Source organism: Meles meles, chromosome 7, assembly GCF_922984935.1.
Source record: "Meles meles chromosome 7, mMelMel3.1 paternal haplotype, whole genome shotgun sequence".
NCBI classification, from domain to species: domain Eukaryota; kingdom Metazoa; phylum Chordata; class Mammalia; order Carnivora; family Mustelidae; genus Meles; species Meles meles.
This window is the reverse complement of record NC_060072.1, coordinates 45,899,841-46,028,611: the sequence shown is the minus strand read 5'-3', so window position 1 is coordinate 46,028,611 and position 128,771 is coordinate 45,899,841. Positions and strand designations below refer to the sequence as shown.

The 128,771-nt window shown below is 42.1% G+C and overlaps 1 protein-coding gene and 1 pseudogene across 1 annotated transcript; one reads left to right on the top strand and one right to left on the bottom strand.

The window, feature by feature from the left end:
* Positions 1-20,313: 20,313 nt before the first annotated feature.
* Positions 20,314-115,992, top strand: TPH2 (tryptophan hydroxylase 2). The gene is made up of 11 exons (XM_046012910.1): positions 20,314-20,418; positions 22,829-22,981; positions 25,518-25,701; positions 25,812-25,912; positions 30,795-30,862; positions 51,869-52,065; positions 57,003-57,138; positions 76,080-76,206; positions 106,738-106,833; positions 115,373-115,506; positions 115,638-115,992. Exons 1-11 carry the CDS (start codon positions 20,314-20,316, stop codon positions 115,810-115,812), a joined length of 1,476 nt encoding a protein of 491 aa, XP_045868866.1. The 3' UTR covers positions 115,813-115,992.
* Positions 87,441-87,509, bottom strand: LOC123947785 (annotated as a pseudogene).
* Positions 115,993-128,771: the final 12,779 nt, after the last annotated feature.

Here is a 128,771-nt window from a genome sequence, read left to right as displayed (position 1 = left end):
TTTAACTTCTTCTTTGCCAATTTGGATGCCTTTTATTTCTTTTTGTTGTCTGATTGCTGAGGCTAGGACTTCTAATACTATGTTGAATATAAATCGTGATAATGGACATTCCTGCCGTGTTCCTGACCTTAGTGGAAAAGCCATCAGTTTTTCTCCATTGAGAATGATATTCGCTGTGGATTTTTCATAGATGGCTTTGATGATATTGAGATTTGTACCCTCTGTCCCTACGCTTTGAAGAGTTTTGATTAAGAAAGGATGCTGTACTTTGTCAAATGCTTTTTCAGCATCTATTGAGAGTATCTTATGGTTCTTGTCCTTTCTTTTATTAATGTATCATATCACATTGATTGATTTGCAGATATTGAACCAGACTTGCAGCACTGGAATAAATCCCACTTGGCCATGGTGAATAATCCTTTTAATGTACTGTTGGATCCTATTGGCTAGTATTTTGGTGAGAATTTTCGCATCTGTGTTCAAGGATATTGGTCTGTAATTCCCTTTTTTGATGGCATCTTTGTCTGGTTTTTGGGATCAAGGTAATGCTGGCCTCATAAAATGAGTTTGGAAGTTTTTCTTCCATTTCTATATTTTGGAACAGTTTCAGAAGAACATGTATTAATTCTTCTTTAAATGTTTGGTAGAATTCCCCTGGGAAGCCATCTGGCCCTGGGCTCTTGTTTGTTGGGAGATTTTTGATGACTGCTTCAATCTCCTTATTGGTTATGGGTCTGTTCAGGTTTTCTGTGTCTTCTTGGTTCAGTTTTGGTAGTGTATACGTCTCTAGGGATGCATCCATTTCTTCCAGATTGTTAAATTTGCTGGTGTATAGTTGCTCATAATATGTTCTTATAATTGTATTTCTTTGGTGTTGGTTGTGATCTCTCCTCTTTCATTCATGATTTTATTTATTTGGGTTCTTTCTCTTTTCTTTTTGATAAGTCTGGCCAAGGGTTTATCAATCTTATTAATTCTTTCAAAGAACCAGCTCCTAGTTTCGTTGATTTGTTCTACTGGGTTTTTGGTTTCTATTTCATTGATTTCTGCTCTGATCCTTATGATTTCTTTTCTTCTGAGGGGTTTAGGCTTTATTTGCTGTTCTTTCTCCAGCTCCTTTAGGTGTAGAGTTAGATTGTGTATTTGAGACCTTTCTTGTTTCTTGAAAAGGCTTGTATTGCTATGTATTTCCCTCTTAGGACTGCCTTTGCTGTGTCTCATAGATTTTGAACAGTTGTGTTTTCATTATCATTTGTTTCCATGAATTTTTTCAATTCTTCTTTAATTTCCTGGTTGACCCATTCATTCCTTAGTAGGATGCTCTTTAGCCCATGTATTTGGGTTCTTTCCACATTTCCTCTTGTGATTGAGTTCTAGCTTCAGAGCATTGTGGTCTGACAATATGCAGGGAATGATCCCAAACTTTTGGTACTGGTTGAGACCTGATTTGTGACCCAGGATGTAATCTATTCTGGGGAATGTTCCATGTGCAGTAGAGAAGAATGTGTATTCTGTTGCTTTGGGATGGAAATTTCTGAATATATCTGTGACATCCATCTGGTCCAGTTTGTCATTTAAGGTCTTTATTTCCTTGTTGATCTTTTACTTGGATGATGTGTCCATTTCAGTGAGAGGGGTGTTAAAGTCCCCTACTATTACTGTATTTCTGTTTATGTGGTTTTTTTTATTTTGTTATTAATTGGTTTATATGGTTGGCTGTTCCCATGTTAGAGGCATAGATATTTAAAATTGTTAGATCTTCTTGTTGGGCAGACCCTTTAGGTATGATATAGTGTCCTTCCTCCTCTCTCTTTTTTTTTCTCTCCTCTCTTATTGTAGTCTTTGGCTTAAAATCTAATTTATCTGATATAAGGTTTGCCACCTCATCTTTCTTTTTCTGTCCATTAGCATGGTAAATTGTTTTCCTCTCCCTCACTTTAAATTTGGAGGTGTCTTTGGGTATAATGAGTTTCTTATAGACAGCATATTGATGGGTCTTGGTTTTTTATCCATTCTGATACCCTGTTTCTTTTGATTGGGGCATTTAGCCCATTTACATTCAGGGTAGCTATTGAAAGATATGAATTTAGTGCCATTGTATTGCCTGTAAGGTGACTGATACTGTATATTGTCTCTGTTCCTTTCTGGTCTGTTACTTTTAGGTTCTCTCTTTGCTTAGAGGACCCCTTTCAATATTTCCTGTAGGGCTGGTTTGGTGTTTGCAAATTCTTTTAATTTTTGTTTGTATTGGAAGGTTTTTATTTCTCCTTCTATTTTCAATGACAGCCTAGCTGGATATAGTATTCTCGGCTGCATGTTTTTCCCATTTAGTGCTATGAATAATATATCAAGCCAGTCCCTGCCAGGTCTCTGTGGATAGGTCTACTGCCAATCTAATATTTCTGCCATTGTATGTTACAGACCTCTTGTCCCGGGCTGCTTTCAGGATTTTCTCTTTGTCACTGAGAATTGTAAGTTTTACTATTAGATGATAGGGTGTGGATCTATTTTTATTGATTTTGAGGGGAGTTCTCTGTGCCTTCTGGATTTTGATACTTGTTCCCTTCCCCAAATTAGGGAAGTTCTCTGCTATAATTTACTCCAATATACCTTCTTCCCCCCTCTTTCTTCTTCTGGGAACCCAATTATTCTAATATTGTTTCATCTTATGGTATAACTTATCTTCCAAATTCTCTCCTCATAGTCCAGTTGTTGTTTATCTCTTTTTCTCACCTTCTTTATTCTCCATCATTTGGTCTTCTATATCACTAATTCTCTCTTCTGCCTCATTTATCCTAGCAATAAAAGCCTCCATTTTTGAATGCACCTCATTAATAGCTTTTTTAATTTCAACTTGGTTATATTTTAATTCTTTTATTTCTCCAGAAAGGAGAAATTATTATTTCTTATTTAAATTCTTATTTCTCCAAAAAGGGATTCTCTAGTTTCTTTTATTTCTCCAGAAAGGGATCTTATTTCTCCAAAAAGGGATTCTCTAGTATCTTCTATGGTTTTTTCAAGCCCAGCCAGCATCTTTATAACTGTCATTCTGAACTCTGGTTCTGACATCTTACTAATGTCCATATTGATTAGGTTCCTAGCCATTGGTACTGGCTCTTGTTCTTTTTTTTTTTTTTTTTTTTTTTGAGGTTAGTTTTTCCACCTTGTCATTTTATTCAAATTAAGAATAGATGAATGAGAGAACAAAATACTAATAGGATAGCAACAACCCCAGAAAAATATGCACAAATCAAATCAGAAGAGATCTGAAACTGGGGGGAGAAGAAAAGGAAAGGGGAAAAAAAATACACACACACACACACACACACACACACACACACACACATATATAGATATATTTAGTTAGAATGGTGAATAAAACAGAGCCACACATTTGGTTTTGGGTGTATTTTGGTCTATTAGAAGAAACTGCCTCCCTCCAATTTTTTTTTTTTAAATAAGGATTTTAGTTTTTGACAGAGAAACAGTGAGAGAGGGAACACAAACAGGGAGTGGGAGAGGGAGAGGCAGGCTTCCCGCTGAGCAGGGAGCCCCATGTGGGACTTGACCCCAGGACCCTGGGATCATCACCTAAGCTGCTAGCAGACGCTTAACAACTGAGCCACCCAGGCACCACTGCCTCCCAAAATTTTAAAGAAAGAAAAACTTATATATATACAAAAATATGGAAAAACACGATGTAGGGATGGAATATGACTGTAAAGATGAAAATTTAAAAAGTTTTTTTTAAAAAAAGATTTTTTTTGACAGAGAGATCACAAGTAGGCAGAGAGGCATGCAGAGGGGGTGGGGGGAGCAGGCTCCTTGCTGAGCAGAGAGCCTGATGTGGGGCTTGATACCAGGACCCTGAGACCATGATCTGAGCTGAAGGCAGAGGCTTAACCCACTAAGCTATCCATGTACCCCCAAAATTAAAAAAGTTTTTAAAAACGAATTGATAAGACATTTGTTGAAAGAAGGGGGGAAAAAAGGAGAGAATGTGATCAGGCTGGAGACTAGAACAAAGTCACAATCTATACTTAGGTTATATTTTGATCTGTTAGAAGAAACTGTATCCCAAAATTTTAAAGAAAGAAAAACTTATATGTATACGAATTATAAAGTTAAGTACAATGAAAGGATAGAATATGACTATAACAATGAAAATTTTAAAAAAGATTTTTAAAAAGGTATGGATAAGATAAAAATAGTTCAAAAAGGTTAAAATAGGAAAGAGGAAAAACTAAAAAAGAATATGAAAAAAATAAAATTTTAAAAATTTACTTTGAAAGACTAAAGAATCATGGGCAAAAAGCCATGAATTCTATGTGCAGTATTCCCATGGCTCTTAAGTTTTGCCGTTCTCATTGAGTGGTGAACTTGGTCTTGGCTGGATGTTCTTGTTGATCTTCTGAGAGAGAGGCCTATTGCAGTGATTCTCAAATGTCTTTGCCTGAGGCGGAGTTGCACCACCCTTGCCAGGGGCCAGGCTAAGAAATCTGTTCAGGTTCGTTCTTGGAGCTTTTGTTACCTGAATGCTTTCCCTATGGTTTTGGAGGATGGAATGAAAATGGCGGCCTCCCTATCTCCGGCCTGGAGCAGCCAGGAGCTCAGGGCCCCACTCCTCAGTGTGCCCTCGGAGAAAAGCACTCAATCGCTCCCGTGTCCCTGGTCTCTGGCCGCACTCCGTGCTCACCCAGCCTGTGATGTAATGTTTCTATCTCTGGTGCTGTTTGGAGTCTCCAAACCCAGCAGATTCCTGCTGTGACTTCCTGTGCCACTGCGCTCTGGGGGAAGAAGGTGAGTCTCCCCAGATCTGCCACTTGTGGGGTCCCTGCTCGAAGAACAGTGGTCCGACTGTGCCTTGGATCACGGTTTAAGGTAACCCCAAGCTGAGAGCCCAGTCATCAGCTCTGTCTCTGTAACTGTTTCCCCACTCCAATACCTGGGTGCTCTGCCATACTCAGGCACCCTCAGTCTTTCTGTGATGCAAGGGACCTGAGAGCACGCTGTCCTTGGGAGGGCTCCACCCCCTCTTAGCTTCTGGAGCTACCTCCCTCAGTGGAGCAGACTTCTAAAAGTTCCAATTTTGTGCTCTGCTACTCTACCACTTGCTGGGAACTGGCCCCTCTGCCCACAGTCTATCTTCCCCTTTGTCACCTTGGATTCACTTCTCTGCACATCCTACCTTCCAGGAAGTGGTCGCTTTTCTGTTCCTAGAATTGCTGCTATTCTTTTCTTCGATCTCTTGTTGAATTTGGAGGTGTTCAGAATGGTTTGATAACTATCTAGATGAATGCCTGGGACGTGATGAAATTTAGGTCTCCTACTTCTCTGCCATCTTGCTTCTCCCCAGCATACCTTATTTTTCTTGTTACTTATCACCAATTCAAAGTTTCTTAGTCATAATTTAGAGTTACACCCTATGTAAAGACAAAGTATGAATCGATAGGTGGTACTTCTGGACAAATAGCATAGCTTGGTTGAGGCATTTTTTTCTTCAAGGAGCTCAAGGTGGCTTAGGGTAGGTTGTGAATGCTTTTGTCACCTCCTGCTTCATAAGGTTCATGCTGCAGACATAGGGTTTATCCTATAAGCTCTCGGAGTCAGACGTCAGAAAAAAAGATTCAGTCAAAGTGATTGAATTGTTCATACTGGAGAGTGTCTACTGTCCTTAGGAATGGGCAACCAAAAAGTTAAACTACCTGGGTAAGAACACAGGTTTTGAAGTCTGGCGGTCATGGATTTGAGACCTGGCTCAGATGCTTCCTAGTTTTGTGACCATAACTATTCTCTCTGAGCCCTCTGTTTCTCATCTGTAGATGATGATAATACCCCAGTAGTGAGGAGTAAATGGAAAACAACATTTACACAATGTTTAATATGGTGTTTAATATGGCATATTAATATGGTGTATTATTTAATATGGAATGATTAAACATTGATAAATGTTATCATTGTTAACTGATGACAACCAGATAGTGATTGCCACAGGCTGCCTTTTTTAATCTTAAAGGTCTGTGATTTGTTTTTTTTTCCCCAAAACATACCTTCCTACAGGAATAGCCTTGGGGCACCATATGGTGTGTTTCCCACTGACTGAGGTTATGTTGAGTTTAAATCTTGAACTATGTGTTCTGGTTTCATCTGAGTCCCTGCCTCACTGACTCCAAAATAAAGCACTATGTCCTCTGTGCTTCAGTTCTGTCCTCTTGTTCAAATTCTGCATAAATGTGTTCATCTTATCAATCTCCCTTTGTGAAAGTTGTTACAAAAATGTAGTAAGAACACCAGTGTATGATATTTCTCATATTTTCGTTATTAATGAAGTCTGAGCACTCTCAAGTCAACCCTCAATGTAGCAAATACAGCAATCATAAAAATTCAAAACAATCACAAGGCCTGTCTGCTGTAAGCATTTTTAGTAGTATGGGAAATTACGGTGTCTAACAGTGAACACTGTATCAGGGAGCAAATTGATGCCCAAGGTGGTGGGTTGCTGTTTTAGGTTATTTTTTAGCATTAGGTCAGTTCAGTCAGACTGATAGCAAATTGTCTTTTGTGATTTAATTTCAGATTATATTGTTTAGATATCTGGTGGGTTTAGACAACCTCCTTGCAAAGTTTAAATAGAGCTTTATCTTTGTTTATATTTTTCTCCCCTCAAAATGATAGTTTCTGTGGTATTCAGGGGTACCCAATAGGAATAAACACATTTCCATTGTGTTATCAACCCCTTCATCTGGTGTAATATGAGTTGAAGTGGTGGAGACCACTTGTGGGTTATTTGGAAATTTTCTTCATGTGAGCACAAGAGCATCACTCATGTTGACTATCATGATATCAATTTTATGAAGACTCAAAGGTTAGAGTGAGGTTTTGTAAGATTTCAGTTGAACCTATGACTTTTTTTTTTTTTTTCAGACTGCTGGCTTATTTTTTTTAAATCCTTCTATAGATATTTAAAGTACCAGATAGATGGCTGCTTCAGCCTATGAGTATAATGTTCATTTGTGAATACCTTGAAAAGAAAATGGTGGTGTGTATGGGCCTGGTTGAGCTTCCTAAGACTTATCTCATTTCCTTTTATTGATAAATTACTACTAAATCAAGGAACTACCTTAGTTATGGTATAAATTTATACTGGCATGGTATTCATATGGTTCAGTTGGAGGAACTAGGAATGGATGATACTGACAAGGAATAATTCCTGCCACAGAACCTGAAGTTCACCCTGTAAGATCTAGGAGTCAAAAGTCAATGGGAAAAAAATCCAACCAAACTGATTATTAGGTTGGTTTTGTGCTATAAAGTTCAGCCTTTTCTTTTGCTTTGTTCAACACGAATTGAAGCACAAAAGGCATACATCATGTGACATAAACGTGATACACTGGAATGATGGCTTAAAACCCAAACAACAAGTTATTTAAGGGAAAGAGATCAGACTTTGTTGATTCCCAATTTTGACATAGTCACTGTTGATTCTCTTTCAGTTATCTCCATGCTTTCCCATTCCATTTCTTTTCTTTTCCTTTCTTTTCTTTTTAAGATTTTATTTGTTTATTTGAGAGAGAGAGGGAGAGAGCACAAGCAGGGTTAGGGGCAGAGAGAGAGGGAGAAGCAGATTCCCCGCTGAGCAAGGAGTCTGACCTGGGGCTCAATTCCAGGACCCCAGGATCATGACCTGAGCTGAAGGCAGATGCTTAACTGAGCCACCCAAACACCCATCTGCCATTCCATTTTTGTTCTTTAATAACTTTATACCTGCTTTCTTCATTCACCTTGGGGAGTGGCTAGTGAAACTTACTTTCAGTTTATTTATTTCTTTTTATCATTTCCCCCAACACATTTCTTTGTGTGTCAAAACTTCTTTTTCTCTTGATGCCATTGTATTCCTGGTTGGCTTTTTATTTGGCCATAGTGATGGGAGTGAATGGTGAGGGAGAAGTAGGAAGTCCTCAGGTTCTCTCTTACCTTTTGCCTACAAAATGGAAGTATGTGTGTGTAGTGGGGGAAGTTGATAGAGTAGGAATTGTCCTCCAATTGTGGACCAGGTATAGTCCTTATTTCCCTTAGTCTATATCACCTTTTCCATATCTTTGTCCTGAGAGTCAAAAGCATCTCAGGACCCACTTCTACTTTCAGGTGATTAAAGAATGGCTTATATTATTTCTCCTGTTTTTACAACTGTCTTCAGTGAGGACAAATAACCTATGTTCAAGACTCATTGATATCCTTAACATAAAACTTACTTAGTTTTTTAGATCCTGTCTCATCTCTCAACTGTTCACTACCATGACCATTCATGATTACATGGCCCTCTTCACTTGGTAAGATCTTGTATTTGGAGGTCTTCTTATCTGAGAATATCTCATTTTATATGTTCCCACTTCATTTTCCAATTTCTGACATTTTCCACTTTCTTTTAACTGCTTGGTCCAAACCAATTCTGTTGGCTCATCTTATGACTCTTGGCTGCCTTCTTACCATGACTATAAGGACAGCTGCCACATGAAAACATAGGTGTCCACATCTCTTAAATTTCTTCCAAAGATTCTAAAAACCAGTGCCCAAGTTTATGTCACTCTGGTTTCAGAACCAGTGAGGAATAGGGAAGAAATAACTGACATTTTGAGCATCTAATATCTGTCAGACACTGTGGTAAGCACTGTGAACATCCAATTTAATCGACATAACAGTCCTATAAAATGTAAATATTGATCACCCTATATGACAGAAATGGAAGCTGAGAAACGAGGTAACATGTCTTCAAGTATGGCTAGGTAAGTGGCCAAGCTAAGATTTAAACTCAGATTTATCCAAAACCAATGTCCTATTTTGATGCAGCATAACTTATTTATTTTTTGATGCAGTAAAATTTATTCTTAGAGTTTTTTTATTTTTGTAATCAATGTCACACATGCACATGGTTTTCACAAGACGTGTTGATGTGAGAAACTTTTTCCTTCACTCCAATTCCTCTTCCCCAGTGGCAAGATTTTCAGCTTTCAGCTAATTCTTTTGGTATTCACTTTTTTTTTAAGATTTTATTTATTCATTTGACAGAGAGAGAGATCACAAGTAGGCAGAGAGGCAGGCAGAGAGAGAGGAGGAAGCAGGCTCCTCGTGGAGCAGAGAGCCCGATGTAGGGCTCGATCCCAGGACCCTGAGATCATGACCTGAGCCGAAGGCAGCGGCTTAATCCACTGAGCCACCCAGGCGCCCCTGGTATTCACTTTTGTGTCTTGATGCTGTAATATGCTTGTGTTGCTCCTACTTTAATTCTCAGTTTTAAGCATTATCCACTGACTCCCCATCTTGGAAGATGTGGATTTATCCCATCTTCCCCCCTCTCCAGCCCCTACTATAAACATGCAAACTTCTTTATCTTTCCACCTTCTGATATAGTTGATATCATAATATTGATTAGGTTAAAGCAATTAGCTCAGACAATTTAACCCGACCTTTCATGTTCCTTTGGAACCTAATTCCTTTTTTTTTTTTTTAAACTTAATGTTTGTCAACTGCGGGCTTCACTGTAGGGTGATCTGATGGCTCCATTTTGTTGAGATTCTCTAGGTTTTTTCCTTTGCCTGACTGGAGGGTAAATGCCTGGTGGTCAGCCTCCTGAGGTTTGTGAGTCTCTGTGTCCAGCGCATATGTTCATTTAATCTCTCTCCTTTCAGGATGATACCCCTATTCTCAACTTTGTCTGGTGCCTGTCAGTTCAGATGCCTCTATTTTACCCCAGAGAATAAGCTCCCTTCATTTACTGAGGACGGGAAGGGAAGTGGATTGGCCCTATAGAATAGGGGAGGGGAGGAAAAGGATAGGGTTTTAAGGGCCTTTAAGAAAAAGCTTTATTAATATATAATTCATAAGCTATAAAAATCACCCTCTTAAAGTATACAGTCCAGTGCTTTTTCACATATTCACAAAGTTGTGCAGCCATCACCAGTATGTAATTTTAAAATATTTCATTACCTTGAAAAGAAACTTCTTAGTAGTCATTCCTACTCCCCCCGCCCCCCCAAAAAACTTCCTTCCAGCCCTTAGCAACCACTTTCTACTTTCTGTGTGTCTCTTTGTCTCTTTTTCCCCTCTCTTTCGGCCTCTTGTTGATATTGCATGTAAATGGAATCATAAAATATGTGGTCTTTTGTGACTGGCTTGTTTCACTGAGCATAACATTTTCAAAATTCATTTGTGTTGTTACACATATCAGTACTTCATTCTTTTGTGTTGCCATTTATGGACATACCATGTTTTGTTTTATCTTTTTGTCAGTTGATATTTGAGTTGTTCCAGCTCTTGGCTATTATGGATAATGTTGCTATGAACAATCATGTACAGGTTTTTGTGGGGACATATATTTTCATTTTTCTAGGTGTATACCTAAGAGTGGGATTGTTGAGTCATATGGTAACTTTAGGTTTAATGTTTGGAGGAGCTATCAAACATTTTTCCAAAGCGACTACACCATTGCACATATACCTAGGAATAAAACTGCTGGGTCATAGAGTAACTATGTTTTAACATTTTGAGAAACTACCAAACTTTTTCAAAATGGCTGTATCATTTTTCAATCCCACCAACAATGTAGGAGGGCTCTAGTTTTTCCATTTCTAACACTTGTGTGTTTTCTATTTTAGCCATCCTAGTGGTTTACAAAACCATGTCTCATTAAGCTTTTGGCTTTGCATTTCTCTAATGATTAATGATATTAAACTTTTTTTCATGTGCATATTGGTCATATATTCTTTGGAGAAATGTCTATTCAGATCCTTTGCCCATTTAAAAATTGGTTTGTTTTTTCATTGTTGATTTGTAGGAGTTTCTTATAGATTTGGGATACTGTCTCCTATGAGATACTTGATTTGCAAATATTTTTTCCCAACCTGTGGGTTGTCTTTTAATTTTTTTTAAGTTTTTTAATTTTATTGATGGTGTTCTTTGAAGAATAAAAGTTTTGGGAGTGCCTGGGTGGCTCAGCTGGTTGAGCATTGGACTCTTGGTTTCTGCTAAGGTCGTGGTCTCAGGGTGGTAAAATTGAGCCTTGTATGAGGCTCTGTGCTGGGTGTGGAGTCTCCTTGTGATTTTTTCTCCCTCCCTCTCCCTTCCTTGTGCTCCTTGCCCACTCTTGTGCATGTTCTCTCTCTCTCCAATAAATAAATAAATAAATAAATAAATGAAATTTTAAAGAAAATTTTTTTCATTTTGATGAAATCTTATCTATTTTTTCTTTGGTTGCTTATGCTTTTGGTATCATATTTGAGAAACAATTGCCTAACACAAAGTTATAAAGATATAGTCCAGCATTTTTTCTAAGAGTTTTGTAGTTTTAGCTCTTGTTTTAGATCGTGATCCACTTTTTTTGTTTTTTTTTATAATGATTTTTAAAAAATTAATTTCTTTTCAGCATAACAGAATTCATTGTTTATGCACAACACCCAGTGCTCCATGCCATATGTGCTCTCCATAATATCCACCACCTGGCTCCCCCAACCTCCCACCCCCGACCCCTTCAAAACCCTCAGATTGTTTTTCAGAGTCTATAGTCTCTCATGGTTCATCTCCCCTTCCAATTTCCCTCAACTCCCTTCTCCTCTCCATCTGCCTATGTCCTCCATGTTATTTGTTATGCTCTACAAATAAGTGAAACCATATGATAATTGACTCTCTGCTTGACTTATTTCACTCAGCATAATCTCTTCCAGTCCCGTCCATGTTGATACAAAAGTTGGGTATTCATCCTTTCTGATGGAGGCATAATACTCCATAGTGTATATGGACCATATCTTCCTTATCCATTCGTCCATTGAAGGGCATCTTGGTTCTTTCCACAGTTTGGCGACCCAAAAGATTCTATCCCCAAACTACTAGAACTCATACAGCAATTCAGTAATGTGGCAGGATACAAAGTCAATGTACAGAAATCAGTTGCTTTCTTAGACACTAACAATGAAAATACAGAAAGGGAAATTAGAGAGTCGATTCCATCTACTGTAGCGCCAAGAACTGTAAGAGAATAAACCTAACCAAAGAGGCAAAGGATCTGTACTCAAGGAACTACAGAACACTCATGAATGAAATTGAAGAAGACACAAAAATATGGAAGACCATTCCATGCTCTTGGATCAGTAGAATAAACATTGTTAAAATGTCTATACTGCCTAGAGCAATCTATATTTTTAATGCCATTCCGATCAAAATTCCACCGGTATTTTTCAAAGAGCTGGAGCAAATAATCCTAAAATTTGTATGGAATCAGAAGAGACCCTGAATTGCTAAGGAAATGTTGAAAAAGAAAAACAAACCTGGGGACATCACGTTACCTGATTTCAAGCTTTACTACAAAGCTGTGATCACCAAGACAGCATGGTACTGGCATAAAAACAGACACATAGACCAGTGGAACAGAGAGCCCAGATATGGACCCTCAACTCCATGGTCAAATAATCTTTGACAAAGCAGGAAAAAATATACAGTGGAAAAAAGACAGTCTCTTCAATAAATGGTGCTGGGAAAATTGGACAGCTATATGTAGAAGAATGAAACTCGACCATTCTCTTACACCGTACACAAAGATAAACTCGAAATGGATAAAAGACCTCAGCGTGAGACAGGAATCCATCAGAATCCTGGAGGAGAACATAGCCAGTAACCTCTTTGACATCGGACACAGCAACTTCTTTCAAGATATGTCTCCAAGTGCTGTGAAGTGTGTAAACCTGGCAATTCACAGACCTGTACCCCTGGGGATAAAAATACATTGTACGTTTATTAAAAAATAAGAAATAAATAAAAAAATTTTAATTAAAAAAAAAAGATATGTCTCCAAAGGCAAAGGAAACAAAAGTGAAAATGAACTTTTGGGACTTCATCAAGATCAAAAGCTTCTGCACAGCAAAGGAAACAGTCAACAAAACAAAGAGGCAACCCACGGAATGGAAGAAGATATTCACAAATGAAAGTACAGACAAAGGTTGATATCCAGGATCTATAAAGAACTCAAACTCAACACACACAAAACAGATAATCATGTCAAAAAATGGGCAGAAGATATGAACAGACACTTCTCCAATGAAGACATACAAATGGCTATCAGACACATGGAAAGCAATTGACCATTAACATAAGGGTTTATTTCTGGACTCTAAATTTGATTCTATTTATTTACATGTCTGTCCTTATGCAGTACCACACTGATTTTGTTACCAGATCCCTAGCACCAGGTTCTTGAGTCTCCATGTTACATAAATGAACACCGAACTCAAGAGAAAGAGAAAGAAAGCAGGCAGGGTTTGTTAGAGAGAGCTTGCATACAAAGGCTCCAACAAGAAGAGGAATTTCACTCCCCAAAGGGGTAGTGAGCTAGGCTTATAAAAGCAGTTTTCCAAAGGGTGAGAGGCTGGGAGTAGGGAAGTGCCCTTCAGTCCCATGGTCATTATCTTGTGGTCCTTACTTTTTAGTGGACCCACGACAATCACAGGATGCTTTTCTTCATTGTCAATGTTCTTTAGGGCTCCTGGAAAATAGAAATACTTTGCAAGCAGGCTTTAAATTGTTACTTCTAATTTTGATCTGACAACTATTACTTCCTAACAGTTGTTATCTCTCATTTGTTCTCTTTCCTAGAAGGAGGTATTTGTCTCCAAGCAAATGGAAACTTTTTTTTCCCAAAGAGTTTATTTATTTATTTGACAGACAGAGATCACAAGTAGGAAGAGAGGCAGGCAGAGAGAGAGAAGCAGGAGGTGAGGGGGGCGGGGAGCAGGCTCCCTGCTGAGCAGATAGCCCAACGTGGGCTTGATCCTAGGACCCTGGGATCATGACCTGAGCCAAAGGCAGAGGCTTTAGCCCACTGAACCACCCAGATGCCCTGAATGGAAACTTTTAACTCTTGCCTCAGACCAGTAGCTTTACAGGACTTAAGTCCCTCTTGCTGTCCCCATAGCATCTTGATTTGATGACTATAACTTTACTAAGTTTTGAAATTAACTGCTTCATGAACAGACTTCCAACCACTCTTTGTCGGTCTCCTCCATTTACTAGGAGGTGTTTGAACCTTTTGGGGATTCTACAATGTAAACTGAGTTGCTTCTTAGTCTTTGATAGCTTAAGGTTTGGCTTTTTCCTGTCTGCAATGTCTGATCACTCTTCATCTCCTTTCAGCTTTGAATTTCTGTTGCTATTGTTTCTTGACTTTATACTCTTCTCTTTTGCCTTAAAAAGGAAAGGAAATCTTATACTATCACTCTAGTTGTATTTCTGGAAGGGTCAGAAGTGGTTAAGTACATTCTCAGGAAGAGTCTTTTGATACTGTGTATAGATGATCTAGACCTGGGCCTGTCCTTCAGCACCCTGTCTTTCTAACTCCATAATCTAGGTTTTATGTTCCTCTTTGGCTAAAACTGCACTCTTTAAGGTCAGCAACGACAGTTTCATAGCCAGATCTCATGGTCTTCCTCTCGTCCTCATTTCCTTCCTTTACTCTGCTGGATTTGAAACTATTGACCACAAGTCAGTCTTATCTCTTTCCTAAGCCTTCATGCTTTGCTTCCTTTTATTATCTTGTTACCTGATAGCTTCTCTCTACCTTTAATTGTGAGTGTCTTCAATGGTTTAGTTCCTGGGTTCTCTTGGTTTTAATTTATTTATTCTTAATTTTTTTAATTGTAAAATTTAAGTAAAAATTTAAATAAAATTTACCACCTTCGTCTTTACCGTTTTTAAATGCATGGTTCAGTAGTGTTGAGCATATTCACATTGCTGTGCAACCAATCTTCCGAAGTTTCTATCTTGTAAAACTGAAACTCTGTATCCCATTGTCCATCTGTACCTCACTGTTTTTTCCCCCTCAGCCCTTGGTAACCAACATTCTACTTGAGACTGACTATTCAAGATGACTCATGTGAGTGGAATCATATAGTATTTGTCTCTTTGTGACTGTCTTATTTCACTTAGCATTATATCCCCAAAGTTCATCCATGTTGTAGCATGTGTCAGAATTTCCTTTTTTATGGCTGAATAATATTCCATCGTATGTGTATACCAAATTTTGCTTATCCCCTCATCCACACTTGGATTGCTTCAGCCTTTCGGCTATTGTGAATCATGCTTCTATGAACATGGGTATACAGCCATCTCTTTGAGACACTGTTTTCAATTATTTGGCAAATATATATGTGTGTGTGTGTACACATGCAACCAGAAGTGGGGTTGCTAGATCATATGGTGATTCTGTTTTCACCTTTTTGGGGGAACTGCCATACTGCTTTCCATGGCTGCTGTACCAGTTTACAGTTTCCCCAACCGTGTACAAGGGTTTCAGTCTTTCTTTCCTCTTTATTTTTTTAATTTGTCAGCTAATGTTCACTGATTTACTTTAAACTTTCTATTCCCAGCTATGATCTAGTTCCCAAACTCCGGTCCCACATTTATAATTGTACGCTATGTAAAGTTACTTGATACGGGGTTGGGAGATGGGGTAACTGGGTGATGGGCATTAAGGAGGAGGGCATGTGATGTCATGAGCACTGGGTGTTGTATACAACTGATGAATCACTGAACTCTACATCTGAAACTAAAAAATACTATATGGTAATTGGTTGAATATAAATAAAATCAAATTAAATTAAAAAAATAAATATATAGAAAAGAAATACATGATACAACACTCATCACAATAGCTGAAAATTTTTAAAAAATGCATCAATAAAAAAAATAAAGTCACTTGACAGTACATTACTGCAGTCAACTCAAATTCCCTGTCCCTAAAATTCCTCTTTTATCCCAAAACTTATTCCTTCTTTGGAAATAGTGGAAATGCCACTATTTCCAGCCTTGGGAGCTTGATAGTTTAATCTTTTGCTTATATATGAATTTGCCTTATTTTTTCTGGAGTCATATTTAGTGAGCCTCTAACTCCTTGTTGATTCTCATTTTGACATTCCTTTTTCTACTCATAACTGCCACCATCTAGTTCCAGCTTTTATCACGTTTCCTCCCTCTAACCTGTTGTTTTGCCTAGACTAAATCCCACTAACGTTTCACTTTCATAGACTATAGTCCCAATACAAAAATAATAAATGCTTCCTCTTCAAATACAATGTTTGAAATCCTAGCATTTAAATTTCCAAATAATCAGTCTTTATCCTGTCTTTCAAATTTTATATTTGTCTTCTGGAAACTTATCTTCTTTTGACTTTTTCCCCCCTACCTCTCTGAACTTTTTTATTTTCCTTTTTTGGACTTATTTTAAATTGTCTCTTAAATTTGGTCAGGATTCTTCTTCTCAGACAACCTACTCTCCATGAGTGAGGCTGTACTCACATAAATTCAATTATTGGCAATACCTCAACCTCTATATCCAGCTTAGGTCTCATTTCTACGTTAAAACCCATATATCTAAGTGGACATCTATGGACATTGGACATTTTCACTTGGCCACTCACACGCAATCTGTATAAAATCTAACTTTTAGGAATTTCCTCCTAAATTGCTAGTATTTACATGTGGTCTTGTTTAATGTATGGCATCTATCATTTACCCAGTTCCACAAGTCAGAAACTTGGAGTTCTTCTGGCATCGTTTTTCCTGCTCCCACATCCAAGTAGAGATGTCCTATGGATCTTACCCCTTGACACCTCTTGTTTTTTTCATGGCATCCTTAATGCCATTGCCTTAATCCTGGTCATCATCTCCTGGCTACATATTTCAAGTCCTAAGTGGTGTATGCCTTCAGTCTCATAGTCCTCCTCCAAGCTACTGCTTTTCCAAATACCAATGAGGTTATATTATTGACTTGCATGAACCCCGTCCAATTGTTCTCTTTCACCCACAGCAGAAGGTAATAAAGTACAAAGCCATTCAGGTTTAGCAGGATTTGATCCTGCTTTTCTCCTCAGCCTTCTCTCTCACTGAGCACCCTTGCCCCAAACCCATATGCCAGCATTGTTGAACAACAGTTCTCTGTATATTTTCTTATATTCTACCTAGAGTAGCCTTCTTTCTGTCTCTCTTTCCATTTTGATTAACAAACACGAACACTTTTTTGGAAGCTTTTAAACTTTTATTTTACTTATTTAATTTTATAAAGATTTTATTTCTTTATTTGAGAGAGAGAGACACAGCAAGAGAGAGAGAGCATGAGTGGTGGGGGTGGGGGGAGAGGGAGAAGTAGGCTCTCCACTGAGGAGGAAAGTAGGCTCTCCACTGAGGATCAAGCAGGGGCTCGATCCCAGGACCCTGGGATTTGGGATCATGACATGAGCCGGAAGGCAGATACTTAACTTACTGAGCCAGGAGGCCCTTAAATTTTTATTTTTAAATAAGTGTATGGCAAAATCAATTTGTCGTACAGTTCTGTGAATTTTGACATGGATAGATCAGTGTAACCACCACCATAATCAGGGTATAAAATATTGCCCCTCAAATACCCTCTTGCTATCCCTTTGAAGTCACACCCTCCCCCACCCACAAACCCTGGCAACTACTGACCAGTTAGCTCTCCGTCACTATCGTTTTATCTTTTTGAGAGTGCCCTATAAGTGTACATGACCTTTAAGCCTGGCTTCTTTCACTTGGCATAATGCCTTTGAGATTCATTTAGGTTGTGCATGTTAATAGTTGGTTCTTTTTACTGCTTAGTATATAACATTTTGTGAATATCCCAGTTCGTGTATCCATTCACCCACTGAAGGACATTTGGTCTGTTTCCAGTATTTGACCTTATGAACATGTGTACAGGTTTTTGTTTGAATATAAGCTCATTTCTCTAGAGTAAATACCCAGAACAAGCTCGCTTTTAAATATTCAGCTCAGGCAATGCCTCCTAGAAACCTCTCCTGACTCTCGTAAGGTAGCCTTGAGCACTCTGTGTTTTGTGTTTCTAATGTCTTCTGTAGATAAGTCGAAATATTTTGTTTCACTTGTTTATTTGCATGTGTGCTTCTTGCCGCTTGTCTGTGATTTCCTTGAAGGAAGACACTGTATCTCATTCATCTTTGCATCGGCAGGACTCAGTTTCAATGCCTAACACAAAATGACCACTTAACAAATTTTGTTGAATTACACATCATCCCAAACCCTATTCCAGCTGAAATTATCTGTGTGGGTCTCTTTAGCCTACTTATGTTTCCTTGTTTGGAATACTTAAGAGGCTGTAGAATGTGATAGTTGAGAACATGGAGTTTGGAGCCAGACTGCCTGAGTTTTAACTCCTGCTTCTTTAATTGCACGAACGCTTTGGCAAGTTACCTAAATTCTTCGTGCCTCAGTTTCTCTTTATATAAAATGAAAATAATAGTTACTGTCTTGCAAGTGTTGTTGTGATGATCAATCGTGTTTTTACCTAAAAAATTTTCTTAGAGGGGCACCTGGGTGGCTCAGTGGGTTAAGCCTCTGCCTTCAGCTCGGGTCATGATCTCAGGGTCCTGGGATCGAGCCCCGCATCAGGCTCTCTGCTCAGCGGGGAGCCTGCTTCCTCCTCTCTCTCTGCCTGCCTCTCTGCTTACTCGTGATCTCTCTCTGTCAAATAAATAAATCTTAAAAAAAATTGAAAAAAAATTTTCTTAGAATAGAGATTGGCAAATACTAAGCCCTCAGTAATATTAGTTACTGTTATTATAATTACTTCAAGAAATGTATGTATTTATTTTATTTTTTAATAGAAAGAAGTAGCATGGTTTTGCTAAATGTTTTATTTTTATTTTCAGATTTTATTTATTTATTTGACAGAGAGAGAGAGAGAGACATCACAAGTAGGCAAAGCAGCAGCCAGAGAGAGAGGGGAAGCAGGCTCCCTGCTGACCAGAGAGCCTGATGTGGGGCTCCATCCCAGGACCCTGAGATCATGACCTGAGTTGAAGGCAGAAGCTTAGCCCACTGAGCCACCCAGGTGCCCCTTACTAAATGGTTTAGTATAGCACTGGACAATCTTAAAATCCTAATTCTAAACCTCAGTCAGTGTATTTAAACTTCACCTTCCTGGAGGCACCTGCCTGGCTCAGCCCATAGAGCAAGTGACTCTTGATCTTGGGGATGTAAGTTTGAGCCCCAAGTTGGATGTAGAGATTTCTTAAAAATAAAATCTTAAAACAAACAAACAAACAAACAAAAAACCAAACTTCACCTCCCTATTGTTCATCAGAGCTGATTTTTAGAGGAAATTCTTGCCAAATAATATTTCCAAAATTAGGTCAAATTATAATTATGTCCCTCAAGATTCCAGAAACAACTAACATCCAGTTAACATTAAGTCATCCATTTTGGTTTTGAAAAAATTTCATCTTATTTTCTGTACAGAAAAGCAGTGCCAGCTCCAGGTTTTGGTTAGTTTTGCAGTCAAACAAGCACGTTGGTCAAGAGTCGTCCATCTTTTGGGAGATTGGTAAAATTTTCCTGTGACATGGTGATTTTTATCACTTACTAAAGTTTTGAATAGTAAGTACTTCACTTGATCTATGCATTTCAAATTGTCAGGTTTGATCTACTTACGAGTGGAGAGGAAAAATTCAGTAACCATCAATAATATCAAAGGAATGACTGATATATAGGCATTTAGTTTCCTTTTCCTTCCACGTAGTGAGGAGGATTCTAAGGTTAGTGTCTCAACTATATCCATACAGTGGCTAAATCAAAGCCTTACATTTCCTTTACAGTACAACTGCCTGAACATCACCACATAGCGGCATCACAGGATTGGGAAGCAGTGCCTTTTATGAAAGCCATCACACACATCCAATCGTAACACATCAGAGCAGAAAACACTGATTAACACAAAACAAAATGGCTTAAAGATTCAGTAACGCCGGTCTTTCTAATTTTCCTCCTTTTGGGAAGAAAGCACAGAACCTTTGAACTCATAGTCACCTCAAGGCGGAGATTAGCTTGCCAGTAGCAGGTCTGAGAGATGAGAGCTAATATCAGGGGACAGATGTTTTCTTTTACGTTTAACACCCCATTATGTATTGTTCTCACCACCCACGCTCAAGCGTCTATTCGACCTATGAAACAGACTGCACCAGAAGCACAGATAACCCCAGGCTTCAGGTCTGTAATCTGATCGTGGCCATCAGCAGCCAGAAATGAATTTCTTTCTAATCAGCTTTCCATCAGTCCCCAGTCACTCATATAAAGGAGCCTGGGGAGAGGACGATTCCCATTGCTCTTTCTTCAGCACCAGGGTTTTGGACAGAGCCTGGAGCGTGTTGCTATTCCTCCCCTCCCTTCCTCTCTCAGTCTCCGCGAGCACTGCTGCTGCCCCGTTAGTACCCCCTGCTGGAGAGAAAGAAAATTACACCGGGATCCATGCAGCCTGCAATGATGATGTTTTCCAGTAAATACTGGGCAAGGAGAGGGTTTTCTCTGGATTCAGCGGTACCCGAAGAGCATCAGCTCCTTGGCAGCTTAACAGTGAGTACTGAGTAGCTGGCACTATAGAGGAGTGCCTTCTAAGGTAATGACCGTCTTATCCTTGCCCTATGGACACCTGACGTAGAGTAAGCACACGCACAGCTCAGCTTGTTTCTCTAGCATCTGTCTGTATAACCTGCCCCCCTCCTGTCTGCCTTCAGTCTTCCTTCTCTCTCCATAAAGTAAAGTGGGTGTCCTATTCACTTTGTTCTAAACTTCCTTTCCTCAAAGTTTATAAGTAGAAAGTAAAAGGAGTTCCTAAACACCAAGAGCAAGAGGTTGTATGAACCATTGTCTTATATCTACAACCAAAAAAAGTGTGTAGGATTTCGAAAGACCACTTATTATGAGTAGGAACAGGGAGAAGAAATTAAATAGATTTCTATGGTTCCTGCAAGATGAAAAAAGTTAACATTATGTAGGATTTTAGATCCTACAAAAAATTTGAGCTAATAGTAATGGGATTTAATGAAAAAGACAGTGAACAAAAAAAAATTCAGATTCCTAGTCAAGAAAAATAATGCTATTTCATTGCTGTAACAGAGTTTACCAAACCAATTACAATTTAGTCTGTATCACAGAAAATTCTATTTTAATATCATAGTTCCAAACATGTGCCAGAAGGTCATATTGTACTGTTGTATTATTATTGCTCAAAATGTTGAAGAGTAATCAGGGCAAGTTTTGTAGAACTGTTTAAATCAATTTGCAGAAATGAGTCCAAAAACGTAAATAGATTTTTTAAATATCTAAACATCATGCATATTTGGATGAGATATTCCACCGAGGAATTTTGAAGTCATAATGACCTGCTAGAAGGAAAGCAAAGAACTCAGAGTTACGGTTAATAGATGACCCTTTCATATAAAAAATTCTACTTATATGTGCTATGGTGAGTGCTGTGAAGTGTGTAAACCTGGCGATTCACAGACCTGTACCCCTGGGGGTAAAAATACATTATATGTTTATAAAAAAATAAAAAATAAATAAGAAAAAAAGAGAAATATATAAATAAAAAAATTCTACTTAAATATAGAAGAGCTGTGTGTTATGTGGTGGGAAGAAGGCAGATGCTGGGAGTGCGGAGACATATGAGCTTTTAATGACCAAACCTAGTGTCAAATGCCAATGTCTGCATTGTCTTCTTCAAGTCATAACTAATAAAATATTCATTTCCATGATATAAAAATCTAGTGAGTGAGGCAATAAGAAAAGTGTGACACATGTGAAAATAAAGCCAGTGGGGGGATCAGAGGAAGACAGTGGTGAGTCCCTGTTCACTGTGTTCCATATCACATGTCCTTTTCTCAGTTTTGTGAGGAAGTGATAGACTGGGTCTGATTGCACTGTGCTAGTATTAGCCAGGGAGAAACTTCTCTGTGTGCTCAAGTCTTCATTTGCTCATAAAGAACACAAAAAAAGCACACCCTAACTTCACTTTGTCTTTTAACTGAAAGTTTCTTTTAACCGAAAGTTTCCAGCTTTTTTATTTGGTATTTCTGACAGTGTGATATCCAAGTTTCTGAAATCTGCTCTTTTTGTTTTTAACCAATGGGACTAATAGTCATCACTTAGTTCTGTATTGTAGTAACTTGAGTGGCTACTGAAGTGTTAATCCTTTTCAGTGTCTCAGATTTTACTCTAGCTCCTTAGCTAGTTTTCTTTTTCTCTTTTCCTTCCTCCCCCACTCCATCCCTCCCTTCTCTTTCTCCTTTTTTCCCTTCCTTCCCTTCCTTCCCTCTCTTTTTTCTTCTCTTTGGGGCTGGATTTTAACAGCCACTTTTCAGGAATCCTCTGTTGACACAGATGGCCTTCATTGAATACACTTCCCCATGTTGAACTTCTGCAGATAGAGTCACGACAACGTGGCTCTAATTGCAGAAAGGAGGGTTGTCAGTTTCAAGGAGTGTCCTTACATATTTCAGAATGAAGTGAATATTTTGTTTTTAAGATTTAATTGAAACTAAAATCATTGTTGTGAACAATACGTTTCATCTTATTTTTGTTATGTTAATAATTAATAGATTTTCCATATTATGCAAGTAGGCTAACAGACCAAATTTCATGCTGTAAAACGAACCTAGAAAGTAAAACAGGAAGTAGTCATATGACTTTATGATGGTCAGATTTTTGTTGCTGTTAAATAAAGTGAAGCAAATCGGATTCCCCCCTCTCCCCCCCTTTAATTTCAACCACTGGCTGCTTTAGAACACTGGGAAATAGTGTCCCAGAGTAAATTAGACTGGTATTTATGATCGAGAGTTATGTGTGATGTGGCAACCTCTCTTTGAGTTTATATGGTTACTGAGGCTTCTAGCATATGAATGGACTATTTGACTGAAAATCTAGTTACGAGAACTCTGGGATCCTAACCAATGTTTCTTGTGTGTGTGTTTCTACCTTCTTGAAGTTAAATAAAGCTAACTCTGGCAAAAAAGATGATAAAAAAGGCAGCAAGGGAAACAGCAAAAGTGAAACCAGTCCCGATGGTGGCAAGACAGCTGTTGTATTCTCACTGAAAAATGAAGTTGGCGGATTGGTGAAAGTGCTGAACCTCTTCCAGGTGAATGTAAACATCATTACCGAACCTCACAAGTGACCGGGTGCCGGATGAGAAACCTGTCCTCTGCCGTGAAACGTTACTGAGGCCATTTCTGGATAATGTGTTCAAAGTTTCAAAGAAAGCATATTTCATGAAGCTTTATAAGGGAAGTTTGTCTGCCAAGTGGTGAAATAAGCAGATTTGTGTCAACTGTGTTTTAAATAATTCCAAGTGACCCTGCTAGCAATTCCACAGACTATCGCCAGATAAGAAAGTCAGTAATTAAAAACTGGGAGCCTCACCTGTTTTGTTTGGCAAAAGGAGCCAAGGATATCTTTAGATATCAAGAGACTGCGGCCTGATTTGATTTGTTAGCATCTGAATTGTGCACACGTCTGGGAGCTCATTTATTATATCTACCAAGATGTGCAAGTAGAGGCATTTGGTACTCCCATGAGCCTCACTGTTACATGAACTAGACATGTCTTTGAAGAGATGAGTCTCCTCCTATAGAAGGCAGGGCTAGCTCTCTCTCTTTATTTTATAGAAATGCAGGAGCCTTTTTTCCAGGTCCAGTTTGGTGGCTTGAACCCCAAAGAAAGAGCCCAGTTGAGGGTGAGGTTAAAGAACCCCAGAAAAACTGTTGCCCTCTGGCCAGGGCGAACCTGATGGCTACCTTACCCTACAGCATGCGTCGTCCCTTACAAATGGATTTTGTTTGGGGGCTCTGGGTGCTGATTTGAGCTGTCAGATAGGGAGCCTCACTCTACGCGGTGCCTGGGGCAGCTGGTGCAGAGGAAAGATGATTGGAATTGCAGTCAGAGGAGTCAGAGCTGTGTTCTCCTGGCTTGGCTAATCACTAGCTGCTTCCTAGCTTCCATTTCTTCATTTGTGAAATAGCGATCATAATTCCCACCTAACAAGGTAGTTGTGATGCAGTAATATGAGTGAAAGTGCCTTGTGAAATGTACAGAAATGAGGCCTCTATTGTGAGGTCTCTTTGATGACCAGGGAGGGGAAATTAGCAGCCTGGTTTGGCAAATATTTCCCTGTTCTCTCTTGACCTGGAAGAAAGGATCAGGCACCATAAACAGTGGTAATGGAAATCCGGGGAAATATTTTACACATAATTATATCATCCAGTGCTGTCTCTGCTCAGTGCTCCAAGGCAGGCTGGACTCCCTGGAGAAGGAGTTAGCAGCCCAGAGTTTTCTCTTGGCCATCAGCTAGTCATGGGGTCTTAGCTAAACCACTTAACCCATCTGGACTTCATTCCCTTGTCTAAAAATATCTACTCTGCTTCAACCGATGGACATTAAAAGCCCAAAGTGACACAATGGGTGTGAAGACTCTTGACCTTAATATTAGTCTTATCTTTATTATCAGCCAATTTAGAAAATACAGTGTGACTGTAAAGGTTAATAAAAACAGAAATGGAGCATCTAGTTTCCCGGTCACAGGACTGGTTTCTCTATCCAGAGGAGGAGCCTGTTGGATTTGATGTTACTTTGGCCTTGGAATCTACCTCTCCAGCTCCTCTGCTGAAAATTCCAAGACCATCCAGGATTGTATTAGGAATGTGAATTGATAATCACAGGATATCAGTGGGTGATGGAGAGATATGGGCTTATTTAGGGGTGGGTTGGGGTGGGTTAGGGTGGAGATGAGAACTTGGTCTTCAGTTAACTCAGGGGAAAGTTTAAACCTAATGTTTAAATATTAAATTGCTGTCTCTCCCCTCCCCCCTCACCAAACACCTTAGTGTAAGGAGACTTTTACCCCTGAAACCCATTGGGGGGTGATGGTTACAATGATGTGTCCTTGCATGAAGCTAGTCTGGATGCTGTTGAAATAGAACAGTTAATGAATGGTCCCACTGAGGTGTGTTTTTTGATTGTTGTTTTGTGTTTTTTTTGTTTGTTTTTTTGCTCTTGTTTTTGCCTGTAGAGATACTTTCTTGGCTGCTTTTCTTCCTTTTCTTTGGCTTGTGTCTCCCAGCTATCAGTCCTTTGCAGACCACCTGCCTGATGTCTGCCTCATTTGCCTGCCATTTGTACTATTTACTTATCTTTTCAAAGGTTATTTTTAAACTTTATTGTAGTGGAAACCACTATTAAATCAGGGTGTCAAGTTTTAGCTATGTTTTTTGGAAACATATGAAAATAAAAATATAAATTTGGGGATGACACGATGATGCGATAAGCTAATTTTCCCCCCATGTAACTATGCACATCCCCAGTGGGATGTGGACCGTGCAGGGAAATGATGATACTCATAATTATAATACATCTTATGGGGTCTTTTATATGATTTTATATACCCTCTTTAAAAAAAAAGAAAACGAGACAGGAAAACCTACATACAGTCTCTGCTCCTATGAATAGAGGAACTGGTTGGAAACATTTCTGTGTTTTAGTAACCAAAGAACAAGAAGATTGTCTTTTTCTCCGTTGTGGGCAGTTGGCACCTGTTCTTAAGAGCTGAACAAGAAGGGTCCTTGGAGTCCTTTTTATTGTGCTGTGAAGGTAATTTAGAGATGTTGCTTATATTTCCACAGGAAAAACATGTCAACATGGTTCATATTGAGTCCAGGAAATCCCGGCGAAGAAGTTCAGAGGTTGAAATCTTCGTGGACTGTGAGTGTGGCAAAACCGAATTCAACGAGCTCATTCAGTTGCTGAAATTTCAAACTACAATTGTGACGCTGAATCCGCCGGAGAACATTTGGACGGAGGAAGAAGGCAAGGCCAGCCTTTCCTTGTCGGGTGATTTAGCAATCTGACAAATGTTGCAAAAAGGAAAATACAATCTGTGAGCTAATATTTTTGAACCCACACTCTGTTTTCAACAGAACTCGAGGATGTGCCCTGGTTCCCCCGGAAAATCTCAGAATTAGACAGATGCTCTCACAGGGTTCTCATGTACGGTTCTGAGCTCGACGCCGACCACCCAGTAAGTGTCCAGTCAAATCCATTCCATACAGGCTGGCCCAGCTCTGTGTGTGTGCCAGGCAGCGTGCCATAGTGTGTGCCTCATTGTAGAGCAATTGATTATTTATTCCCCATCACACAGAGCAGGCTTTCCAATGATGAAGCTTTCCTCTACGTGTGCACTGGCTGGAAGTAGATTAGAAGGATGGCATTTCCATGTAACATTTGTTCTTAAAAGGGTGGGATAGAGGAGGAGATTCTAAACCTTGGAGAATATTTCTGTAGCATTAGACAGAATGAAATATACTTGCAGATGGTGACCCTTGGAAAAACGATGAACTGAAATTGATCACCCCTTTGAGAAATGAGGGAGGACTAGGCATTATGGGGCTCAGTGAGAGAATAAAATTTCCTTTGCTATTTTCCTTGACTGGAGGTAGTTAGGAGTAGAGTAATGGGGTGGACTTCAGTCTCAATGGAAAGGCAAAGAGTTTTAGAATAAGGTCATGATGGAAAACACATCTCTTCCACATCTACCCTGAATCTATTTACCACGATCTCTCTTCTCTTCCAATAAAAACGACCACCTTTAAAGAAATATGATACGTAGGTAAGCATTTCCTATTATTCCCTCCCTTCCCCTTTACATCAGTTTTTATTTAACACAAGAGACTTGGAAGTTCTTTACGGTCAGAATGAAGTACAGTTAAGAGTCTGGGAGAAGTAAGCAATATAATCATTTGTTACAAGCACTTTTTTTTTTTTCTTCCCAGTGCCCCTTTCTACAAATGGGCAGATGAAAGGGTAAAGCCCAAGCAGATCAGCCATGCTTGTAGAAGGGCTTTGTGGTCTGAGGGTAATGATTTACAGATATTCATTTTATTTAAATGGAGGAAATCTAGAAACCTGATGATGACTATTACCTTATGCAGCGGTTCTCCAAGTGTGGTCCCAGGCTCGGCTGCCCCAGCATTACCTGCGAGTTTGTTTCAACAAGCCCACATGGAAATTTGAGAACCACTCCTGTAGAGGAAACTGTGACAACCTCCACAAGAGGGAAATTTTGAATCAAATTAGTCATTTGGCATACTATACCAATTCAGACCAATTCATCACCTACCACTCAAGCAAATGGTCCAACAGACCTAATTCAATGGCATTATTTTCAAGAAGCTGAATTTACTCAAAGACACGGTGTGTTACATTTGCCAATCCAAAATTTCAGAATAATTCACAGTAAGTCATATGGAAGGTTCCTGAACACTCTAAGTGCCTTATAGGGTCACCCACTTGTTATCTCCCCACCTCCCCCCAAGCCCGCCCAATGTTCAAAGGAGTCAGACTTCACATAGAAGTCTGATTTAAGAGATTAGCAGTAATAGGACTTTCCAGATACCAGCTGTTAACTTGCAGGATGACCTTGGGCAAGTCCCCCTACCTCCACGCCTCAAATTCTTCATGTAAAAAGTGGAAATAAAATCCTTATTGACCTCCAAGGGGCATTTGAAAGGCCTCATTAATAAAACAACTGGAAAGCATTTTGGCAAGAGTAAATGCCTAATCCCAGGAATGGAAATGCTGTAGTAAATCATTCAGATCAGTGCCTGGATAGTAAAGGATTTCTTGCTTACCTTCCTATTTCCAAATGTTCCCCTTAGTCTAGTTCTTAAATTACTCAACCAGGAGAAAGAGGGTCAGCTTTGTTTAGAGGAACAACCATAGGAACCACCGACCTTGTGAAAAAATGGATTCCAGTACCCAGTGTAAATTTCCCTGTGTTTATTTCTGATCCATTACTCCTAATTGTATCCACCTTATGATGCCTTCTCTTATTTTCTGTGTAGTCAGTTGAAATAATTCTAAGTGCTTAGCAATCTCTGACCTCATTCACCATTTTTTTTTTTTAACCACATGTACTTCTTTTATAAGCGCACCAAATGTTCATGATGCAAAATCTGGTATTGGTAAGTGGGTGTTTTTGGTAAGTTATTATTTGGTGAGCATGGAGAAAGAGGGCTAAGACTTCTGGTGCCTGGGAGTAGTACTCCCCATTCTGAGCTAGGGATTACTATGTCAGGCTGGTGTCCTTGTACTTAGATGGCTCAGAAGGAACTGGAATGGGAGAGGCAGGGTGCCGAGGCTTGCTGGAAGGGGTTAACCATCTATCTAGGTCAGCGTCTGTCTGACTTTGCCGGACAAACCACCAGGAAGATCTTTTCAAAGTGCGGAGTGGGGTTCTGTATGGCTAGTGAGCTCCCAGTTGAGGCTGGTGCTGGAGGTCTGCTACCTCTTGAGTAGCAAGGATCTAGAGTGGGATGGTCTCTCAAAGTGTGGTTCAAGGCCCAGCCATAAAGTGCTTGTTAAAAACGCAGGTCCTCGGGGGCTCATCGGAAGCCCCCTGAATCAGAACTTTCAGGATGGACCCTGGAATCTGCATTTAAAAGGACTTGCAGGAAATTCTGGTGAGCGCTAGTGTTTGAGAACCAGTGTTCTGGCTCAGTGATGCTCGACCTTAGCTTTCCATTCAAATAATCTGTGGGGAATTAAAAAAAAAATCCTGAGGTCAGGGTCTCACCTCTGAGTGCTTAGATAGTAACCTCTGGGAATGTGTCTAGTTTTGGAGTATTCTTTAAAACTCCCCAGAGGATTGTAATATTTCAGCAGGGCCGAACTGTTAGGGATAGCTACTTGAGTGCCAGTGCACACTTGGCTGAGTGTTTTAAGGTGCTGGGGGGCTCTTCAGTTCCTCTGGATTTAAATTGGAGGAAGCATGATGTGCTACAGATACTCTCTGGGGATTAGGCTTGCCAGATTTAGCAAATATATATATATTTATATAAATATATTTTTATATTTATATATTATATATTTTATATATACATATATATTTATTTTATATATTATATAATTTATATATATTATATATTACATAATATATAATATATTAGCAATATATTAGCTATAATATAATATTATATTAGCAATAATATATAATATATTAGCAAATATATATATATATAGTACCTGGTTAAATTTGAATTTTAGGTAAACAAGGAATCATTTCTTAGTATAAGTATGCCCCACCTACTGCTTGGGGGGGTCCTCTCTGTTATCTGGTAACCTTACCCCGGCCTTCAGTCCAGAATCCATGGCCAAGGAATGCTGTCTCTGTGATCACTGGTGTAGCCAGCATCCCTGTTTTATTTTGCTAGTCCACAGTTCAATCCTGGCAGCTCTGCCTACCAACGACATTTGCATAATCATAGCCATACTAGGCTAATGAGGCATGATGAGTAAATCACTCTCTCACATGCCTGGAAAAGGTGCAGGTGTTTGCTAAGGAGAGCCAGTCGAGAATCTACAGGAAGCCCAGCCGGTAACTATTCTTGCAGGATGGTGTCTGGTTTGGCAGGAACTGGGGAACAGGTGCTGTGTTTTCGCATGACTCTTTGCCTTTCGTCATGGCCTGCTTTCCTTCTGAGTCATACAGGTGCTTGGAACTCTTCTGTTTTGCCATCCTAGGCTGTTTGGTACTCCTAGGAACTTGAAACTTGTACTTTCTCCTCTAGAGCAGAATTTTTTTAGGTCACAGACCCATCTGTGAATGCGGTGGCTTGGTCACAACATTTTGTATAGACAGATTTTAAGGCCTCGTAAGCCTGCATGTGAACACCAGTTTGAAAACTACCAATTCATAGCAGAAGAAAGTGCTAGCTTCTCTGGCAGGCATACTTCATTTCTGCAGGGTATCTGGGTGATTTCAGGCTCCTCTCTCTGTGTCCCGCTAACAGTGATGCTCTAACAAGAGAAAGGCCTTTGGCTGTGGAAGTTCTTTACCTCAGCCCAGCAGACAGTCCTCAAGGCCAGTTCTCTGTCAAACATACAAGATAACAGGGTGATTTTCTCTGTGTTTGAGGTTCCTCTTGAACAGCCTGCCTTTGCAGAAGCGTGCAAGCCAGAGCAGAGGTAACCTAGGCCTTCGTGGGCCTGTTTTCAGCTCTCCTTGCAGAGCCTGTGATCCCAGAGGCCCATCTCACCTGGCCTCCATTCTCAGAGTGGCCTCTGCTTCCTGGTTACCTTTGAGGTTGCAGGGTTGCAGACGTAAGAAGTTAAATGGAAACAATTCCTTCTGGGTTTCCAGAAGTTTGAAGAAACCAGCCCAGAAAGAATTGATTGAAAGTATCTGAAAGAAAGAAAAGTGGAAGGTCTGTTGACAAGAGGAGAGATTCTTGAGTAAACTGGAAAATTCCTCTTGGAAGTAATTGCACTTGACAAAACAATGACAGGATGTTTAACTTCCCAAGTTCATGGTGAAGGACAGAAGTCTTGAAGTTCCTAAAGACTAAACAGGTTCGAGGGGGGCCTCAGAGTGGAATGGAGCTCATTTGCTCTCCTGTGCACGAAACCCTTATAATTGATTTTGCATTATGTGGCTATACTCATAAAAAACAGCAAAACCTCTTTAATCCATGCTAATTTGGGGGATTCAATGATTATTCTGAATGATAGAATTTTTAACAAATGTGCATTTATTGGCTATGTATCCAAAGTAATTACATTTAGGTTAACTTACTGAATAACCATGTTAAAGGGACCTGTTCTAATGAACAGGATAAGATTAACTCATGATTAACATCAATTATACATAAATGATACTTGAAAACCAAAGATACCATTCACTGTAGCCTGAATTCCCATGCATCCCAAATTAGTGCAGCCCAAATGTAACGAGGTTTTACTGTAAGCCCGGTTCGCTTCTGCCTGTGCCATCAAGATGGTCATCCAAGGATAAAATTCACATTTGACTCCGACACTCAATAAACACCATGGCGATTTTCTTTCAGGACTACTGCAGTCAATTTTTCGGCACTTTGCTAAATAACTTACTCTCTTTTCTGTTTAAGGGATTTAAGGACAATGTCTATCGACAGAGAAGAAAGTATTTTGTGGATGTGGCCATGGGTTATAAATAGTAAGTACCTGCGTAACTCTTCTCTGCGACTCGCGGCTGGCTAATTAGGGGAAGCCCGTGCCGTGTGAAACCGACCAGCCTTGTCTTCACTTTAACTTTTGCAGAAGGCAGACACGAACCATTTTAAACCCTCCCCAACTTGGTGGCGTTTAAATGCCAACACTGATTTTTCACTTGCGGGTGTAATTGTAGCATAATGAGACCAGCAGGCCACATGCCAGGCGCTCCATTTTCACCATTGTGTTTGCTGCTCTACCAAGGCATGGGGCCATTTTTGTATATACTCTGCAGGGTCCGGAAAATGCGTTTGAATTGTACTTGTGATTTGACTTGTCAGTAACCCCTTCAATGTCCAGCTTGCCCGGGGAAAGTAGGAGGGTATGCAGGAATGGTACGCGAGTTCATGGAAGCAGCCTTAATAGAAAAGAAATGTGTTTGTTTTACATGGAAAGGGAAGTTCCCTGTAACCTGGAGGGCTTATGGGAGAGTTTCATGCCTAATCCCAGATCCCTGGTGGGATGAAGTTGGAGAACCTCCGGATTGGGGTTGGGATGTTGCCTGGTGCATGGCATGTGACAGGATGTTTGAGACCGGCCATAATGTCATTTGTTGATGCAGGAATGGATCGTAGGCCTCTGTTTATTCTGTTCACATTAAGAAAACATGTAGACCATCATGTTGTCAAGGTGCTGCCTTTCCTTTGTCTGGTATGTGATTAGCAACATGAACCTTGTCTTCAGAACAAAATACCCCATAGGAAATGTTCTTTCTTATTTTAGAAGCTTGACTGTCCTGTGGGGCAGGTTTGTCCTTGGTGAGAGTTTCAGACATCTTGTGTGTTTTAGAGAGCATGTCCGCCTTTGCTTTTTTCTCTTCCTCTTTTTTTTAAGGGAATATGACACACAAAGGCTTAATGCCAAGTCAAAGGATCCCACATCACACCTCTGATTGCATCAGCTGTTTGCTCATTTCTAAGTTCCTTTCACGCTTTGGGTGTTCTTCCTTTCCTCCTCCCAAGCCTCAGGCGTCCTTTGTTCTTTCTCCCCTATATTTATGATCCTAAAAACCAGGACCACTTGCCATGTGCTTTTCCCACACATTGTCTACTCCATTTTTGTTTTCCTCTGTTCCAGGCAGCTTCTTGACTGCCTTTAGCCTCCTGTGGCTTTCTACCCCCTCACAATGTCAGTGTGCCTGAGGCTCATCCCGGCCCAAGCCCCCTTCCCTCTCTCAGCACCATCACTCATGAACCCCATCTCCTGTTGTTTCCCAGATTACCAAGAAAGGACCCTTATGGGCTGGGCTCACTGTTTCACATCAGGGTCTGATCATTGATTGTGAGCCTTCAGCTTGTCTCCCCTTGGTTCACAGATTGTCCCCAGGGAATCAGGTCATAACACAGGTCCTTGGCAGGTGTGTACGCAGGACTGACGTTTGGGGCATCGCCTGCCCATGACATGATAAAAGCTCAGTGCTTGGCAGAGCTTTCTTCTTTAGGTAGGACAGATGGATAAATATGTATTTTATGCATAGATGGTACATATATGATACCTATGTGAAAAATATATGTATGTAGGTATGTGTGTCTTTTTTTTTTACGATTTTATTTATTTATTTGACACACAGAGAGAGATCACAAGTAGGCAGAGAGGCAGGCAGAGAGAGAGGGGAAAGCAGACTCCCTGCTGAGCAGAGAGCCCGATGTGGGGCTCAATCCCAGGACCCTGAGATCATGACCTGAGCTAAAGGCAGAGGCTTAACCCACTGAGCCACCCAAGCGCCCCTAGGTATGTGTGTCTTTAAAGAATTTTGTTAGCATGGTAATCAAGGAACTATCTCAAAGGTTGCTTATTTCTTCTTGACAGAGAGAGTGAGCCCAGAAGCAGGACAAGGCAAGCTGATATTGTGGTGACACTAATTGAATTGGTATATCTGAGTCAAGCACTCTCAAGGGGCATTGATCATGGGGAATCTTTTGGTTTTAAAGAAAACATCCTGATACATCCTGATATGGGCAGAAAAGGAAAAGAGCATATAATGAAAATGATGGAGGGTAAAGTTCTCAAAGCATTAACAGGAGTTTGCCTTTGCCACCTTCCCTTAGCTAAAGAGGAAAACCGGGGTGCAGTGTCTGTGGAAAGCAAAAGAATAAATTGGTGGATGGAAATGGAGATTTTTTTTTCTTGCAAAAAGCTTTATTGTTTCTGTTGGGTCCACTACTCAGGAGAAGGCTCCAGGGTGGCTAAAACGTTGCCTCATGGCTGCAGAGAGAGGCTCAGGCAGGAGTCCTGGGACCAGGGGGAGGCCAGAGGGGCCTCTCAAAGGGTGAGCCTTGGGAAGAGACACGCACCCAGCCCAGCTTGGGGGCCGTCAGACTGCGGAGTTAGCCAGGTGGTTGCCATCTCCTTGCTGAGTTTCACCTGCTCATATAGGAAGTGGTTCCCTAGAAATCACAGAGTTGCAGGTCTGCGTGGGCAGAACCTGGGCAGGCAGATCCAGAAGGGCCTGCTTCAGGTTCTTCTCCAGAACCCCAGAAGCTTCCATGGGATGGCTTCCGTGCGTCCTGGAGGAGGGCCTGGCTGCGTTTTTACCTCTACAAGAGGTGCTGGGCGCCCTCGTGCTTCTCCTCGGCCGATTTGGGGAGGAGGTGGCTCACGCCTTCCAGAGCCACACCGGCATGGTAGAAATAGAAGCCCCGCGAGAGGTATGTGTGGGAGGCTGCCACTTTAACAAATGTCCCTCGACGTCATCCTTGGATGAAATGAAAACTCCTTCGGTTCCCCATTTAAAGACTGTTGCCCATACTGAAGCTTTTGGGGCAGTCCAACATCCTTCTTTATGGAAATATTTCATAGAAAGCAATCACATATCCCGTGGTGTGTGTGTGTGTGTGTGTGTGTGTGTGTGTGTGTGTGTGTGTGAGGCTGCCAAAATACAGATAACAGATTGTCAGTTGCCTTGTTGTTTCTTGTAAGTTGACAGAGGGAGGAAGGTGCCTAGCTGGGGTGGCTACCTTGGGAAAGCACAAACCTAGGCCCTGTGGAAAGTAGAGAGAAAGAGTCGTTCCTTAATGTCTTCTATGTCGTTGCTGCGGCGGCTTCTCTCTGAATGAGTCTGAGAACGGTTAAGGGCTAGCTATCCATGTATGCGTGCACATGCGTGTGCTCACACAAGCACACGGAGAGCTGGAGGTCAAGCTTGTGTTAGGGGCTGGTGGGTGCGGGGCACGGGTATTAGCAAATCCCAAGTGGGCCTGTCCCTGTTGTCTCCAGTGTGCCATGAAGTAAGTTAGGCGTTCTTTTTGTTCACAGAGAATAAAGATGCAACTTCTGATCAAAATAGGCGTTTTCTAGTGCTGATGGCTTTCTGAGAGAGCAAAGGAAAAGGATGTACACAATAATTACTTAAAATAAGCTCATTAGACTGACTTCTGGCGGCATGCTGCACTCTGATTTTCCAAACCCATGCTTGGAACCCCCGGTCAGAGAAGCAGATTATTGGAAATTGAGGCGGTCCTGAAAAATTTGGCATGTGAGGTCCCAGCGCACACAATTTGGTGCTAAAACGAGGGATCATTCTGACAGGTGGAGAACAATTCAGCTTCCTGCTAATAATTTGTTAAGGTTTTCTGGACCCCGAGCAGGTCCAAAAATGGTTGGAAAGAGAGACGAAGCGGGAGTCCAGATGTTTGGGGTTGTTCTAGAGATGGGCAGGCTGCGGTCTGAGGTGTCTGAAGGTAAGGGGATGGAGGAAGGAATGAAAGACTGATAGATATTGAAACCATGGCCAAGAGGCCCTCCGGGGGATTCGTGTTGAATACTGTGTTTTTCTATGATAGTCTTGAAAGGATAAGGCAGGAGGGAAGAATCAACACAAGCCGAGAAAATGAAAAAATTCCAGTCTCTGATGAAAAAACAGCAGGCTCGAGGTCTGTATTACCATGAACCTGAATGAGGAGCCCGCACGGGGGACGCGGCCGCACGCTGAGAGCTGTCGATAGGGGGCACTCAGGCGCGGTTCTGATTGACAGCATGGCTGAGAAACAGGATTGATTACCCAGGGGCCCTGCGATGCCCGCAAACGGGTCTGGCCACGTATCCGGGAGGCCTGATTGCCTCAATAATGGCAGAGGAAACCTTCCTTAGTGCAAATACGTTCTATAGAAGACCCCAGAACGCCTGCCCTGGCTTGAGAGGGCACTGATTCTGAATTCGCAGGGAAGAGGATGTGTATCACTCCCTGTCCTCCCAGACCCAAACAACAGAAATTCTTGGAGAATCAGAGAAAGAAGTAGCCTGTGATTAGATGATGTGGAGCACACATACAGACAGTTCAGAGACTGCACAAGTGTGTGTGGGGCAGATGGCGTGTGGAGGAACAGAAAATGATGATGGGGAGGGGTGGCTGTTAGGTTTGTCTGCAGCGATCCAGCTTTCTGTCATTGGCACCCTCATATTTTAACCTTGGCATTTGCTGCTGCATTTCTGTAGGGTTCACAATTGCTATATTATTGGAGAAGAATCAGTAATACATTTTTTTTTCAATTGGCTAGAAATAAACACATTTTTCTTTGAGGGCTATTATAATGATTATTCCTCAACAATACGCATACATATTTAATTATATTTTTGGTGAGGGTGGTGTTAGTTATTTCAATCCATCTTACTCTCTTGGAAAGAGGCCCTGAGCTCTGACTTTAATTATGCTACTCTTGTTTGCTTCAATTGATTTTGAATATTATCGTGATTGTGTTTTGCTATGAATATACTTTCTTCTGGCTGAAACTGAGGTGGCACATGAACCTCATGTCCTTCTCATGGGGCTCCTTCCTCTGATTTATTAGTTTTTTTAATCCATGGAATCTGAAATGTAAATAGGTCAATGCGACGTCAATGAGTAAGTTAAACAAGGGAGTTTCAAAAGGCCAGAATTTGCTTGAAGTTGGAAAATTCCCCAACTTGCTAAGAAAACTCCTCTGACTTCAAATTCAGGGGGAACCACTTGAATCTGTCTCTCGGCCTCAGTTTTCTCTTCTGTGGAATGGGGATAATAGTATCTCCTCTGCCTTTCCCCTGGGAGTATTTTGAAGAGTAAATGAAATCAATAGAGCATTGCTACACAGTATACTTTATCCTTCTCTCTCTCAAAATAATAGTCAAAGAATCTAGACCAAAAGACTGGGGTTTACTCAGCCCCTGGCCCACTTGAAGGTCTTGGTTGCCTTATCCAGTTTTTCTTTCTATCTGAGAGGCAGGGTGTGGTGTGTATAAGAGGACATAAGCTGGACTGGACTGTCTGGGATGAATTCCAACCTTAAACACTTGCCAGCTGAGTGACTCCTGCAAATGATTTGTCTTCTGTGCCTTCGTTTCCATATCTGTACAATGGGAATAACTCTACCATTGCTTTATAGGATTTTTATAAGAATTAAGTGAGCTAACATAATAACAGCACTTAGGACACTGCATAGGAAATGCTACATAAGTATTTGCTAATATTACTATAATTTTTCTGACTTCAGCTGTCTCTCCTTTTTGTTTACCCTCATGTTCCACATCTTTTTTTTTTTTTAAGATTTTATTTATTTATTTTGGAGAGAGCATATGTGCGTGTGAGCTGGGGGAGCGGCAGAGGGAAAGACTCTCAAGCAGAACCCCACTGAGCGTGGAGCCCAACATGCGGCTCCATCTCACAACCCTGGGATCATGGCCTGAACCAAAATCAAGATTTGAATATGTATCCAACTGAATCATCCAGGAGCCCTTCCAAATCTTTTTATTACCTTTGGTTAATATCCTTCTCCACTCCCCTTCACTAAGACCCTGTAAGTCCTAAAATTGTCTGATTTTTACACTGTTTTAGTTAATTATTTTTGTGTTATAAATTATTCCAAAATTGAGCAGCTTAAAACAACAAGCATTTCTTATCTCGCAAAGTTTTTTTTTTTTTAAAGATTTTGTTTATTTATTTGAGAGAGCAAATGGAGGAGAGAGAGAGAGAGAGCATGAGAGGGGGAAGGGTCAGATGGAGAAGGAGACCCCCTGCTGAGCCAGGAGCCCGATGCGTGACTCAGTCCTGGGGCTCCAGCATCATGACCTGAGCTGAAGGCAGTCGTCCAACCAACTGGGTTACCCAGGTGCCCAAATCTCACAAAGTTTCTGAGGGTCAGGATTTAGGGAATGGCTTAGCTGGTTGGTCTTGGGCCGGGGTCTCTCACAAGGCTGGAGTCAATGGGTTGACCAGAGAAGACTAGGGCTGGAAGATCTGTTTCCAGTATGGTCATGCACATGGCTGTTGGCAGGAGGCCACATTTTCTTAGAAAATGGGCCCCTCCAATAAGGCTGCCAAGTGTCCTCAAGATATGGCAACTGGTTTTCCCCAGATCAAGTGGTCCCAAAGAAAGCAAGGTAGAATCTACCCTGCCTTTTATAACCTAGCCTCAGGAGTGGCATACCGTCCCTCCTGATGGACTCGGTTGGTCTCATAGCCAACCCTGCTATACTGTGGGAAGGCACTACACATGGGGATAAAAACCAGGAGGCAGGCTTCCCCGGGGACCGCCTTGGAGGTTGGCTACCATATACATTTAAGTTGTGTTCAATTTTATTTCTTCAAAACCCTCTCTATCAGCTCTACCACAATGGGCGCTAAGGTGTTATCTGTAGAAGTAATCCTTATGGATTATGGAGGTGTGGGAGAACATGTGGCAGAAGGTATAGACTTTGGAGCTAGACAGCATTGAGTTTGAATTCCTGCTCTGTAGCCATGAGCATTGACCCAGCTTCTCTGAGTCTCAGTGCTCTTTTTTTTTAAGGTAAGGTATATTTATTTATTTGAGAGAGAGAGAGAGAGCATGGGCAGGGAGGGAAAAGGGACAGAGGGAGAAAGGGAGAGAAAATCTCAAGCAGACTCCTTGCTGAGTGTGGAGCCTGATGCAGGGGGGCTCAATCTCATGATCCTGAGATCATGACCTAAACTGAAATCAAGAGTCAGACCCTCAACCAACTGAGCCACCTAGGCACTGCTGAGTCCCAGTATCCTTACCTTAAAATGGGCACAGTATATTTCTACCATGTGTGGTTGGGAAGATTAGCAGTGATTACAGGGCCCGGATGCTGGCTCGTACAAGCTGGGGTTGAATCTATGATAGATATGATTATTATTATCATGTGTTAAGTAGCTAATGGTTCCTCAATTCCATATAATCATTTGTTAAGCTCATGTAAAATGAATAAAGGACCTTAAGGAGTGAATGAATTATGAAATTTCAGGCTCCATGGTGGGCTGGCTTAAAGAAGATTTTCAAAAACATAAATGTGTGTGTTGGTGGGTGCGTGTGTGTGTGTATATGTGTGCATGCGTGTGTGTACACTTTTCAGTTTCCTGTAACCTGCATACAGCTTGCTTCCTCAGTTAACAAAGCGGCCCTCTTCAAGGCCTTCCCAGGCCAGGAAGTCTCAGCGAAGGTCAGAGGGTGTGGGTTGCAGGTGGGCTGTGTTGGATCAGTCCCTGAAGGGCTGAGGGTGGTAGAAATAGTCATTGTAGGGACTTCTCAGCTGGCGTATTTGGGTAGTTTTAGCCTCCTTTGGTTAAATGCCTGCCATGTGCTGGGCAGTGTGTTCAACACTTTGCTCATGTTCACTCATTTAAGCTCACAAAGAGCCTTTGGGATAAGTGCCGTTCTTGGACTCATTTTGAAGACAAGGAAACTGAGCTGCAGAGACATTAGGAAATTTACTGAAGGCGACAGAGCTGACCATGTTACCTGGATAAACACCAGTGGTGGATGCTTTAATGTCTCTGAAATGGAGCAGTCGAAGAATAGAACGAAAGCAAATACTGTCGGCCTCGGTTCATTTCCCAAATGACCAGAATAGTTTCTGGGTAAGATCACTTCTGGGGCTGTCGTGTGCTTCTCTTAAAGACTCTCTCTCTTTGCCCAAGAAGCCACTTCTGGTCTTTTGTCTTTTGTGGCACTTCCTCTTGACATAGGAAATACTGTACACCGGTTGAAAATAGCAGTCACAGAACGGAGACTCGGCATTTTAAAAAGTCATTCCCTTTACAGAATCTCGGCATGTTTGAAATGCACGGTTCTTTTACTTTTTACTTACTTTTTAGTTCACTCCAGGCTTTAAGCAGCCAGGACTCAACTCAGCAGGGTGTGATTTCGAGGCCCTGGCACCTTCTTGGGGAGGGGGGAGGGGCAGGGGCGGGGTCCGGCGGGCAGAGCCACGCCCCAGCCTGCTCTGCAGTTCTGCCTGGCTCCGCCCGGTCCTGCCCGCTTCTTTTCTGGCCTATGAGGGCTTGTCCCCGTGGGATTAATGATGGATGGAAATAAACACAGCTGGGCTGACGCTTGAAAAACGACTGCCAGGGATTTGTCCCTCTCTGGCTTTTTCTAGTCACTAGACTATCCATTTCTTGATTTTTTGATTTAACAGAATCGCACCCTTTTGTGATTCATTTGTTGTGAGTGTAAGTACACAGCTAAACAGAGACCCTAAAACAAAACAGTCCCGAATACGGACTGGCATATTTGAAAAGTGAGATCGCCAACCCAGCAGTCTCATTCAGTTTGGGGGAGCTTGTGAATATTCTACTCCGCTCCATCAGATTGAGAGAGAGAGAGAGAGAGAGAGAGAGAGAGAAGCCTCTCATTCTGCATGGAGCAGAGAGGGTTCTAACTTCCTTTCCCTATCAAAGCAGAGGAAAGCCTTTTTTTGTCACCCTCCTCTCCCCCCACGCACAGCCCCAGATGCTCCATGTCCACAGGAAGCTCTGGGACAGAAGTGCCACGCACTCTAAGACATTGAATAGATACATAATAGGGAATGGATTTGCCTTCCACGCCAGCAGGAGGTCTTGTTTACAAGACTTGTGCTACAGGACTCTGCGGGAGTCACTCTAGTTTTGCAAAGAAAAGGAAGGAGGTGGATGATCAGCGGCAAACAAAGGTAGGCTCCAGACAGCGAGTAGGACTGATCCTGGGTAGCGCGGACGCTGCCAGTGCCCGCCCGTGGGCACGCGGGGGCCTTCCAGACTCCCAGGTACTTGTGACCAGTTAGCTTTCGTTTGAGCTGGAGGATTACTGACGCCGAGTCTTTCCTAGGAGGCATGTGCAATTATTGCAACTTGCAGAACTGTAACTGGGGTGGCTCCACCTCTCCACCTTCCCAGAAATTTCCGTTGACCTTAGTGTTTCTCATTTCATGCGAGAAGAGGCATGATTTATGGATCCTGCTTGGTTTCAGAAGCGAAAAGTGAAAAGAAATACATTACTAACAGGAGTTGTGAGTGCCACGTTACCTGTTTTTAGGTAGGCGAATCTTAATTGGAAACATCACAAACAGAAGGTGGAGGAAGGATGAAAGGGAAAAGTTACGCTTTCTTCCCAGGGAAGAAAACTTAACTGGGAGGTTGCAAGGTTTGTCTTTAATTCTATTTTTCTCATCGGTTTCGTTGGCAGATGGGCACCTTGATGAATTGTGGGCTCTTGTGAGGTGGGACCGAGCTTTAATTTTTTTTCCCTTTTCTGCCTTTTTGAGAAGACGCACCTTAGAAGGCAAATATGTTTTCTCCCGATGGAGCTAATTTTATCCCATTCCATTATCCTCCATTGATTTGCTTTCCCAGGTTTTGAATGAAACTGAGATATATGTGGCTGTTTGGGTTTTTGTGACTCCTGCATAAACACCAGTTGTTGATGCTTTAATTTCTCTGAAATGGAGCGGTAAATTGAAAAGTAGAACAAAACCAAATATTTGTTGTGCTGGGGTCATTTCCCAGATGACTGGAATGGTTTCCGAGGAAGGTCACATTAGGGTTTTCAAGAGGGCCTCTTTGTAGAATCTGAGTATCTTTTTCCACTCAAGAGGCCACACCACCACCCCCCTGCCCTTTTTTTCAATCCACAGAGCAACTTCCCTTTGACATAGGTGGTATCATCCTCAAGTTAAAAAACGAGAGCAACAGAATTAAATGACAGGGTTTTATAAAAGCTATTCTGTTCTCTACAAAATTCTCAGCATATTTGAAATGCACAGTTCTTCAAAGTATTTAAAAGATGTTAGGCTTTATGGAAGAATCATTTTCATGCCAAATGTTTCTTTTTACCTGAAATTCAGCTCAATGGCTGAAAGGAAGGGAGCCTGAGAATTGAAAGAAAGACAAAAGGGAAAATTGATTTGGAAAAGGTTTCTCTTTTTCATTTTTTGAGCTTGGCGGGTTTTTTAGATGTGCGTGAATGCCTCGGTAGGATGTTGTCTGATTATAACAGGGCTCCTACAGCTGGGGAAAACATTAGCACAGTATGGCCCGGTGTCACTTCCTGACAAGGACAGGGGTTGCACCAGATTTTAACACCGTTCGCGGGGAATGAGGTAGGGGCATTTTACTTTAAAATGATTTCCATGAATGTGAAGGACTGAAATTACTTTCCACGAGTCCTGTCTGAGAGGTGAATGGATTCACACAGAAGAGCACTGTTTTGTCATCTCCAGGCCTATTCCCAACCCTGCAGGGAAGGGATGAAATTGCATTTATTCCTGTATGCCTGGAGGAAGGGATCCAGCTAAACTGAGGAGCCCTTAGGTGTTAGGCATCGGGCCCGGGTGGGGGGGTTACAGATGACGTCACCTGATCTTCTCAGTGTTGTGTGGTTGTCTTATTTCCCTGAGTTTCAAATGGGGAAACAGAGGCCAAACTCCATGCTCCATACACATTAGGTACTCAGTACCTTGCACTGAGGTATGTTGGTTAAGAGTGGGGGTCTCTAGAGTTAGCCCTCCGTATTCCGAGTCCCAGCTGTGCCTCTTACCAGCTGTTTGATCTTAGATTACTGTGCGTGAGCCTTAGTTTCCTTCACTATAAAATAGGGAGACTAACAGTTATTTAATCACTCTGTAGGTGAGCAGTATGTGACGTTCTCCAGGTGAGGTGCGATTATATTGTTATTGTTTATATTGTTATTGTTACAGGTAGATGAATGGATGGATGCTATTATTAATTTCCTTAGGGCCATGACCTGTAGGGTAAGCACACTCCCTCACCCACCACTATAAGACATCGTGGGGGCCCAGTAGTTAGCAACATCCGGTCCCTGTTGGTCAGGGTACAAGGTGGGTGGGATTAAATCTGGAGGCCTCGGAGCCCCCAGCCTGGGTCTCTCCATATCCATGCCCTGAGATTGTTGGCCGCTATTGCATTTCAGCTCGTTTCTGGATTGCATTTTTTTTTTGTTTTTTTTTTTTTGTTTATTTGACAGACAGAGATCACAGATAGGCAGAGAGGCAGCCAGAGAGAGAGGAAGGGAAGCAGGCTCCCTGCCGAGCAGAAAGCCCGATGCGGGGCTCGATCCCAGGACCCTGGGATCATGACCTGAGCCAAAGGCAGAGGCCTTAACCCACTGAGCCACCCAGGCACCCCTGGATTGCATTTTTTTGAGTTCCCCTTCCTTTCGTGTGTTGAACACGCACATAGCGATGGATGTGAGACCCACTGTTGTGGCTGTTCATAGTTAATTTCATGATGGTTTTTGCAGAAGAAAATCACTCCTCTAGAATGTGAAGACGGCTTTCTGCAAGGTGAGAAAATAGTGGGAAGCCCTATCCTGGGGTGCATGGGACAAATAAAAACAAATAATTTCCAGGAGTTAAATTTTCAGTCTCCCTGAGGCTCCCAGGGTGTAGTAGTTTATTTTCATTATAAAGGCAGCACCAATATTAACAATGTGAACAAAACAAACTAACGTTTTTGTTTGCTACCATCTGAAAGTTCCTTAGGGCCCACAGACTCATTTGCGAAAATTCATGTGTGCAAAACTCATTTGCAAAAGCAAATAAAATATGTGATCACAAATGCTCTTTACCTGACTGGCCTAGGGGACTAGCTGAAAATGAGTTTGTGCCTTTACGTCTACCCTGTGGTGTGGCATAGCTGTCTCAGGCTGCCCGATCTCCTTACCAAATGGTCCTCATCGAGCCACTTTATTTATGTCCGACAACTCGACGGTTTGAAATCTGGATATAACTCAGACGGCTGTTATGTCACTGTACTGATTTGTGAGTTTCCTTTTTGAAAAATTGCATTTGATCATCATGCTCTGTAGCTTTGGAAACATCTTTGCAAGTTCATTCCGTAAGAAGTCCAGCAAAGGAAACATCTCTGTGTTCAGCCAAGTTTGGCTTTTATGTCCCTTTGGGTTTGCATATGCTGCTTTCTTTTCTCATGAAAACTGTGGCTACAAGTATAGGATATGCCTAGGAAGCCTGAGTTAAGAAAATTAGAAATAAAGAAACACTTACATATAAAGTATGTAGTACATGAGGATAATCAGGAGCTACCAGAAAACTTACCAATATCTCAAAGTCTTTGGACTTGCTTTTTCCATAGCATTTAAAATACGAGGCAGGGATGAAGTAAGACAGATATATATCTGTCTGGCTTTGTGATACACTGCTATAATTCTTCTTAACCTTTATTTGTTTATTTTTAAAAGATTTTATTTATTTATTTGATGGAGAGAGAGAGGTCACAAGCAGGCAGAGAGGCAGGCAGAAAGAGGAGGGAAGCAGACTCTCTGCAGAGCGGAGAGCCCGATGTGGGGCTCATCCTAGGACCCTGGGATCATGACCTGAGCCAAAGGCAGAGGCTTAACCCACTGAGCCACCCAGACACTCCTCTTCTTAACCTTTAAATATGTGGCTTGTTTCAGCTGGATTGATTTACTTATTTGACAAATAATATTTTTTGGACACCTATATATTCCAGACTCTGGTCTGGGTAGCAGGGATATAAAAATGAACAAGCAAACAAAAATCCCCTGCCTTGAAGGAACATACCTTGTAATGGGGGGATAGATTTAGCAGACTAATATTTTGGATATATTATTCCCCATGCCCTGCCCGCCTGTATTATTGACACTATTTCATCATAAAGTTATTGAGTGTCCTTTATGGTCTGAATTCTGAAGTGTAACTTTATCAAATGCAGGAACCTTATGCTTTTCTCATTGACTTTTGGAAATCAGTAGAAAAAATGGCATTTGCTTTCTGGTTAAACTTTAATGGAATCCATGGACTCCACTTAGCTATTTTTTTTGTTGTTGTTGTTTTTTCTGGCTTGTGTCAACATAGTTTCTAGTCTCGGAGGTGTCAGCCATCTTCCTGCTGAACTCCCACTGACCAGACAGCTCTCTGCTCGAGACACCTGGCTGCAGGTGATACTGTTTCATGAAGGTGGGGCCAACTGGCACAGTACTAGATGACAGTATGGTTCCCAGCTACATGAGATTACAAGTACTGATTGAAATTTCTGTATGCAAGTATGTCACTTCAGTTGTGAGACATGTAACAAATGCTTGGTAACCATTGATAGCAAATTTTGTGAATGATGAATATTTCTTTAAAAAGTATCACATGGTGGCGGTACCTGAGTGGCTCCAATTCGTTAAGCATCTGCCTTCAGCTCAGGTCATGATCTTGGGGTCCTGGGATGGAGCTCCGCACCTGCCCCTCTGCTCAGCGGGCATCTGCTTCTTCTTCTCCCTCTGCCTCTCCCTTCTGCTCATGCTCTCCCTCTCTCAAATAAATAAAATCTTTAAAAAATAACATTGGATCAAAATAAAGATTATTCTTATGATGTTAGAATAACGTCAATCTCCTCTTCTCTATTCTTGTATGTTTCCTTGCATGGCAAGGAAAGAGGATGAATTACAGATAGCTCCCTGAAAATTATGCAGAATTCAGGGTATGCTCACTGGGGAGGCAGCACGTGCATGTGTCATAAGTCAAGAAGGAACAAAGATAGAGACCTCCTGCCTTCACGTTTCCATGCTCTTTCTCCAAAGGCCCTGTCCAGACCCTTAGAGGAGCTGCTAATTGCTAATGAGTTGCAAAGTTGATGGGGTTTTACATTTCATCTCTTCTCATTTCCCTTCTGCAAGCCCCCAGGTGGAAGTGTCAATCAAGAGAGAACTGCCTAAGGTAGGGAAAGAAGAAAAGATGAGGCAGAGATGAGAGGGACAGTCTATTCCAGGCAGATAAACAGCTGTTGAATAAGTGAGGCATCTCCTGGCCCGAGGAACAGGTAATGAAATCAAATAAAAAATGAGTTCATTCCTAACTGCTTCTATCAGATTCACACATCCCCTTAACGGATTCCCTGTTTACCTTCTGCTCTGTTTGGGTCTTGCCACTGAGGAGACCCAACTGTTTAAAAGAACACAGTCCGCCTTGTGCGGCAGCCAGTCTTGCCATCTCGATGTAAATCTTGTCAACTGCAGCCTGTCACCTTGTCCTCCAAGGACTATGTGAACTGCTTCCCAACTCTGGGGTTCTTCTAACCGTAATGCTAACAAAGAAACTGCATCTCACCTGTGAAATTCTAGCTGCAAGGCCTCCAGCAGACAGCCAGGATGTACCACTGTAACCAAATATTTTCCAATCTCCCATATTAGAAAAAAAAAAAAAGGTAGAAGAAAAGTCCAGCCTTGTGGTTGGACCTGCTGAAAGAGAAGATCAAAGAAATCGTTCAATAAAACAAAAGGGTTACTGCTTATTCATCTGACTAGAGAAAGAACTCCCGCAATTTCAGCCTTAGTGGGGTACTGTCCTTGGATGTCAGGATCCACAACATACTTGTTAAACAACTTGAACAAGCTCGGGACTTAGAACTATAAAGGTACCTTTGCCCCTGCAGTGTCTACTTCGTTCCATCTGTGGGGGACAAGGCAGGTTTTTCAGGATCATCCCCCTGCCTCCAGGAAGAGTGGCGTTTCACTTCGCAGGCAGAAAGACGCCTCCACTGCCTTCAGTATTTCCCAAGAAAGTTCTTCATCCTCTCTGAGTAACCTACTGCATCAGGGATTTTTCCCATTGTCAAACCTCAATTTCTGTGGTGACCACTGTCGTGCTTTTTCCGGTTCCATCTTCACCGAACGCTGGTTCCCTGTCGTGTTTCTAAAGCCTTAGTTTACCATTCTTTGGCACAAGGGCTGAGTCTGCAGTGAGTAGAAGCTACTGAAAGTCGCATCTGTTTCCCTCCAGTGATTTGGGGATCTGTGAATAATAATTTTGGTGGTTATTGAGAATTCTGGAATCCCAACTAATTCCATATAAATGGAGGAGACTCCCTAAAGATCTAATTATAATATTTACATGTCATTAGTTTGTTGAGAAGTCTCATGTTGTTGGGGTTTATTCCAACGGCAAAATGGTTTTATTTTTCCCACTCGCTGCTTTCAACTGTATTGTGTTGAATTCTACTTTCCTGCTGGGAAGCAAGTTCCTTAGCAACATCTAATTTGCTGTCATTTTCAATTATTAGTGTAGTCTCATTTGGGTATTTAAGGCCTCATCCCATTCATTTAAGAAAAAGATTAATCTCAAATTTGATTCAAAGTGTATCCTCCTCCCCCGCCCTCTGTTATTTGGAGGGAATGCGTATGTGTGTAAGATGTGTGTGCGCGCTGGTTCTGAGACATCCTCCCTTCTCTCTTCTATGACCTCGCTTCCCTGGAGTTGGAAGCTGAGAGGAGGGAGGGAGGCGGCTGAGAGCTTTTTACAGGGTTGTTAGAATATCGGTGGTGGGCAGACTGTTGGCCACACTCACGCTGGCTTAGACAGATTCTTTCTGAAGGGCTGGTCTCTGTGGAAATGGTCTCTGCAGAGTGTTTTTTATAGTTTCTTAGGCCAGCACCCTTCCTTCTACCTCCCTATAGACATGCAACCTTCATCCCCGTGGCCTTGGCAGTGGTCATGTCACTGACCCTTTCTCCAGGTTGTGCACACAATAGAGCTTGGGAACCCCTCACAAAAGCAGGAGTGATGGGAGCCCCTTTTGTCTCCTGAGAGCTGAGCAGAACAGCTCCCTTTTCCTCCCAGGCACATCATATTGGATTCCACAGAAATCTCTAGAGTTTACAAGGCATCTGACTTCATGTTCATGTGAACTTCAAATGTCAAAGGACGCAAGTCAAACTTTCTCTTCTACCTCTACCTTCTACCTCAGAGCACTATATTCCTAGCTTCCTGATACCCTCATGTCTTTCTCCTGCTTCAGTCTGGTGGCCATAGCAGCAGGATCTGGGGTCTTGCTGCTCAGCTGTGGTCCGGGTTGGAAATGCAATGTCAGGCCCCACTTCGCCCGGGCAGTCCTCCTAAATGATTGTCATGGTGCAGTCTAGTCTCCTCACTGTGGGGAGGGGAGAGAACTCTCCCTCAAACACTGGCCTTCCCCGAAATCCTATGCCTCTCTTATTTTCGTTAGACTAATGGGGGAGTTTTCGGTGGGTGGGAAGGGTGGTTGGACAGAATTTATTTTTTAAAATATTTTATCTTGAAGTAATCTCTACACCCAGTGTGGGGCTTGAATTTACAACCCTGAGAACAAGAGTCACATGTTCTAGCCAGGTGCCCCTGAGAGAAATTTTTTAGTGGTAGGGCCATTCCTGCTGTCTCCTTTTAAAATTTATTTTTATTTTTTTTAAATTTTTTAAGGTTTATTTATTTATTTGAGAGAGCGAGTGAGCACGTACATGAGCAGGGGGAAAGGTCATGGAGAGAGAGAATCCTCAAGCAGACTCCCCACTGAGCATGGAGACTGAGACAGGGCTTGATCTCACTGGCCTAAGCTGAAATCAAGAGTTGGCCACTCTTGGCTGAGCCACCGAGGAGTTGCCCTGCTGACTCTTTTTTAAAAAATTTATTTTTAAATAAAAATAAAGAGAGAGAGAGATCACAAGTAAGCAGAGCAGCAGGCAGAGAGAGAGGGGGAAGCAGGCTCCTTGCTGAGCCGAGAGCCCGATGCGGGGCTCAATCCCAGGACCCTGAGATCATGACCTGAGCTGAAGGCAGAGGCTTAACCCACTGAGCCACCCAGGCGCCCTTTGCTCTGCTGACTCTTAATAACCTGGCTGACTCTAGCTGCTGGGGGCTTTCTCTAGAATGTGAAGTACTTGAGTGACTTCAGTTTTGGGCCAGAGGAGAGTTTTAGGACACTGAACCATGACACCTATGACATATACATTAAAACATGTACCCCCAGATAGATGTGAAATGATTATGGGTATATATCCTAGGCCCTGAAAAGATCCGGAGACCCTCCTGTCATTCTTCTCATATACAATTCACACCAAAACACCTTAATCCATGACAAGGGCAAAGAAAGGCAATGCATTCTGTTTTTCCCATGACCACAATTTTTATGTTTCCAAATGTCAAATCTCAAAGTTTTAAAAACATACATGCATTCCTAGTGCCCCAGCCACTATCTCTGATCTTACTGAGAGGAATTAATAAGTGAATAAATATGGAAGTACGTTCCATGATCTACAAATGCATGCAAGTACCATGATTACATGTGATTGTATGAGATTTTCTATGTATAAATACACATACCTATAAGCCTTATTCAGTTTGGTGTATGAAAATAAGTTGGTTTCTGGAATACATAAATTATTTCACTGGTATACACCAAAAAGTTAAGACTACAACCAGTCTTGAACCAGACTGACTGGGTTTTAAGCCTGGCCCCATGATTTTAGGCATACACCTTAATTTCTCTGAGCCTCAATTTCTTCATGTGTAAATGCAGATAATAATAGTGTCTAACTCACAGAGTTGTTGCGAGAATCAAGTGGATTAATTTATAAAAACAACACTTAAAAAGCCTTAGAAAAATGGCCCATAGTGAACTCTCAAAAGTGGGTCTTTATCATATAATCTTATTAGCTGCAGAGAAAAATAGGAAATTTCTTTTCTTTTTTTTAAAGATTTTATTTATTTATTTATTTATTTATTTATTTATTTATTTATTTATTTGTCAGAGAGACAGAGAGAGAGAGTACACAAGCAGGCAGAGGTGGAGAGAGAGGGAGGCTCCCTGCCCAGCAAGGAGCCTAATGCGGGACTTGATCCCAGGAATTTGACCTGAGCTGAAGGCAGTGGCCCAACGGACTGAGCCACCCAGGCGTCCCAAAATAGGAAATTTCTTATTTTTTTCTTCACTGTTGGTATTTTGGCTATTAATCATAGAAATAAAATGAATAAAGTTAGCATTTACTTTGTGATGAATTTGACTTTTAAACATTTGCCTTCAAGATTGACCCGGGGCTGGGGGCTCAAGTGGAATGGGAAAGCTCCAGACGGCCAGAGTCAGACTTACCTGCCATCAGGGTAGCAGTCACATACACAGGCGTCGAGACTCAGAGACCGGGCCAGTCTCTGAGCCACTCAGGCAGGACAGACAAGGGTTGTGGGGGGAGGATGAAAATGTACCGTGACCATGCTGGAAATTCATTAAGTGACAGATCTGTAAAGCTCTTTGCTCCCATTCTAGTTCACACTTGCTTTCCTTCTGTTGCTTGCTGTTGGCTATTTTCAGCTCCCCTTCGAAATGCCGAAGGTTTGCAGATACATATCCAGGGAAAAAGTTTGACCTAACGATTCTTTTCAAATGGCTTCTCAATATTTCATTTACTGTTTCAGCCTCATCGCCTTCCTGCCTTGTCCTGGTGCCCAGCTCTTATTAGCTTTATTGGCTTACCTGACTCCAATTGATTTCGTTGAATTTTCTGGAACTGGAGGCAGACCGTTTATATATTTATTTCCTTGCATCCTTTCTATTTTTATCTTCCCATTTCAAGCTTTCATTCTAAACTTACCACAGATGCTAAGCCTTTGCAGTCTTGATCTTCTCAGCAAATATTTGCCAGGTTGTAATTTTTTATTTGTTATCAACAGCCAAATTTAAACAAGGCTAATCTCTTTCTAATTTGGTTTGCTTGAGTCCCAGTCTTGGTACTTAGAGAAAAAATGCTAATTTCTTGTTCTTTCTTTTTTTTTTTTTTTAAGATTTTATTTATTTATTTAACAGACAGAGATCACAAGTAGGCAGAGAGGCAGGCAGAGAGGGAGAAGCAGGCTCCCCGCTGAGCAGAGAGCCCGATGCGGGGCTCGATCCCAGGACCCTGAGATCATGACCTGAGCCGAAGGCAGAGGCTTTAACCCACTGTTCTTTCTTAAGTGTGTTCTTCCCTTATCCCTCATATACCGCAGTTCTATTTTTTTTTTTTTTAATACAGTAGGAACCACATTTGGACTTAAAGTTTAAACAGAAAGCATTTTGGCACGAGTACCCTGAAGTATAGAGATGGTTGGGGGGTGGGGGAATCTGTGTGTTAGCCGAATCTTGTTAATGTCCTCTTTCCCTTTTTCACTGCCTTGGTGGGGGAAGGTGTGGGGGTGGGGCGCTGGGTGGGGGGGTGAGGTGGTGGTGGTGGGGTACTCCGGGTGGTCCCAGCTTGTTGAAGGGGTCCTGCAGCTGCTGTAGCCGTGAGTGGCAGTTGGTGCCCGCACTTGGGTTCCTGTGGCGGCTGCCTGCTACAGGCTGGGTTCTGTAGATGGCCGAGGTAGCATTCCTAGTTTCATGTGTGTATATTTGGACTTCCGTATGTTGTATGCATATATCTGCTGAAGGCAGGGGCAGAACTTCTGTCGGATGGCCAGGGTAGGCAGCAGGGAGGGGAGGAGTGCTGCGGGTGGCTGTTGAGGATGTCTTGAGAGGTTTTTCAAAACCCTAATTTCACTTTTAAAATAGGTTTCTTAATCAGAGGCTAAATTTGGATTCAGGTCTGTCAAACAATAGCTTGCAAAAGCGCATGTCCATACTGCCTTTGTTCTACTGCCCCCCACCTCCCCGGGAGGACTTCTGGAAGCTGTTTCCTGCTCATGGCTGCTGGTTGCTATTAGAACAGCATTTCCTCCATCACCTTTCTGTCCGGGAACTTGCAGATCCTACCTGGCCCATGAGGCTCAGCCTCCTCCAGGAAGCTCTCCGTGACCTTTCTAGTCTCGAGCCACCTCTCCCTATTCTGACCTAGGAGTCCACACAATGTGGCTTGTAGGTCAACTCTAGCCAACTGTCTGTTTTTGTAATGAAGCTTTGATGAGGATACAAAGATGTTCATTTGTTTACATGTCATCTCTGGCTGTCTTTGAGATACAATGGCAGAATTCAGCAGTTATGACAGAGACCGTGTGGCACACAAAAACTTAAGATATTTAATTTGCTTTCTGAACCTTTGCAGAAGAGGTTTTCTGACCCCTCTGCTAAAGTGAGAAAGCTTAATGTATGACCCTCCCGGCATGATGGGTAATGAATGCCCCTATTGCGCATTGTACAAAACTCTCTCACTTTAGAATTCAGTACAGTTTATTTTATTTTTTTAAAAGATTGTATTTATTTGACAGACAGAGAGAGCATAACCAAGGGGAGTGGCAGGCAGAGGGAGAGAGAGAAGCAGGCTCCCTGCCGAGCAGGGAGCCCGATGTGGGACTCGATCCCAGGACCCTGGGATCATGACCTGAGCTGAAGGCAGTGGCTTAACTGAGACACCCAGGTACCCCAGTTTTTTTTTTAATTTTATATTTATATACCCTCCACACCCAATGTGGAGCTCAAATTCACAACCCTGAATTCAAGATCACATGCTCTACTGACTGAGCCACCCCAAGAATTCAGTATAGTTTTTTGTTTTTTTTTTTTTTTCATAGTTCCCAGACATTTTACTCCCTGAACGAAAAATTTCAAAATTACACTTGGAGATTGGGGCAGTTTCCCCAAAGAGAGCCCACAGGCATTTTCATTTTCTAGAGGCAACATCCGTTTATTGACTTCAGTAGGTAACTGCAGAAAAGGCTTCCAGAGCATAGCTTTGTACCCAAACCAGAGCTCTTATTCATTACTGATCTCAGTGTAAGTATATAAGTCTTGTCAAATTTCCATAAGGTTGTGTGAAGATGTAACTTAACCAAATCATTTGTATGGAAGTCCAAATATACAAAATTGAAAGTTACCATTTATTAAAAAAATAATTCTTCATGGGATCCTTTTAGACACGCAGGTGTCCCCCTTTACAAGAACTTGACTAATGGTAGGTATGAATGGAGATGTTTAACTCTGTTCCAGAGCTAGAATCATTCCCTGGTCTTCTCTCCTGCCCAGCGGCCAGCCCATCCCCAGGGTGGAGTACACAGAGGAAGAGACGAAGACGTGGGGCGTCGTGTTCCGTGAACTCTCCAAGCTCTACCCCACTCATGCTTGCCGGGAGTATTTGAAAAACTTCCCTCTGCTGACTAAATACTGTGGCTACAGGGAGGACAATGTGCCTCAACTCGAAGATGTCTCCGTGTTTCTGAAAGGTAGGGCTTCACACAGGCTGTCTCTTGCCTTCCTGGCCAGCATCCTTGCTTGCCTCCCAAGGACACATGGTGCACAAACGGCCCTTTCTACAAAAAAAGAAACACTCCCTTTGATTTAAAGAGAGGAGCACTGAGCCGTTGACTCCCTGGGGCCACCTGCGGGAAGCAGAGCAGAGACCGTGGGCAGGGACAGGGACTCAGCTCTTCACACCGCTCAGGGGCTTTGGTGGGTTCTCTCGTTGTTGGCTGCTCTAGGCGGTAAACCCCAAAAGTTATTGGCAAGTTCATCTTTGAGCTCTTTCCGACCCAGGAACTACTCTGTGGGGCTACATGGGGATGGAATGACCTCAATTTGCTTTGTTAAAAATTAGTATTGCATAAGAAATATCATGGATAATGTTGAACACTAGTGACTTTCCTTTGGGGGAAACAAGTCAATTAATCAAAGAAATATTTTTATATATACGTGAGTATGCCAGGGGCTATATTCATGCCTGATACAGTAGGCAACTGGATGAGACACAGTGTCAGCTCAAGTTCATAACCTTGTGTGGTCACTCTCCTCACTGGCTCTCCTCGGACGGCAATGGGGGAAACTTGTAGGGGTGGCAGCAGGAAGCCTGGTTTCTTGGTGACCCTGCTTCTTCCTCTGAGCTTCCCTGGGGTTGAGTCCTGGGTTCTCCATTCTTTCCTCTACCCCTGTCTCAAGTGTAACAGTTGTAAAAGCAAAACCTTCGCTGCCCTTCTTCTTTCCTGGAACTCCCTTCCTTGCCTGCCTACCCTCTATCCGTGACACTTTATTCTCTAGACTCCTCAGGTCCACCTCTCTGGAATCCCTCTGAATTCCTCCCCACCCTCCCCACTAGGTAATCAGTCTTTGTATTAGGTTCCTGACACCACAAACTTAGTGACTTAAAATAAGAGAAATGTATTATCTTACTGTGCTGGAGATGGATGGTCTAACTCCAAGGTGTTGGCCGGGCTGCATTCCTTCCGGAGGGTTCTGTTTCCTTGCCTCTTTCAGCTTCTGGAGTCTACCTGCTTTTCTTTCTTTTTTTTTTTAAGATTTTTTATTTATTTATTTGACAGAGAGAGAGATCACAAGTAGGCAGAGAGGCAGACAGAGAGGAGGGGGGAAGCAGGCTCCCCACTGAGCAGAGAGCCCGATGCGGGGCTCGATCCCAGGACCCTGAGATCATGACCTGAGCCGAAGGCAGAGGCTTCACCCACTGAGCCACCCAGGCGCCCCTCTACCTGCTTTTCTTGGCTCCTGGTCTTTTCCTTACATGGCTCCAACCTCCTGCTTCCTTGGTCGCATCTCCTTCTCTGATTCTGACCCTCCTGTGTCCCTTTTATAAGGATCCTCGTGATTATCTCAGACCTCCCCTGAGTAATCTGGGATAACCGCCCCATCTGAAAATCCTTACCTTAATCACACCTGCAAAGCCCATTTTGCTACATAGTCCCAGGTTCTGGCTGTGAGGTCATGGGCATCTTTGGAGGCGACGCCTCCGCTTGCTGCAGCCTCCATGTAGGGCCACTTCTGGCTTTGCTACCCATCGTCAGCCTACCAGCTGCCACCACCCAGACTGAGGTCCCTGTTCTACAACCTTGATGCCCATATTTTCTCCCCTCCACTCTCTTCTCCTTTGCTTCCAGATGAAGCTACCTAAAGCATCACTTCCTTCCAGACATCTCTGCTCAGAAGCTACCAGTGGTTCCCCTTTGATTTTTACTGGGGTTAGACTTTTTTTTTTTTTTTTTTTTTTTTTTTTTTTTGGTAAAGGCCAGATAATGACTATTTCTGTTCTTGTGGGCCAAGAGGCAAATGGAGGCTCTTCTGTCTTTACTTCAATAACTATTTAAGTGTGACCAGTAAAAAAAATCTAAAAATTATTCTTAGCTCGTGGGGTGCACACAACAAACTGAATTTGGACTATGGGCCGTAGTTTGCTGATCTCTGGTTTATATGATCCAGTTCTGAACTGCTCAGCCTCAACTCAAGCCTCCAACCTGGCTTTCCCAGATTGTGCACTGCGACGATTGCGCAGTGCAAACCCTCCATTCTACCTGTGGGCTCTCCATACCTTTGCCCAGGTTCTGTGGTTCTGTCCCTTGCTAGAAAAATCCTCTCTCTTCCACCTGTCAAATTCTACCTATTTTTTTAAGACTCAGAGCAAGTCCTGCCTCCTCTCCGAATCCTGATCCTAACAGTCACTACAACCTCTCCCTCTCAGAATTCCTCTGAGATCATGTGTGTATCTGGGGAGAAGGAGGCATGGTCTGAGAGCAGGTACACGGAGAACCATGTCCAGCGCAATGGGAGAACCCCATGTGTAAACATCATCTATGATATTTCTTACTACAGGAAAAAGACTGAGACCATTAATCAGTGTCGCTTAATTAGTGCCTAATTACACAATGCCTTATGTTGTTTAAGTGGCTTATGTTCTCCCTAATGGCCTTGCCTCTGGCGTGTCCTTTTTTGTTTCCCACAGTTATGTACATATTATAGATTTGCCATGGGCTTGATTACTCATATATGAGAATTGCTTTTTACTGCGCTGTTTCCCAAACCCCAGTAATTAGAATACCATCCCATAATTTTTGCCACATCTGTCTCCCAACTTAATATTTTTATGAGAGGCCGTATGGTATAGCGTTGACTCTGGCTGCAGAATGGCTGTGCTGGGTCCCCACTCTGCCAGTTCTTGGCTGTGTGACCTCAGATGAGTTCTCGTAACCTCTCTGTGCCTCAGTTTCTTCTCTGCAAATGGAGATTGTCATTTTATCTACCTCGAAATATGGTTGGGAAAGGAAACTAACTGATACTGATATACCTAGAAGTCCTAAAGTTACTTCTTCTTCTTCTTTTTTTTTTTAATATTTTATTTATTTGAGAGAGAGAAATCACAACTAGGCAGAGAGGCAGGCAGAGAGAGAGGAGGAAGCAGGCTCTCCATGGGGCAGAGAGCCCGATGCGGGGCTCGATCCCAGGACCCCGGGATCATGACCCGAGCCGAAGGCAGAAGCTTTAACCCACTGAGCCACCCAGGCGCCCCCTAAAGTTACTTCTTTAAAAAATTTTAATTTCCTTTTTTTAAAAGATTTTATTTATTTATTTGACAGACAGAGATCACAATTAGGCAGAGAGGCAGGCAGAGAGGGAGAGGCAGGCTCCCTGCTGAGCAGAGAGCCCAGTGTGGGGCTCGATCCCAGGACCCTGGGCTCATGACCTGAGCTGAAGGCAGAGGCTTTAACCCACTGAGCCACCCAGGCGCCCCATTAATTTCCGTTTTTAATTTTTAACTTTATAAAGATTTAATTTATTTATTTGACACAGAGAGAGAGAGAGAGAGAGAGAGAGAACACAAGTAGGGGGAGCATCAGGGAGAGGCAGAGGGAGAGAATCTCAAGCAGATTCCTCACAGAACAAGGCAAGGCTCTGTCTCATGACCTATGAGTTCATGATCTGAGCCCAAAGCAAGAATTGGAGACTCAACACACTGAGCCACCCAGGTGCCCCCTAAAGTTATTTCTTGACACATTTTAAGCACAGCAGAGTCTTAATTATTACTGCTGTTGTTCTTGCGGTTATTTTTTAAGACCCCTGTGAACTGGACACTGGGAACTCAGTCTGCATCGTTCATTGGCACATAGCAAGTAAATGTACATGGATTTTAAAATTATTTTATTTTATTATTTTTCAACTGACTCGCTTTTAAATGCCTAATGTATTTAAAAAGGAAACTTCTAAAGCAATGATATTCACACACTCAAAGTTCTTGATGTGTTAGTTACATATTTTTAAAAAATTATGTAAAAATAAGATATATAACTTCAAATAAAGAACATTTCTCTGTGTATCACCACTCAGGTCCCTCACGTGGGATATACTGGTTTAATTGACATAAAATAGAAAAAGAAGAAAGTACACTTATCTTTTTGATATTCAGTAGGGAACAATCCAAAGTAAAAGCTTTTAGAATGAACATAATATTGTTAGAATTATGGGTCTGAGGAGGCCTGAGAACAGGAATATTTTTCACATAGATACCAGAAATCCCAGGATGGGATTTATAAACTTAATTGGTCCTTGCCTTTTAAAACCATTCTAACCATTCTGAGGTGCTCTCCTAATGAGATGAGGTTTTCAGAATGGGAGCCTTTACCATGCTGGTGTCAGAGATAAGCGTAGCTCTCCTGTTGTAAATTTCCTGGGCTGTCACTACAAGCAAGCGTTAGGTAGCCCTTAAACCGAGAACACTGATGACCCCCAGCCCAATTGGGTTAGCGGTATAGGGCAGCTTCATACATCGTGTTAAGTTCTGTTTATTTTGTCTCCTCCTCCCAGGATCCAATAAAGCATGTAGAGCTTTAGTGTACCTCTTCAAATGATAGTAATTAATATGATTGTTTTCATAATATCACAGAAAACAGCAACGTGGAATGAGGGAGGTAGGGGGTGTTGACAATAGAAAGCCATAGTGTGAACTGACTCCACAAGGCTCGTGACGGGGCTGATTTAGCTGTGGGTGAACTGAACATAGACAGACAGTATGGGTGTGTCTTTGAGAAAGATACCAGGTAATACGTGGTAAGCATCACTTTAATTGTAATCTTGTCCTGTGAACTTGAGCTTTCTTATCCTAATTCAGCTTCTGAATTTAAATCTTTAACATCTTTTTTTTTCACCTTTCTTTCCATTTTAATGAATGTCTTGTTCCCCTGGAAACCATCATGCCGGAGTTTATTTTAGTAATCAGAAGCCACAAACGTGATAGCTATTAACCGTAGATGTCATTCAACTGTCAAGGGTTTTAAAGACCTTGATTACTTTGTTTCTAGGACATCCCTATAAATAATAGGACACCCTGCTTGGGCCCTCAAGTCTTGTTCAGTTAATGTTTAGTTGGCTCTTTCCGTTGTCATTTCAGAAAGATCGGGCTTCACTGTGAGACCGGTGGCTGGATACCTGAGTCCGCGAGACTTTCTGGCAGGACTGGCCTACAGGGTGTTCCACTGTACCCAGTACGTCCGGCATGGCTCGGACCCCCTCTACACCCCGGAACCGTGAGTACCCACATGGCATTCCTAGTCTGAGTGGGGCCCACTGCTCTGTTAAGCGGCCCATACTCACTCTACTTGAAAGCTACTCAGGCCCTCTTTTACCTACAAAATAGTTTCATTGGAGAGCCAGCGTGATCACCCAAAGAGGACAGTGCTCACTGAAAGATTGGATTCCTTGGCGGGGGACGCAGTCCTCCAATACGCTCACTTCGGTTTGTCTCTCTAACTTTATCCCAACACGGAACCTTTTGCTTTGGCCAAGCTGTTGATGATATTGCTCCTTAAAATGTGTAATTTGTATAAAGCTACGATCCATAGAGACCATTAAATCAATGTTGAGTTTAAAGAATCAGGGTTCCCCAAATCCTAATGGTAAGGACAATCCTGACATACCAGGGGCTGTTCTCATCAACCCACTTAATCCCCACGGTAGTCCCATCGTGTAAATTATTTATTATTTCCGGTTTTCCTGATGAGGAGAGGCAGGCACAAAGGGATAAGTCAGCATTGGCACAGCCAGGATTCATGCCCTCTCTAGTGAGTTAAGGGCGTTCATGCAGGCACAACAAGGCACTTCTCAAGGCTCGTTACTGATTTCTTCTCCCTTATTGTTTTTCATCTCCCCCGCCCCCAAACTCAGAACGGGTTGTGCTGTGCTCTTCCTGCTGTCTTTGTTTCTTGAACACTCCTCTAGTCCCACCCATCACTTCTACATATATATGGGATTTGTGATGCTTTGACGCTGTCAGCTTTCCTTGAGAGAATCTACCTCAGGGGCTTTTATTCTTTCTCTCCTGGATGGTGGGTGACCAAGTGTTGGGTAAGCTGTGAACCCTCATGCGTTAATCATTTGGCCTTATCACACATGGACTGTATCCTCTCCCAGGGTAAAACACTGGCCTGTTTTCTCAAGCTTACTGAACTTTCCAGTGCCTTCGAGCTCGACGTGAATCTCATCTTCTCTGGGAAATACTCCCTTGCCATCCCCATGCACAACCACTCCTTCCTCAGCAAATCTGTCATTTGCTTTCCTCCTCATCCATCTATCACATGTATTTAGCCTTGATAGCTTTAAACATTTTAACTTGGGTCTTGCGTCTTTGCTGAAATCGTCAGCTACTTGAATATTTCTTTGTATATTTTTTAAAAGAATGAATAAACCTTTATGGGGGGATTGCTATGTGCTTGGATGGTCTAGGAACAAGACAAGGTCTCTGCTCTCTGGGGTGCATGAGTGAGGGTGGGAGACAGTGGGCAGCATACAGACGCATAGGCAAGATTGTATCAGTTACCCGTGCTTTGATGTGCTCAAGATGCTGGAAAGACAAATAAAGCAGGGTGAGGAGATGACCAGTAATGGACAGTGCTCTTTTGGATTGAGTCGTCAAGGAAGCCTCTTGGGAGGTCACATTCAAGCAGAGACCTCAATGCAAATATCTCCTGGTAGAACATTCCTGATAGAGCAAGAGCCAGAGACTCTGAGGCTGGGAGTTGTCATTGGGTCTCTGCCCCCTTGGGCTCCATCTGAATGAGTGTCTACCCCTAATCGTACCCGAATTTGTTACCTACTGTTGTTCTTCAGGACACTGGGGTTATCACTTCCCTTGTGATGCTTACTAGCATAATTTTGTGATTAATGGACTGCCACGATCTTCACTGGGGGGCAGAGAATCCTTGGAGGTTCAAGTGGTTGAGTAGCCTCTGGTGGTGGAAGTAGAGTCCCTCAATCTCCCCTCCTCCTCTTAGGCAGGCCAGAAGCTCACTGACCAGATAGGTCCCTGCCAGGTCACTACATTGCTTTTTTTTTTTTTTTTTTTTTTGGCTACTTTCAGCTTCCTGGAAAGTTTTCAGGGTAAATAAATGTTACTTACAGGACTCAAGACATTCGGAAAAGAAATGCTTCTTACAGTAGAGGGAGTACTCAAAGGAGCATTGTCAGAGTTAGAAAGGCAATCTCTAAATCTAGCCCAGAGGGTTTGCAAATGGCCCTGTTTACAAATAGCAGGCACTTTGTTAGTTCCTTTTGAATAACTGGCCCCCCAGGGACCTGTGATAGCGTGCCAATAGGTATGCAGAGAGAGAGGGCAAAGAAATGAGATTTTAGCCACAGAGGTCTATGAAATTTTGGGATAATGTGTTACCTTCTTACCAAAGTACTTTCAGCCAATTCATTCAGCAAACATTTATGGGCAGTGTTAGCAGGGAGGTGCAGTGGATTCGAAGATGAATAAAATATAGCAGCTGTTTCTTAAAGCAGCTCACATTCTGGCAGGGGAGAAAGAAACATAAATAATTACGAAAGAGTGTGGTTGGGGTCTTGGCGAGGGTGTGTACAAAGTGTTAGAGGAGTACAGAGGAGGGAGCAGTCCTGAAAAGGCTTTTTAGAGAGGGTATAAACTGAGTAGGGTCTGGAAGGGGGAGAATAGGAAATTGTTTTTGCCTAAGGCAGGGCTGGGAGGGAGGGGAAAGCTTTCAAGTCAAGGAAACAGCAGGTGAAAGTTTGGTGGCTCCCAAGAGGCATAAACCAGCAAGACTGGTGACACCAGAGTGGCCAGAGCATAAGGTATGTGTTAGGGGTAGCATGTTTTTTTCAGGCCACAGTGTAAGGGATCATTTGTTGAACTAGGACATGTGGGCTAAATTCTGGAGGCACTAGGGAGTTATCCAAGGTTCTAAGCATGATCGGATAATTGTTTGTCCGAGAAAGATGACGGGGGCGGGGAAGCGTAAAGAAAGAACTAGGGGCATCTGGGTGGCTCAGTGGGTTAAAGCCTCTACCTTCAGCTCAGGTCATGATCCCAGGGTCCTGGGATCGAGCCCTGAATCAAGCTCTCTGCTCAGCAGGGAGCCTGCTTCCTCTCTCTCTGCCTGCCTCTCTGCCTGCTTGTGATCTCTCTCTCTCTGTCAAATAAATAAATAAAATCTTAAAAAAAAAAGAACTAGCTGGAAAACTAGCAGGTGCTCCCGTTCCCGTGAAGAAATGTAGTTCATAGTTTCTTGAACTAGAAAAGGTCAGTGAGATAGGACAAGAGGTCATCTATTTGAAAAACACCATCGTGATGGAATTAACAATATTTGGTGACTATAACGAGGGTGAGGAGAGGGTCCTCAAGGTAACACTGAGGTTTTTAGATTGAGAAGCTGAATGGGTATTTTTTTTTTTCTTTCTTTCTAATAATGACTGAGACTATTGGAGCAGGATCAGGTTTGGAGAGAAAAGGGTAGGAAGGAGGGAAGAGAAGAGGAGGATTTGGGTTTGGGACGTGTTATTTTTGAGGTGCTCAGGGACAGGGTGTCCTGGAAAAGTCCCCGATAGTGGAAATGAGTGTCAGGAGTTCAGAAGTGAATTTAAAGCTCCCACTATAGGTGTGAGTGTTTTCTTCTTCCATGACTCCCATGACTACCCAGACACGATGAGCTTAAGTCAGAGGGTGGAAACATGGGATTCACTTACTTGGGTTTTTTTTTTAATAGACTCTTTTTTTGGGAGAGCGGATTTTATGACATTTATCTGTTTTTTTTTGTGTGTGTGTAAGTTTCATTCGTTTTTTAGAATGATTATTTTATGAGTAAGTAATACACGTACATGATTCCGAATTTCAAGCACACCATGAACAACCTTCCGTACTCCCTTGACACCCACTTCACCTTCCCAGAGGGGACCACTGCTGCCGGCTTCCCCTGCCCCCTTCCAGAAATACACTATGCAGAAGACCCCTTTAATCCAGATGTATCACCAAGTCCTAAATCCCTTCCCAGCTGCAGCATTGAATGGATGGGACCCCATGCTGGGAGTGCTGTTTCCTGCCCAAGCACTTTTCCAGGCATGGTCTTTGTAATGAAATCCCATTTCCTCAATTGAAAACCAAGGAGAGGGCAGATTCTTCAATTTGTGAAGTTCAACCTGGCCCCTGTGTTTGGTGCTTGTACTCTGCTTCCAAGTAACTGCCTTCAATTGCTGAACTGTTGTCCTGGAGGCAGCGCTAATGGGACATAGGTGAGCCCTCGAAGATGCCGACGCTGATAGAAATGAGAGGGAAAGCCCTGAAAAGACATTATCTGCAAAAAAGAATTTTATTTTCCTTTTCAGTCTGGGGAGAATGTATTTTGAGATCCTAGCTTTCAACAAATATTGGGTTTTAAATGTGTCTTTGGCCTGTTTTTTACATTTTACATTTGAAAGACTCTTGTATTCCCTAAACTTGGCCAGAGAGTGAGACTTTAATTTAAAAAGTGATGGCAGATTGGATTGGTTCCCCCCGGGGAAAGTTTTCTGGCCTGGAGGACAGCAGTGAAAGTTGTGGAGAGTCAATGACTCTTGGTTTTCTTGGTGGGAGGACTTGCTTTTCCATGTGTTTCTACCTAGATTGAAAGCGCACTGATTTTGCTAGGAGTGGAGAGCCATCTTTCCCCCCTTCCTCGGCACCCGAGGCCAGGGCTGTGATTCTGCACTTTGCTGTTGCATGGCTGCCTGCTTTGATCAGCTGTGATCACATGCAACTTTGTCCCTAATGGAGTATTGACGTGTGTAAATAATTTCCTTTATGTAAATCAATTGGGTCAAATTCAAGGTTATTCCAGAAGTAATAATATTATTGTTAGGTCTGTAATCAAAGGAGCAAGACTGATATAAAGGGAAGGTCAAGCAAAGCTTTATTTCGCGCCAAGCATCGAGAATCAAACCGACCTCTTACAGAGAGGGCGACCCCTCCCTGCTTTACAGACTAACTTTTATAGAGCAAAGGCCATGTGGTCGGGCCTGGCCACACACAGGTGGCCAATAAGATTGCAACACACAGAGAAAGCTGCACGGTCGTGGTTGGTCACACATGGGTGGCCAACTGAATTACAATTCACCCCATAGTAGCTATTTGAACCAGCCTATCACCTTGGTCAGAATTGGCACCCAAAAGGCGCCCAACAGGCAGGGCCCACACTCCTTGGTAGCTAAGGAGACAGTATGCGCACCCCACTGATTGGATGTCTCCACCTGGCCTGACTCATCCCTGCATCCCGGCTCTGTTATCTCTACCTGACCTGACCCACCCTTGTATTTGGGCTCTGTTATCTGGGACTGGTGACCATATTTTACTGGCTTCCTGGACTTGCTTTTAAGTAGGATTCCCCTGGGAGGGGGGGAAGGGTCAGTTTAAGTTTTACAGTACAAACAACAAAATCACTGTTTAACTGATGGAATCGCTCTGGCTAAATAGGCCCTTACAATTATTATTCCAGAATATATAATATTATATATATATAATATAATAATGTTCCAGAAAGAATAATAAAAGTGAGTCCTTCTCACTCTGAGGAATGAGAGGGAAAGATACAGAGTTCCAAGTCGCCTGGGTGTGTGAGCATGACCCGGCCCATGAATGGTAGCAGAAGGGCCATTTGAGAAGGTCCACCATCTCCACGTCTCCTCTCTGACTCTTGGGGAAATCCACAGTGGCTGTGTCTTCTCACACCCTCTGGCCACCTCATCTTTTAGAACAGGATTTCTCTTCCTCGGCCTTATTGATATTTTGGGCCAGCTAATTCTTTGTTATGGGGGCTGTCTTGTGCATTGTAGGATGATTAAGAGCTTGTCTGGCCCCTAGCCACTAGATGTCAAGAGCACCCTTCCACTTAACCACGGATGTCTGCACATATTGCCAAATGTCCCCTGAGGGGGGCAACACTGCCCCCAGGGAGAACCACTGTTCTAGAAGAAATTTGATGGGTCATGTTAACATTGTTGGTCTGTCTACCAATTATTGCTTTCTTTCTTTTTCTTCCTAAAGATTTTATTTATTTATTTATTTATTTATTTATTTATTTATTTATTTGAGAGAGAGAGCCCACAAGCAGGGGGACAGAGAGGAGGAGTGGGTGAGGGAAGGACAGAGGGAGAATCAGTCTCCCTGCTAAGCAGGAAGCCCAATATGGGACTCTATCCCAGGACCCCAGGATCATGACCCGAGCCAAAGGCAGACCCTTAACCGACGGAGCAACCCAGGTGCCCCGAATTACTGCTTTATTTTCTCTTTGAAGCAGTCTGTAGACCCTGTTTCCTTTCTGAAACACAAATGCAGTATAGAATTCCCTTGTTTAACTTGTTCTTTGTTGCAAATAGAGAATAAAGTCTGATCTCATCAAACCATATCTTCTGCTTCTCTTTTGCCTCCTCCAAAACCTTATGCCCAGCCACACTGAACTTCTTACCATCCCAGTGATCCCGCTGGTTCATGCCTTCACCCTTTAGTGCAGGGGGTTCATTCGGCCTGGAGTGACTCCAGTAAAATCCTCTTAATTCTCTAGGGTTAGAGCTCAGTCACAACCTTCTCTGTGGAAGTTTGTCTGGGCAGAGCTCGGTGTTCCTGTAACACTTTACCTTCTTCTATGTTAGTACTTACAATGCGGAGTAGTAATTACCTGTTCATGTCTCAGTCTCCTTCATAAGACTATAATGAACCCAAAGTCAGTTAACAAAGGCAATGCAGAAACAAGGAGATCAGACCAAGGTTGCAGGGGATCCCTAAACCTGGCACATAAGGTGAGAACTGAGTCCTTGGAGGGTGAAGCCATGACTGGCACTGCCACCAGGACGCGTCAGGCTCAAGGTCTACTCAGAGACCCAACCTGAGATCCGTGGAGGGAGGGCGTACAGGGGACTAAATGCTATGGGGTTATTTGAAGTCCTGGGCCTGCACGCTGTGGTGGTCAGACCTCTTTCTGAAATGCTGCAGCCCTGTATTGGGGAGTGCCCTCCACTCTCCCCAGTAGCTTTACTCTGATTTCAGGGACTGATCTGGACACCTTTCCAGGACTAAGGCCTTTTTGCACATTTAGTGTCTTCAGGTAAAATCCTGAACCTTCGCTGGTAGGATTATGGGCAGCGACTGCAGCTGTGAGGGCCGTGAGTCCTCTTTTCCATCGTGCCCAGTAAGGGGCAACCTATTCTGCTCCTCTATTTTGTTTTGGGATAAAGATAGTTTCAGAATCAGAAGGTGATTATTCACTGTGAAGCTGAAGAAGAGGGACAAAAGGAAGTGTGCAAGTTGTCCCTACCTCCCCCTTAGTCACATGAGAGGAAAAGAGCAAGGGAGGAAAGGAGGGAAAGAACCAGAGAGGGAGAGAGAGAAAGAAGGAAAGAAACTGCACTTTACAGGGTGCTAAAAAAGTATATTTTCTCCCCTTTGGATAACTAATCCCAAATATTGTCCCACTTAAAAGGCAGGGAAGCTCATGGCCTTAGCTTTAACAAGAATGTCATTCTGTGACGTGTTCTAAATTATATTTGAACTAATATCTAAATTACTGCATTAAGAAGTTCTCTGAGATTGACACCTTCTGGCAAGCACTGATGCGCCCCCTCCAGGGGCAGCCATGTGCATGGATGTGTCGTCCACGTCTGGCACGAGTGGGTACCCCTCCCCCAGAGAGGAGTATGGACCAGAGAGGTAGCGGCATCTCTGGATTTGTCTCTCAAAGCTTCTTGCTGGACTGGTGGTGAGTCAATTTAGGAGGCATACTGGGAAGAGAAGCAAGTTGTAGGGAGGGATCTGTCCCTCCCTCTCTGGTTTGGTCTCTGACGTCAGGCTTCTGGTTTCCAGAAGGTGTTTTGGATTTTCAGGTGTGGTCTATGTTCCCCTCTCCCTATTTCTGCTTTTAGTCTTTTGCCTTTTTTCCCTGGGCCTTCCCTTTGAAGGGATTTGTGGTCTCTATTCTTCATAGTTCCTACAGATTTCTTTTTTTTTTTTTTTAAAGATTTATTTATTTGACAGAGAAAAATCACAAGAGAGGCAGGCAGAGAGAGAGGAAGGGAAGCAGGCTCTCCGCTGAGCAGAGAGCCCGATGTGGGACTCAATCCCAGGACCCCGAGATCATGACCTGAGCTGAAGGCAGCGGCTTAACCCACTGAGCCACCCAGGCGCCCGTTCCTACAGATTTCTTGAATGTGTTTTGTGCAAGGTGGAGGTTGAGCACCTGCTAACTGAATTTGCCTGTGCACATGTACCTGTATATATGATTTCCAGTGACTTCGATAGTCCCGATGCCCAGGTATCTTAGAAACACGGAGCTTGTTAATGAGATATATAGTTGGAGAGAACTGTATTCTCCTGGGGCCAAATTTTATGCTTTCCTTCAGAAGCTGTGTGGATTGACTGAAATCTTAGGAATGAAGAAGGGTAGGGCAAGCAGACTCTATTTTCTAAGGCATTCATCATATATATATATATATATATATATACACACACGCACATACACACACATATGGGGGAATAATATATTATATATTATATAGGGGGGAAATATACACACACACACACATATATGTGTGTGTGTGTGTGTGTATATATATATACATATGTGTGTGTGTATATATATATGTATATATATATATATATATATATATATACACATATGTGTGTGTATATATATATTCCCCCCCCATATAATCTGGTTTTGTTCTCCTCAATATAGTCCAGATCTACTGTGACCTAGATTTCTGGATGGAGGTGGCCAGATTCCTCATGGTTCTGCAATGGGTGTCCTTTGAAACTTTAAAGTTTCCCCAGGGCAGTGGTGAAATACACATCCATAGCACAGGCCCTCCCCCATTGTCTATTGCTCGGGGAGAAGCAACCAGGAATTCTGAAGAGAAACCTACATTCTTTGAGGTCAGTTTCTGTATTGTTCCAGAAGGACCCTTGCCAGAGTAATAATGTGATCTCGCACCAGGAATCCCTTTAAACAATGTTTCAGTGAAAACATTTAAAAATATTCATTCTATTTTATTTTCAGATGTTGGGCTTAACATACTAGTAACAAAAATATATTTGGCTCAACATAGTATAAGCTTCTTTAGTCAGGGAGTCCCTGATTCTGAGCTCTGTTGGCATGATTGATTATTCAGCACAGAGTGATGGGTGTTTATTTTCTTTTGCTCTTTCCTGGTATGTCACTTTTCAAATCAAAGGGCAAACTTCCACCATTAGGAAATAATTTGTGACACCATTGACTAATATTGCAACATCTGTTGCCATAATACCACTGGATGCATTCGCATTAAAGAAATTCTTTCTTGTTGCCGTTGAACATTTTAGGGGCAATTAATGTTATTTTTAAATACAACTGTTTTAAAGTTTAAAGAAAGACTTTGCCTTCAGGTGATTTTTCTTATAATTGGTGCTGTGTTTTAATTTTACAAGAAAAATAAAAGTGAATTATTTCTGACAGTATTTTTCATCTGTTTCTAAGTAAATGGATTTTATGTTTAGCCCTTGCTTATTAGAACAGAACCCTCCCTAAAACTGGTAGAAGATGTCATTTATTTTCTTGTGGCTCAGACATGAATCCTCATTTGTTAAGTAATAATACCAGCAGGTAAAGATGTAGGCTTCCACATTTATAAGAAAATTTGGCTGCCCCTCTCGTGATCTAACAGATGCCTCTCACTAGGTCTGTAATGAGTGGAAAAAGAGGATCTTTCCAGTCTCAGTTTTCCCTCCTTGCTGCCATCTGAGAGATTCTGGGCATGTGGATTTGTCTGACATAAGCCCTGACTGTCTCAGGTGTTTTTATTTTTAAAAAAATTTTTATTTTTTTAAAAAAATATTTATTTATTTGACAGAGAGACACAGCAAGAGAGGGAACACAAGCAGGGCAGAGGGAGTGGCAGAAGCAGGCTCCCACCGAGCAGGGAACCCAGTGTGGGGCTCAATCCCAGGACTCCCAGATCATGACCTGAGCCGAGGCAAATGCTTAACGACTGAGCCACCCAGGTGCTCCTCAGGTGTTTTTAATATCTGGCCTCACTGAAGGCGAGTCTGAGCAAGGTCTTACTGCGACACTGGGAAGATAAACTAGAACTTTAGAGAGTTTAACCTTCATTCCTATGAGCTCAGTTTAGCTTCAACTTGCTCTTTCCCAGAGGACACGGGGGAGCAGCCCTGAGCTCCCTGCCTGGCCACCTGGCCTCCTCTGCGCTCTGTTCTCACGGCTGCCATTTGGGATTGCAGAGAAGCGTAAGGATTAGCGAGTCTCAGAGGATGGCATGTTCTCAGAGAGCCGATCCCATCTGGCCTCCTTTTCCTGAGTTTAAACCCAGAGCTCACACCCTCAGCACAGCAGCCATCATCCCCCTCAGGAGATGTTTGGTTTGGGCTCTACCCTGGCCAGTTAAGACATTAGACAGAGGCTCTAAGACCTAAAATATTGTTGTCCCTTCTAGACTAACAGATAACTTCAACAACAATATCGGTAGAGCAGAAGTGACAACAGTATTTTTTTTTTCTCTTAACAACACGTATGTATTTATTGACTATCATGGACGAGGCACGATTTTCAGTGTTGTATATGGATTGAACTCATTTAATACAACAGCGCTGTGAGGAGTTGTTGCTGTTATTATTCTGAGTTTATGGATGAGGAAACCGAGGCCCAGAAAGGTTAAGCAACTTGCCCAAGGTCACCCAGCCGGTGGGGAGCAAGGAAGTCAGGATTTAAACTCAAGTAGTCGTGTCAGCGACTGAGATTAGGCACTATTCCATGTTAAAGGGTACCATGAAACAGGAAAACTCAAAACCTGTTACCTGTGAAGTTGAATAGCTTCTTTCTTGGTTTTTCTAATTTACAAATGTTATGTAAGAGAGTCAACAGTAACACCCTTCCTTTAATTTGGTGGCCCTTGCTTTGCTAGAACCCTAAGCCCTGTCTGTGTCTCTCGGGTGGTTTAGAGCTATGCAGGTCCCATTTAGCGTTTGGCCCCCCTACCAGTCTTTGTTAGAAGCCCTCCCTCTCCTTTGATCTTCATAGGGCCGGAACCTGCCCTATTTATCAAGAGGAGGCATCTCCTCTTTCACTGGAAAGAAGAGGCTAGCTCCTCTCTCCAGGGTAGAAATGCAGATAGGAGGCTGCTGTGTCCATGTCCTTAGGCAGAAGGACCTGCGCGCTGCTTCCTGGAAATCCAGGCCTGCTATCAGCTCTCAGCGTGACTGTTGGCAAGCCACTTAACCTCTCTGTGTGAGGGATAATGAAATAATGCTTTGATCTTTGCAGAGAGAAAAAAAGCTTTATATAAATACCAAATAGATCCACTCTTTCTTGGTTCCTCTTAAATTCATGCGGAGGCTGATGGACCTCATAAAATTTCAGCCTAGTTACAAGGCCACGTATGGTCCTAGACCTGGACTCCTGAGTTTTCAATTATAAAATTGTGTCTCATTTTGTGAGGTGCCTAAAAACAGAAATAACCCCTAAGACTTTTTACAGGGCCTTTTGTCTCAAGAGCCCAAGCACTCTAACAATAGATATTCTATGGGGAAAAAAAAAAAAAAAGCACTATACATTATTTAAAACCTGTGCATTTTGAAACCGAACTTATATCTAAGTGCCTGCTAGGGCTGTTTCTGTTCTTCTAGGCTGTTACCCACCGTGACTGAGGGTAAAGCTTTCGGATATAAATACGTATATATTTGCAGATTCAAAGCAGGATCCCTTTCCCACCTCCACCCTCCAAGGTTTGCCTTCCTTGCGTGGTGCTCATCATCTAAAAATTAATGCTGCACCCAAACCATAGTTCTCGTTCCCTCAGTGCCGTGTAGTCAGGGGGAAGCCCATTTCTGTGCTTTCAGGTGTGGAAGACTGAGATGACCTGGGAGAATTTTTTTTTTTTTTCCGGGAATATTTGTATTTTTAAATTGCAAGTTTAGAAGAAGAAATTCAAAGTGATTGAATTTTAGGCAAGAAAGAGGCAACCACTGGTCAGATGTCTTCACTGCTGGGCAGAGAATTACGTCTGTTGACAGGTACAGAAGATACCGCAAAAGAGAAGGAAGGGGATCCGACCTCTCCCACACATGTTCTGTTGGGCTGGCATCGTTCCACTCATCTTTATGAGGTAGGCAGGACTGTCACCGTTTAACAGGTGGCAAATCCATAGTTCAAGGCAGTCAGGTAATTTCCTTATGGTCACACAACTAGGAAATAGCAAAACCCAGACCTAGTCTGATGCCCTGATGCTACACCAGATATTAGGAAAACTGTACTTGGGATGCACTTGGATTTACCTCTTTATGGAGCCATGGAGTCCCATCATCCCTGCTCTGTTTGGTTGGGTTAAATGACAGTTAAATTGGGCATCTATTATATGCCAGGCATCCAAAGATGACCACGACATGACATCTGTCCTGGAGAAGATTACAAGTTCTTGTTTAAGTGAGAAAATATCTTCCAAAAGGCAACCTTACTGAAGTACAAAATAGATGTTGGTGTAAGTATAATTCAATGTAATATGATGAATAATACATAACTCGTTGGGAACTGATGTTTTCAATGTGTTATCTTACTACATTGTTTAAGAACTCCATGACAGGGGCTCCTGGGTGGCTCAGTTGTTAAGTATCTGCCTTCAGCTCAGGTCATGATCCCAGAGTCCTGAGATCAAGCCCTGCATTGGGCTCCCTGCTCAGCAGGAAGCCTGCTTCTCCCTCTCCCACTTCCCCTGCTCTTGTTCCCTCTCTTGCTGTCTCTCTCTCTGTCAAATAAATAAATAAAATCTTAAAAAAAAAAAGATAAAATCTAATTTCTTAAAAAAACCAAACAAACAAAACTCCATGTGATAGGGACCCATGTAATTTCCATTCCAAAGATGAGAAAACAAGACATCTGTGCTGTCCAATATGGTAGAGACGTGGCTATTTAAATTTATTAATTAAAATCAAATTCACTATAAATGTTGTTCCTCAGTAGTGCTAGCCACATTTCCAGTGTCTGGGAGCCACCTGTGCCAAAGGGCTACCATAATGGACCATGCAGAGATGAAATATTTCCATCGATGAAGAAAGTCCTTTTGCACAGAACTTCTCTAAGTCCTTTGCCTGTGTAGAATGTGGAACGTGGACTTGAATCTGACTTCAGATAGACTTTTAACCATTCTGTTATATTGCATCCTTAATCTTTAGTGCGATTTGGGAGGCGTCAGGGAAAGAATTAAAAATCTCTTATTTATTCCAGAAATAAGAACGATCTGAGATGATAGGGGAACTAGAGACGCAGCCACAGTTTCCCTTGTGGCCCTTTTATGGGACTTGTAAGAGCTAGAAAGTATGTCTCTCCCTGGATCAGGAAAGTTAGTACTTGCTGTTTGCCCTTTTATGGAACCATAACGTGACTCTGCTAAGAGTTATTCTAGGATTATGTTTTATTTACTTTTAAGTATCATTTCCTAACGTAGTGCTTGGTACATAATAGGCATACGATAAATGCTTCTTGAAGGAAATTTCAAGAAAGATCACTATAATATCTTCTGTCAGTCTCGAAAGAATTGTAGTGAAGGAAAGTAACACTGGTGGCCTTCTATATGATTCCTGGAGGGAAAAAAATCAAGAAGATTTCCTCCAGGACGATATCTAAGTGCTCAGCTTCTTAGAAAGAGGGCCACATATCTATTTATCTGCACGGCGATAGAGATAGAAGAGGGAGTGATCATAGGGGCTGCCTAGAATTTTATCTGAGCCAGATTTTGCAGTATGCTATTTTAAATCTAAACCAAAGGAACTCTGTATATGGGTTCAAGGCAAGCGCTGAAGCAAAATTGCCTCGATACCAAATTAATTCCCGTTATCATCTCCTTGGTGCAGTGAAAACAAACCAAGTCACCCCCTTCTCAGTGCGTCCCAGAGTGTTATCCCGATTACTTGCACTCACCCACCAAATGTTGTGTGAAAGCTGAAAGAGATACCCGATTTTGCCTCCCAGCTCATCCTCCTGCTTCTTTTCACCCATGCGAACTCCCCACCCCTGCCGCTGGTCTTGCTTTCCTTCTCTTCATGATTTAGCTACTGTGTTGGCTTCTGTGTCATTTAGAACAAACAAAACCTATAGAAATATGATTTAAAAGACAGATGCACTGATTTGGGATAAGAAGCAAATGTTGGATGCTGGCTCACTGCTTCTTAAAGGCTTTAATTTACAGCAGAAATAAAAAGGAGTTGTTCAACATGTAGCGTGAGGAGTCAGCTTTGAAAACTGATAAGAGGAGAAAAAATGCCAGACTCATTTTTGAATGTGAACGTAACAACCAGGACCCTTATTTCCCCACAGCAAGATGATCGCAACTTTCTTAGAATGATTTAAGATTTCCCCGCAGGCATTTTGCCCAGGCCCTTTTGTGGGCCCATTTCAGCAGGCTTTAAAATCCTCCTAACGGGGCTTATCAGAGAAGATTCCAATTTAGAGCAGCAAAAGTTTAGAGTCTGATATCAGCTCTAGCTTTTCTTTTTCTTTCTTTCTCTTTTTTTTCTCAAAAGGAGACATGATGTTTTACAGTGTTAACAGTTTTGAAAGGTCCTACATTTCCAGGGAACAGAGCGCTTTTGTGAAAAGGCTTCTGAAAGCATTATTCAGGCGAAAATGCATCAAAGGGATGCGAGTTAAAAAGAGAAAAGTTTGCCGATGTAGAGATTGGAGGCAGCATGTGCTGACAGGTGCAATTATAGCCAAATAATTGAATCTTTTAAGAGCGATCTGGTGTGATAAGGCAATAGTTGTGGACTCACCTCGGAAACCTGTTCATAATTAGGTACTCAGGGGTCCCAGCTGTGGATGACACAACCAACGGAGGGACCGTGAACTACTTTATATGCGGGACATAATAACAGCTGTGCTTTGTAAAATAGGGCGAAACCGCGTGATTTCGGCCCAGCAGAACCTGACTGATACAAAGGTTGGAGAAAAGACCCAGCCTTTTTCCTTCAGATTCCCAAACATCTGGAGCCTCTTTCAGTCTCTGAGTCAGAGTCAACTCCAGCTTCTAAATCCTTCAGTGTCAGAGAAACTATTGAGACTTACTGAAGTTAAGTATTATTGCTTTTGTTAGTAACATTAAACATCTTTCTTTGCTGTTTGGTTGAAGGGTTTCTTGGCACTTCAGTTTCCTTTGTCTACATCCCGTGTCTAAGCCAAAGACTCTGGGATAGAGTTTATTTCTGAGACGGCTTCACCAGTCATAAAAGACGATAACCTGCTTCTGGTCTCGAAATACAGGCGCTTAAAGCCTTGGCTCCATGAGAGGCAGGCTCACTGTCCATGCTGTGCACACACACTCGCTGAGCCTGGGTGGTGGTTTTAGGGTCTCTACAGGGACATGGAACTGAGAAGAGGACACAAACTAGTGAGATGCTATCATTTCTACTTATAACAGGGCAAAAGGCATCTCTCCTGTTCCATCGGTAATTTTATTAGACACCTTGCTTCAGGCTTTCATTCTTTTTTTTTTTTTTTTTTTGACTTACCTATTTATTTTAGAGAGAGAGAGTGCAAGCATGGGCGGAAGTGAGGGAAGGGGCAGAGAGAGAGAAAGGAGAGAGAATCTTAAGCAGATTCCCTACTGAACATGGAGCCAGGGATGGGGTTTGATTTCATTGCCCTGATTTCAAGATGTGAGCTGAAATCGAGTTGGATGCTTAACTGACTGAGCCATCCAGGCACCCCGAGACTTTCATTCTTAATGAAACAGTATATTCTGCCATATTGTATGATTTCATTCTTTCAAACTCCTTTCTTTCATCCTCTTCCACGAATAGTTGGATTACCTTTTCATTGGAATGCCATTAAACCTCTTAGGTTGGCTTTGAGTTACAGGTTTCAGATAATAACATGTTGACTTAAAATCTAGGTGATAGCTCCTTTTTTAAAAAATATTTTATTTATTTGACAGAGAGCAATCACAACTAGGCAGAGAGGCAGGCAGAGAGAGAGGAGGAAGCAGGCTCCCCGCGGAGCAGAGAGCCCAATGCGGGGCTCGATCCCAGCACCCTGGGACCATGACCTGAGCGGAAGGCAGAGGCTTTAACGCACTGAGCCACCCAGTCATCCTGATAGCTCCTTTTTTTGTTCCAGAGAATGGACCCCTTAATGTCTTTGGATCTTAGTATTTTCCTTCTTTTTTCCTTTTTAGCTACCACCTTCTCACTTTTCCTTCTACCTGTACGTTTTTGAATTCCGTTCGTACCTAGGTACATATAAGACTGTGTGCAGCAGCCTTCCTCGGGCATTTGACAAGCTCAAAAGTAAATCCATTCTTGCACCCTGAATGCACTGCCACGGTAGCCGTGACCTGTCTCACGCTCGCATGACGAAGCCCTTAGCACACTGCCTGGCTCATAGCAAGCTTTCTATATGTTTTGGTCACAATACTTGCTATTTTAGTTTCTGCTTACCTACTTTCTTTACGCCATCTTCAGTGTTTCCCCAAAGTTTGACATCTGGTTTAATTTTGGAATGATCATTGTCATATTTTCTGCCTGGATGGGTAGAGGTGCTTTAGTATTTACATTATAGGCTACAATGGAGGGATTCAAATTTATCCACAGTGGGCCACTTGATTCTGATCCCAATATCAGTGTGGACTGCACGGCCTTTTAAAAAACTGATCACAAGAGTGCATTGATGGGGTCCACTCCCAACACAGATGCTTTCACTGAATCAAATGCACACGGAGGAGTAATTAGCTATCTAGTGAACTTTCTTTCACCACCTTTCATTATGCCCCAGGATTCTGATGTAATTTCAGTGGAATTAAATTTGGGCAGCTCAAAATTACAAAATCACCTTTGGCTTTTGTTCCAATTCCTTGCTGTTTGAAGCCTGCTAGGAGAGCTCCTAGTATCATCTGTTATGACAGTGGGTCTCTACCTTGGCTGTGTCTTAGTAGCACCCTCAGAATTCTGGAAACAATACAGATGCTCTGGTCTGTCCCTGAGAGTCAGACTGAATTGGTTTTACATGGGACTCGGTCACCGGTATTTTTAAAAATGCTGCTCAAGTAATTTGAAGATTGAGGGCCACTGAGTAGCAGGAAAAGAGACTTGTAACATACTGACTACATTTTCACTTGTCCTGGCCAGCTTCGTTAAACGCTCTCCCTACACTGTAAGCGGGACCCCCTGACCTATCCCTTCCCATTTTCTCCACACCTGCTAGTTAAAACAATGCAGCAGGAAGAGCACACCTTTAAGTCGGAGGAATTTGATTTCGAATCTTGTGTGTCTCTTATTAAGAGTGTGACCTTGGAAAGATGCTTACATTTACTGAATTATAGTTTCTTCACCTATCAAAGAAGTCATAAGACTTCTTTGTAGATATAGATAAGGATAAATTACTGATATGATATGAACATTTAGTACGGTACCTAGCACATAATAAGAGCTCAGAATATGTTAGCTTTCTTTCTTTCTTCCTGTCTATCTTTAATATGAAGGACTCAGATAATATTTAAATTCTCTTTATACCCTAAAATTCATTGAATCTGATTCTCTGCCTTAAGTAATAGGATTGGAGAGCAACAAGCATGTGTTCTCTTCCATGCATTCAGTCTTGTGTAAAAAGAAAGCACGCAGTTGACAGGGAATACGTTGGGAATTTCTTTTAGCGTCCTGTCTCCATGTTCTCATTTGGCTCCCCGTTCCACCCAATGTACCTGTGAAGTGGCTGGCCAAGGCTAGGTATGTGGTTTGAGTTGCAGGAACAAGATGTTTAGATTGAGTAATACCATCTGTTGTATGTGGGCATCGATCTTGTGCCTTTGACCGCCATTGACTTGCTTCAACCACAGAACCACCCAGCATACTTCCTACTTTTAATCATAGTGGCAGCCCCTGGCACGTATATTCTAGCATCTACTTGAAGTGAAACGCTTGAGAGGATCCCAGGTGAAATTAGGAAAACATCTTTCAAATACTACCTGGCTAATTACTTTTTGCCAGGAAAATAATGTATTGCAACTTTTTGATCCATTCCCAGAGAATCATAGAGGGATTCGTTCCGGTATAGCTCTGGATCAGGGAACACTTTGTGATTCATGGCAATGACTCAGGAAGGCATCTGCCTTGCTTCCCTGTGACACATACCTGTCTTTGCCTAATCATTTGGCTCCAAATAGAAGCATGGGCAAATGAGAGCAGATCTAAGCGTCTGTTGTTTCCTAGTTCAGGCTAACCAAAGCAGAGGACTGGGAAGGTTTTCCACTGGGCAGGTTCAAGGGAGTTGCTTGTGTTATGGGCAGATAACTCTTTGATGGGAAAGGCACTTTGATGATGATATGATCCTCCGCTGTTTGCCAGGGTCTGCAAAGTGCAACACGGCCGACTGTGCAACTTAAGCTTTAAAAGCGACAGTTTCGAAGTCACCATAAGCTGGATTCAAATTTTGGCTTGATCACCACAGGGCGAGCTAGTAAATATTTTAGGCTCTGCGGGCCATATGGTCTTAGTCACAGCTATTCAACCCTGCAGTTTTAGTTAAAAAGAGCCCTAGATAGTACATAAATAAAAGGGCTATGGCTGTATTCCATTGAACTTTACTTATAAACGGGTGGTGGGCCTGATTTGTCCTGTGACTGTAGATTGCCCGTCCCTGCTTTTAGGATCTTGCACTATTAAAGTACTTTAATTTACTAAGTTTCTCTTGAGGATTACGAGGGATAGTGTATGTCATAAAACACTTACAGTGGGGTGCCTGGGTGGCTCAGCTGGTTGGTTGTCTACCTTCAGCTTCGGTCATGATCCCAGGGTCCTGGGGCCGAGCCCTGCATTGGGCTCCCTGTTCGGCAGGGAGTCTGATTGGCCCTCTCCTCCCCGATCATGCTCTCTCTCTTATAAAATCTTAAAAAAAAAACCCAACTTACTGAGTGGTGGACATATGGTAAGCTCTTGAAAATAGTTGTTGCTGTTATTTATTACAAATATTGGATATCATATAATTGAAGACACCATGGATTGTAAGGTGTGTCTGGGTTTCAGAGCTGTTAAAAGGTGATAAAAGAAGTCTTATACTTGATGAAATTTGGTCACAGTGATTAATTATAATATCCAGGTTGCAGTTAGGATTTTAAGCTTGTTCTACCAGTAATAGTTTAAAGCCTTTCGTATAATACTTTTTTATGATGTTTTTCTTGTCAGAGACACATGTCACGAACTCCTGGGACATGTTCCACTACTTGCGGATCCTAAGTTTGCTCAGTTTTCACAAGAAATAGGCCTGGCCTCTCTGGGAGCATCCGATGAAGATGTTCAGAAACTAGCCACTGTGAGTTCATTTTCAATTTAAAACACTGTCTTATTTATGTCTCTTTGTGAGGTAAAGCAAGCTTTAGAGTTATTGACAAGGAATTAGAAGGCAAATATTCTGGAGAGGGTGTGGTGACTTCACTGTTTCCCATGTTGTGTTCCTTTGAAGAAAAATGTGTTCTTAGCTTATAACTATCAAAATATTTGTATTTTATCCTTCTTGTTCAAAGATTGGCTACATATTAAATTTTTTTTTTGAGGATTTTATTTATTAATTTGTCAGAGAGACAGAGTGAGTGTGTATGCAATCAGGAGGAGTGGCAGACAGAGGGAGAAACAGACTCCCCACTGAGCAGGGAGCCTAATTGGGGGTTCCATCCCAGGACCCTGGGATCATGACCAGAGCTGAAGGCAGACGCTTAACTGACTGAACCACGAAGGTGTCTCTAGATGGTGAAATTTAGGCTTGCAGGTCATAAGGTGTCTGTCATACACTTAGTTCAGTTGCCATGGGGCAAAAACAGCCGTGGACAACATGGAAATGAATGAGTATGGTTGTGTTCCAATAAAACTTTATTTATTAGAGCCGGCAGTGGGCCAGATTTGGCTTGTGTGCTGAAATTCGTTGACTTGTTCTAGTTCAGTGTTTATTTTCTCGAGACATCAGGAAAAATAATATATTCATTTAGGGAAAAGCAGGGGTTGTGCTTGCGGTTATTTCTGATTAGTCAATCCGGATGTGGTCAGACACGATGTGAGTCAGCTATAAGGAGCTGAAGCTAAGCAATTTCTGTTAGTACAAAACCAGAAGATTTGAGAGCTCTCATGTTCTCAACAACAAACAGTATTAGAGGATAGCTGTCCTGTTGGTGACTTCCTTTAAGATGCTCAAAGCCAAGTCTAGCAAACTCATCACCCTTACCTTCACCCCATTTCAAAGAGCCCAGGGTGAGAAAGAGCTGCTTCACCCAACTCATTTATGGGGGCTAGTCCATTTGCCTAATATGAACAAAGCTTCTAGAATCTTAAGTTGTGTGTTTTTGACACAGACGTTCAATCATGGCATATTAGGCATGCAGGGAGATTCTTCTCTCCCACTGAGAAATAAGTGTTCTCCTAGACTTCTTTCTTTCTTTTTTAATTTTTAAAGATTTTATTTATTTATGTGAGAGAGAGCGCATGTACGAGTGAGGGGGAGATAAGGAGAAGCAGGCTTCCCGCGGAGCAGAGAGCCCAATGTGGGGCTCAATCCCAGGACCCCGAGATCATGACCTGAGCCAAAGTCAGATGCTGAACCTACTGAGCCACCTGGGCCCCCCTGTCCTCTCAGATTTCTTAAGACACATAAGCCCTTTCAGTTTATCTTTTGCTTCCTAGTTTTTCAGAGGTATAAGAAATGAGAAATGTTTTTCTAATACAAGAGAAGGAGCAGTACAAAAGCCATATGCTGTTAGTGTCCGCGGCGTAGAGGTGAATAGCTAGCAGGGTTAGTGGGAGCTTGGGAGAGCCTACAGCAGAAGGCCAGGCCTCAGTTCTCACTCACTTCTGCCAGACTGGAACTCAGGCCTTTGTGTTGCCAGATCTCCACATCTTTGAGAGAGACTGGAAATCTAGGTTTCTAAATGAATTTAAATGATTTTTAAATTTTGGCTCATAAAAAACATGATGAGCTGAGGAAAATATATTTGCAGACTGAATCAGGATCTTGACTTCCAATTTGCAACCTCTGCCCGAGGGACTGTGTCTCATGTATATTGGCTATCTATTACTGCATAACAAATAACTCTAAAACGTAGTGGCTGGAAACAGCGAACATTTATTATCTCATAGTTTCTGTGTTTGGAAATTTGAAAGCAACTTAGCTGAGTGGTTCTGGCTCAGGGACTCATCCAGTGGTTTCTGTCAAGATGTGGGCTGGTCGGGGAGGGGGGTGCCCGGGTGGCTCGGTCCGTTAAGCCTTTGGCTCAGGTCATGATCCCAGGGTCCTGAGATCAGGCTCCTTGCTCAGGGAACCTCCTTCTCCCCTGCCTGCTGCTCCCCCTGCTTGTGCTTGCTTTCTCCTTCTCTCTCTCTCTGTCAAATAAAGAAATAAAAATCTTAAAAAAAAAAAAGATGTAAACTGGGTCTGCAGTTGTCTGAAGATTTAGGAATCTTCTGCCAAGACAGTTCACTCATGTGGCCATTGGCAAATCACTTCCTCTAGAGCAAGTAATAGGGGGGTTGGGGGTGGGAAAGAGAAGAGAGAGATCGAGGGAAGGAAGTTGTAATGACTTTCTGTGACGTGATCACACGTTGTTCATGTCATCCATACTGTGCTCATGAGAAGGGACTCCCTCTAGCCCATGTTCAGGGGGAGGGAAATTAGTCTCCACCTTTTGGAGAAAAGAGTGTCGGAGTATTTGTAGACATATTTTAAAACTAGCATACCGCTGAGTTCTGTTATTTAATTCTCAGACCTTGGCTCTGTCTTTAATCTCCACATTTTAAGAAGCTTCTGTGCCTTGGAAATTTCCCTTGCAACTTTCTGGTTTCAGTCTTTGACCCCCTACAGCTTGCACTCGTCATCAGGGATGCATGTATTCCTTTCTTATCTGACTCTGAACAGTCACCAACTGGGATTCAACTCTGCCAGGCTGTGTGTGTGTGTGTGTGTGTGTGTGTGTCCAAAGAGAGGAGAAGAAGGAATAAGGTAGGACTTAATGGATGTGAATGTAGGTGGACCCTAGCAAGGGATCTTATTCCTTTCGTAAAAGCAGTGACAAGAAAGTAGTTTTACTGGGCATTATTTTTACACTCCATCAAATGATACTTAAGTCCATCATTTAAACTAACATTCACCAAGAATATAACATGGGCCTCACATCTGGGAAATTTATAGCCTATATTGGTAAAACTAAGACTTTTCACAGGAGAGAAAGTTGATGCAGAATCTTGAAAGACGACCAAGTTAGCCAAGTGGCAGAGGGGGAAGGGACTGGAGCGACAGTTTCAGCCAGAGTAAGAAATCTCCCTGGTTTGGGGGTCTGACGGTAAATTCCTATTCACCACTTTACAGGGCCATGCAGAAAATGAGGATTGCCTTTTGTATTAGTTTTCTATCACTACCATGAACAAATTATAGGTGACTTAAAACATCACAAATTTGTTATATTACAGTTTCGTAAGCTTAGAAGTCTGAGCTACAATTAAGGCGTGAGCAGGGCTGTGTTCCTCTCTGGAGGCCCCTCAGGGGGAAGTTGTTTCTTTGCTTCTCTCAGCATCTAGAGGCCTCCTGCATTCCTTGGCTCATGGCCCTCTTCCTCTGTCTTCAAGCCACCAGTGTTGCATCTCTCTGATTTTTCTTCCACTATCACATCTTCCTTCACTGGCTAAAGTTGGGAAAGGTTTTTTGCTTTTAAGGACTTAACGTGGTTAGATTGGACCCCCCCTTGGATAATTCACAATTAGCTCCCCATTTCAAGGTCCGTATTTTTAAAAAGATTTTTATTTATTTATTTGACAGATAGAGATCACAAGTAGCAGAGAGGCAGGCGAGGGAGAGAGAGAGAGGAGGAAGCAGGTTCCCTGTGGAACAGAGAGCCTGATTCAGGGTTCGATCCCAGGACCCTGGCATCATGACCTGAGCCGAAGGCAGAGGCTTTAACCCAGTGAGCCACCCAGGCACCCCCAAGGTCCGTATTCTTAACTATATCTGGAAGGAGAATATATTCTAGGGATGAGGGCAGGACATCTTTGGCAGGGGCGGGGGGCATTATTCTTTGTTTCTATTCTTACACTGGCAAGAAAGAGCAAAAACTTGTACCTTGAAACCTGTTCTGCTAGGACCAGTACATTTGTAGTGTGAACAAGTTTTCTTTTGGAACTTAAATTCCTTAGCATAATTTTAGTACCATTAGCTATGGATTGCCCTAGCTCCAACAGCCTCCATCTGTTAGAGATCACTAGGTCATTAATCATGTCTCTCTCTCTCCTCTTTTTCACTGCCTTCTTCCTGGAATATACCTGCATCTCTGAAAAACCAATCAATGGTTAGTCTTTAAATGGCTGAAGAGCCCTAGGTACCATGAGGTAGGAATAGGAAAAGGACAAAAAGGTAGTACTTGCATCAAGGAACACATGACCTTGCACACAAAAATAGGGAAAACCCAGAGTCAGTGTCAGCTTTTCTCTTTTTAAATTTAATTAACTAATTAATTAAGAGAGTGGAAGCAGTGGGGAGGGGCAGAGGCAGAGCGGGAGAGAGACTCTCAAGCAGACTCTGAGTTGAGCACAGAGCTCGACATGGAGTTTGATTCTGAGATCCTGACCTGAGCCAAAATCCAGAGTCAGACACCCAACCAACTGAGCCACCCAGGGGCCCCCAGCTTTTATTAAGAGAGCCATGCAGAAGTGGATTTAAGGTGAACCTTAGGAATATGTTTGAGTTCTGAGTTCAGTGGTGGAGACTGGGATTCAGAATTGGGAGAAGGGGCCAGCAGACAGATTCATTTGTATGTAAGAAGTAACTGGTGGGGCGCCTGGGTGGCTCAGTGGGTTGAGCCTCTGCCTTCGGCTGGGGTCATGATCTCGGGGTCCTGGGATCGAGCCCTGCATGGGACTCTCTGCTCAGCAGGGAGCCTGCTTCCCCTCTCTCTCTGCCTGCCTCTCTGCTTGTGATCCCTCTCTCTCTCTCTGTCAAATAAATAAATAAAATCTTTAAAAAAAAAAAACAAAAACAAAAAAGTAACTGCTGACAGGTTAAGGAGGATCAAGTGTCCCCAGAGGTAGCCAGCCTGCTGGAATCTTACAGTAGCTTTGACAGTTAAAACAAACAAGCAAACAAACAAACAAACAGACAGACAGACCCAAGTGAGTATAAACTTGCAAAAGACCTTAACACAAAAGATTCTGAATCTCTTCTAAACACAGGGGAGAGTTGGTGGTGGGGGGGAGCCCTGCTCACCACAGTTTTGCCTAATCCACTCATTTCTCTTTTGAGGGTCTTGTCTGAGCAGTCTCCACCCCCAACTCCCGGTGAGTTCCTGCCTCTCCCAAGCCTTGCAGTTCCCGTTCCTCTCATTCCTTCCGGTTTTATAAACTGCCCGTTTACTTTGAAGAGTGGTTTGCAGGCCAAAGAGAAATTCGAAAGCTTTATTCTGTGTGATGTGGGGAGTATGGAAGGGAATCCCGCAGAGTGAGGAGGCTAGGGAGATTTTCCCTGAAACGCTACTAAAACTGCTCTTGAATTCTGAAACCACACCCCGTCTCTCTGCGAAAAACAAAGTGAATGGAAAACTACTGGAAGGTGGTTTTGAAAGAAAACACAGATTCCAGCCAGACAATTGCAAAGTAAACCCTGAGATAAATAACCTATCGATCACATATATTCATGACCCTCAAGCCATATAGTGTAGCTAAATGCCCAGTTCAGTGACCCAGGTAGAAAGACTAAGAGATCAAGGGCTAACTAAGGCCTTGGTGGGAAGTGTGGCAAGTCCGGTGGTGGCGGGATGGTGATGGTTGGCGAGGCCTCATAGCTGTCCAGATGAGAAATGGAGGAGTTACGAGCTGATTTCCTCAAAGTTGTTCCCATTAAGTCCCCTGAAGAAGTACTGGAGTAAAATGAGAGATGAGATGTACCAAAGGAGAAAAATCCATAGAGAGGACAAATGGAAAACCGCGGAAATCAGTATTTATGCAGCGCAATGAGACAGGCCGTATTATTCTTTTCCTCTAGGTGAGATTTATATTATTAATGACTCTGTTTGGGTAGTGCCTGCTTTTCCTTGTTGAGTGAATTTAAGTGCTTATAAAACGGAGAGTCACGCCTGTGAAGGCAGATGCTTGAGAACCTTCTGTGATGTGCTGTCAACAAGTCCGTCCATCCAAGGAAGAAAGCAACGTCCACTAGGACGGATTGGCCCCACTACACTCTGTCTTGTCAGAGCCGCTTTTGGACTCCTGGGTTTGGTTTCAGAGGGACCAGGCTATTGCCTATCACTAGACTGCTTCTTCTTGCTGCATTTCTGCATATTTCTTTTGACATTTCCGTAATGCTCAGTGTTGAGAATGAAGTTATCTCCGCTGTTTCTGCGAGCAGTGGTTTCTGTGCTCGGAGAGCCATTTAAATGAAACTCTTCTGTATCTGGAGAAATTGATGATGATGCTTAGTAAATGTATTTCAAATGCATTGTTATACCTGTAACTAATTTGTCCTCCGGTGGATAATGAATAAAGCCACTGGTTTTGGCAGCTGCACTCTTTTTATACTTGTCATAGCTGTCCAGGGTCTGTGTATGATAGATATGCAAAAATATTCCCAATAAGGGCTCCTTCGAGTGTGCTATGATTTCAAGGCAAGCCATTTCCCACTGTAGTGCCGGCTTAAGTGGATTTAATAGATTAGTGCCTTCTTTAAGGGGTGTAGACTTCTATGCCTTCAGGGGCCAGCTAGGTAGCAAACCTGTGTGAAGCAGCCTGATACACGTAATAAGGAGGATAGGAGCCTGTGGAGAACCGGAGAATACACATTACACCTAAAGGCCTTCAAATCCAAAAATTAAAAACAAAACAAAATGTTCTTCGGCTGCACACCATGTCTGCAAGGCAGAACAGAACTACAGGTTCTCAGTTGCCAGTCTTTGTATCTGAAGTTAGATTATACATTAAACCTACCATCCTTGAGGGACAAACCTTTGCTAGATTCATCTCTCTGTCAGAGCGGATGTTCTTAATTATTGTTTGCTGATGATTTTTCCCAAGAAAGGGTGGCTGTTGCGGTGTTCACTGGAGATAGTATTCCTTCTCTGTCAAGAGATGACTGGGTTTGAATTAAACCGTCAACAGTTACAAGCATGCTTGTGTGTGTGCGGAGCATGTGTCAAAGGTTTATTTAACTCATTAATGAGGGAAAAGCAGGATGATAAATTGGGGGGGGAGCTGAGATCATGTCACCCCCGAAAGAGAATTCTGGAATAGGTTCAAAATGGTTTATATTCCACAGGGCAGCACCCCCCGCCCATAATCTTAAGGGTGTCTTTCCTACTGGGCAGAAAGCATTTGCATGCCTAGTAGACAAAAATAACTTGCCATTTAGCCATCTTTGCAAGTGAACATCTAGCTTCACAACATCCGGGCCCCGATGAGTCATAATCGGGAAGTCAGAAAATGCTGCTCAAATCATAATGTCTATAAAATAACCCACAGATCTTGCAAAGAGGCAGATTCTGATCAAGTAGGTCTGGAATGGGGCCTGAGATCTGGCGTTTCTGACAAGATCCCATGCAATGTCAATGCTGTTAGTCTAGGAGAATCAGTTGGCCTTCAAGACAGGTGGGCCCGTTAGACAGGGCTTGAGTCTGTCTTTCAAAAGGCACATGGTAATCTTCCAGTCCTATTTCCATATTTCAATACTTTTTCTACAAACTGGATTAATAGGGTATTGGCAGATAAATACTGTGTGGTAGGAGATGCGTTTCTTTAAGACTTAGTATGGGCCTACGAATGGGCGCTTGCCATCAGTTAGAGCCATGTCATTGGTTCCATTTTGAGTGTCTGTGCCCAAACTCTCCTGCTGCCTGCTCTGTGGCCATATGACTTATTTTATTCAATTTTATGGGAATGCACAAACAGTAACTTGCTGATGAAGTGAATTTAGGAACCGGTTCTGGAAAAATATTAATTTCTCTTCCCTCCAAATGTTGGGCAAGGTGCAGGGGTGTCTCTCACCCAATGGTGCATCCCATGCCACCACGCAGAGGGCTTCAATTCTGTCTATTCATTTCTCACGTCATAAAGGCATTCGAAGCAGACAAAGCTGTGTATCATTTGTGGAGAAAGCAATCAGTATGAATACACCACAGATGTTTCCAAGCAGAATAAATTGGCCTCTGGCCTAGTTGGAATCTTCTCTCTACAGAGAGTTTGGGTCATCCATTCAGTTCTGTCGACCCTGAAACATTCACTTTTTTTTTTTTTTTTAAGAATTTATTTATTTGACAGAGAGAGATAGAGATCCAAGTAGGCAGAGAGGCTGGCAGAGAGATAGGGGGAAGCAGGCTCCCCGCTGAGCAGAGAGCCTTGATGTGGAGCTCGATCCCAGGACCCCGAGATCACGACCTGAGCCGAAGGCAGAGGCTTTAACCCACTGAGCCACCCAGGTGCCCCTGTACCTTCACTTTTGATTGAAGGTTCCTGTCCTGGGTCTTGGAAAGCTGATGAGCAAAGAGTCTTGGCCAAGGGTAATAAAAGAATCAGTGGTCTTTCCCAGAATGTGTTCCCAGAACATTAGTCTCAGGAAATGTTATTATGAGTTCTAGAAAAGAAGGGATCTGTGGATAAATATATTTGGAAGACATTGAGTCAAACAAAGAAAATAGCTTTGTTTGTAGAGTATAGGACTTTTCAGAGACTTTAATGTGGTAATGTGCAGGGTGAATCTCCACAGGTAATACAAAAATTATTTCTCCAAACCTACCATGTTTCATCCATTTTAAGAGGTCATTGGTCATTGGTTATAAAATATACCCTTAATTTAATGGTTTCTTTTTCTTTTAAGGGGAAAACGGATTTAGTTAATAGTTTTTAGCATTGTAAGATGAAGCTTCATTTTGGAAATGTTAAAATGTGAAAACAGTGAACTTGAGAATTAAGGAAATACATTATATGGTTGCAGAAGTCTCTCTCTCTCTCTCTTTTTAAGATTTTATTTATTTATTTGACAGAGATCACAAGTAGGCAGAGAGGCAGGGGTGGGTGGGTGGGTGGGGGAAGCAGGCTTCCTGCTAAGCAGAGAGTCTGATATGGGGCTTGATCCCAGGACCATGAGATCATGATCTGAGCCAAGGGCAGTGGCTTAACCCACTGAACCACCCAGGCGCCCCACAGAAGGCTCTCTGTGGGAATGCATATTAGCATCCTTTATGGAACGCATATTAGCATCCTAAGCTTTTAATATTCCAAGGAACAAAGTTTAGGAGATACAGGTCTAGAATGACTTTTGAAAGGGTATTCATTGTGAACAGAGAACTGGTCACCAACTTAATTTTTTTTTTCCCCCAGAATAGGATTGTCAGGAAATTAATAATATAAGGTTCTGTTTGTGCTTTATCAAAAGAATAATTTATTTGTTCCAAGTAAAAGAGTTTGCATTGATTGGGGCTTTTGATGGTCATGAATCAAATGTGTTTGAATTTCCAGTTACAACCAGGACTTCTCATGCTGAGAGTGGTAATGAAATGTATAGTCAGTCTTAAACTAATAATCGACTGTAATTCACACTAGAAGTGTACTTGTAAAGGTAACCTTAGTTTATGAATTGCTAATTAATATTTTCCTACCTGCGGGAGGACATTAGCTTGTTTCCTGGTATCTAGTCTTTGACTACCTGGCTGGGAGGGGGAAACTTATGTATGCTTTTGAGAGACTTATGCCCAGTTCTAGTTGTTTCTGAAAATGGATGACATTAAAAATGACCATTTCAGTATCTCTACGGAAAGCTTGAAATAAGCCCCAGGCTTATTTCTTCCATGTAGAGTCTTTGAACTAGTTCAGCTGTTTGGATCATTTGATACAGAGCTGACAAAAAGCTGGAAGGAATGCACTTTTATACATTCTTAATTGAGATGTTTGGGCAGATGACCAGTGTGTGTGTTATTTCTAAGAGTAACTTAATTAAAAGCTAATAGTATCTATTCCAACTCATTACTTTCACTTCCATTTCTATGCGTATAGAAAAATTGTAACACCTTGTAGGAACACTGTATTTCTTTGGCTGGCCCCATAAAACTTAACTCTCTGAGTGTTTTCCCTTGGTGTTCTTTTGCCTGGGCATGCTTCCTTCTGACTATAGCTCTCTTTTGGGAACTGGGAGGGTTATTTTCTCTCTCTGTGTATGTTATATATTCATCTATCTATCTATATATATATAGATGAATCTATATCTATGAATCTATATATATTCATCTATATATTCATCTAATAGGTCGCCATCTATTTATATTATGATGAGGACACTATTGTAATTTGGAATTAAAAAGGGAGCTCTAGGGATGCCTGGGTGGCTCAGTCATTAAGTGTCTGACTTCAGCTCAGGTCATGATCCCAGAGTTCTGGGATCAAGCTCCACATCAGGATCCCTGCTCAGTGGGAAGCCTGCTTCTCCTCTCCCACTCCCCCTGCTTGTATTCCCTCTCACTGTCTCTTTATCAAATAAATAAAATCTTAAAAAAAAAAAGTGAGCTCTACATTGCTCACTGTGGTTAAAAACAAATTGATTTGCCATCTAGAATAGTTGTATATTTTTGCAACTCAAATCTTTCATTTATCATTTAAAACTGTATCTGAGGGGCTTCAGAGAGCCTTCGCATAAATGCAGATGAGGGGGAAACAAGTCCAGCAACCGACTTTAGATATTTGGAGACTCATACACATAGAGCTGCTTTGGTAGCAGTTCATTCTGTCTGCGGGCTGAGTTAGTGCGGGGCCCACTTAATTTTATCTGGGCGGGAGCACCGCAAACCAGCGGCTGGAGTCCCTCTGCACTCGGTGAAGCTGCTTTTGGGGTGTCTGATGGGCAGTGTGTGGTGTGGTGCGATGTGGTGGAAAGGGCCTGAACTCGAAGTTAGTCTCTGTGGGGCTGAGTGACAGTTTTGTTTTTGTTTTTTTTTCTTTTTCCAGCTTTATTGAGATATGATTGACATAGAACATTGTGGAAGTTTCAGGTGTGTAGTGTGCTGACTTGATATACTTCTCTATCGCAATATGAGTGAGTAGTTAGCTGATGCCTGCGTCATATACATAATTACCATCTCTTTCTTGTGAGGATGTATTCGCTTAGCGACTTCCAAGTATGTAATCCAATATTCTTAACTCTAACGTTCATGCCAGACATTAAGATCCGAGAACTTCTTCGTCTTCTATCTGGAGATGTGTACCCTTCGAGCAAGCCCTCTTCCTCTCCCTCACTCCTTAGCCCCCGGTAACCACCGTTCTAGTCTCTGTTCCTATGAGTCTCGCTTTCTTATATTCCATATGTAAGGGAGATCTTACAGTTTTCGTCTTTCTCTGACTTATTTCACTTGGAATAATACCCTCCAGGTCCATCCATGTTCTCGCAAATGGCGGAATTTTCTTCTTCCTCAGGGCTGAATCATGTTCCATTGAATACCACGTCTCTGTGCATTTATCCATCGATGGGCACTTACGTTGTTTCTGTATCTTGGCTATTTTGAATAATGCTGCAGTAGGCATGGGGGCATAGATACCTTTTTTACGTGTGCAGGGGCCATGCTAATCTTCTCTTTATTGTTCCAATTTTAGTACATGTGCTGCCGAAGTGAGCACTAGATATCTTTTTTAATAGCCTATTTTCATTCCTTTTGGATATGTATTCAGAAGTAGGACTGTTCAGTCATGTGGTAGCTCTGTTTTTTACTTTTTGAGGAAACTCCATACTACTTTCCATAGCGGCTGTACAAATTTACATTCCTAACAGGGCAAAAGAGTCCTGTTGTCTTCACTCCTTGCCAACATTTGTTATCTCTTGTCTTCTCTTTCTCCTTTTAATATATATATATTTTTATTTATTTGAGAGAGAGAGACAGATAGTGACAGAGATAGTGAGAGAGAGCACAAGCGGATGGGAGAGGGAGAAGACAGCTTCCCGCTGAGCAGGGAGCCCAACGTGGGACTCGATCCCAGGACCCTGGGATCATGACCTGAGCTGATGGCAGACGCTTAGCCGACTGAGCCACCCAGGTGCCCCTCTCTCTTGTCTTCTTGCTATGAGTACCAGCTTGGTTACTTCCCAAACTTGTATTCCGGGACAAATTACATCACCACTTTGTGCCTCCAATGTCTTCTTTAAAGTGAGGATATTCTCTCACCACCTGAAACTGAATGAGGAGCAACTGAAATGAAATACTTCTGTGACGTATATGCCATGCGGTTATCTGCGTCATACTTGGATATGGGGGTACTTGATCCTACCTTTACCCAAGAAATCCTAACTGCACCAAAGGTTCTGTATTACTGGTTTCCCAATTTTATTTTATTTTATTTTTTTATTTTTTAAAAGATTTTATTTATTTATTTGACAGACAGAGATTACAAGTAGGCAGAGAGGCAGGCAGAGAGAGAGGAGGAAGCAGGCTCCATGCTGAGCAGAGAGTCCGATGTGGGGCTCAATCCCAGGACTCTGGGATCATGACCTGAGCCGAAAGCAGAGGCCTTAACCCACTGAGCCACCCAAGCACCCCTGATTTCCTAATTTTAGAGTCATTTTAAGGCCCTAAATCCTCCAGTATTTATCTAGAGATAACTTCTTCCTGTGATTCAAAAACCCTGACATTGAACCCTTCTTTCTTTTTCGCCTCAAAGTAAGCTAGTATGCATTCATCAAGCACAGAAGATTTCTGCAGTCATTTTCATTTTCATAAAGATATACAAAAGAGGGAGTGTTCTGGTTTAACTACAATGGAGTAGGCTCTCAAAATCTTAGACTTGTATTAACAGAAATATCTGTGGTGTAATTCCATTTCTAGCAAAAGCAGGAAGAAAATGGTTGGGATTTTTTTTTTTTTTAATGAGCTAGAATAGCAGAGGTAATATTATATCGAACTATAGGAATTTAATTACCCCATTCCACAAATGTAGTTTTCAAATAAAAGAGTCAAAAGGATTTTCGAAGCTATTCTTCTGAACTGTGATATAAAAACCCAGAACGCATTTAGTAGATATAAAATGTATTACTGTACATTATGAGCCACCACAATGAATGGAAACACGATGTGAGACTGAACACATGGTGATTAAAAATCTCTTTGTTTCCTTCATAGAAATCTTGTAATTTGCTTAGAGTTTTATATGCTTGTCACTGTAAAGATGGGCATTTCTGGAGTATTTCCCATGAGTGGATTTCCTAGTGGGGAAAGTTTTCCCAGAGAAGGAAATGCTGTCATTTGAGGGTTTAAATCCGCAGTGGGTGTAAGTAAGAAATGCTAGGAGGGTGGAGGGGAATAAATCACCCACGGGTCTTCATCACTGTTTTCAGGGCCTGCCAGTCTGTCCTTTATAGTGTCCATAAACAATCATTCCCTTGGCGATGAAGGGAGGGCTGAGGCAGGGTGACTTGGGGACTCCTTTACGGAAAAGTCTTTACAAAAACTCTTTGTTTCTCTTCCTTCTGACAAAAGTGACATATATTCACTGTAGGAAAAAGAATGTTAAAAAATGGATAAGGAAGAGAGAGAGTCTACAGATCGTTTGTAATATCAGAGCAGCGATCACCGCTGTTAACATTGGGTATATAGCCTTCTGGTTTTCCCGAAGTCGTTTTGCCACGCCAAATAAGAACTTAGTAAAGGGAGTCGTGTCTTTGGAAAAAGAGCAACGAGGTGTTCCTCCATTTATCAAACATCTGTGCTGTCAGGAGAGACTGTATCTTTTACATCTCCAGCAGCAAGAATAAATTGGAAGTACTCTGGAAATACGGGGCTTATGACTTTTCACTCAGGTAAGTTGCCAAGTATTTCGGAAGACATCCTCTGTCGCTAATGAGCTTTGTTGGCTTTTCCTTTTTCTTTTATGTCAGAGAAAAAAGTTAGTGAATTCGACCTTTTAACTAAAAATTGGTTTCCTTCCGTATGTTTTTAAAAAATGTTTTATTTATTTATTTATTTTACACACACAGAGAGATAGTGAGAGACAGAGCACAAGCAGGGGGAGGGCAGGCAGGCAGAGGGAGAGGGGAAACAGGCTCCCCGCTGAGCAAGGAGCCTGATGTGGGGCTCGATCCCAGGACCCTGGGATCATGACCTGAGCCGAAGGCAGACACTTAACTGACTGAGCCACCCAGGCGCCCCTCCCTCCATATTTTAATCTTCATTTTCTGACTCGGCGTTAGGTTGTCCCTATCAGTAAGGGCTACTTTTACCTAATCCATATTCATCCGTCCTATTATTCTTTTTGTGTAAAGTCATCAGTATCCTTCCCCTTAGCGCTCGATCTCAGAGAAGCATTCTGGTAGGGAACACAAGGGAAAGCTGAAATAAAATAGGGTGAACCCCTCTCCGTACAACACTACGTGGTTTTCCTTGAGCCAGTGCACCTTAGGGACCTGCTAGCAAGGCTGTCCTGTGAGTGGGTAATTCAGGGTGCAAGTTTGGGGTCAGATCACCTCGGTTCACATCCAGGATCCGTCACTGGTTTGCTGGGCAACATTGGATAAGTTACTTAAACTTTCTGTGCCCTCGTTTCTTCATCTTTTAAAGTGAGAATAGAAATACGATTGAGTCTTGCAGAGCTGTTGAGGACTACTGCATTGCAAAGCTGCTTTAGTCCAGGGCCAGGTGTCCAATTCCTGCTAGCTAGCATATTTGACGTGACTGTACACTTAGATATCAAGGTGGCCATATTCTTAAGACTCAAGGGCAGGAAGGGCCTCCGTGTGACCTTGAGTAATTCTCTACCTTGCACAACTCAGGTTTTCCCTTCCGAAATGCAGACTATGCAGTTTATATCACAAAGGGGTTTTAGATGGAGGTAGCATGCCACTTTGCAACGTAAAGCATTTTAACCATAAATAATAATGGTAAGGCCTCCCCTAAAAGATGTCAGACTTCTCCCTGGAGATGGAGGAGGCCTCCCCAGAGTTAATAGCACACCTCCCCTGAGTGAACAACGAGAAGGGCTGGTTGCAGGCAACAGCTTCGGAGAACAAATGAATAAATATTGTTGTGCCGGTGAAAGCACATGAAATATGAATTCCTGATTAAACTTTGCAAGCAGATTAGGAGTGATGCTGCTCATTGATACATGCTGCACTCCCTTAATAACTAAAGAAAGCAATAAATTTGGGGTTTCACATCTTGGCTGCTCCTCCCGATGAGTTCAAGTTTCTGAGAATGCATGCCAGGTGTTTGCGGTTTGGCTGTTTTGGCTGTAAGACCATTGCATTAACATAAAAGTACGCACAGAAGCTATTGGAAGAGTTCCAAAAGATGTCGTTTGCTCTACTTTGGATGCATTTTGGATGTGTCTGTACACAGGGATCTTTGTCAGTGTCTAATTAGCAAGGTTTAAAGGTTCTCTGTAATAAAACATGGGGAGATACCTTAAAATGGCATACTTTAGAAAAATTTAAATGTTCAGCGCTCCCCAAACCTTTTTTTGGACTGTTCATCTTTTCCTCCCTCAACTCAAATGAAGAAGACTTAGCTCCTCCAAGATAAAAGCCAAAGCTCTAATTGGTGAGAAAAGGGACATTGGATTCCGATTCTTTGCAAAGGTGTTTTAACCAAGGTGTGATCTTGCTGTATCCCTACTAAACCTTGCCACAATTCTGACAGAATCAATTGTGGCTCATTTGTTTATTTATTCAGTAAACATTTACTGAACATCTATTATGTGTCAGGCAGTGGGGATTCTACCAGGAAGCAGGCAGACATGGTCCCACTCCTTGGGGACTTAGAGTCTAGTGAGGGATACACACAGTGAACAGGGATTTAAATATAACTTGGTAAATTCAAAGAGAAGGAAAGGGGGCACTTACTTCAGGTTGGGGATGATCAGGGGTGGTTTCTGAGGGGAAGACTTTCCCAGCAGTCAGATAATTTTTTATTTGCTGTTGTATATGCTGACTGATTGAAGAGATACTAGGACTTTAGGAAGCTTCAGCGTCTTAGTAGATTGTCTACATATCAGAAAGCTCCTCTGATTGAGTTTCAGGAACCGTTGACCTGTGATTAAGCCCACAGTTGCCTACCCGGAAGGAAATTTCTCTGTGGAGATGACTGTGTAGATTAGGAGCCCTGAGATGGGACGAGTCAGCCATGAAGACATCTGTGGTCTTCATCGCCTCAGAGCAGGAAGCTTCATCTGAGTTACAGCTCTTGCATCGCTTGAGCATTGGACGTGTGTATCCATTTGAGTCTCACAGTGAGAGTTCAGGATGGGCGGGACTCCTTCGCCCCCGAACACAGTCCCTGGTGTCTAAACAACGGGTGCTCAATTAAAATTTGGTGAGGAAAGGAATCCCCATTATATAGATGAATAAAGGGAGGTTCAGATAAGTGAAATGACTTGTCCAAGAGCATCCAGTAAAATAGTGCCAGGGTCTGAGCTACGATACTTTTCTAGTCCCCATCTAGTGCACCCAATTGTTTCTCAGGAGTTTAGGATGTCAGAGCAAGGTGTGACCAGGTGAGGCAGTGGAGACATGTGCTTGGTGTCCTGGAGGCAAGTTATTGTTACAGAAGCAGCATTCAGGCTAATGTTGGGGTAGTGGGGATGGGGGTAGTGTGGAGGGGGATGGCAGGGAGTGGGGGGGGATATATAGATATATATAACCTGCCCTTTAATTAAATTTAAAAAGGGATGTGCATTTACACATCAGAGGCTATCACACGAACACAAAAGACCAGAGTCTCCTGGAGTCTGACTGCTTTTACCCAAGGAGACAATTGGCCAGAGTGGGCTTGCTGTTCTATTAGGAGGGGTACCTGATCCTGAACTGAGAAGTGAAAGTTCATCTTCGGTCACCTGCCTGTCCCCCAACCTTTATGATTAGGAGATATGATTTCCCCTCAGCAGGACCGAGAAGACATGGCTTCCTGTAATGACTAGTTATGACGGTGCACTCTTCTCTGGCTCTCGACAGGCATGTGCTGTGTTTCTTGTGTGATTCTGGGGCCACTGAGGAATGGAAGGCTCTTAGCCCAGTGCAAGCCATGGAAGGATGCCAGCAGGCAAGCTAGACAGCTTTCCTGGCATATGCCATGCCCGCCTCTTAAGAACATCAATTCCGGGGCACCTGGGTGGCTCAGTGGGTTAAAGCCTCTGCCTTCGGCTCAGGTCATGATCCCAGGGTCCTGGGATCGAGCCCCACATCGGGCTCTCTGCTCAGCGGGGAGCCTGCTTCCTCCTCTCTCTCTGCCTGCCTCTCTGCCTAGTTGTGATTTCTCTCTGTCAAATAAATAAAATATTAAAAAAAAAAAAAAAAGAACATCAATTCTAGGGGCCTGCAGCGTTCCGTCACTGATAAGAGCAGGCAAACAGTGTGAAATTGTGGGCAAACGTCACTGACTTGGAGGGTTGGGCCCAACTGATTCCAATCCAGCTCTATCACCCTACTTGCCCAAGTTATTGAACCTAAGTGTCGGTTTCCCCAGCTGTAAAATGGCGGATTTAGCCCTGGCAAATAGTAAGAATTCAAGATACATTAGTTATTCATTTTATTTTCTCCATTTTATGGACAACCTAAGACTCAGAAAGGCTAAATAACTTTCCTAAGGTCAAGTAAATGGCAGAGTCTGCCCTTGAAGCTTGATCTTTCACTCCAACGTCAAAGTGCTCACGCTGCCGTATTACATCACCGTCACAGTGCCCGCCTCTCGCAGTGGTTGTGAGCACGATGTAATGTGCTTAGTGCCATGGTAGAGAGTAGATTTCAGTAACGGGCAGTGGTTATTACTAGAGAGAGGGGAGCTCAATTGAGCTGAAATGCTATCAGTTACCTGCAGACCCTTGCTGTGACAGGGTCCCCAATTCACAGGTAAATCTTCTCAGCCCCATTTACACATACAGATGGTTAGTGTCGACTCTGAGTGTGAGAGATGATGATGGTATTGCTGACGGTTAGTGACTAGAAAAGAAACATGACTTCATTAATAAAAACCTAAAATAGAAGACGGCGTGGTGCAGTGGAGAGGCAAGAATGGCTCTCCCCACTAAACCTACTTTTCTCGTCAGTTTTCAGCCGTAGAATTGTCTCTAGAATTTTGGGGCTTGCCCGGAAAGAAATAGGTGAACAAGTGCAAGCTCTTAGCCCTCATGTCTGGGAGGGTGTTGCTTTTAGTAATGCAGGGATAAAAATAAAATGACCCTCTAAAGGCGGTGGCGACTGCCCACAGCTTACTGGGGAGTCGGTAAAAACTTCATTTTCCATACTAGCCTCCGAGAGCTGACCTTTAAAATCACATCTGGGGAGAATGTGTGATTTGATGCAGAACATCTTAGGACATGCCATAGGATGAATGGCTGAGAATGTGCTCATCAGTTTTCTTCTCCTTCAAGGAGCTCAGAATTGCTTAGGTTATAAAAGTCAGTTCTTGGACCCTTCCAAACCTATAGCGTTTCCTTAAATAGGTCTTCCGAGCAGGATAGGTGAAGCACAAATATATATACATGGAATGCTGATCCAGGCAGCTGCTATTATGAATTATGAATTACGAATTATGAAAATAATTCGGTGCGTGCATGTGTGTCTGTGTGTCTGTCCGTCCGTCTGTCCTCAAGGTGAAGTTTAGGCATTTCAAGGTAGCTAGTTGTATGATAAGTTCAATAGATGGTCGTTTGGAAAAAAAGATGGAATTGCTTTAAAAAGAGAGCCAAACTATGTGAACGGCTTTGTTGTGGAGATGTGTGGAGACTTGTGTACTACACCTAGGGGCCAAGGAGTAATGCTGCTGAATATAAAGCCAGCTTTTGATTTGTGAAACTCAAAATACCTGTGGGTCCAGAGGGCATTAAAGAGAAGCCTAGTTTGTATTCATAATGCCTTTTAAAGAGCCACTGGAACTTTGTGGAAAACAGTACTGGATGGGTGGTCAATCTCACAAATTCATCTCCGGGAGAAAATAACGTCTGTCGGATCTCATGTGTCATCCTCTGCTAAAGGAAGGTCTGACCAGTGATGCCAGTAGAAATCCCTCATGGCTGCTACTTCTGGGCGGCCTGGGCTGTGAAGCCCCTCAGGGCTCAGGTCTGTCCCAGTCGGACTCTCCCTACTTCAACAAAGCACAGTCAGTGTTTTTCCTGGCGAGTCTCCTGCCAGCTGCAGGTTTCAGACATGGCCAGCTCCCGAAGGCCTGCGAGTAGGACGGCTCCTCCCCTCCTCGCTGGCTTGGAGCACCATGGGCTGTTGGGGAAGAGAGGTCAGGGGACAGGTCCACTTCTGAAGCTATAAGTGAAAATTGATGTGATGGCCACTGTAGAAGGGTTTTCGTCTTGACAGAAGAGTCTATAATGTTGGAGAATTTGCTGAGGGTAGTAGTTACCGCTTGGAAGACTGGCACTGACTCTGTTGCTAGGGCCACTGGGAAACTCTTCTTGTTTAACCATTTCCTTTCTTCTTCAAAATTTGCTGAGAACCTGCTACATGTAGGCAGGATGCTAGAGATCAGATATTAAACAGTAAGAAGAACCAAAACAAGCCAGTCAGAGCCTGGTGGAGAGGACAGGCAAGAAGACTGGCGATTTCCACGCAGACCCATCAGTGCCGCACTGGGAGAGAGAAGAGAGCCGCCTACACCCAGCAGAAATTAGGCAGGGGAGCTGGACAATGACCAGAGCATTCCATGCAGGGGGAAGGCAGCGTGCATAGGCTTAGAAGGGGAGCTGAAGAGAGCATGGCCCACCTGCACAGCAGCAAATCATTCCCTGAGGGATGGGCAATAGGGAGGAAGAAGGTTGAGAGACGAGGCTGGAGGAGGCAGGGGCTGGGTCGTGGAGGGTCTTTTTCTGCCATATGGAGAAGGATTGTAATTGGTGAAGGTCTGTAATTGGGCCGGGACATGGCCACTGTGACCTGATATTTAGCTCTGGGGATAGAGAATCTTAGACTGAATTTTGCCAGGGTTTCAGGGCTGGTCCAATTGCTCTGGTGGCTCTGATGTTAAGTGAATGCTCACCATTCCTGTTAGTCTGCGATACATCTTTTTTTTTTTATTTCTTCTCCTTTGTTATAATTAAAAAAATACCATTAAAGCCTGATGTAAAAATGAGTAAATGTTAAGTGATGAGTAAGGTGGCCTTCTCTGATGTTGAAAATGCTCAGCGATAAGCTGAAGGACGGACAATAAAACTGAAATGGCCAGAGGGCTCTTAAACAAGATCATCCAATTGTTCTTGGAAGCAACCAGAAAGATATGGGAAGCAGTAGTTAAGAAACGCACAGAAAAAATCCCAATGAAAGCAGTGCTGCTGAAATCCCTGTGTCGATGTGTTCTTCAATAAAAGTTGTTTTCTGCTGACGCTTTTCTTCCCCCTACGGATGTTCCTCTTATATTTGATGATCAATTTTCCACAAGGTTTGCTATAATGTTTCCTCAGAGCTTAGGTTTTTACATTTTAATTCATTCAATGGCCGTTCTTAACCTAAGACAATATATGCCGTTTCCACAACTCAGGATCACTGTTTTCTAGCTGACAAGATGCTACTCAAATCCCACGCGTCCTCTTTTTCTCTACTTGTTTTGTTTCACCCCTGGTGAAAGAAGCCGTCTCTGTCGGTTCAAGTGGAGACTGTGATCTAGTACATTCCATAATTTGCCTCTCCTCTAACTTCCTTTGATGCTCATTTTGGGTTCCCAGAAGTCATCCCCAGACCCAGCCTCTTGATACGACTCTTTCTGGTAACTTCTACACTTCCTAAAGCCTTTCTAAGATCCTATTAATCCTTCAAAGTCCAGTACAGACTTCATATTCTTTGTGCTCTGGAGACAGATAAGCACGGTGCAGTTTCAAGACAGAGTGAGTTTGCAGCAAGAGAAAAACAGCAGGTTTTCTTTAATTATTATTTTTATATTAATCTGGTCTCCCCAGCCACATTGCACATTTCTCGAGCACAGGGCCCACATCTTTCCCTATTTTTGGAATCTCACCTGGAGTTTAGCACAGGAGAATTGAGTACATATCAATGCAGAAAGTGTGTCTGGATTAGGTTGTGGTTTGCCAAGAGCCACAGCGATGTTCATTTAGAAGCTTGCGGTAAAATGAGTGCAGAGATCAGGGTGTAGCTACCATCACACAAGGCATCAGGACAGTAGTCTTTGGAATCTGCACAGCCACTGCACCGCCTCCCCCTCTGTGAACATGGGAGCAGCGGCTTCCTTCTGCCAGAGGGGCTTTGAGCTGTGCCTGAGCGCTCCGCTTACAGAGCAGCTGTAACCCCAGGACTGCAGCTGACCAACGGATGGGTTCTAGTTCTCAGTTCCGAGGGTCTCTTACACTTGTGTTTTACACAGGACTAGCTGGGGCCAAATACCAAAGCACGCAAAATCCACCTTTCTGCTGTCTCTTGAAACCCTGTCCCTGAGCCCTTCCCCACTCCCGACACCTTGCTCTGGGGACACCGCCCTGGGGTAGTCACAGCCTCTTCGTGGGATATGGCTTTCTGCGCTACTCTGGGGAGTGTTTGCAGACTAAATGGTCAAAGAAATGACAACAGAAATGGAGATCTGGTGATTGGGGTAGGGGACGCGTTTCAGGGGCTTGAGCCTTTTCTGTGGTTGGAACAGTGCAGTCCCTGTGTTCACTTCTGATCGCCCATGGTGATTTGTATTGTCTTGACATTTCTGTCCCAAAGCTTCTGGCTTAGCTACCACAGCTCATTCCAGTCCCAGTCCTGTTGTCATTTGCAATTTAATTGAGATGAAGGGAATTGGGGTCAAAGGAGAAAAGTTACCTGCTGCTGCTTATAAACTGAAATGTTGATGGAACTAAAATTCAAACCCCGGTAGCTGGGGCTGGGTGGGAGAGGGGTGAATTTGAGGGGACCTGGAATGGTTCCACCTTTCAACAGTCCTCAAGTGTGTATTTTGATGTGCTACTTGTTTGAGCTAAGATGGGAAGATGTTAGAGAAAGCACTGTGAATGGGGGTTTAAAAAAATTTTTTTTTGCACCTATTAGAGGCGCAGACCCTGATGTTAGAACATCTTTGAAGAGCATTCTTCCTTTATTCATTTGTTAGGATCCAGACGCCAAATAGAACAGATGCATGCAACACTTGTACGAGAATGGGATTCTGAGGTCCCAGCTCTATAGGCAGGCGCTGAGTATTATGTGCCAGGTTATAGAGCAGTGGCGATGGTGGTGTAGGGAGGGTGTGAGGGATGGAACCTAGAAGCTGGGGCAGCGTGGGAGTGGGGAACTTGGGGAGGGCAGGGTTATAGTTCTACATCCACTCTGGGATTTCATTATTTCAGTAGCAGGAACTGCTGTGCCCCTGTGACTGACTGACCAGCACCCTACATTCTAAGTGCGCTTTGTTGATGGAGAAAGAACTTTGGATTTGAAGTTAGGAAATGAGCTTAATTCCCAGCTCTGCCTACTATGAGTTGTGGAATCTAGGAAAATCACTGGAATGTCGAGTCTCAGTCTTCCCATCTATAAAATGGGAACATGTAGTAATAACTGCTTTATCTCAAGTTACAGTAAGATAATGAGTTTGTAGTGAAGTAAAATCCATGAGAATACATCATTAAACTGGGACATCTTCTGGCTAAGTTTCCTGTTATCTTGATGTTTTAGCATCATTGCTGAACTGTTTAGTGATAACTTCAAGTATGGAAATGTTTAGGTTTGTATGCTCAAGTGTCAAATTTTACAGTTTTGTGTTTTCTGAGTTGTTTGGTCGAATTTTATGTATTTTTTCATGTTCTCCTGTTATGTTAGGGTATGGGCTTAACACTACATATGTAAACTTTGGACTGTGTACGAGATAAGGATAAATAAGATTTCAGTGGGGGCCTGAGATTCTTTTAGATGTAAAGTAATTTGAATTTAGCATGGAACTTTTTGTTATGTTTAGCACACCTCAGGGCTTTTCTAAACTTTCTTTGCTAGCTTTGTGCTTTGTTCCTGTGTCCTGGATATGTGGATAACTGAATTCAATATGTGGAAGGATATATGTGATTATTTAAAAATATACACTACCTGTATGTAAAGATCAGATTTTTAGTCAAAGTGGTAGAGAACATATATCATTTATTCCCCCCTTCAGGCACTTACTAAGTGACGTGTGGAAACCACTTTCCTGGAGAAAGTGAAAGAAGTAGACAACTGGGCTTCTTTCTAGAAGTTTGTGGGCACTCTTTCAATCCAATTTAAGAATACAGAATGACTCTCAGGAAGAGGAGATATAATTATTTCAAGGGATGCAGGTAGTTGGGGGGAAGTGGGAGGCAAAAGGGCCCTTTAAAAGGGCAATTGGAATACTAAATGTCTTTTTCATCAAGAGTTCTTTGAGGGGTTCCTGAATGGCTCAGTCGGTTAAGCGTCTGCCTACTGCTCAGGTCATAATCTCAGGTCCTGAGATCGAGTCCCGCATTGGGCTCCCTGCTCAACTGGGCGTCTGCTTCTCCCTCTGTGATTTCCCTCTCTGTTGCATTTCTGTACACCAACAACAAGACTGAAGAAAGAGAAATTAAGGAGTCAATCCCATTTACAATTGTGCCCAAAACTATAAGATACCTAGGAATAAACCTAACCAAAGAGACTAAGAATCTATACACAGAAAATTATAAAGTACTCATGAAAGAAATTGAGGAAGACACAAAAAAATGGAAAAATGTTCCATGCTCCTGGATTGGAAGAATAAATATTGTGAAAATGTCTATGCTACCTAAAGCAATCTACACATTTAATGCAATCCCTATCAAAATACCATCCATTTTTTTCAAAGAAATGGAACAAATAATCCTAAAATTTATATGGAACCAGAAAAGACCTCGAATAGCCAAAGGAATATTGAAGAACAAAGCCAAAGTTGGTGGCATTACAATTCCGGACTTCAAGCTCTATTACAAAGCTGTCATCATCAAGACAGCATGGTACTGGCACAAAAACAGACACATAGATCAGTGGAACAGAATAGAGAGCCCAGAAATCGACCCTCAACTCTATGGTCAACTAATCTTCGACAAAGCAGGAAAGAATGTCCAATGGAAAAAAGACAGCCTCTTCAATAAATGGTGCTGGGAAAACTGGACAGCCACATGCAGAAAAATGAAATTGGACCACTTCCTTACACCACACACAAAAATAGACTCCAAATGGATGAAGGACCTCAATGTGAGAAAGGAATCCATCAAAATCCTTGAGGAGAATGCAGGCAGCAACCTCTTCGACCTCAGCCGTAGCAACATCTTCCTAGGAACAACGGCAAAGGCAAGGGAAGCAAGGGCAAAAATGAACTGTTGGGATTTCATCAAGATCAAAAGCTTTTGCACAGCAAAGGAAACAGTTAACAAAACCAAAAGACAACTGGCAGAATGGGAGAAGATATTTGCAAACGACATATCAGATAAAGGGCTAGTATCCAAAATCTATAAGGAACTTAGCAAACTCAACACCCAAAGAACAAACAATCCAATCAAGAAATGGGCAGAGGACATGAACAGACATTTCTGCAAAGAAGACATCCAGATGGCCAACAGACACATGAAAAAGTGCTCCACGTCACTCGCCATCAGGGAAATACAAATCAAAACCACAATGAGATATCACCTCACACCAGTCAGAATGGCTAAAATGAACAAGTCAGGAAATGACAGATGCTGGCGAGGATGTGGAGAAAGGGGAACCCTCTCTCTCAAATAAGTAAATAAAATCGTAAAAAAAAAAGGAGTTCTTTGAAAAAAGTTGTATTTCTCTTTCATTGGAATATGTGCCTTAGCAAAAGCTTCAGGTACGTAACACCAGACAGCAGAAAGATGTTGCAGCATTTGATTTTGGAAGTCACCATGTCAGGACAGTGTATATTTGCTGGTCTGTCCAGTGTCTGTGAACTTCGTTCCCTCAAGCTTGCACCACAGCCCGCTTGGCTAGACCTGATCTGTTGAGAGAGTGGTGTACTACCAGTACTGACCTGAAGATGGCAGCATTGGGTGCCCTATCTCATTTTCCTAAGCACCTGCTCTGCCTGGTACGTTCTGTAGCTCTGTTCCACAGCAGTGTTTGGATTTCAGATTGTCACTCAGACTTTTTTTCTGCTTAATGACTGCGTGTATGTAAATGATTCTGCTTTTCTTCTGTGGAAGAGGTCCGCTCTATCACTCCTGTTTTGGTTTTCAGATAATGATTATATGTAATTATATTCAAGTAAAATATTTAGAAATAATTACATATATTAGTGGTATGTAAAATTTGGAATTCATGAACATCAGCTTTGATGAAAGGAACCTTTTAATTGGGAGGTGATAATCTCAGTATTATTTGTTTCTGTTTGAAAGACATTAGTGGCCAATTCTCTTTTACAGGTGTTCTTGTAACGTTCCTGGTGGGTTTTTTTTTTTGTTTTGTTTTTTGTTTTTTTTTGTCTTTTGTTTTTCTTTGTGGTTGTTTTCATTTTGTTTTGCTAATAGGTAGGATAGTTACTTGTCAAATCTCTAGGGAATATATTATAGATCCACATCTGGAGAGTGCTCTAAGGAAAACAAATTGTATTTTCTTAAAATTTGGGGATGCAATTAGTTATCCTTGAATTCCAAAATTTGGGGATGCAATTAGTTATCCTTGAATTCCAAAAGGTCTCCAAGGGGTCAGCCAGTCCAACTCTAAGCAGGCTTTGCATTTAAAACCAGGCAGAAGAAAGATGCGTTTGTCCTGGCTTCTCCGTCAGTGATCATGCCCAGGGCACTCTGTCTTGTGAGATCTCCACTAGTCTTGAAAACAGAAAAGAATTGTCCTGAGCACGTCCATAATTAAAATTTTGCCAACATCTGAGGTTCAGGTACATTTTGCCATTTCTCTTTATCTGTTAGCCACACATGGAGCTGCAAATGGAAAACCATCTTAAAGCCAAAGGTCTAATTCCCTCGGGGGAGGAGGCTATAGAAATTAGCATGTAGGCTTTCCTTGGTTGAGGACAACAGAGAGTAAAAGAGCAGATGGAGCTTTGTAAGGTCAAAGTTTCTGGAAGGACTCCCAGACCAGGTATGGGGCCAGAGAGCATTCTGAATAATGCGAAGGATGATTCACAGTGGCTCTTTCCTCTGAGCTTGTCCTGATTCTAGAAGCACATGGACCAAAGACACACTGATAGATGTAACTTTGAACCTTTAGTTGAGTTGATGCAGACCTTTAAATTCCTGTTTTAAAATAGGTTAAGGATACCAGATCTATGTGAAGACCATGTGTGTGGCTCACCAGACATTCTTAGGGGCTCTCTCAGCCTGTTTTGATTTAGATCATTCTGTATGCACTGATGTAGCGTAAGGAAAATTAAAAAATGCCCTTACTAGGCTGACCTGAATGCTCCTGTAGCTGGCTCCATATGGGTATTTTGGAGGCTTTTGAACATGACAGCTCTCTCTCTCTCTTTCTTTTTTTTTTTTTTTTTTTTTTTTTTACAAACTCTTCTGTATTTAATGTTAAGCCTCCAAGGGTTTTACCTCATGCACGATAAATGGAATATATATTAGGGAAATCAACCAAATACACACTAAGAAGTTGCCATGAAACTCTACTTTTCCTCTTTTAGACTTTTATTTCTCCATTTTGGTGGTAAGGGAGAATCATGCATCTATTAATCTTTTATCTAGAAACTTTCCAATGTGACAGAGGTCGACTCTTTCAAATTTGGAGCTCTAGATCTCTTAAATGTCGCCATCTAGACTTGTCCTGGGGTAAATCACTTTATCTCCTTAAACTTGAATTTTCCTTCTGGTGAAATGGGAGGCTGAACTTCCAGAACTCTTGTTCTATGACAATCAATCACTTCTCTTCATTGTGCCCAGGATTGTGCAAGATTTTTTTGGAAGATGGGTGTGCCTGAGGGGCTCTGTTGGTTAAGCCTCCGACTCTTGATTTCAGCTCAGGTCTTGATCTCAGGGTTGTGAGTTCAAGCCTCGTGTTGGGCTCCTCACTGGCCAAGGAGCCTACTTTAAAAAATAAAAACATTATATATATATATGTATGTGTATATATATATATATATGTATGTATATATATATATATATGTATGTATGTATATATATATATATATGTATATATATATATAAATTTGGGGTGAGGGAGACAGACTTGGGGCTGTAAATTAACTTTTTGACACATACTCAGATCTCTTATTTTGGTTCTTCTGCTGAGGTCTCTGTGATACTAACTTCTCCCCAAGCCCTGCTCCCCCTGACCCAGTCCTTTTCCAAGTCACTCACCTCCTAGCTCCTTGGCTGCCTCTGCCTCCTCACTGATCTGTCTGCTTCTACTCTTGCCCCACCAGCGGTCTGTTCTGTACCCAGCACCGGCACAATCTTCTGAAACGAAATCAGAACATGTATGTCTCTTGCCTGAAACCCCTCCCATGACTTCCCACTGCCCTTAGAAATACAAATCTGTTCCTGCCTTTGCACCTGCCTCCTCAGCTGGGAATGCTCTTTCTCGAAGATCTTGCACAAAGGGCTGCTTTTCAAGTGGGTTGCGGCTTAAATATCACTCCCTCAGAGAGGCCTTCCTTGACCACTTCATCTAAAGCAGTCATCTCTACTGCTTAATACCGGACACATTATGTGGATTTATTATTTATATAGCATATCCCACCTGCAACTATCCTGTATATCGATTTTTGTTGTTGTTATATATCATCCCAGTAGCAAATAGGCTTCGTGGGATTAAGGACTTTGTTGCTGTGCGCATTGCATATCCTTAGCAGCTAAAGAAAATTCTGGAATATAATAGGTGCTTAAGGAGTGTTTATAGAATAAATGAATGAATGGATGTCATAGGTAGAAAAACTACATGCCAGAGAGGGTATGGGCACAGAGCTAATTAGAAGCAGGGCCAAAGAAGACATGAACAGACATTTCTCTAAAGAAGACATCTAGATGGCCAACAGACACATGAAAAAATGCTCAACATCACTCAGCATCAGGGAAATACACATCAAAACCACAATGAGATACCCCTCACACCAGTCAGAATGACTAAAATTAACAAGGCAGGAAATAACAGATGCTGGCGAGGATGCGGAGAAAGGGGAACCCTCTTGCATTGCTGGTGGGAACACAGACTGGTGCAGCCACTCTGGAAAACAGTAGGGAGGTTCCTCAAAAAGTTAGAAATAGAGCTACCCTATGACCCAGGAAATTGCACTAGTAGGTATTTACCCAAAGGATACACACATAGTGATTTGAAGGGGCACCTGCATCCCAATGTTACAGCAGCACTGTCCACAATCATCAAACCATGGAGCGAGCCCAGATATCTGTCAACAGATATATGGATAAAGAAGATATGTTATGTATACACAGACACACAGACACAGACACACAGACTCTCTCACACACACACACACACACACACACACACACACACACACACACACACAAGAATATTCCTCAGCCATCAAAAAGAATGAAATCTTACCATTTGCAACAACATGGAACTAGAGGGCATTAAGCTAAGTGAAACAAGTCAGTCAGAGAAAGACAAATATCATATGATTTCACTCATATGTGGAATTTAAGAAACAAAACAGATGAACATAGGGGAAGGGAGGGAAAAATAAAATAAGGCAAAATCAGAAAGGGAGACAAACCATGAAACTCTTAACTGTATGGAACAAACTGAGTGTGGCTGGGTGATGGACATTAAGGGGGACATGGGATGTAATGAGCCCTGGGTGTTATATACAACTGATGAATCACTAAACTTGACACCTGAAATCAGTAATACCCTATGTGTTAATTAATAGAAAAAAAAAAAAAAAGAAGCAGGGCCAAGATTAGAGCTCAGGCCCCTTCCTGTCTTTCCTCCTGGTCACACTGCCACACAGCAAACCTGATTTAGAGATAATTCTCTCATTCACTAGTTATTCACCAACTATTTATTGTACCCTTATTTTGTTTCAGACACAAATCTGTATCAGTGGTTCTCAGGCAGAAGAGATGTTGGTCCCCTGGGAACATTTTTCAATGTCTAGAGACATTTTTAACTGTTACAAGCAGGGTGGGGGCTGCTGCTGGCATCTTGTCAGTGGAGGTCAGGGGTGCTGTCCTACAAAGCCCGGAGTTTAGGGTGGGGAGACTATGGGGAGCATACATACGGAAGTTAAAGACCATGTCAAAAAGAGATGGAAAAGAGATGGAAAAGAGAGAAAAGCCAGAACAGGGTAAGCGGGAGAGCTGGCGGGCATTGTAGGTGCTGATGGGTGTGGGAAGGACTCTAATTTTAGGCTTCGGCAGAGATGAATCAGGAAAGAAAATTTTCCTCGAGAGGTTGAGTGCCACGATCTGCAAGGACCAGTCCTTCGGGGTCAACCCACTCGACCTCCCAGATCATCCTCACACCTAAAAAGTATAAAACCCTTCTGAACCAGGGGACATATCAACCTCCAAATGAAAATAGAGCAAACTGCCGTGGGCCAGAAATAATGACCATTTTCCACTTTCCAAGGATGTGTAAATTCTTCCTTCTCAACCCTGTCAGTACTCTGTCGTCACTCATGCAGGACAGTGTTAATTTGATGCAATTCGTCTTGCTCATTGTCAACTTCTCACTTTTCCCTGGGCAAGAGTAGTGTGATTTCAGCCTCTCGCAAGAGCATCCTGAGATTTTTGGTTGTACAGATGTTTCTGTCTGTCTAGGTTGGTTTCCTAAAATCAACAGAAACGGTTATAGATTTCAGTGTCTTGGGAAAGCTGTGGTAGTTGATGCTGGCAAAACTCAGTCCATGAAGTGGTTCTTACTCTCTCTATTTTTTTACACACACACGTACATGTACATAAACGTGTATCTATGTGTGTAGCATACATAGATACACATGTAAGATCTTGCTAAAAAAATTGTACTAACGGGGCGCCTGGGTGGCTCAGTGGTTTAAGCCTCTGCCTTCAGCTCAGGTCATGATCTCAGGGTCCTGGGATCGAGCCCTGCATCGGACTCTCTGCTCAGTGGGGAGCCTGTTTCTCCCTCTCTCTCTGCCTGCCTCTCTGCCTGCTTGTGACCTCTCTCTGTGTCAAATAAATAAATAAAATATTAAAAAAAATATCGTACTAACATTTTGGTTGGGTAACTTGGTAAGTGTGTACTTGCTCTTTTGATCTCACTTTTTTCTTTACCACAGTTCTTTACCAAGCCTTGGCACCTGGTAGGTATTTACCAAATGCTTCCTGAATGAATAAACAAACTGAAAAAATCAGTTTGGGATTACTGGGTTCCAAGTTATTTTTCCACATTTCCATGAACTTTGTTTATGTCAGCTGAAACACAACTTGGTAAACACAGTAACATGTCCTTTTTTTTTTTTTTAAGATTAATTAATTTATTTGAGAGAGAGATAGAGAGTGTGAGTGGGAGGAGCGGCAGAGGGAGAGATATCCAAGCAGACTCCTGCTGAGCATGGAGCCCCGTGCACTGCTCGATCCCATGACCCATGAGATCAGACCTGAGCCAAAACCAAGAGTCAGATGCTTAGACTGAGCCATCCAGGTGCCCCAACAGTAGCATATTCTTACAGTGTTATGACTGTGACATATTCATTCATTTCTAATTCTGTAATTTTTTTTTTAAATTATTGCCGGGGATATGATTTGACTTATGGGGTTTCTGAATCTGCTAAGCATAAGTCTCTTAGTAATTAATACATTTTCCGTATACATTTAGCCTAGGGAGGGATTATTAAGCAAGGGAATAGATTTCAATGAATGTTCTTAATTCAAATGTATTTAAATTGACACTGTTGAAGAAATTATGCCCAGTGCACCATTTTATTTTGGGTGCTATTTTATTCTATAGAACAATGTTGACTAGTTCACTGGATGTATGTCCATTCTTTTTCTTTCTTTTTTTTTTCAGTGCTATTTTTTCACAATCGAGTTTGGCCTTTGCAAGCAAGAAGGGCAACTGCGGGCATATGGAGCAGGACTCCTTTCCTCCATTGGAGAATTAAAGGTATGAAGCTGTGAATGAAAACATCCTTCCCAGGAAAACTGGTTCAAGGTCATGGAAATATTGATTTGTTTGTCTGAGTAGTTCTACTCGTAGGTACCCCATAAATATTTAATACAGAGGATTTGGCACCTTGGGTGTGGGTACTGACCTAACTTTTTGCACTTCTGAAAATGGGTCATGCCTTTCTGGGTTTGTGGTGTGACTCAAATAGTTGAGCAGCCATGTGCAAAGATCAACAGGAATGACAAATGTATGCTCAAATGTTGGATAACATATGACTGGCCTAAATTTAGTGCTGAAAAGTGGGCAGCCAAGTTAGCAGTGATCCTCCTGATTGAAATTTCCTTGCAAGGATATCTTGGGTATTTTTACTTCTGTTATACCCGTGGCTCCCATGGATAACCTAGAATTTACTCCTCTAAGGGGAATTTGAGATTATTTTAGCCTCTTCAAAATTAATGTGTATTAAAACATTCGTGGACGTATACAATTTGGAAAAAAAAAAAAACCCTAAATGTTCCTACATTCAGAGAGGTATCTAATATGTATAGTAATGCCTAAGGAATGCTTTTTTTTTTTTTTTTTTTTGGTCTTAAAAGACAATAAAGGGATGCTGGGTGGCTCAGTTGGTTAAAATACAGTAAATTAGCCATTTATTCAGAAACATTGAGGCCTGGATCATTTGATAATTTAAATATCCTGGTTACTTAAGAATTGCTGTCCATACCACGGGAGGATAACAAGTTTTGATGAGTCTAGAATACAATGTGATGTATATTCTGGAAATGGTACTAAACATGGTTTAATCTTTCTTTGATTACCTAGACTAAGATCAGGATTATTGACTATGCAAAGGTTGTTATTTGGGGTATTGATTATCCTTATATAATATAATTGGGAAATAGATGATTATTGGAACTTTTTGGTTGTTTATATTCTTGAAAGGTACAGTGTAACTGTAGTCGTATCGAGTGTTCACTTTATGATTCCATTCATGCATTCATTAATTCCTCAAACATTTGATTGAGACCTACTATGTGCCATGTACTGTGCCAGTCACTGGAGATATAAATAATGAAAAAGGAGGAGGAGAAGGAGGAGAAGGAGAGGGAGGAGAAAGAAGAGGAGGAGGAGGGGGAGGAATGAGAGGGAGCAGGAGAAGGAGAAGAAGAACAACATAATGGCAACCTCAGGGGACACTTAAGCAGACCTCAATTAGTATTGTAGGTGCTTTAAACATATTAACTCACTTATTTCTCATAACAACCATGTGAGATGATCAGTATTATTATCACAGATGAGAAAACTGAAGCACAAAGACATTAAGGAGCTTGCCTAAGATCACACAGCTAATGAGTGTTGGAGCTGGACCCAAGTCCAGTTGGCCTACCCTGTAGGATCCCAGCCCTTAACCAGTAGGCTGTACTGCCTGGGGTCCCTGTTATCAGAGGGTTTACTTTCTAGTGCAAGGGCTAAGCAGCCAATTAGATAATGCCAAGTGTGACACATGGGCCTGGCACTTACTAGATCATGCCTGGGAAGGCTCCTGACAAGGGCCTTGCTGCCCACGCTGACTCCTGAGGAGTGGAAAAGATGAATGAGGAGAGGATGAGAGGAACAGAAAAGTTGAGTGGACAGCAGCATGTGTACTCTTGTCAAATCCTGGCCTGTTTGGGGAGCTGCTGGAGCTCCATATAGCCGGAATAGATGATAACATTTCACATGAAAAAAGCCTGATGTGATGTGTTAATTTTTTTTTTTTTAAGCAAAGTTCTGAACAGCAACAAAAAAGCCACTTAGCGTTAATTTCAGTACAGTGGCCAAAGCCTACAGCAATAGCATGATGTCATATCCCTTGAAGACCCATGCCTTCTGCAGAATGCTTCTTGATTTCCATGAGAAAAGAATTAGAAAATGATTTAGCTCTTGAGCTACATCTATTTACATTCTCAGAAGGTTTATAAATGATGCCAGAAACAAAAGAAACAAATCTCTCTCATTGCCCTGACTTTCGACAGGGTCCTCTAATCGGGTTAATGGGGCATGTATAGGCAGCATTGGGTTGAGTGTGTTGTTTTTGTTCTTATTGGTGTGGACAGAAATGTCTGGAAATGGAAATCAGCCAGGGCTACGTACACCAAAGGGCATTGTCTGCCGTGAATCTTGTTCTGGTCCATCACCTCTAGTCATTAGCATTCTTCCATTCTCAAACTTCTACACTCCAACTTCCCAGTGATTGCTACTTTGGACCATTTTTACAATTCAGAAATTCTTGCTATGAGAAGTATCTTCTGATTACTCACAGAGAATACATAACACAAGATGCTTCTCATACCCGCTTCCCTCTCCTCATCTCCGCTGCACTCTCTGCAAATGTCCAGAACCCTCTCACAGGTTCTGAGTACTTCTGTCTAACTTCCAATTGAACGGACACATGATAATTCTGAACTCAGCATAGGGGGATAGCTTTAGTGATAGCATTATAAAAATTCCCATGTAAAACACACTTAACAATTTCAAAAGGAGTTACCTTTTGCAGTGGAAGACCTCTTGTTTCCAACTGTAGCCTAAATGTAGGTCCCAGATAAGCTGTGGGAGGTTTTGGTGTAATCTTTACTACTTTTACATGAATATCCATGATGCACCTTCGCTCCTTGAACAGAACACTTTTTAAAATTTGTGCTTTAAGAGGCTAAATTTTCCTGGGCATAGGTGTTGTGCTTCAGAGCTGACCAAGTACTCCCAAGGGGTGTATGTATAGTTTGGAGGATAACTTTCATTTTCCCTCTTATTTTTCCAATGATTACGATGCTTGTTTTTTGACAGTCTTTGGAGAGAGAAACTAAATATGGAAAAGCTTGTACAAGCTACATCTGATAGCCACAACTTCTGTAGTTAAACTTCTTTTAACCTCATCAGTGGTTGCCCTCTCTCTTCTCTGTTCTGTGATATATTTTTGGGAATTCTAAAAGTGTGTTTAGGGGGCCTCTACCATACCTTCATCACTCTGGGGAGCAGCTGATAATGAGCTAATTCATTTGGAAGTCTGACTTTAAAAAAAGGTTGAAAGTAGGATGATCGATTGGTGTTTATCCATAGTCAAAGTATGTCTTTCACACTTTTTCTATCTCAGAATTGACCCTACTATATTATGTCTCATTTTTAAATTTATTATTCACTCATTTATTTATTCACTTTATTCAACACACCCACAATTAAAGTTCTAATGTTTCGAGGAGCTTGGAGTCTCTAGTAGGGAGGTTCTAAGAAAGTGGTTGATGTGAGTCTCTGTCGAATCCAAGTGTCATGGGCAAGCAACAGTGAAGTTTGTTCCTGGTGGTGGTGAGGAAATGATTGCTAACTGATGAAATGGTGAATTTTATCCTAAAAAGGTAATACGTCTAAAAAGCAAAAAGGCAATTTCTCCTTTTTTTTTTTTAATGGGTAAAGGTAAAGTCATTTATTTAATGGGTAAAGGAAAAGTCATTTATTTCCTTAAGGGCATGGATTCGATTTTTTTTGTAAACAGCCTTAGCACCTACCCCGTAGTAGTTGCTGAAATAGTACATACAAATCCATCTGTTCTGCTTTTCATGTTTTGACAAAGCCGATAGTTTTAAAATTTTTAATTATTATTATTTTTTCAGCTCTAGTTTTAGGATCTCCTTGCACAGTGACTTTATCATACTGTCTTTTTAATAGACTAATTAGCATTCAAAGAGCAGACTTGTGTTTATTACAATCATTCATGTTTACAGCCATTGGCAGCATCTCTGTCCAGTGGCTAGAATTCCCACTAGGCCCATAGAGAAGAGGCTGGAGGCACCTGCGGATCCTGTCACCAGTATGGCTAGAGTTAGGACTCACCACTGCAGAGCTCTCCCACCTTTCCCCTGCACAGATGGCTCATACCTCCCTCCCCCAACCCCCCCACTCCTTTTCCTGAAACCAGCACTGTTAATAAAGACAGAACAAACTTTGGAGCATGGGGAGTTGGAAACAGGTCTTTGGCTTTTACAAAAAGATTGTTTGAAGAGGGAGTTTTTTCCCCTTATGCCTGCAGCTTATTCAAATTGATGAAACTTGTAACATCACTGATTTAAAAAAAAAAAAAAGGTGTGATGCCATTATCACCCGATTGAGTAATAGCAATGTTGATGCCACTTTGTACTTGGTTGGTAGGAGGGACATTTGCGGGAAGTTCAAAAAATATTAGCTACATGCATGCATATGTACATATATAAATGTATATATTTGCTGTTCTGATGGGGAAAAAGAAGATTACAGTGCGAATATGGGAGTGTTTGCAAATTCTTATTTAGAATCTAGGGCCCAAATTACCTCTAAACCTGACTTCACACTTGACTTTTTTCCCAACTTAAACCAGTCCTGATATAGAGGGTGATGATCACAGGATTTACATGGAGAATAGTTGAGATAATCACTCAGCGCCTGCCAAGGCAGGTGGTTGGGAGGAAGGAAGATTTTAAATTGAACTTAGGGCAGGCACTGTTGTAGTTTGAAACCTGGAAGCCTCATAGCTAGGGCCATGTTATTTTCTATGTGGGTTCTGGACCCCTGGGGAAGAAGAGCTGTACCAGTGGTGACAGGCGGGGTTGAATGTCATCATCTCCAGGCTGAACTGTGCATAATCACTTAGTATACCAGGCACTCCCATGAGCCAGGTGCTTTGTATGCATTATCTCCATTACCTCTTTTAATTCCTTTTTTTTTTTCCTTTAAGAAGACTTATTTATTTTAGAGAGAGAGAGTGCAGTTGGGGGGAGGGGCAGAGGGAGCAGAGGGAGAGAAAAGCAGACTCCCTGTGGAGTGCAGGGCTCCATGTGCCACTCGAACTCAACAGCCTGAGCTGAAATCAAGAGTCGGCCACTCAACTGACAGAGCCACTCAGGAGCCCCTTGTTTCTTACTACAACCCTGGCTTACAGATACTATTCGTATCCCCATTTCCAAGATGAATACTAGACCAGACTTACAGAGGTGGAATAACTTGCCCAAAGTCATGCAGAAACTTTAGATAACAACTGGTTCTAGGCACCTTGATGTTAAAAAAAGATTTTTGTATTTAAAAGGCTGGAATGACAAATAAGCCTTAATTTGTGCACCGAAGCCGATTAATTGCTAATGGCCACCTCTGTTGGGAAGGATGGGAAGGCCATGCTGAGGCCAGTGGGAGAGGCTGCTCTGGCCAGTCTGTGCCACCTGGGCCAGAGGGAGGAGAGGCCGAGATGTGCAGTGTATCTGCAGGCCCTTTTCAAATGATACTGCATGGAGAGCTTTGGAATTCATGTAGATCGGTCTTTTCAGTTTCTGAAAGAGGAAATTCTGTCCCCACCTGGAGAAGTTTCACTCCTCTGATATTATGCCTCTGGGACAATGTGTTTAGGACCTGGGTATCACAGCTCCCAGTCCTGTGTACTTGACTTTAGCACTCTGGGTAAATCCAAAATGATCTTTTTAGAGAGATTTTGGAGGAGAGCAGGTGATTCTCAAGAAAGTGGTGTAAGACTGAAAGACCGTCAGCCACATTCTCTCAGCCTTAGAAGGCCTCTGTCTGCTGAAGCCGGATGAGTTCTTGTGGACTTCAGGATACCAGACAGTTAACACTTTGGGAAGGAGTCACCACAGAGTTCCCTGGGGACATCAAGCAGTGTGGCTCAATGTTTACAGAGAATCCACTGTGGACATAGAGGGGAGGGCTGCTCCCTCAAGCCCAGGCAGTGGAGAGAGAGACGTGACAGGAGCTCAACAGGGCTTCACCCCCTGGGGCATCAGTAGAGACATGGACCTTTCCTAGCCTTGGGGCCACACTCTAGTATTCAGGGAACCTCACAGGCTGCATGGATGTCCCGGGCAGGCAGCCCGCTTGCTGTCAGGGAAATGCGACCCCTCACAGGTGTGAGCACCCCCTTGTTTGTCGGCCTCACTCAGCGGTTGCCCCCTGAACTCCAGGCTCTTGTCATGCTCCAGGCTAATACAGGTACCACTATCATTCCCTTTTGTGATAGCCCACGAGCAGCATTCGTCCCACACCCTGTGGGTGGAGAGTCCCCAGTAGGTAGTTACCCCAGTAGGTAGTTGGACCCCGCAGGCTCCCGAGGGTAGACTGCCTTGTTGAGAGCTTGCAACAATCAGCTCCCAGTTTCTCCTTGGAATATTACATTCGGCAAGTGTGAAATATTGCCTCATGGTCTTTGCCTCAGGTTTCACTCTGTGACTCCACCGACTGTCCTTGAAGTCTGGGGCAGAGCACCCTGCCCTCTGGGCTCTTTCCTGGTCCCCTCTCCTTCTCTTTACTAGTTAAAATGACTACACGGACTCATCTGAGTATCCAGTGGAATGTCCCATGACAGTTCTTTCTATAGCTACACTGATTTTCATCCCTGTTACTGTAGACACACATTCGGGAGGCCTCTGTTATACATGGTGGCTGCCAAGCCTGCTAATGGCCCATCAAAGCATCTCAGACCCAAGCGGATGAGGTTCGCCTCCTTCTCGTCAGCAGTGGTTTAAATGTTCTCACAGTCTGTCCGGCTGCTGCTCTGCCCACGTCCCTGATTGTGAGGATGAGAAAACAGAAAGATCAAGGACACTGAGTCAGTCACTGTCCTTCCTTTCCTACATGGTGGTAGGGGACCACACACTTAGAAGGACGCACCGAAGTCAAGCACACCCTGAGTCCGCGGCCGCGAAGGAAGCCGCTTCTGATTCTGAGCGCTGCAACAAGTCAGTAGGAAGACTGTTCTTTGCAGAGGAGCGCCCGTTCTCCAAAAAAGACATTTGTTTCTCGAAACTGCGAAGTTGTTTTTAAAATGTGGACAGAATTATTAGTCACGTGGAACCCAAATCCCCTCATGTTCACTGCCCTGGACTGAATCTAGCACAAGCGCATTTACAGGTGTAGTGACCTTCTACTTCTAATGAAACTGTCCTGTGGGCCAAAAAGAATGCGTTCATTCCCAGAGGCCCTCCGTGTCCCCTGATTCACGGATGCATCGATGTGGACAACACAACTTTGCGGGAATGCAAATCACATGTGGGCTAGGGCCGCGTGCCCTTTCTCAGACATGCCAGTTTTTTGGTTTGCAATTACATTTTCAGACTTAGGGAACCGCAGCCTTATTCGTGGAAGGGTGCAAATCATGCTGTGCCTTTTGAAATTGTTGGGGAATATACCAAGAAATGGAACGGGAAAGGTTTGTGACATTTCTCTGGTTAACTCAGCAATCCACCTCTTACACTGGAAGGTGGAAAAGTACTTAGGGTGGAACCCAGAAGCTGGAATGCCATGACTTCAGGAATCATCCAGCCCAAGCCTCTCCTTTAAAGTTAAGGAAACAGAGGGACAGAGAGGTGAAACACCATGGCACGGTTACCCCGCGTGACAGCAGCTACATCTGGAGTGAAGCCCCTTTTCTCTCAGATCAGGGAGGTTCCTGCTACCCCTTCTTTTAGTCTGCCCCTCTCCCCCAGCTAATTGAGCCTTTCAGGAAAACACAAAATCTAGAGGAGTATGTCTCAAAATAGACTTCACAACCACTGGGGTCGGAATCGCGTTGGATGCCTCTACCATGCAGATTTCTGGGATTTACCCAGACCTGCTAAATAAAATTGAGGCCAGATATCTGTATTTTTTTTCACAAGCCCCTCAGTCATTCTTATGCACATGAGGGTTGAGAACCATTAACCCAGGGCTTATAAATAGGCAGGTGGCATGTGGCAGGAAGTGACCACTCACTTTTAGCCTAGCTGAATTGATCTCGAGGAGATAATCGTTCCCTGTTCCTTGCTGTTCTCTGTGCCAGTCATGTAGTGAGTTGAATGGAGCTAATGACGGTTCAAAGAGCAATTGCACTGGCTTCCCTGTTTTCCTAACGCCTGGTCTGAGCATAACTATAACTATTAATATTAGTTCTTTTTGCCTACCTGACAAAATTTATCTGTGGCATTTTGCTCTGCTCTGCTTGCTGGAAGGGAAATGAATGCTTTGCAAGTATCCTTAAAATATACAAGCCCACTCCAGACTCTGTTGATACACAGTACCTGGCCTTAAAATGTCTCGTAATGAGGCCACAAATAGTTCAGTCAGAGTCCCAATTACCTTTCCACGCAGGTAATTATTACTTCTGCCATTTGAGTGAAATTTCAGTACATTGCTTATGGCAATAAATTGAGGGCCATATTTATGTTCTCTCTTTGCTTCTATTCATAGCATAGTTTTAAAATTCCATTTCTTTTGGGATATAGCTCCAAACTGTCCTTCCATATGAATTTGTCTGATAATAAAGTAATACCATAATCTCATCCCCCCCACCCCCAGCTTCTAAGAGACTTGAACAAAAGCAAACAAAAACCCAAACACTCAATTTATCCTGCGTATGGGAGAGTACCATATTTCATGGCCGACTAGCAACTGAGCAGTTCTGTAAAAATACTGATCTGTGTTGTAGAAACACGACATCATGGCACTTTGGAAGTCTCATTACAGAGTTTAACAGGTTTTGTGGTGTGTTTTGCAGCATGCTCTTTCTGACAAGGCATGTGTGAAAGCCTTTGACCCAAAGACAACTTGCTTACAGGAATGCCTTATCACCACTTTCCAGGAAGCCTACTTTGTTTCAGAAAGTTTTGAAGAAGCCAAAGAAAAGATGAGGTAGACTTGTTTTCCTTCCATCTACAGAAAATAACTTTTTATTTCTTCTGGCTCTGTTCCTTCCTTCTCTTTGTGTCTCCTCTACCAGTGAGAGTTGATCGCATATCCTTCTATCTCCGTTTATTTTGCAGGGACTTTGCAAAGTCAATTACCCGTCCCTTCTCCGTGTACTTCAATCCCTACACACAGAGTATTGAAATTCTGAAAGACACCCGAAGTATTGAAAATGTGGTGCAGGACCTTCGCAGTGATTTGAACACAGTGTGTGATGCCTTGAACAAAATGAACCAGTATCTGGGGATTTGATGCCTGGGACCAGTGTCTTTGCCAGCGTGATCTTTTTGGGGCTTAGCAGCAATTCAGTCAATGTCATATAACACTGATAACTTTCTGTGTTGTGTCATGGCTTGGCTAGTAAGCATGCAATTCTATATATCTCTATCTACGTGTAATTTACTGTGTTAATGTGTGAGACACCATAAGGAACTCAATGACTACAGATAACCACTCATTGTTTGAAATGTAACCTGTTTAAACGTCTTCAATAGATTTGACCTTTCCTGCTTGGTGTCCTTAACCAAACTGCAGCTCTTTAAAAGTTGTAACAAACAGCCCTTTTCTGATTCTAGCTTATTACTTTTTCCTTCTCAGATCTGAGCTTTTCCTCTATGTTCATTAGATAAAATGAAAATAGCAGTGAAACTGTTTCTATAGTCCCAGTGTTTCCACAGCATTATTTGAGATAAACCCAGAATTGTGTGAAACCTCCCATCACATTAACAAAAGATTCAGTATTGTGTTTCAAAAGGGAAAACTGGTGAGCATACTAGTTGGAATGGGTTTTCAATTGAGTGTTTATACAATGTAAGAAAAGAGAACGTCTTACAAATGGAATGGATAGGGGGCATTGACCGTGTAGAAACTGAGGGGTGACATGCTTTCCAAAGAATTTCGGAAGAAAATGCTTCCAGAGGGGCCATTAGGAAAGACTAAATGGTGGGCAAAAAAATCTTGAGACTATGAATTTTATGCTGGAATAAAGTAGATTATCATGCTCAATCGTTTAGCTCATTTCTCTTAGAGAACACTAATATCAGAGAGCTTTGATTTCAGAGCTGTGGAAATGGATCTCAGAGAGCTGAAGTGATAGGCACAGTCAGCATGCACTAACATTTACAGCCTGCTGCATCCCACTTTTGGATTGCTGAGAAGTTCAACTTGGTGGGTTTATGTGTAGTCAGAGAAGGGAAACCAATACTTATCAAAACTAAGGTTTATCACTAAAGAGGATTTGGTTTGTGATCAAGGGCTGCCAGAAGTACAGCTGTCTCCCCCCACAGCACCAAGCCAAGCCAGGTCTCTTGGGGGCTTGTCTGGTTTGCCCAAAGTTTGGGCACCACACATCTCTGGTTATCTCTGCCCTAAGAGGTATCATCAGGTGATTAAGTGAACAAATAAAAAACTGCTGAATGAGTGAATAAGTTTCTTCTGATTCTCTGAACAAACACAATCACGGTTCCTTTCACGCTCCTTTCGTCATACAGAATGCTGGGGTGGAGGAAAGAGGGGCTGGGGAAAAGAAGAGAAGAAAAAGATGACCAAATGATTTTTAAGTTAACTGCTCTAAAATATTTACTTATGTAATTTCCAAGATGTTCTTTTAATAACAAATTGCATGTAATTTCAAACTAATACTCACACGGGGCCATTCTGAGTCAGAAATTTTTGGACTACATATACTCAGGGAGGACATGACAAAGAGTAAAAATACGACTCCGAGAGAGGTAGATGAAAATAAATCAGAGGTTTGAATAGAGGTCCCTTAACTCCTGAGGATCTTTCATTTCTGAAGCATTCTTGGAACAACTGAGTTTTGGTAGGGGATTTGGTAGACAGAATGTGAGAGTCATGTGACTTAAAATGCAATTTTGTAAATTATGTTCAGTTAGACACTGTATAGTACATAATTAGTTTTTGATGTAGTGTTCAATGATTCATTAGTTAAGTATAACACCTAGTACTTCAATGCTATTTTAGATGAAAGAGATAGTGCCTTGAAAAATTATTGGTGTTAGAGAATGTTGAGCTAACTGAACCAAGAGGATCTAGAATGATATAGTAGTTGCATATTTCAATAATTTTATAGGTCCCCAAATACATCGTTTTTTATATCTTGTTTTGCTAGATTTAGATGACCCTGAGTAGTTATTTACTTATAAATACTAACCTAGAACTGTAACCTAGAACAATAAATCCAGAAATTTCCAGAACTAGTTGCCGAATTTTCTCAAAGAAGGAAATTGGCTAAGAAGCTCTTATTGTTTGCCTTCTGTGTTGTTTTCATAATTTGGGTTTGCTTTACCCACCCTTACAAAAAAGCCATAAATAGCCATTAGGTTTTTTCCCTTCCAGCCCCATGAAAGGGGAGTTTTTCAGCTAAGTGGACTGAAAGAAGAATTATAGTTAATTGTAAACAAATTCCCTCAACAAAAATAATGTTTGAGCTATCTTCTGATTTGGCTTGCAGTGGCATCTTCTTTTCTTTTCTTTTAATACGTGCAAAATCTATGTTGCTTCAAAAATAGAAGAGTTGCAAAGTAAATAGGCTTTCCCACAGAGCTTATGTAGGTATCATACACAGTGGAGGAATTACTTGATTCTTTTTAGACTTGTTCTCCATTTGGAAAATCAGTAATGATGGTTTTCACCGTGTGAAACAATGGAATCATGGTTTTCATTTGTTGTGAGCATTTAACACGCAAATGCCATTACAACTAATGGTGGGAAAAATCCTATAAAATTTAATGGCCAGGGGCGCCTGGGTGGCTCAGTGGGTTAAGCCGCTGCCTTCGGCTCAGGTCATGATCTCAGGGTCCTGGGATCAAGTCCCACATCGGGCTCTCTGCTCAACAGGGGCCTGCTTCCCTCTCTCTCTCTCTCTGCCTGCCTCTCTGCCTACTTGTGATCTCTTTCTGTCAAGTAAATAAATAAAATCTTTAAAAAAAAAAAAAAATTTAATGGCCATCGTAGGAAAAGTGTTGGCAGAAAAAGTCCCCAAATGGAAATCGTACAACAAGATAATCACAGCTAGCTTCTCATCATATTTGATACCTGCTCTGTGTAACCATTTGTCTTCATTATGACTCATGACTTAAAGCTAAATTAAATAGAATCAAGGACAATTATAAATTTGAAGACACTTGCTCACTGTTGTCTCATTGTGCATTGCTACTTTATTTTGACTTTGTTGCTAAATTATATAACAAGCTAATCAGAAATCAACAAGAGATTCCTAGTAAGACCAGGTTTTTATGCATCATAAATTAGCAAAAGACAGCCAGAATCTGATTAGTCCAGTTTGGGGTTTTTTGTTTTTTGTTTTTTTTTTGGAGCATTTTTTCTGTTACAAGTTAGGATCAGGCATCCAATATATTCTTGGATGATCAGTTTATTTGGCATAATGAGAGTTCAATAGATTGTTCATAAATAGCATTTTTTTAAAAAGATTTTATTTATTTAAGAATGAGAAGAAAGAGAGAGAGTGCAGGCAGGGGAAGAGACAGAGGGAGAGGCAGACTCTCTGCTGAGGGAGACTGATGCGGTACTTGATCCCAGGACCGTGGGATCATGACCTGAGCTGAAGGCAGACACTTAACCAACTAAGCCGCGCAGGTGCCCCATAAATTACATGTTTTAAAGTAGGGAACTTTGACCCAAGGTTGTTATTTTTATTTATTTATTTATTTATTACACTAGTGGTAAAGGTTGTGGAACTTGGGTTTCTGGTTTAGTCTCATTTATTTACTGTGTAATTTAGAAATGATGCTTGATGGGGATGATATATATATCTGTGCTTGTCTTGCTTGCACGTAGTAAATGGGCCTCAGCCTAATGAATGTAAAGTATTGCAACATTTACCAACACGAAAAGTCTAAAATGAAAAACAGTGTGCTTTAACGTGGAAGCAAATAGAAATACAACGTTTCATTTTCAAATGGAGTCATGGCTCACATCATCTCATTTTCTTCATTCGAGAAAGAAAACATTAACACACGATGTAGTTGTCCTCCAATTCATTTGATCTAATTTTCAACTTCTGAAGACTCAAGCACTGATGCTTACTCTCGTGAACCTTGTCTTACTTATAATGAAATGAAAAAGAAAGCAGCCCAGAGTTTTCTAGTGTGTCTGAGTTTTTGTTTTGTTTTGTTTTGTTTTTTTTTCTTTTTCTCCTTCTTCAATTTCCAGAGGCATTCTCTTATTTTGGGAAATGATTCTTGTGTAGATTGCCATAGTCTGGGAAGAGGCAAGGGAATTAATAGTGAGATACTGCTTCTTCTAATATTAGATTTACATGTGTTCAAAAGCAACCAGTTCTGGAACATCAACTAGTGGTGCTTTATAATATGACTTGGGGTCTCAAAACATTTATTCAGTGGCTTAGACCATATCGGGGACTATCTGAGATACTTTTCTAGACACTGAGGATATAGTGGTAAATAAGGCAGAGAAGTTTATGCCCATTTTGAACTTATATTCTGGTGGACAGATACGGGAGGAAAAAAACATTATTTGAGACCACGGCAAATTTTATGAAGAAAATAATTGGAGGGATAAGGAGCAATAGGCAGGCAGAAGGAGTAAGGTGGCCAGGAAAAGATTTTCTGAGCAGATGGCATTTGACTAAGAACCATAGGATGAGAAGAAGCCAGGCGTGAAGAGACCCATGGAAAGAGGGTTTCTGGAAGAGGGGGCAGTGAGATTAAAGCCATGGGAAGGCTTCAGAGGAAGGACAAGAGGGCAGTCTGGGAGGAAAGGATGAGATAATACAGGGTTCCAGAGGGGATCAGGTTTTTGTTTTTTAAAATTTTATTTATTTGTTTGTTTATTTGAGAGAGAGAAAGAACACAAGTGGGAAGGGCAGAGGGAGAGAGAGAGAATCCTAAGCAGACTTTCCTCTGAGCACACTGCTCCACAGGGGCTTGATCTCATGATCCTGAGATCATTGACCTGAGGCAGAAACCAAGAGTGTGTTGCTTAACAGACTGTCCCACTCAGGAGCCCTTGGAGGTCAGTTATGTTCGAAATGGGGTGGAAAGGAACTGAGGAGCCATAGCAAGACAGTGACAAGATCTGATTTACATTTTTAAGAGGTTACTCGGGCTGTGGTGTGGAAATGAATTTAAGAGGGATGGGATGGGAGTGTGGGGTCAAACCATTTAGGAGGCCATTGCAATACAGTATCTTGCTGGATCATGGTGGACATTATTAAAAGATAGTATAATTAAACAAGTTACTAAATTGAGTGGGTGGATTAGAATTGTCAGATGAAAAATGAGGAAACTGCCATAACTGGTACCTGGGTTATCACTGGACCAGAGAAGCAGATATCCAATGATATCCTGTGTCTTCTGCAAATACCAAAATCTTCCTTTGACAAAGCAACATCATGTTACCCTTTCCGTGGCCAGCTTTTAAAAAAGATAAAAAGCCATGCCAATTTTTTCCCCCTTGTGAATCACAAATACTAATTGCATAAGTAAAAAAGAAGTAGAAAATGAGGCATTCTTGGTATCCATGGGTAGTGCTGACATTGTGGATAATTCAGGACAAAAAGCTCCTTCACCTCCTGGCACACTGAACTTTTGTGTTCACCATGCCACCCAGCCATTTGGGTGGGAATGGACCATGGGAGTGTAAGTGAGTCAGTTGTCTACTTTCATTCTTCTTGCTGCTTCCCATCTCCCCAGATACATATTTCAGGAACCCCAGAAAGCTTCACTTACTGTGATTTCTTCCTCTCCCCAAGAAGGCTGGGTCTGGTGCAGCAGCTGGGTGTATATTTCCTTCTTGGGGAAGATCATAGTGAGCCTGATGTTCGACCTAAGGGCATCTGTGGTCATGATATGCCTGCAAATAGCATTCTCATAATCCAGTCTGGATACAGTTTTTATAATTGAACAACGAAAACATCTGACAGATGTGGGTAGGGTAATTTGAAAGCTCATGGCACTGAGAAATCAAGTTCATTTTCTGTCAGAATCAAATCTTTAAAAGAGATGCACACTTGGCCCTCATTTTTAGGTTGGGAAAGATAATATTAATAATAGGAAGGTGGTGGGAATTTCCCGGTGCCTCCTTCACTCCTTCCAGATCCCCTGCAGTCCCTACTTTTTAGCTTGTTAATTTTCATGGAACTAGCAAGATGCTGATTCAGTAGGTCTATTATTCCCAAAGGATTGAAAACCACTGAACACATCTAATGTACAGCTTGCCCAATTTTAGTGAACAGCTAACTTCACAGACGTTAATGAGGCCAATTATTGGCAAGTGAATTTGAAGTGAAGAACACATTAGGTTTGCCACTATAGCAGTTATTTGTTATTGGGATTGATCGAGGCAAACTTCCTTTTGATCATTACATCTGATTGATCACAGCACATGGCATTATGAAAGAATGAGGTTCCCCAATCAGATAGGTACTTGGAAGAAAAATCTCTACCTTGCAAGGGCAGAACATGTTCCCTATCCATTTCAGTGTGAAAGCCTAGCCATTAAGTTGGAATGGATCCTAATTAAACCTCCTCACAAATCTCTAAAACTTTTTGGTCTTTCCTGTTGAGCAGAATTTAAAAGAAGCCGAAATTCCTCCCTTTCCCTACATACAGTCAATATCAAAGAAAATAACTTGCAGGGTAATACTTACTGCTGAAAACCAGTCCAGACACAGAAATCCTGATTTGAAGTGGCATTGGAAAGTATAATTTGATTCACCCAGCCAAATGATTACAGCAAGTACAGATCATCAGCATAGCCCACTTCAGCATGTTTGATTGGTGATCAGCTGACAGCTAATTGCCAGGATGAGTCTGCCTCTTGAGCTTCTGCCTGGGAACAGAGGGAAAAGTCCCTATGACTCCTACGGAGCCTGGACAGAGGGTTTTCCATGTTGGAACTATGCCTTTGAGGATGGTTTTTGCTCTGCTTACACTGGCCAGCTGCTGTTTGCCTCTCTTCTACCAGTAACCGTGACTCCCCCTTTCCTTTTGTGAACACCCCCCTACACTCTGTTCATACCTTGGATAAAGCTGACTCTCTCAGTTCCAGGGATGGGCTTATGGCCAAGACTTTATCAGTGAGCTATATTATGGTGATTATATATTATATAATATATATAATATAATATATTATATTATATATTATGCCATGCCCTGAGGTCGGCCAATTAAAGTCAAACCCTGACCTTTTCTGGAATCCTTGGGAAAGAGGCATGCTACTGTCTTTCTTCCATGACTAGAAGGTGGTAATTTATGAGTCTAGAATCTCTAGGAGCCACCAGGCAGGGAATGTAGGACCAAGAGCAAGAGATAGAGATGATGTCTTAATGCCATTGTCAAGCTCATGGATTTAGCTGCACCTGAAGCTGGATGTACCTTTGGACTTGCCCAGGTCTGTGAGCTAATGCATGGCCCCTCCTCCCTCGCTCTCATTTTCCTGCTGTGGCCACGGGCTCCAAAAAAGCACTAACGCCTAGGATAAAAGCACAAAAAGGAGAGGCAGGAGATTTTAGACATGCTTTTTTTTCACACTTTTCCTCTTGGTTTTGGAAATCACAACTTCCTGAAGAAGTACTATTTATATCCTTTTGGTTTATTCTGTGCCATAGAAGCCTGGGATGTCTGACCTTTTATCCTCCTCTAATGCTGGGAACGGTATGACTTCTTCCGGTAAGATGTGGCCAGCAAACTTGCTCAATGGAAGGGTTTCATTGGATTCTAGGTGACTATCTGAGATTCAATCTGGAGGCCACTGATTTGTTCCATGGAAAAAGAGTATCAAGGCTAATTAAACTTAAGATACTTGGATAAGACTTTTTTTGTACCAGGTTTTTTTTTTTTTTTGTTTGTTTTTTTGGTCATTGTTTTTGTTTTCACTGTAAGTGTTAGGAGGATCTGGTTTGCAGTAGAATTGAGCAGCTCTAAACAAAAATTCTCAGATTATAGGAAGAGAACATGAGCTCTGGAGTCAGGTAAATGGAAGTACATAGTCTGGTTTCTCTGCTTACTAGCTGGGTGATTTCTATGGATATACTGACACTTTCTGAGCTCCAGTTTCATTTTCTGCAAATGGGAATGAGAATATGTTTTTATAGAATTATCATAAAAATTAATTTTACATATATGTATCTAACCATAAAAATTACATCACAAAGTTTAATTTCCTTCTCTTCTTGTTTTAAAATCATGAGCTCTTAAACATCTCCAGCTTTTCTCACACTTTAGATGATGAAATCATTGTATCTTAATGGCCCAAAGAAGTACCATCCAGTGTTATGGGTCATTGTTTTTATTTCTGTGACTTTTCATACATTCATTTGACCAGATGTTAATAGAACTGAGCCTCGTTCAGATGTGAATCTGTGGGCTTGTGATCATTTGCATGATGGCCTTAAAATTACTACTTGGAAATTCAAAGACAACAGATATTCCCTGATTCAGTGACCTCAGAGATGTTTTGCATTTCTCTCTGGTCATCAAAATTTGTATCTAGGAAATGGGGCTAAAAATATAAAAACCTGTTTCAATTAATGAAACAATATAAAAGGTTGGAACTTTCTGGAAGAAACACACTAAGAAGATCAAACTATTATTCAAAGTTCATTGAATCATGATAAGTTGGCTCTGGACCAGTCTACAACTCTACCTCAGAAAAACTGAGCCAGAGGGCAGAATGGTTGGTGGGTCCATGTTTTAGTCACCAGTCCCTCTACTAAAAAGCAGGCCCGACCAACCTCTTCTCTCTCCGAGGTACTGCGTTCCCAAGGCTTCATTTCAGAGAGCAATTGCTTAGGGCTGTCTCTAATGAGAATAAAGTCCTGCTCAGAGGGAACAAATTAAGTTCAGAATATAAATGCATTTTATTTGTAAAGCAGGAAAGGGAGGTGCTAAGTGAAAAGAGGAAATTGGAATATTATGTATTGGGAGGGCAATTCCCTTCATCCTTGGAGCTAATGGACTGAACAAAAAGTGAACAATTTGTTTCATGTGATGATTCACTGACGCGAACCGATGAGGTTTCCATTTCGGAGTCCCATTGCACATTCAGCTGCTTGTTCTGTAGAGCAGTAGCACAATTATCTGTCTATCTACTGCACTGCATAAACAGGATGGCTGAAATGTGTGTGAGGAATAGCCGTAACTGCTTAAATCCTTCCTGTTTAAGGAAGGAGTGAGGGAAAGGCAATATGGAGTGTCTCCTACTTGCCTTAAAATAACCATCTGTTTCCTTTGTGATGTCCTCTTCCCTGGAGGATTCACTTTCAGAAAAATATTCTAATATGGAAAGGGGAGCTGTAGCTGGATTTAGAATTACTTGGAGCTTTATTCCGACATCCTTGTCATCTTGGTTTTAAATTAAACAACTTTGAATATAGTGCTCTTTCTAACCACCAATGTAGACATTATCCTTGTGGTTGCCTTTACATGAGGACTGAGGTTAGGTGGGAAAAAAATGACATGTGGGGAGAAGGGACATTGGACATGTGAACTGAAATGAAGCCTCATTTCCGGAAACATTGTAATCAAAAACTGATCATCTGTTAGCTTTATTTTCCATTCCTGAATGTTTATTTTGTTGACTTTTGTTTTTGTATTATTTTGTATCATTTGGGTTGGCTTGGCCAATGATGGGGAGCTTTTGTACATATGGCTCATGGAGCCCAAGAGCTGGGGTGCAGTGGGCCTCCAAAAAGAGCTGGTAACTGGAAAGACTTTAGATTTGCTCTCTGTTTTCACCTTTGCCTTCTCTGCACATCTGCTTCATTCTACTTTCCGGCACTTTTTTTTTTTTTTTTTAAATCTTCTTTAAAATCTGCAGATGGGATTTTCCTACTTACCCATCTGCATGGTGGAATATGGGGACTTTAGAACTCCTGAGTTTTACATGTTATAGTTTTAGCTAAAGACAGACTCACTGCATCTGAATTCAGATTTCAAATTCTTAGGAAAGAGAATCTGATTGCTCCAGTGTGGGTCAGCTTCCATTCATGGTCTAATTGACTGTGGACAGGATGGAAGGGTAATGTGGTTTAAATATGACTTCAGAGACTATTTCCTATGAGCAGGGAGTCAGTTCTGGGAGAAGATTTGTTGGGTAGAAACTCAAACAGGTTTTTATTGTCCAGACTATAACTATTGCCCCACTAAAAAAAAAAAAAAAAAAAAAATCATTGTGCCTAATGGAGCTTGTCCCTAGATCCTAAATAATGAGGCTTCAGGTGGGTCTTTACCCCCTATATCTCATTTTAATCACTCCCTTTTGCATGAGCTGATTTCTCATCAAATGTCCTAGTTTTTTGAGTGGATGAAGTGAGCTTATACTAGTGGTAACACCACCACTGGCCGGTCCATTCTCCTCCTCTTTACTCTCTCCCCACTTTTGTACTTGACATCATTTAACATGCAGGTTGGAAAGACCCCTTAGTGGGCTCTTAAGGTAGTGAGCAGAGAGGAAAGACAATGAGAACAGAAGAGGAGCATGAAGAAAAGTAGGAGGATCAAGAATGTGTGGTCATAGAAGCCAAAGAAGAACTTTAAGGGTTAAGGGATTATGGACTCCAAAGAACTGGGCCCTTGGCCCCTAGAGGTATGAATGGAACACCTGTGTCCTGGATATAATCATGAGCTTAGTCAGTCAAGTTCCGAATGTGGACTATATGTTCCTACTCAGATTCCCACCTTATTCTAGGAGTGATATTTTCCTTTCTTTGGAACATGAGATTAATTCTTCTATGTAGAAAAGGGAGTATTACTCAGCAATGAAAAAGGAGGAAGTCCTGTCATATGCAACAACAAGGATGAACCTGGGAAACATTATGTTAAGTGAAATAAGCCAACTACAGAAGGACACATTCTGTATTACTCCACTTATAGGAGGTATCTAAAATGGTCACACTCAAAGAAGCAGAGAGTAAACTGGTGATTTCCAGGTTTAGGAAGGCAAGAGAAATAGGGAATTCATCCATGGGTAGAAGGTTTCAGTTTGCAGGATAAATACGTTGCAACAATTTGCTGTATGACACTATGCCTATACTTGACAACACTGTATTATGTACTTTAAAGTTTTGGGGAGAACGTAGATCTTATGTTGCATGTTCTTACCAGAACTTTCTCCACCTCCCCAAACCCAATTCCCAAACCCAAACCAAAACCAAAATGAAAAAAAGGGATATGAGGTGATGAATATGTTTAGTACCTCAGCTGTGCTGATGGATTCAATGTATGTCTAAATTTATCGAATTATAAACATTACATATATGCAGTTTTTTTGTATCTCAATTATACCTCAGTAAAGCTGTTAAAATATTCATAAATTAAAAAATTGGAAAAGAGGTGGATTATATAACTACTAAACTACTTCCACTTTCAAAATTCATTTAACATATCTGTAACAATATCTATAGGTCAGATTTTTCCCAGACTCCATAAAACCTATCTATTCCTCTGTCATATGGTCATTGAAGGTTTTTGGAACTGATGAATCTGCCAGAAAGTGTATTAACATTCTTGAATATTTCTCAGGGTCCACCCACCATAGAATACACCAGTCCCTTCTATACCTTAATCACCAATTACAACTTTCTCTGACCACTTTTAGGAGACCTTCTCTGGGGCCAGTTTGAGCCACATGGGCAGATAAAACTTTTTTCTTTTTTTTTGCTTTCTTTTCTTTCCATGTCCACAAGCCACTCTCTCACAGAAATAGTGTGCTATTTTTTCTATTGCTACTCTAACACCATCACAACCTTAGCTGCTAGAACAACAGTTTTCTAGGTTGGAAGTCTGGCATGGGTCTGACTGGGCTAAAATCAAGGTGCTGATAAGGCTGCCTTCATTTCTGGAGATTGTAGGGGAGAATCTCTATTCTTTTTTGTTGTTGGTTTTTTTTTTTTTTTTGTTTTTTTTTTTTTGCCTTTTCCAGCTTCTAGATTTTTTAATTCACTTTTTGGCTCATGACCCCTTCTTCTGTCCTCAAAGCTAGCAATGGTGGGTGGAGTCCTTACCTTGCATCACTCTGACCATGCTTCTATGATCACATCTCTTTCTCTTGACTTTTCTACTTTCCCTCCCCACTTTCAAGGACTCTTGTGAGTACACTGGGTCTACCTGGCTAATCCAGGATTATCTCCCTCTTTTGAGGCCAGCTGATTAGCTATTTTAATTCCATCTGCAGCCTTAGTTCTCTCTTGCTCCATCACCTAAGATATCCACAGATTCCAGATTAAGAATATGGATATTTGAGAGGGGGGCTTAATTTTGCTTACCTTGAGGAAGTTATTTAACCAATTTCTTTATTCTTAAAGTGGGGATATTATTTTTCTTGTACACTTGGTGCAAAGATTAAGTGAAATTACATATTAAAAATTTATAGTAACAGTGTCTTGCCCATGATAGATATATGGTGAAGAGTATCATTACTATTAATGTATTATCTGGCACACCCAGACAAGAAGTATAGCTAAGAGAGAATTCTGTTAGAAGGGTTATTTTTCCTATTTAACCCCTCTTGTAGTAGAAGAAATTTTCAATATAACCTTTCTCCTATAAAAAAAAAGCAATGTCTTTTCATTATAAGATGTTTGGGAAATTAAACAAAATGTAAATAAATGATATATACACTGGGGTACCTGGGTGGTTCAAGTCTCTTGATCTTGATCTTAGCTCAGGTCTTGATCTCAGAATCATGAGTTCAAGCCCCATGTTGGGCTCCATGTTGGCTGTGGGTCCTACTTAAAAAAATATGACCTATATACCTCACAGACACAGCTGCTGTTGAAACTCATGTTCTCTTACAGTCTTAGACGTTTTATAGCTATAAGCAGCAGAAGCTCAAATTAGCTTAAGCAAAAATGGACATTTATTGAAAGGATATCCATGAAATTCAAGAACATCAAGAAGGAAGGGCTCTGGTCATGGACAAGACAGCAATAATGTTTACTCTTCATTCCTCTAAGACAGAATGTTTTCTTATCTTTGCTTCCTTTTGGTGTTTTTCTGCTCTTGAACACTGATTTTTTTTTTCAGGTTTGGACATGCATGTGGCTACTCTAGTTCATGGCCTTTGTATTAGTTTAAGTAAAGGCTGAGCTTCTGCTTCAAGGAGCCTCTGAAATGCAGTGGCTTAAAAGAAGTGTATTTCTGTCTCTCTCCATGGTGATGGGGCAGGTCTGTTCCACGTAGCCATTTTGGATTCTAGGTTTCTTCCAT

Bases quoted from the DNA above. Each gene is read 5' to 3' on its own strand.
- TPH2 (XM_046012910.1), top strand. From the start codon at position 20,314: ATGCAGCCTGCAATGATGATGTTTTCCAGTAAATACTGGGCAAGGAGA. The intron at 25,913-30,794 runs GTAAGTGTCCAG...TTTCTGTTTAAG, and splicing joins AGCTCGACGCCGACCACCCA to GGATTTAAGGACAATGTCTA. The intron at 115,507-115,637 runs GTAGACTTGTTT...TTTATTTTGCAG, and splicing joins GAAGCCAAAGAAAAGATGAG to GGACTTTGCAAAGTCAATTA.